At 44.8% G+C, this 123,639-nt stretch overlaps 1 long non-coding RNA gene across 1 annotated transcript; it reads left to right on the forward strand.

Annotated features, from left to right (window-relative positions):
• Window positions 1-22,290: 22,290 nt before the first annotated feature.
• LOC106568353 (uncharacterized) lies at window positions 22,291-93,073 on the forward strand. Its single transcript, XR_001320269.3, has 5 exons — window positions 22,291-22,514; window positions 86,785-86,872; window positions 87,034-87,113; window positions 87,610-87,759; window positions 89,610-93,073. It is a non-coding gene; the product is annotated as an uncharacterized LOC106568353 (long non-coding RNA).
• Window positions 93,074-123,639: the final 30,566 nt, after the last annotated feature.

The raw sequence follows: 123,639 nt of genomic DNA on the forward strand, positions 1-123,639 counted from the left end.
TGGCCTTGGCTGCAATTTATGCTGAGGTCTTTGCATGTGTGTGTGTGTGTGTGTGTGTGTGTGTGTGTGTGTGTGTGTGTGTGTGTGTGTGTGTGTGTGTGTGTGTGTGTGTGTGTGTGTGTGTGTGTGTGTGTGTGTGTGTGTGTGTGTGCAACTATGTCTGTGCAAGTCTGTGTATTTCTTTGTGTGTGTGTGTGTGTGTGTGTGTGTGTGTGTGTGTGTGTGTGTGTGTGTGTGTGTGTGTGTGTGTGTGTGTGTGTGTGTGTGTGTGTGTGTGTGTGTGTGTGTGACTGCGCTGCCACACATATTTTCACATTCCTTGCATGTGTGTGTGTTTATGTGCAAATTAAGCAGTGTGCTGTGATGTCACACCACAGTGGATAAATCTAATATGTTGTTTTATTCTGTCACGCTCAGGGTGTTGCTCTTTCTCTCTGTTTTACATGAAAGAGAGTATGCTATTTTCTGATCGCAGTCTGTGGACTAGAACCAATTGATTCAAGCAATTTTCTCCTTGTATTGTTACGACTGTATCATTATTCCTGCAGTACTTGTCATCCACCTAGTGTTGTAGAGCTTGCTGGGTGAGGGGATGCAGAGATAAGGTAAATGCCTGGGGGGTGGAGGGTAGACAGATCTCATCCTATTTGATTCTCTCTCTCTCTCTATCCAGCAAGGACTATGAATAACATGATAGGATATGATGAATAAGGAAGCTTCAAAGTGTCATTGGTGGAGGTGGCGAGAGGATGACAGCCACTTAAACTTAATTAACATGAAGCTCCTGGAACTCATCCTCGGTGGATTTGAGCCAGTTATTATGTAAAAACAAGCCGTGACTGCAGTCACATCCCTCAATTCATCAAATACATCTAAAAGTGTGAGCAGAGTGCTTATACGTGCAATAGGCCTTGGTTGTTTAGTAACACAGAACCATGGCGTAGTGTCGATCCATGATCCCTCTCTGAGCCAATAGGCGTCCGTCCTCTAGGGGCGAGACCGGGAACTGTAATTATTATTTATCACACTAATCCAAGCGGGCTCGGCGGGGCAGCCAATCAGATCCTGTTTCCCCCTGGTCCACGGGAGCCAACGAAAGAACACAACTAGTTTTATTGGCGTTCATTAATCAAGCATGCCACGTCTGGCCGGCTACAAGAGCGAATTTTAAGCAGAAGCCTTTAGTGCCGACTCAGATCAAGTCATCAATCATCTCCTAATGCAGTCTTGTAGAATTGGGGACATTGTCTAATGGGATGATCTAACCGCAACCATTACCTGAAAAGGTTTTATTTTTTCGCTATCTGCAAACGTAAAACATGATGGATGAGTACCACGGATGGTCATTTGCTGGTCTCTTAAGAGCGTGTCATCCCAGAATGCACATATTCTTCTACGAGACAGAGACGGAACATTGTCATAGAGATCTTAAGCTCCTTTGATGAATGGCTAACTTCTGGGTTTCTGTCTCAGGGCAGAATGGGAGGTCAGATGAGATGAGAAACAAAGTGTATCAATGGAAGGGAGGAGAAAATGGGTAAAGGAATAGTTTGTGAAAGCCAATATCATAGACCTAGTCTTGGCACCAGCGTTTTAGGGGCCTGAGGTTTTGGCCAGAGACTGAGAGAAAAACACCATTATGGGATATGGACTTATCCCTCAGCTTTTAGCTGTATAGGGCATTCTGTGAATATGAAAACTTCATCACTTCTCTGTTTGAATCAATTCAAATTGCATTAGGTTGCTCATCAACTTTGGAATACTAATGCAGTAGTAAAAGTGTCTGAATATTAGTGCAGTTTAACATAGGCCCGGCTGGGTGTGAAAGCTGGACAAAGCTCTAGTGTAGTGTAGGTCTTGCAGTGATATGGTACATAGTCATCATTGAGAGCTGTGACAGCCAGGTGGCAGTGTTGTCTGTGAGGAGAAGGATAACCAATTGTATGACCAACACAAAGCAACATCAACAACAACTGAAGTGGTGTATAATAGCCTACATAATCAATATTTAATAATCTTCTTACTGCAGGCCCATTGATTAGAGATGACAACAATTGATTAATAATTGTTGTAATGATAGGCTTCACTGGGCAGTTGTTTTTCAGAATGCCCTAGAGAAAAAAGCGAGCACAGATTTGTTCAATCCAAAGCCTCCATGTAAAGAATATTAAAGAATACAATCACTAGTTATGTTTCCATTAACTTGTCTTGTGATTTTTTGCAAATAAATAAAGACAATTGCCTGCTAAGGTGCCTATCCAGTTAACTATCTTGCGTCCATAAAAACAGCTGGACGTAACGATGTCAAACCCCCCAACAACAAAAAAAACTACCGTGTTGAATAAAAATGAGGTGGTTGAAGGGTTTCCATTACCCATGTAGGCAAAATACACATTCATAAATTGTCGATAGCCTGTGTGCCCTCCCACCTATCTGTTTCATGTCTCAGGTAGTCCACAAACGCCAGCATGGACATCACGCACAAATCGACAGGAAGCCTAAAGGGTAAGAGCGTTGGGTTCAGTATCTGAAAGGTTTCTAGTTAGAAATCCTGAACCGACGAGGTGAAAAATCTGTTGATGTGTCCTTGAGCAAGGCACTTAACCCTACTTGCTATTGTAAGTCACTCTGTACAAGAGAGTCTGCTAAATTACAAAATACATCGTATTACAATAATTATGTCTTCCCTGTGGCTCAGTTGGTAGAGCATGGTGTTTGCAACGCCAGCATGGTGTGTGCAATGCCAGGGTTGTGGGTTAGATTCCCACGGGAGGCCAGTACAAAAAAAATGCATGAAATTAAATTAAATGTATGAAATGTATGCATTCACTACTGTAAGTCGCTCTGGATAAGAGCATCTGCTAAATGACTAAAATGTAAAAATAAATGTTAAATTATCATATGCAACAGCTTGTGCCATTCTTGGTGAAACTTGCACTCCTGTAAATCTGAAATTTTTGGATGGTGAAACTTGCATTCAGAAAAGCAATTCAGCCCCTCTTGAAACATACATTTTATGGACACATTCTATTTTCCAATAGTTATATTTTTATCAGGAATCAAGGTAAGACCCAGATGCAGACCGTGTCGAAGTAACAATGTTTATTACAGCAACAGGGGCAAAGGTACAGGATGGCAGGTAGGGTCAGGTCAGGCAGAGATTGGTAACCCAGAGGTGGGGTAAAGGTACAGGACGGCAGGCAGGCAGGCTCAGGGTCAGGGGCAGGCAGAGTGGTCAGGCGGGCGGGCTCAGGGTCAGGACAGGCAAGGGTCAAAACCAGGAGGACAAGGGGTTGTGAGACATGGGTTTAACTCAGGACACATGAAAGGTGGGGTGTATACGAAGGGTACAGGGCAACAGAAGACGAACAGCAGAGGGACTAAACATTTTAGAGATGGGAAACAGGCCAATAAACCGTGGGGAGAGCTTGCGGGATTCCACCCGGAGGGGCAGATCCCGGATGGATAGCCATACCTTCTGGATAGCCATACAACCCAATGAGGGTGCAGAACGCCTTCCAGAACCGGGACGAGAACTGAGGGCCTAGGTCGGAGACCATGTCCACGGGCAGTCCAGAACATGTGCTGCATCATGAGCTGGGCCGTCTCCTTGGCCGAGGGTAGTTTGGGAAGAGGAATGAAGTGGGCGGCCTTGGAAAACCAGTCGACCACCGTCAGGATGGGAGTGTTGCCCTCAGATGGGGGGAGACCCGCGACAATATCCAGGGATATGTAGGACCATTGACAGTGATGGACAGGCAGAGCTTGCAGAAGGCCAGCCGGAGCATGCAGAGGAGTCTTGTTCTGAGCACACACTGTGCAAGAGGCGACAAATGCAGAGACATCAGGAACCATTGTGGGCCGGCAAAAGCGTCATCCCCACAGACGCCAGGGAGCGGACCGCGTCAGGCACGAACATCCGGCTATCAGGACCCCCCCCCCCCCCCCCCCGGGGTTCGGCTGGGAACGCTGTGCCTCCTAGACCTGTTTTCCTATACCCCAGCTGAGTGCCGTTGCCAGGCTCCTTGGTATTAGCCGTGGGACTATAATGGTGAGACAGTGCATCCGGCTTGACATTCTTGATCCCGGTCGATATGAGAGGGAGAAGTTAAACTGTATGAACAGCAAGGCTCGTCGGATGTGGCAGGGCTTGCAAACCATTATAGACTACAGAGGGAAGCACAGCCGAGAGCTTCCCAGTGACACGAGCCTACCAGACGAGCTAAACTACTTCTATGCTCGCTTCGAGGCAAGTAACAGTGTGGGTGCAATGTTATTCAATCATTGCACCCACACTGCTCGGGCAAGACAGCGAGCGTCTGCATGGCTAGGCGCTAAAATAGAACTTGGTTCTATTTGTGACGCTCAACGTGCTGCAAGTCCTGCCTCTCAAATCTCCTCATTGTTTTTAGGAGCATATACCCAAGTGGGTGATTGAAAGATGAACTGAAGTCTACACTCCAGTTGGTTGTAGTAATGCACCATAAAGTTTGTTGCCAACTGCCATATAAAGTCCAAAAAAGAAAAAGAAGCCTGAAGGAAGGTGAAGAGGTGACAAGAAACGAATTCGGTTTACTGTTTTATCTGTGCATTAATTGTCGGAGTAGAGGACCTTGTGCATTTCAGCTAAAATAACAACCCAATGTTTATATCCTAGGACAAATTAGCTAGCAACAGCTAGCTATCTACATTGCCATAAATGTGTAATGCTTTTCGACCTGTCCCCAAATTAATAGAATTGGTTCAGAGTTTGTTTTGATATTTCAACCTGCACGTCCTGATCGTGTCTTGTGTAGGGGTACAAAATCTACATGCGCGCCAGCGATTTGGTTTTGGTCAGCATGTTAAAGTACTTTACTTCCTCTTCCAAAATATTGTTTGGTGAATCGTGGGAGTCACCAAATGATTGTAGTTCCAGTAATGATTGTAGTTCCAATAAATTATTTTGGGTAGCATTTCTATGTTGAAGGAAAAAAAATATTTGGTGCATTTTTCCGCATATTCCATCCAGTTCTCTTTATTTTTACAATATATTACACTGGATCTTTCTTCAATAAGTTCCTCCATTTCTTTTTGTTTTTCCTCTAACTTACACTGAGCCTCTATGGTACAGTTTTTATTGCTCTCTATCTGTACTATTAGTCCTTCAATTTCCTTCGTTAATATGGACTCTTTTTGACCTAAATTGCTTTTGTTTTATAGATGAATGAATTGCATTGTCTCTAAAGGCACATTTAAATGTGTCTCATATCATAAGGGGATCTGCTGTACCTATGTTATATCAGAAAAAGTTAGTTATAAATGATTATGTCCTAGTTAAAAACAAGTTAAAAACAAGTAGGCTTTGATTACATTTTCAATATCCTCGCCCATGTGGAAATTCTGTAAGAGTAATATATATGCCAATTATGTGACCGCATTCTTTCCCCTTACAACACTTTTTAAAAACTTTTGGTGCCAGATAGAATGACATAAGAAAGTAATCAAGACGACTAGCTTGATTGACCCTCCGCCATGTATATCTCACTAGGTCAGGGAATTTCAGCCTCCATATATCCACTAATTCCAATATATCCATGACATTCATGATTTCCTTAAGTGCATGAGGGTGATAGTTTGTCGTGTGATTTCCTTTACGGTCCATAGAGGTATTTAAAACTGTATTATAATCTCCCACCATAATAATAGAGTATTGTATTGCTTGTAGAGTTGATAAAATATTATATATATTTTTCAAAGAAGCATGGATCATCATTATTTGGACTGTATAGGTTAATAAGCCATATATGTTTATGGTCCACTAACATATTTAAAATCATCCATCTACCTTGAGGATCTGTTAGGACAATTTACACATTTGGATCAAAATTACTTATGTCATCACCCCTTTTGAATTTCTTTGCCCATGGGATGAATATGTTTTGCTCCCCCAGTCCTTTTCCACACAACTTCATCTAAAATTGTTGAATTCATTTCTTGTAAACAATAGATATTATATTGCTTCTCTTTTAGCCAGGTAAATACTGACCGTCTTTTCATATTTTCTGCTAAGCCATAACTGGCTATACTTATTTCACCATTTACCATAAATGAATACAAGTTTCAAATAGAAAACTCACCATTAAGAAGTAATGATTGAGTGATTGAGTGTCCAAATAAGCTATACCATGATATTTGCTAAGTAAACCTCCAATTGGTCCCCACTATTCTACCTGCTAAAATCCCTCCCCAACCCGAGATGGGTTGTCATCCCAGTGACCGCAGACCACCCCTGACCCCCTGGATCCCATGGCCCCCGAGAGACCGGGACCCATCCTTCGAAAAGAGCACACAGTTCCACCCACAGAACAGAAGCAGATCAGCCATGTCACAGTATCTAACGAAGGTGGCGCCCCTCCTCGGTCGGGCGGCGCTCGGCGGTCGTCGTCGCCGGCCTATTAGCTGCCACCGATCGTTGTTTCTGTGTCTTTTGGTTTTGTCTGTCTATCCCGCACCTGTTTTGTGTTTGTCATTAGTGGGGGGTTATTTAGTGTGTATTTTCAGTTGGGGTTCTCGTGCGGGATTGTTTATTGTCCACTCAGGACAGTTGCGAGTGTAAGCTGTTCTTTCGCTGTTATTGTCCATTATATTGCCGGGCTGCGCCCCGTGCGCTTTTTTTCAGTGTGCTTATTTTGGGAATGTGTTTTCCCCTGGCGGACTTCGCCACGCGCCCCGTGCCCTACGGCTATTGCGTTTGCAATTATTATTATTAAAACACAGTTGCTCCGGTCCTCTGTCTCCTGCTCCTGATTCCACATCTCCACTGGTCCTAGACAGCCGTGACAGAATCCCGCACCTACTATGGAGTCAGCAGGAGCAGAAGCGCCGTCCATGGCTGAGCAGGTCTCTCAACACGCCAGCCTCCTCCACCGCCTAGGCTCAGCCATGGACCAGGTGTTGGCCCAGTTGGAGAACTGGGAGAGAGGTGCTTCCCCAGCTGGACCAGCTCCGGTCCCTCACCCTGCGCCCCTACACACACCCCCTGAAGCGGGCGCCGGCGGTATCCGGATTACTCCTCCCCGGGAGTTCGATGGGACGGCCGCTGGGTGCAAGGGGTTCTTGCTCCAATTGGAACTATACCTGGCGACCGTCCGCCCCCCCCCCCCCCCCCTCCGACGAAGAGAGGGTGAGCGTCCTCGTCTCGTGTCTCACGGGTCGAGCCCTGGAATGGGCCAATGCGGTCTGGGATGGCCCAGACTCGGCTCGGGGCGACTACCCTGAGTTCACCCGCCGCTTCCGGGCGGCTATTCCATTTGAGACAGGAGACGAGGAGCGCTCAGGATTTCGCCCTGGAATTCCGGACTCTCGCGGCTGGATCGGGGTGGAACGAGCGGGCCTTGATAGACCACTATAGGTGTAGCCTTCGCGAGGACGTCCGCCGGGAGCTGGCCTGTAGGGACAAAGCCTCCACCCTAGACCAACTGGTGGATTTGTCCATTAGACTGGACAACCTGCTGGCTTCCCGGGGACGTTCCAGTCGGGGCCTGTTCGTTCCGCCTCCCAGTCCTCCCGCTCCACAGCCCATGGAGATAGGGGGGGCTGCGTCGAGGAGGACCGGAGGGGGGGGGGGTCTCTCCTGCACCCGCTGTGGGCGCAGAGGACACACTGTGGACCGGTGCTGGAGAGGTCCCCCCGGGAGTTCGGAGGGCAGGCAGAGCACTACTTCGACCCCCCAAGTGAGTCCGCACCAGCCACACCCAGAGCCCCCTGTCGACCACATGTACATCTCCGTTTGTTTTCCTGATTTTTCCCCTCACTTCCAGTATAAGGCACTAGTCGATTCAGGTGCAGCTGGGAGTTTTATGGACCGTGGGTTAGCGAAGAGGTTAGGGATTCCCCTGGTTCAGCTGGACCACCCCTTCCCCGTGCACGCCCTAGATAGTCGACCGCTAGGGTCAGGCCAAGTAGGGGAGGTCACAGTGCCACTGGTTATGCAGACGTGGGGGGGGTCATGAGGAGCGTATCAGCCTGTTCCTCATTGACTCCCCAGCGTTTCCGGTGGTACTGGGAATCCCCTGGCTAGCCACGCACAACCCTCAGATTTCGTGGAGGCAGAGGGCTCTTATGGGGTGGTCGAGGGAGTGCTCAGGTAGGTGCATAGGAGTTTCCATCGGTGCGACTACGGTGGAGAGTCCAGACCAAGTCTCCACCGTGCACATTCCCTCAGAGTATGCCGATTTGGCTATCGCCTTCAGTAAGACGAAGGCGACTCTATTACCCCCCCATCGACGAGGGGATTGTGCGATAAACCTCCACGCCGACGCGGTTCTTCCTAGGAGTCACGTGTATCCTCTGTCTCAGGAGGAGACAGTGGCTATGGATACATACGTCACTGAGTCCTTGAGACAGGGATACATTCGGCCATCTAAGTCCCCCGTCTCCTCAAGCTTTTTTTTTGTGAAGAAGAAGGAGGGAGGTCTGCGCCCGTGCATTGACTATAGAGGTCTAAATGCTATCACAGTGGGTTTCAGTTACCCGCTACCTCTCATTGCTACGGCAGTGGAGTCATTTCACGGGGCGCGCTTCTTCACGAAATTAGATCTCAGGAGCGCGTATAACCTGGTGCGCATCCGAGATGGAGACGAGTGGAAAACCGCATTTAGTACCACATCGGGCCATTATGAGTACCTCGTCATGCCGTATGGGTTAAAGAACACTCCCGCTCTCTTCCAATCCTTTGTGGACGAGGTCCTTCGGGACATGCTCGGGCAGGGTGTGGTGGTGTACATCGATGACATCCTGATTTGCTCCGCCACACGCGCCGAGCATGTGTCCCTGGTGCGTAAAGTGCTTGGGCGGCTGCTGGAGCATAACCTATACGTCAAGGCTGAGAAATGTGAGTTCTCCAAACGAGCCGTCTCATTTCTAGGATATCGCATTTCCACCTCGGGGTTGGAGGTGGAGTGTGACCGCGTGACGGCTGTGCGTAATTGGCCAACCCCAACCACTGTGAAGGAGGTGCAGCGGTTCTTGGGGTTCGCTAATTATTATCGGAGGTTTATCCGGGGTTTTGGCCAGGTGGCGGCTCCCATTACCTCACTGATGAAGGGGGGGTCGGTGCGGCTACGATGGTCAGCAGAGGCGGACAGAGCCTACCATCGTCTGAAGGTTCTGTTTACCAACGCACCCGTCCTGGCGCATCCGGACCCCTCTTTGCCATTCATAGTGGCGGTGGACGCGCCCGAGGCTGGGGTAGGAGCTGTGCTATCGCAGCGCTCGGGCGTTCCTCCGAAGCTCCGCCCATGTGCCTTCTTTTCTAAGAAGCTGAGCCCGGCGGAGCACAACTATGATGTGGGGGACCGGGAGCTGTTAGCTGTGGTCAGGGCTTTGACGGTGTGGAGACATTGGCTTGGGGGGGCACGTCACCCTTTTCTCATATGGACCGACCACCGTAACCTGGAGTATATTCGGGCAGCGAGGAGGCTTAATCCCCGTCAGGCAAGGTGGGCCATGTTTTTTACGAGGTTTCACTTTACCCTCTCGTACATTCCAGGTTCCCGGAACCGGAAGGCTGACGCACTGTCGTGTCTCTACGACACCGAGGAGCGGACCATCGATCCTACTCCCATACTTCCCGCCTCCTGTCTGGTGGCATCGGTGGTATGGGAGGTGGATGCGGACATCGGCGGGCGGGTCGGTCAGAACCCACTCCACCGCAGTGTCCCGTGGGCCTGAAATACGTTCCGCTTGGTGTTCGCGATCGCCTGATCCGATGGTCCCACACTCTACCCAACTTGGGTCATCCTGGGGTGGAACAGACAGTGCGGGGCCTGAAGGGAAGGTACTGGTGGCCCACCTTGGCTGAGGATGTTCGGCGTTATGTCTCTTCCTGTTCGGTATGCGCTCAGTGCAAGGCTCCTAGGCACCTGCCTCGAGGGAAATTACAGCCCCTCCCCGTTCCACAGCGGCCTTGGTCTCACCTCTCGGTGGATTTCCTCACGGATCTCCCACCATCCCAGGGGAATACGGCGATCCTGGTCGTTGTGGAGTCCTGCTGTCTGCTCCCTTTGCCCGGTCTTCCTACGGCCCTGCAGACCGCGGAGGCCCTGTTCACCCATGTCTTCCGGCACTATGGGGTGCCCGAGGACATCGTATCTGATCGGGGTCCCCAGTTCACGTCCAGGGTGTGGAGATCGTTTATGGAGAGGCTGGGGGTCTCGGTCAGCTTGACCTCGGGGTTCCACCCCGAGAGTAATGGGCAGGTAGAGCGCATTAACCAGGATGTGGGCAGGTTCCTGCGGTCGTATTGCCGGGACCGGCCAGGGGAGTCGGCGTAGTTCGTGCCATGGGCCGAGATGGTCCAGAACTCTCAGCGCCACTCCTCTACCAACCTGTCACCCTTCCAGGTGGTATTGGGGTATCAGCCGGTCCTGGTGCAATGGCAACAGAGCCAGACGGAGGCTCCTGCGGTTGAGGCATGGGTGAAGCGCTCTCAGGAGACCTGGAATGGTGTCCAGGAGTGCCTAAGGAGGGCTGGTGAACGACACAAGGAGAGCGCTGACCGCCACCGCAGTGACGCCCCCGTGTATAATCCGGGGGGCAGAGTCTGGCTCTCGACCCGGAACCTGCCTCTCCGCCTGCCCTGCCGGAAGCTGGGTCCGCGGTTTGTGGGGCCGTTCAAAGTCCTGAGGAGGATAAACGAGGTGTGTTACAGGTTACAACTCCCTTCATATTACCGCATTAACCCCTCGTTTCATGTGTCTCTCCTCAGGCCGGTGGTAGCTGGTCCACTGCAGGACGATGAGGTGCTGGAGGTCCCCCCGCCCCCCCTGGACATCGGGGGGGGCCCCGGCGTACACAGTCCGAGCCATCCTGGACTCCCGACGTCGGGTAGGGGGCCTGCAGTACCTCGTGGACTGGGAGGGGTACGGCCCGGAGGAGAGGTGCTGGGTTCCGGCGGCGGACATTCTAGATCCACCTATGCTACAAGAATTCCACCGTCGCCGTCCGGATCGGCCGGCGCCTCGCCCTCCGGGCCGTCCCCGAGGCCGGCGTCGGCGCGCGGCTCACTGTCACAGTATCTAACGAAGGTGGCGCCCCTCATCGGTCGGGCGGCGCTCAGCGGTCGTCGTCGCCGGCCTATTAGCTGCCACCGATCGTTGTTTCTTTGTCTTTTGGTTTTGTCTGTCTATCCCGCACCTGTTTTGTGTTTGTCATTAGTGGGGGGTTATTTAGTGTGTATTTTCAGTTGGGGTTCTCGTGCGGGATTGTTTATTGTCCACTCAGGACAGTTGCGAGTGTAAGCTGTTCTTTCGCTGTTATTGTCCATTATATTGCCGGGCTGCACCCCGTGCGCTTTTTTTCAGTGCGCTTACTGGCTTATTTATGGCGGTTTTGGAGCAGTGGCTTCTTCCTTGCTGAGCGGACTTTCAGGTTATGTCGATATAGGACTCGTTTTACTGTGAATATAGATACTTTTGTACCTGTTTATACCTGCGTACTGTTGTTTGTACAGATGAACGTGGTACCTTCAGGTATTTGGAAATTGCTCCCAAGGATAAACCAGACTTGTGGAGGTCTACAATTTTTTTCTGAGGTCTTGAAATTGCTCCCAAGGATAAACCAGACTTGTGGAGGTCTAGTTTAGATTGTAGGACCGCCGGGGTGTTAAGGATGTCCGGGGTGTTAATGTATGTGATATCAACAGAGAGGTATATTTTCTGGTTGAATTAAATATTGACCTGCTTTCATCAAGCTGCCTACTCAAGAAAAAGCTTCAAACTGGTTCAGGTTATCAGTCAACCTACCAGGGTATTTACAAACAGCACAGGTATGAAATCATCCACATCTATTGATCACATCTTTACTAATGCTGCAGAAATACAAATCTACTGGATGTTGTGATCACAATATCATAGCCATATCTAGGAAAACCAAAGTTTCAAAGCTGGGCCTAATATAGTGTATAAGTAGTTTGTAGTGATTCCCATGTTGTTGATGTAAATAATATGTGTTGGTCCGTGGTGTGTAATGAGGAGCAAACAGATGCTGCACTTGACACATTTATGAAATTGCTTATTCCAGTTACTAATAAGAATGCACCCATTAAGGTGACTGTAAAAACTGTTAAATCAGTGTGGATTGATGAGGAATTTGAAAATTGTATGGTTGAGAAGAATGAGGCAAAAGGAAATGCAAATAAGTCTGGCTGCACAAGCGATTGGCCAATGTATTGCAAATTGAGAAATCATGTGACTAAACTGAATTAAAAAGAAGAAGAAACTACCCTATGAAACAAAATACAAATTACATAAAGAATGATAGTAAAAAGCTTTGGAGCACCTTGTCATGACGTGGCCCTCTTTGGATATAGCAAGCACCAACTCTCTCACCACCTCTCTCTTCCCCCTACACCCAGGCTCTGTTATCTCAGGTTGTAAATTCCTGGAAGAGACTCTCTCCCTCATGCAGTATAGAGAGAGAAAGGTTCACAGTAGAACAAAGGAACTTCTTCTACATCACAGAACCTGAGAACTGAACAATATCCATGTTTTGGAGAATGTGTAACCGGTCGGTGGAGAATCCAGCTACGACCGGTCCATTTTGTTTAAAGTTTGTGACCTCCTTGAGAGACAATACAGCCACATTACCATAACTCTGTTTATACAAGAGTCTTCGTTATGAGATTTGCATCTAATTATTGTATAAAATGAATTAGTAAAGATGAAACTATTTGTTAAAATATGTAATGTGATTTTAAACTGTTCAATGAAAGAGAATCCAATTCCCTTTAAAGTTAACTAAGTCATTGGCCCGCCCCATGAGCACAGACATTGATCTGGCATCATGGGACAGCCTTTCCTGCTGTTGCGAATAAAACCCCCACCTAGAGAAGCCCACTTGAGACCAAGCGTACCTCGATTACCGAGAGGGCTAAGGTTTGAGTAGAGACCATGCATTCCTCGGTTGCTGAATTCTTAACCATACCACGTGGTTAAAATCTGAGACTATCGACACTGATAGAATAAGAGCAAATCTTCAATACTAATTACTAGTCTGCAGCTAGGAATTATGTACCATTGAATGCGAAGACCGACAACCGCCGAAACATCTATTCTATTACAACATTTCTGAATGTTACTCTGAAGTATCCATCTAACCAAAGATTCCAGGGACACAGAAAGAATCTCGGATGAACTTTCCAACAGAAAAGGACGATTCCAACAGAGATCACGACGACACACTGAGCGTAAATATATATATTGATTGCAATTATTCCCAAATGAGTGAGCGTTCATGTGCAAAGGATTAGCATTTCAATTATTATAATTATCAAATGTGTAGTGTCTTTTGCGCCCTTCTCAGTCCCTTTGTCTACCAAGCCACCATACCGGTTTAGCCCACTAGGGCACATCCCCTATCATTTCCTTGTAACCATACCTACTGTTTGTTTGTTTGTTTGTTATGCATTTCTGTGATTATTTAATTAGTTAGTAAATAAATGATTAAGACAATTGATGTATGGATGATTCATAGCAAAGACTATGTTTGTGCAGATAACCAACAATTTACAGCATGTGGAATGAGTGAGGTAAAGAATAATTCATTAATTAGAAGACTAATTGATCAGATATTAAAATATCTCAAAAGTTATATTAGGAAAATTATAACTTTGTAATCTGAAGATTTTCCTTGGTGCCCCGACTTCCTAGTTAATTACATTTACATGATTAGATTAATCACGTAATAATAATTACAGAGAATTGATTTGATAAAATAACAGTCTTCACTTTAATGATGCCAAAGACATGCCAACCTTAAATGAAATTTTGGGATAAAAGGCAAACTCAGCTTCATCATTCATTGAATCAGATGGCTCGTTCATCACAAAACCGACTGATATTGCCAACTACTTCAATAATTTTTTCATTGGCAAGATTAGAAAATTTAGGCATAACATGCCAGCAACTAGCGCTGCCACTACACATCCAAGTAGATCTGACCAAATTATGAAAAACAAGCATTATAATTTTGAATTTCGTAAAGTGAGTGTGGAAGAGGTGAAAAAATTATTGTTGTCTATCAACAATGACAAGCCACAGGGGTTTGACAACATGGATCTAAAATTACTTAAGATAATAGCGGATAATATTGCCACTCCTATTTGTCATATTTTCAATTTAAGCCTACTAGAGAGTGTGTGCCTACAGGTCTGGAGGGAAGAAAAAGTCATTCTGCTACCCTTTACTGGCTCAAATAGCCGACCAATGAGCCTGTTACCAACCCTTCGTAAACATTTGGAAAAATGTGTGTTTGACCAGATACAATGCTATATTTTACAGTAAACAGACTTTCAGCACGCTTATAGGGAAAGACATTCAACAAGCATAGCACTTGCACAAATGACTGATGATTGGTTGAGAGACATTGATGCAAAAAAATTCTGGGGGCTGTTTTGTTAGATCTCAGTGAAGCTTTTAATATTATCGATCACACTGTAGTCTGCTGCTGGAAAAACATGTGTGTTATGGCTTACACCCTCTGCTATATTGTGGATAAAGAGTTACCTGTGTTACGAACCGACTCGAAGCCCTTAACAAAAAGGGAGACAACGTAGAGATCAAGGAATAACAAAAATATATTTATTAACTGAAGCAACCTATATACAATTAACAATGGTGTATGTAGTCAGTAAGTGAGTGGTAGCGTGCATAGATGTGATAATGAGGGGTGTTGAAAGGTGCCAAAGCAAACAAACAAAATGGCCACAAAAATGCCACAACCAAAATCCAACAGTGTGTCTGGGTCCAGGTGTGTCCCATTTCACTGACGACCCTCTCAGCTCCGCCCACTGACATCCTATTAAGGAAAACAAGAACAAAGAGAAGAATCCGGCAAACAGAGTGGGCGGGTCATCAGCGAAATGGGACACACCTGGGCCCGGTCTAACAGAACACAATGGAAGCCTCTCCTACATAATCCACGTAGAATCAGGAATTCCCCAGGACAGCTGTCTAGGCCCATTACTTTTTTCAATCTTTACTACCGACATGCCACTGGCTTTGAGTAAACCCAGTGTGTCTATGTATGTGGATGACTCAACACTTTACACGTCAGTTACTACAGCGACTGAAATGACTGCAACACTTAACAAAGAGCTGCTGTTAGTTTCAGAGTGTGTGGCAACGAATAAGTTAGTCCTAAATATACTGCTCAAAAAAATAAAGGGAACACTTAAACAACACATCCTAGATCTGAATGAAAGAAATAATCTTATTAAATACTTTTTTCTTTACATAGTTGAATGTGCTGACAACAAAATCACACAAAAATAATCAATGGAAATCCAATTTATCAACCCATGGAGGTCTGGATTTGGAGTCACACTCAAAATTAAAGTGGAAAACCACACTACAGGCTGATCCAACTTTGATGTAATGTCCTTAAAACAAGTCAAAATGAGGCTCAGTAGTGTGTGTGTGGCCTCCACGTGCCTGTATGACCTCCCTACAACACCTGGGCATGCTCCTGATGAGGTGGCGGATGGTCTCCTGAGGGATCTCCTCCCAGACCTGGACTAAAGCATCCGCCAACTCCTGGACAGTCTGTGGTGCAACGTGGCGTTGGTGGATGGAGCGAGACATGATGTCCCAGATGTGCTCAATTGGATTCAGGTCTGGGGAACGGGCGGGCCAGTCCATAGCATCAATGCCTTCCTCTTGCAGGAACTGCTGACACACTCCAGCCACATGAGGTCTAGCATTGTCTTGCATTAGGAGGAACCCAGGGCCAACCGCACCAGCATATGGTCTCACAAGGGGTCTGAGGATCTCATCTCGGTACCTAATGGCAGTCAGGCTACCTCTGGCGAGCACATGGAGGGCTGTGCGGCCCCCCAAAGAAATGCCACCCCACACTATGACTGACCCACCGCCAAACCGGTCATGCTGGAGGATGTTGCAGGCAGCAGAACGTTCTCCACGGCGTCTCCAGACTCTGTCACGTCTGTCACGTGCTCAGTGTGAACCTGCTTTCATCTGTGAAGAGCACAGGGCGCCAGTGGCGAATTTGCCAATCTTGGTGTTCTCTGGCAAATGCCAAACGTCCTGCACGGTGTTGGGCTGTAAGCACAACCCCCACCTGTGGACGTCGGGCCCTCATACCACCCTCATGGAGTCTGTTTCTGACCATTTGAGCAGACACATGCACATTTGTGGCATGCTGGAGGTCATTTTGCAGGGCTCTGGCAGTGCTTCTCCTGCTCCTCCTTGCACAAAGGCGGAGGTAGCGGTCCTGCTGCTGGGTTGTTGCCCTCCTACGGCCTCCTCCACGTCTCCTGATGTACTGGCCTGTCTCCTGGTAGCGCCTCCATGCTCTGGACACTACGCTGACAGACACAGCAAACCTTCTTGCCACAGCTCGCATTGATGTGCCATCCTGGATGAGCTGCACTACCTGAGCCACTTGTGTGGGTTGTAGACTCCGTCTCATGCTACCACTAGAGTGAAAGCACCGCCAGCATTCAAAAGTGACCAAAACATCAGCCAGGAAGCATAGGAACTGAGAAGTGGTCTGTGGTCCCCACCTGCAGAACCACTCCTTTATTGGGGGTGTCTTGCTAGTTGCCTATAATTTCCACCTGTTGTCTATTCCATTTCCACAACAGCATGTGAAATTTATTGTCAATCAGTGTTGCTTCCTAAGTGGACAGTTTGATTTCACAGAAGTGTGATTGACTTGGAGTTACATTGTGTTGTTTAAGTGTTCCCTTTATTTTTTTGAGCAGTGTATTTCAAAAACTAAAGGCATTGTATTTGGGACAAATCATTCACTAAAACCTAAACCTCAACTAAATCTTGTAATAAATCATGTGGAAATTGAGCAAGTTGAGGTGAGTAAACTGCTTGGAGTAATCGTGGATTGTAAACTGTCATGGTCAAATAATATTGATACAACAGTAGCTAAGATGGGGAGAAGTCTGTCCATAATAAAGCACTGCTCTACCTTCTTAACAGCACTATCAACAAAGCAGGTCCTACAGGCCCTAGTTTTGTCGCACCAGGACTACTGTTCAGTCGTGTGGTCAGATGCCACATAAAGGGACTTTGCAATTGGCTCAGAACAGGGCAGCACGGCTGACCCTTGGATGTACACAGAGAGCTAACATTAATAATATGCATGCCAATCTCTCCTGGCTCATTGTGGAGGAGAGATTGACTTAATCCCTACTTGTATTTACAGTGCATTCGGAGGTATTCAGACCTCTTTACTTCTTCCACAATTTGTTACGTTACAGCCTTATCCTCATCAATCTACACACAATACCCCATAATAACAAAGCAAAAACAGCTTTTTAGAAATGTTAAGATTTGGGGATTTTTTAAACACGGAAATATCACATTTACATAAGTATTCAGACCCTTTTCTCAGTACTTTGTTGAAGCACCTTTGGCAGCGATTACAGCCTCGAGTCTTCTTGGGTACAAGCATGGCACACCTGTATTTGGGGAGTTTCTCCCATTCTTCTCTACAGATCCTCTCAAGCTCTGTCAGGTTGGATGGGGAGCGTTGCTGCACAACTATTTTCAGGTCTCTCCAGAGATGTTCGATTGGGTTCATGTCTGGGCTCTTGCTGGGCCACGCAAGGACATTCAGAGACTTGTGACAAAGCCATTCCTGCATTGTCTTGGCTGTGTGCTTAGGGTTGTTGTCCTGTTGGAAGGTGAACCTTCACCCCAGTCTGAGGTCCTGAGTACTCTGGAGCAGGTTTTCATCAAGATCTCGCTGTACTTTGCTCCGCTCATCTTTCCCTCGATCCTGATTAGTCTCCCAGCCCCTGCCGCTGAAAAACATCCCCACAGCATGATGATGCCACCACCATGCTTCACCGTAGGTATGGTGCCAGGTTCACTCCAGACGTGACACTTGGCATTCAGGCCTAAGAGTTCAATCTTGGTTTCATTAGACCAGAGAATCTTGTTTTTGATGGTTTGAGAGTCTTTTAGGTGCCTTTTGGCGAACTCCAAGCAGGCTGTATTTACGTTTTTTTTTTTTTTTATAAATTAGAAAACATTTCTAAAAACCTGTTTTCACTTTGTCATTATGGGTTATTGTGTATAGATTGATGGGGGAATTAAAAAATATATATATTTTAGAATAAGGCTTATGACGTAACAAAATGTGTAAAAAGGAAAGGGGTCTTAATACTTTCCGATTGCACTGTATGAGAGTTATTGACATGTTGAACGCACCGAGCTGTATTTGAGCTACTGGCGCACAGCTCGGACACCCATGAATATCCCACAAGACATGCCACAAGAGGTCTCTTCACAGTCCCCAAGTTCAGAACAGACTATGGGAGATGCATAGTACTACATAGAGCCATGACTACATGGAAAACTATTCCACATCAAGTAATTTATGCAAGCAGTAAAATTTGATTTAATAACATACAAATACACCTTATGGAACAGCAACACCTTGGGGATCCAAAATTAATACAAATACATAACGAGGGCAAGTATTGACATTAGCTTTCTGATTACAATGAAGAGCAAAACGTACCACTCTGTTCTGTGCCAGCTGCAGCTTAACTAGGTCCTTCTTTGCAGCACTTGGCCATATAACTGGACAATAATCAAGATCAGATAAAACTAGAGCCTGCAGGACTTGCTTTGTGGAGTGTGGTGTCAAAAAAGCAGAGCATCTCATTAGCAAGGACAGACCTCTTCCCATCTTTACAACCATTGAATCTATATGATCTGACCATGACAGTTTACAATCTAAGGTAACAGCAAGTAATTTAGTCTCCTCAACTTGTTCAACAGCCACAACATTCACCGCTTTTTACCAAATATGATGCTCTTCATTTTAGAGATGTTCAGGACAATTTTAATACTGGCCACCCATTTCAAAACTTACTGCAACTCTTTGCTAAGGGTTTCAGTGACTTCACTAACTGTGGTTGCTAACGCGTATAGGGTTGAATCATCGGCATGGGCACACAGATTGTTTTAAATGCCAGTGGCAGGTCATTAGTAAAAATAGAAAAGAGTAGAGGGCCAAGAGAGCTGCCCTGCGGTACACCACACTTTACATGTTTGACATTAGAGAAGCGTTCTATTAGATAGATAGCTCTGAATCCACGAAATAGCAGAGATTGAAAAGCCATAACAGATAACTTGGTGTTATTGTGGTGTATTGCTAGATATTACTGCACTGTAGTAGCTAGGAACATAAGCATTTCACTGCACACGTCATAAAATCTGCAAAATATGTGTACGCGACCAATAAAATTGGGTTTGATATCATGATGATTTGTATCAAGAGTGTGGTCTTTTGTTTTGCAAACTCTGGTAGACTTCAGTGCAGCTTTTGATATTATCGATCATACTGTAGTCTGCTGCTGGAAAAACGTATGTGTTAAGGCTTTACACCCCCTGCTATATTGTGGATAAAGAGTTACCTGTCTAACAGAACACAGAGGGTGTTCTTTAATGGAAGCCTCTCCTACATAATCTACATAGTCAAGGAAAATGAATGGAGTAAAAAGTACATGATTTTCTTTAGGAATGGAGTGAAGTAAAATTATAAGTTGTCAAAAATATAAATAGTAAAAATAAAAACCTTAAGTAGTACTTAAAATATTTTTACTTAAGTATTTTACACCACTGGTGTCACACACACAGTGTTTACCATTGTCCTAGCTAGCTAGAGTAGCGGTGTCACCTCCTGCCTGTGTCTTTGATCTTTTTTGTGTGTTATTATGGTGAATAAATGTATTGGCTGGTAAGAATTCTGAGTGTGGTATATTTTTTCATCTAGCTGCCACAGCGGCTGGTGGGCCAAAAATGTTGTTTTTAGGCCCTGTTCGTAAACCATGTCGAAGGTCATTCCAAATCCACTCAAAGGCATTTGTTTACACCTTGTTCCTTCATGTTAACTCAATAGTTAGTTAAAAACCTGGTTAATTTACCAGATTATCTAAACATTTGGGGGCACAGAAAGAAAGGAAAATGACTAGCTTCTTTAGAAAATCAATGATCATAGCAATATAAAATGACTGATCTCTTGCATGTCGTCACTCAAAAACGTTGCGTTCTTAAAGAGACAGTGTAGAATTTTCTATTTAATGCATCTCAATAGGTAGTGCTTTTACACCATGTAGAAACCTACTGTTCCACAAACGGCTTTGAATTAGTTTCAATTACAGGTTTTTGTATCAACATTTTATCTTTTTATAATAAACAAATATCTTTACAGGGTTAAATATTGGTTTCTAGAGCACAACATGTGCTTCAAAAGTAGATATAGGCCCAATATACTATATATCGATCAATTAAAAAATATTCTGGTTCTCCTAGATTTCATGTTGTGCTCCTAACTTTTAAAAATTAGGAGCACCAGTGCTACCAATGAACAATATTAATTTAGAGCCGTGTGTGTGTTTGAAGAGGAAGATAGGAAGGAAAGGGCAAAAATATGGAATCAGAAGAGCTACTGTGCATCATGACGGCCCGCCCTTGTGCGCCATGGTATCTCTATGGACACAACAACATGCACTTACTTCACAGGCACTGAACGAGCCTGAGTCTACATGCGGAGTGCTGATGTCACTAGTTGCTGGGCTACTTTTCAAAGGAATTAAATAGATCAGTCACTGTCCACCAACCACCACAAGCTGTGACAACTCACAAGTTCTCTATTTGATTCAAATAATTAAAGACGAAAAATTGTTCAAGTGGGGTAGGCTCATAGATTGTATACTGAACAGAAATATAAATGCAACAATTTTAACGATTTTACATGTTGTGTTTGTATTTTTGTTCACTATATATACACTGTATGTGTATATAGGATACACTGTAGATATTATTATATGGGTGTCACATCTGTTCAAATGATCAGACCAACGTGCAGCATGGTTGTAGTTCCACATCTTTATATTTATTGTGAAACGTTGCAATACACCAAATACTGAAATACAAAAACAACAAACCGTGACGCAGAGAGGAAAACACACTACCGTAAATTCTGGACTATAAGCCGCCAGTTTTTCCCAGGCTTTGAACCTCGCGGCTTAAACAATGACGCGGCTAATATATGGATTTTTCCAGCTTTCAATTTTTTTTTTCTCCAAAAAAACACATTCTGTGACGTGCTCAGTTTTTTGGCGGCATGAAACTTTCATTAGACCAATGAAATTGCCGAACAGGTTAAGGTCAAACAACTTTTTTGTTTACTGTTTAGATTAAATCGAGCGCTCTCAAACTTCCCATCATTCTGATTACGGTAGTCATTTTGTCACCCTCATCATGGCAAAGACACGGAGAAATGCATATGATGCAGCTTTCAAGTTGAAGGCGATTGATCTGGCTGTTGGAAAAGGAAATAGAGCTGCTGCACGGGAGCTTGGTCTTAATAATGAGTCGATGATAAGACGTTGGAAACAGCAGCGTCTGGAATTGACTCAGTGCAAAAAGACAATTAAAGCTTACTGCTAATTTTTTATTTTTTGTTACAAGCCGTGTTTCGTTAAAGCCTATTTATTTTTGTTACAAGCCGTGTTTCGTTAAAGCCTGTGTAAAGTTCATTTGTTTCAATGTACCGGTAGGCACCTGCGGCTTATAGACATGTGCGGCTTATTTATGTTCAAAATAATATATATTTTTTAATTCAGTGGGTGCGGCTTATATTCAGGTGTGCTTAATAGTCCGGAAATTACGATACTCAAAATAAACAACCCACAAACCCAAAAGGAAAAACCCCTTCTTAAATATGATCTCCAATCAGAGGCAACAAGGACCAGCTGCCTCCAATTGGAGATCAACCCCCCCCCCCAAAAAAAACTAGAAATAGAAAACCTAGAACACAAAACATAGAAATAGAAAACTAGAAAACCAACCAAACACCCCCTGTCACACCCTGACCCATCTTTTGTAGTTAATGAACTCTTACAAGGATCAGGAAGTGACAAATGGTGAATTTGTTTGTTTTTTAAACATTGCCTGGATGTGCATTTAAAAAGATTATTTAAATTAATTTCAAATGTAGGTTGCAACTTTCAATACACATTGTCTGAATGGAGTTGAAGTGAGTTAAATCAATTATCTCTTAATCTAATCCACTGTACAAGTGTTGTCAGCTACTTAAATTGCGGTATGGCTCTTTACTGTTGAGCTTCCCCACTGGGCACAGACGTCATTTCAACATCTATTCCACGTTGGTTCTTGAAATGACGTGGAAACAACATTGATTCAACCAGTGTGTGCCCAGTGGGTCAAGTCTGTTTGTTTACCTCGATCTTCTCTGCACGTGGTTAGGGAGGGAGTGTTGGCGGATTAGCGCGCTCTGATCATCATAGTCTACGTGCTACCATAACAATAGTGAATGAAGAAAAGGCAGTTTAGGATACAGTTTTCTCCTCATTGCTCGTGTTTGTCAGTGTGAGAATCTCTCTCTCTGAATTTAAATCATCCTTCGGCCACTAACCATGTCTCTGTCAGGTTCGCAGACTCCAGAGGACGGCTTGTACGGTAAGGGTTTGGGGGACTGAGCTGGCCGGGGTGGTTACTTTGTGTCAATGTATAAAAAATTCTTTATTGTTTTTGGGTCAATGCAAAGTCGGGTCAATGATGATTGATTTGTGTGTTACTATCAAATGTTTCTAAAAGCCTTGTTACTGCCCTAGGATGACTCTTTCTCTGTGTTTACCATAGGGATTAACTATGTCCAAGTGTTTTCTAGGTTACATTCTTTATAAATAATTCCAAAAGGGGTCATCAGGAAAATAACACTATTGATGTATAAATGATTATGTTCATCCTTAGGCCTATAACGCTTATTTGTTAGTAACAATCAATTAATGATGCATGAACATTGACCTCTTTCATTAGAAGAAGGTTGTTTGCTACATTTTACTTAATTCACACACAACACTTATATAATCATTAACCATGACAGAATACATGGATAGCGTGGACTAAAAGGGCAGGTTAGGGGAGAAACGTTAGCACACCCGTTTGGAGTTGTTGCAACTGACATGTCATTGTGTAAACGGATTTCATGACTCACCTTTTTCTATCTTCCTAAACCAATTAAACCCGGGAGATTTCCCTGAGGCTTATAGCTCACCGTACAGTTTGCTTATAGCCTCAACAGTACATGGGTGTCACGATCGTCATTGTAATCATACTCAGACCAAGGCGCAGCGTACATAGAGTTCCACATCTTTATTAAATGAAACTCACAAAAACAATAAAGGGCAACGAACACGTGAAGCTATGGCGTGCTCACAGACAACTACACATAAACAAGATCCCACAAACACCAGTGGGGAAATGGCTGCCTAAATACGATCCCCAATCAGAGACAACGATAAACAGCTGCCTCTGATTGGGAACCATACCAGGCCAACATAGAACTAGACAACCTAGATAGGAACACCCCCCCCCTAGTCACACCCCGACCTAACCAAAATATAGAATAAAAAAGGCTCTCTATGGTCAGGGCGTGACAATGGGAGATGTTGTCCAGCTGTCAATGTATAGACAACTCATACACAGATGGGAATAGTACATTGGACATGGTTGAACCGTAAACAGATTTATAAAGCCATAATATCTTGGACTTTAACGCAACGCTTTGGAACGAGCACAACAACACATTTGTGCTTTGTTTTTCAAGAACTAGGCCTATATTAACAGACATTACATAAACCTGATTGGCACTAATTCTATGGATGGATACTGGACTATCGACAGGCATTGGGTATTGCTGCAGTGCAACATGGTCAAGGCCACAGAGAGAGAAAGAGAGAGAGAAACAGCAGGCTGGCAGCCAGTGATTATGTCATAACTCTCTTTCTCTGGGAGGAAAACTAGGGCAACAGCATAGTTTCCCCTCTGTGCTCTCTCCTCCCCGCTCTCCTCTATTCATATGCCCTCTCCACTGTTACTGTTTACATGATCTCTCACTTCCTTAAAGAAAAGATAAAAGGGGAAGAGACAAACAGAGGGGATGAGGGTTGATGATGTTTGCATACATGCATTCCAGAGAGAGAGATAATGAGATAGGAGAGATCATCTCATACAGAAATAAGATCTTATGTAAGCAGACGGCACTCTGTCAGGGCACTCTGTCAGGTCACTCTGCCAGGGCACTCTGCCAGGGCACTCTGCCAGTGCTTGGTCCTGTTTGTTTGTGTGTGTTGTGTTCGTCCGTGTGCATGTGTTGCATGTGCTTATCATGGAACACTCAAACAATGCAACGGACTAGTTTCAGAGGGAGCAGTGATGAGATTATCATTTTAAAGACCAGAGACCAGTAGGTTTAAAGATAAGTGCTAAATGCATTTTAAGGAATATAGTTGTAGTTGTTATCATAATAAAATATATACAATTCACAACGTGATTCACACAATAAACAATGTTCACAATAGGCCTAGTTACATTTCCATATCTCGGGTAAATAGTCTATTAGTATTTCAATACCTTGGATAAATAGTCTATGGGTATTTCAGTACCTCAGGTGCACCCATCTAATATCAATAATCACCGGTATATCACCAGATCAATTCAATATAGAACTTCGCTAGCACAGACTGGAATATGTCCGGGATTCATCCAATAACATTGAGGAGTTGACCACATCCCCGGCTTCTTCAATTAGTGCTACGACGACGTCTTCCCCACAGTGACCGTACATACATATCCCAACCAGAAGCCATCGATTACAGGAAACATCCGCACTGAGCTAAAGGCTAGAGCTGCTGCTAATCCAGACTCTTATAACAAATCCCGCCACAACCTCCGACGAGCCATCAAACTTGCAAACGTCAATGCAGGACTAATATCGAATCCTACTACGCCGGCCCTGACACTAGTCGGATGTGGTAGGGCTTGCAAACTATCACAGACTACAAAAGGAAATCCAGCCGCGAACTGCCCAGTGACGCGAGTCTACCAGATGACCTAAATGTACTGAACAAAAATAGAAATGCAACAATTGTTGGTCCCATGCTGAAATAAAAGATCTCAGAAATGTTCAATGTGCACAAAAAGCTTGTTTCTCTCAAATGCTGTGCACACATTGGTTATATCCTTGTTAGTGAGCATCTCTTCTTTGTCAAGACAATCCATCCACCTGACAGGTGTGGCATATCAAGAAGCTGATTAAATAGGATGATCATTACACAGGTGCACCTTGTGCTGAGGACAATAAAACGCCACTCTAAAATGTGCAATTTTGTCACAACACAATGCCACAGATGACTCAAGTTTTGAGGGAGTGTGCAATTGGCATGCTGACTGCAGGAATGTCCACCACAGCTGTTGCCAGAGTTAGAGAGAATTTGGCAGTACGTCCAACTGGCTTCACAACCGCAGCCCATGTGTAACCACGGCAGCCCAGGACCTCCATATCTGGCTTCTTCAACTGCGGGATCGTCTGAGACCAGCCCCCGGCAGCGGAAACGTGGGCTCACGAAGAATCGCCCGTCGTCGCCAGGGAAGTTCATCTGCGGGCTTGTCGTCCTCACTAGGGTCTTGAAGTTAGTATTGGCCCAGTAACGCGACGCAAACACAGTAGCTTAATTTGTGAAAAATTTTACTTAATAAGTAATGGTCCACAAACTCATTCAACCAGTCTCAGGACGAGCCCCAAATTAACTGTAGTATAGATCCATTACACTTTGTGATAAATAATGGGAAAGGGGAACCAGGATTGTTTTATTTTATATTAATTAATATATACAGTAATATATAGTAATATATACATTACCAGTCAAAAGTTTGGACTCACCTACTCATTCCAGGGTTTTTCTTTAGTTTGACTATTTTCTACAGTGTAGAATAATAGTGAAAACATCAAAACAATGAAATAACACATATGGAATCATGTAGTAACCCAAACAAATCAAAATATATTTTATATTTGAGATTCTTAAAGTAGCTCAAATAAGCATAGAGAAATGACAGTCCATCATTACTTTAAGACATGAAGGTCAGTTAATGCGGAAAATTTCAAGAACTTGGAAAGTTTCTTCAAGTGCAGTCATAAAAACCATCAAGCGCTTTGATGAAACTGGCTCTCATGAGGACTGCCAAAGGAAAGGAAGACCCAGAATTACCTCTGCTGCAGAAGACAAAATAAGCCCAAATAAATGCTTCACAGATTTCAAGTAACAGACACATCTCAACATGGTCGATTTGCTGCAAAGAAACCACTACTAAAGGACACTAATAAGAAAAAGAGACTTGCTTGGACTAAGAAACACTAGCAATGGACATTAGACAGGTGGAAGGTGGTCCTTTGGTCTGATGAGTCCAAATTTGAGATTTTTGGTTCCAACCGTCACGTCTTTGTGAGATGCAGAGTAGGTGAACGGATGATCTCCGTATGTGTGGTTCCCACCGTGAAGCAAGGAGGACAAGGTGTGATGACGTGGTGGTGCTTTGCTGGTGACACTGTCTGTGATTTGTTTAGAATTCAAGGCACACTTAACCAGTATGGCTACCACAGCATTCTGCAGCGATACGCCATCCCATCCGGATTGCGCTTTGTGGGACTATCATTTGTTTTTCAACAGGACAATGACCCAACACATCTCCAGGCTGTGTAAGGGCTATTTGACCAAAAAGGAGAGTGATGGAGTGCTGCATCAAATGACCTGGCCCCACAATCTCCCGACCTCAACCCAATTGAGATGGTTTAAGATGAGTTGGAATGCAGTGAAGGAAAAGCAGCCAACAAGTCCTCAGCATATGTCGGAACTCCTTCAAGACTGTTGGAAAAGCACTCCAGGTGATATGTATATATATAAATATTGTATTACCCTACCTACTAACCCTATACTGATTAAAACCTGTAACTTATTCCAATCAATCAATCAAATGTATTTATGAAGCCCTTCTTACATCAGCTGTACAGAAACCCAGCCTAAAACCCCAAACAGTAAATAATTCCACTACTTTAACCCTATCTGATCCTACCCCAGGCCAATGTCCTGAGAGGACGGGACACTACTCAACACACTCTGTAACTCTTCTGAAGTCAAATCTCATACCCCCCTCATACCCCCCAAGTACTTCTCTGCAGCTGGCACCACAACATCTATTTTCTGTGATTCACGTTCCATTTCTGTGGTACAGTTGATAACCATTGCTATGAATGCTAAGCCAACCTTACTGAAGCATATGTCACTCATTGGTCTATCCCTCCCTGCTGGAACAGATCTACTATTCACAGGGATCCTCTCAGAATCCCTGACTACTGACCCATCCTCCTCTACTTTTTTCACTGCCTCAGTATACAACAACTTCTGAACTACTCTGACTCTAGCCACAACTTCTGCACTACTCTGACTCTAGCCACCTCAACCTGGACACTTCTGATCCCCAGCAACATGTGCACCCCTACAGCTGACACACACAACATTATCCACCAAAACTACACAGTCCTCTATCCCATGCCTTCCTGCACACTTCCCACATCTTGGAATCTCCCACCTGCACATAGCTGTGACATGACCATAAACGTTGCACCTGAAACAGTGCAGTGGATTCGCCACAAACACTCTAACAGGATAATTGATATATTCTAACATGACCTTGTCAGGTAAAGACTCTGACTCAAAACTCAAAAGGACTGACAGTGACTCCTCTGTTTCACCACGCTCACCACCGGGTCTGCGTCACACCAAACGGTGGGCGTCACAAACACCAGGAATCTTCAACTTCAAATGCTCCACCTCCACACGTAATGCTACCCCAGTTTTCACTCCTTTCAATCGTGCCCTGTTCCTAAGAGCAAAGCAAAAAACAGATCTTGACCCAAGTTGCATCGCATGGAGCGCCTCCTCCCTCTGATCTGAAGAAACCCAAACAAACATCACAAGACCACTTTGTGTTACCTTCACCGACTCAATAGAAAAGAAATGCAAAGGCTAGATTTTTCAAGCAGAAATTTACTTCCTGTAACACAAACTCAAAAAAGTTCTGGGACACTGTAAAGTCCTTGGAGAATAAGATCACCTCCTCCCAGCTGCCCACTGCACTGAGGATAGGAAACTCTGTCACCACCGATAAATCCACTATAATTGAGAATTTCAATAAGCATTTTTCTACGGCTGGCCATGCTTTCCACATGGCTAACCCTACCCTGGTCAACAACACTGCACCCCCCACAGCAACTCGCCCAAGCCTTCCCGATTTCTCCTTCTCCCAAATCCAGTCAGCTGATGTTCTGAAAGAGCTGCAAAATCTGAACCCCTACAAATCAGCCGGGCTAGACAATCTGGACCCTTTCTTTCTAAAATGATCTGCCGAAATTGTTGCAACACCTATTACTAGCCTGTTCAACCTCTCTTTCATGTCGTCTGAGATTCCTAAAGATTGGAAAGCAGCTGCGGTCATCCTCCTCTTCAAAGGGGGGGACACTCTTGACCCAAACTGCTACAGACCTATATCTATCCTACCCTGCCTTTCTAAAGTCTTCGAAAGCCAAGTCAACAAACAGAGGGGGGTATGCTAGTTCTGAACGTCACATGCTAATGTAAAAAGCAGTTTTTTGATATAAATATGAACTTGATTGAACAAAACATGCATGTATTGTATAACATAAAGTCCTAGGGTTGTCATCTGATGAAGATCATCAAAGGTTAGTGCTGCATTTAGCTGTCTTCTGGGTTTTTGTGACATTATATGCCAGCTTGAAAAATGGGTGTCTGATTATTTCTGGCTTGGTACTCTGCTGACATAATCTAATGTTTTGCTTTCGCTGTAAAGCCTTTTTGAAATCGGACAGTGTGGTTAGATAAAGGAGAGTCTTGTCTTTAAAATGCTGTGAAATAGTCATATGTTTGAAAAATTGAAGTTTTTGTATTTTTGAGGAATTTGTAATTCGCGCCACGCCTTTCATTGGAAATTGGAGCAGGTGTTCCGCTAGCGGAACGTCTAGATGTAAGTTAACACACTGCTCGCTTAACCTGGAAGTCAGCCATACCAATGTGTCAGAGGAAACACTGTTCAACTGATGACTGAAGTCAGTTTGCAAGCGCCGAGCACGCCACAAGAAGTCTCTAGAGCACGATGAGTCAATGACAGCCCCCCGGCCAAACCCTCCCCTGACTCATGCGCCGCCCTATGGTGTCAACTGTGACACAGCCTGGGATCAGCTCTTCGATGTAAGCTCTTCGATTAAAAAAAAATTAATTCAGAATATTTAGGCAAGTTAGCTGGCTAACTCATTGATCCTACTTTGTAGTATACCCCTCTGCATTACGTGTCTTAACCTTAAGACAGCCGTCTACTGTAATGATAAAGCAACAACAGACAATTAAAAAGCCTGTTTAGATCAAATCAAATGCTTTTGGTCGAGTACACATATTTTGCAGCTGTTATTGCAGGTACAGCGAAATCCTTATGTTAGTATACCTAACAATAGAAAACAACACAAGCAAATCCAAAAAATTTAAATAAAGAAATGAAGAAATATAGTACCCGCAAAACACTAGTCTCAACGTCAACAGTGAAGAGGCGACTCCGGGATGCTGGTCATCTAGGCAGAGTTCCTCTGTCCAGTGTCTGTATTCTTTTACCCATCTTAATCTTTTATTTTTATTGGCCAGTCTGAGATATGAATTCTTCATTGCAACTCTGCCTAGAAGGTCAGCATCCTGGAGTCGCCTCTTCACTGTTGACGTTGAGACTGGTGTTTTGCGGGTACTATCTAATGAAGCTGCCAATTGAGGACTTGTGAGGTGTCTGTTACTCAAACTAGAAACTCTAATGTACTTCTCCTTTTGCTCAGTTGTGTACTGGGGCCTCCCACTCCTCTTTCTATTCTGGTTAGAGCCAGCTCGCGCAGTTCTGTGAAGGGAGTAGTACACAGCGTTGCACGAGATCTTCAGTTTCTTGGCAATTTCTCACATGGAATAGCCTTCATTTCTCAGAACAAGAATAGACTGACGAGTTTCAGAATAAAAATATTTGTTTCTGGCCATTTTGAGCCTACTCAACTAGTCTAAAGAGGGCCAGTTTTATTGCTTCTTTAATCAGAACAACAGTTTTCAGCTGTGCTAACATAATTGCAAAAAGGTTTTCTAATGATCTGTGACGTAGAAGTCCGTCACTGGCCACGGGCAGCATTTGGTACTTTAACGCACGCACACATTCATCACTCCTCCCTGCTTCATTATCAGATAAGTTAACAATGTGGGTCGACACACAAGTTAACTTCTCTATCTTAGTACATACATTTCACACTTACTTCAGTAACCGGTTATGGTATAAAGAAATAAACAGACAGGTGTTCATATTTAATATAAGCAATATTTAGTATACTTATCGATGTTATGGATGAGCGCGGTTGTTTGTTCTGTTCCTCTCTCTCTCCATCTCTATAGCTTACGGGTATGCTGGATAAGGACCCGAGCTAAGGGAATTGGGCTTACTTTGTAGTGCCTGTCCGGAATAGCTTATTAACGTAAATGGGCATATTGGAAGACAGTCAGTAGTGATGTAATTTTGTAAATGTTATATTGTGATGTTGTTTCATAAACGTGTTGCAATGTATATATTTTGGTATGTTTAGATAAATGGAAACTGTATGTTGAATAGGTAATTGCTTAATTAATTAGTGTTAATTGTTCTGAGGGGAGGGGCTACCCCTACAAAAGGAGCCTCTCTTTCAGTTCATTGAGAGGCATTTTGGATTGAGCTGTGGGTGGGGCAGCTTTGTTTTTAAGCTGTCCCATAAGGTATACGTTTGATGGCAGTACTGTTGTTTTGTTCCGGAATCACTATGTAAATAAACACCTTTGCACAGAAGAACTTTTGTGGCTCCGCCATCTTTTTATTTTTTAATAGAGGTTAGGTTTTCCAGTTTAGCCTTCTGGCCTACTCTACGTGACATGATCAATTAGGCTTTTAAAATGATAAACTTGGATTAGCTAACACAATGTGCCACTGGAACACAGGAATGATGATTGCTGATAATGGGCCTCTGTACGCCTTTGAAGATATTCCATAAAAAATCTGCCGTTTCCAGCTACAATAGTCATTTACAAAATTAACAATGTCTACACTATATTTCTGATCAATTTGATGTTATTTTAATGAACAAAGAAATGTATGTGACCCCAAACCTTTGAACGGTAGTGTATATACAGTTGAAGTCGGAAGTTTTCATACACCTTAGCCAAATACATTTAAACTGAGTTTTTCACAATTCCTGACATTTAATCCAAGTAAAAATTCCCTGTCTTAGGTCAGTTAGAATTCGCTTCATTTTAAGAATGTGAAATGTCAGAATAATAGTAGAGTGAATAAATTATTTCAGCTTTTATTTCTTTCATCACATTCCCAGTGGGTCAGAAGTTTACATGCACTCAATTAGTATTTGGTAGCATTGCCTTTAAATTGTTTAACTGGGTCAAACGTTTCAGGTAGCCTTCCACAAGCTTCCCACAATAAGTTGGCCCATTCCTCCTGACAGAGCTGGTGTAACTGAATCAGGTTTGTAGAACTCCTTGCTCGCACACGCTTTTTCAGTTCTGCCCACACATTTTCTATAGGATTGAGGTCAGGGCTTTGTAATGGCCACTCCAATACCTTAACTTTGTTGTCCTTAAGCCATTTTGCAACAACTTTGGAAGTATGCTTGGGGTCATTGTCCATTTGGGAGACCCATTTGCTACCAAGCTTGAACTTCCTGACTGATGTCTTGAGATGTTGCTTCAATATATCCACATAGAATTTTCACTCCCCATGATGCCATCTATTTTGTGAAGTGCACCAGTCCCTCCTGCAGAAAAGCACCCCCACAACATGATGCTGGCACCCCCGTGCTTCACAGTTGGGATGGTGTTCTTCAGCTTGCAAGCCTCCCCCTTTTTCCTCCAAACATAACGATATTCATTACGGCCAAACAGTTCTATTTTTCTCCAAAAAGTACGATCTTTGTCCCCATGTGCAGTTGCAAACCGTAGTCTAGCTTTTTTATGGCGGTTTTTGAGCAGTGGCTTCTTCCTTGCTGAGCGGCCTTTCAGGTCATGTCGATATAGGACTTGTTTTACTGTGGATATAGACACTTTTGTACCTGTTTCCTCCAGCATCTTCACAAGGTCCTTTGCTGTTGTTCTGGGATTGATTTTCACTTTTTACACCAAAGTACGTTCATCTCTAGGAGAGAGTCTCCTTCCTGAACGGTATGACGGCTGCATGGTCCCATAGTGTTTATACTTGCGTACTATTGGTTGTACAGATGAACGTGGTACCTTCAGGCATTTGGAAATTGCTCCCAAGCATGAACCAGACTTGTGGAGGTCTACAATAATTTTTCGGAGGTCTTGGCAGATTTCTTTTGATTTTCCCATGATGTCAAGCAAAGAGGCACTGAGTTTGAAGGTAGGCCTTGAAATACATCCACAGATACACCTCCAATTGACTCAAATGATGTCAATTAGCCTATCAGAAGCTTCTAAAGTCATGACATCAATTTCTGGAATTTTCCAAGCTGTTTAAAGGCACAGTCAATTTAGTGAATGTAAACTTCTGACCCACTGGAATTGTGATACAGTGAATTATAAGTGAAATAATCTGTCTGTAAACAATTGTTGTAAAAATTACTTGTGTCATGCACAAAGTAAATGTCCTAACCGACTTGCCAAAACTATTGTTTGTTAACAAGAAATTTGTGGAGTAGTTGAAAAACGAGTTTTAATGAATACAACCTAAGTGAATGTAAACTTCCGACTTCAACTGTACATAGGGCAGCAGTCTCTAAGGTGCTGGGTGAAGGACATGGATGTTAGCCGGCTAGTAACAGTGACTAAGTTCAGGGCAGGGTACTTGGAGCAGGCTGGCTAGTGGTGACTATTTAAAAATCTGATGGCCTGGAATTTTTCAGACTCTTGGTCCCAGCTTTGATGTACCTGTACTGTCTCTGCCTTCTAGATGGTAACGAGGTGAACAGGCCATGGCTCAGGTGGCTGAGGTCCTTCATGGTCTTCTGGGCCTTCCTGTGACATAGCGTGCTGTAAATGCCTTGGAGGGCAGATTTATTTGTCTATTTTTAGTGTGCTCATGCTGTGTCCCTCACTTGCATGGCTGCTGGCTGATAGGCGGTTGCCAAACCCTCCTGGTTTAGCCTACAGTCTTCCAGAATGGGGATTTAGTAAAGTTATTGCGGGAGATTGAATAAGATTAACTGAAAAGTAAACTATGGAATGTTCCAGAATTAGCTCAGCTCTCAGTTTGCAACATTGCTGACAGGTTGCATGTCTCTGTCTCTGTCTCTCTCTCTCACACACACACACACACACACACACACACACACACACACACACACACACACACACACACACACACACACACACACACACAGACTCGTGGGTGGAGCTGGAGGAGCTGCTATCAGCAGTGAGCAGCAGGGAGAGTCTGACAGGACAAGAACAGGACACAGCCTCCTGGGCCCTGCAGGGGGAGCTACAGAGGATCCTGCTAGAGGCACAGCTCGAGAGTAAAGACGGGTTAGTAGCTGAGAGGAGTAATGACAGGTTAGTAGCTGAGAGAGGAGTAATGACAGGTTAGTAGCTGAGAGGAGTAATGACAGGTTAGTAGCTGAGAGGAGTAATGCCAGGTTAGTAGCTGAGAGGACTAAAGACGGATTAGTAGTTGAGAGGAGTAATAACAGGTTAGCAGCTGAGAGGAGTAATGCCAGGTTAGTAGCTGAGAGGACTAAAGACGGATTAGTAGTTGAGAGGAGTAAAGACGGATTAGTAGTTGAGAGGAGTAATAACAGGTTAGCAGCTTAGAGAGGAGTAATGACAGGTTAGTAGCTGAGAGGATTAATGACAGGATAGTAGCTGAGAGAGGAGTAATGACAGGTTAGTAGCTGAGAGAGGAGTAATGACAGGTTAGTTGCTGACAGGAGTAATGACAGGTTAGTAGCTGAGAGGAGTAAATACGGGTCAGCAGCTGAGAGGAGTAATGACAGGTTAGTAGCTGAGAGAGGGGTAGTGACAGGTTAGTTGCTAAGAAGAGAAAAGACAGGTTAGTAGCTGAGAGAGGAGTAATGACAGGTTAGTAGCTGAGTGGAGTAATGACAGGTTAGTGGCTGAGAGAGGAGTAATGACAGATTAGAAGCTGAGGGCGGAGCAGTGACAGGTTAGTAGCTGAGAGAGGAGTAATGACAGGTTAGTAGCTGAGAGGAGTAATGACAGGTTAGTAGCTGAGAGAAGTAAAGATGGGTTAGTAGCTATGAGGAGTAATGAGAGGTTAGTAGCTGAGAGAGGAGTAATGACAGGTTAGTAGCTGAGGGAGGAGTAATGGCAGGCTAGTTGCTGAGAGGAGTAATGACAGGTTAGTAGCTGAGAAAGGACTAATGACAGGTTAGCAGCTGAGAGAGGAGTAATGACAGGTTAGAAGCTGAGAGGAGTAAAGACAGGTTAGTAGCTGAGAGAGGAGTAATGACAGGTTAGTAGCTGATAGGAGTAAAGACAGGTTAGTAGCTGAGAGAGGAGTAATGACAGGTTAGTAGCTGAGAGAAGTAAAGATGGGTTAGTAGCTATGAGGAGAAATGACAGGCTCATAGCTGAGAGGAGTAATGATAGGTTAGTAGCTGAGAGAGAGGAGTAAAGACAGGTTAGCAGATGAGGGAGGAGTAATGACAGGTTAGCAGCTGACAGGAGTAATGACAGGTTAGTAGCTGAGAGAGAGGAGTAAAGACAGGTTAGTAGCTTAGAGAGGATTAATGACAGGTCAGTAGCTGAGAGAGGAGTAATGACAGGTTAGTAGCTGAGAGAGGAGTAATCACAGGTTAGTAACTGAGGGAGGAGTAATAACAGGTTAGTAGCTGAGAGGAGTAAAGACGGGTTAGTAGCTGAGAGGAGTAAAGAAGGGTTAGTAGCTGAGAGGAGTAAAGAAGGGTTAGTAGCTGAGAGAGGAGTAATGACAGCTTAGTAGCTGAGAGAGGAGTAATGACAGATTAGAAGCTGAGGGAGGAGCAATGATAGGTTAGTAGCTGAGGGAGGAGTAATGGCAGGTTAGTTGCTGAGAGGAGTAATGACAGTCTAGTAGCTGAGAAAGGAGTAATGACAGGTTAGTAGCTGAGAGAGGAGTAATGACAGGTTAGTAGCTGAGAGGAGTACAGACAGGTTAGTAGCTGAGAGAGGAGTAATGACAGGTTAGGAACTGAGAGAGGAATAATGACAGGTTAGTAGCTAAGAGAGGAGAAATGACAGATTAGTAGCTGAGAGAGGAGTAATGACAGATTAGAAGCTGAGGGAGGAGTAATGACAGGTTCGTAGCTGAGAAAGGATTAATGACAGGTAATTAGCTGAGAGGAGTAAAGACAGGTTATTAGCTGAGAGGAGTAATGACCGGTTAGTAGCTGAGAGAGGAGTAATCACAGGTTAGTAACTGAGGGAGGAGTAAAGACAGGTTAGTAGCTGAGAGAGGAGTAATGACAGGTTATTAGCTGAGAGAAGAGTAATGACAGGTTAGTAGCTGAGAGAGGAGTAATGACAGGTTAGTAGCTAATAGAGGAGAAATGACAGGTTAGTAGCTGAGAGAGGAGTAATGACAGGTAAGGAGCTAAGAGGAGTAAAGACGGGTTAGTAGCTGAGAGGAGTAAAGATGGGTTAGTAGCTGAGAGAGGAGTAATGACAGGTTAGTAGCTGAGAGAGGAGTAATGACAGGTTAGTAGCTGAGAGACGAGTAATGACAGGTTAGTTGCTGAGAGGAGAAATGACAGGTTAGTAGCTGAGAGAGGAGTAAAGACGGGTTAGTAGCTGAGAGGAGAAATGACAGGTTAGTAGCTGAGAGAGGAGTAAAGACAGGTTAGTAGTTAAAAGGAGTAATGACATGTTATGAGCTGAGAGAGGAGTAAAGACAGGATAGTAGCTGAGAGAGGGGTAATGACAGTTTAGTATCTGAGAGGAGTAATGACAGGTTAGTAGCTGAGAGAGGAGTATTGACAGGTTAGTACCTGAGAGGAGGAAAGACAGGTTAGTAGCTGAGAGAGGAGTAATGACAGTTTAGGATCTAAGAGAGTAGTAATGACCAGTTAGTAGCTGAGAGGAGTAAAGATGATTTAATAGCTGAGAGAGGAGTAATGACAGGTTAGTAGCTGAGAGAGGGGTAATGACAGATTAGAAGCTCAGAGAGGAGTGATGACATGTTAGTGGCTGAGAGAGGAGTAATTACAGGTTTGTAGCTGAGAGAGGAGTAATGACAGGTTAATAGCTGAGAGAGGAGTAAAGACAGGTTTGTACCTGAGAGAGGAGAAATGACAGGTTAGTAGCTGAGAGGAGTAATGACAGGTTACATTTACATTACATTTAAGTCATTTAGCAGACGCTCTTATCCAGAGCGAATTACAAATTGGTGCATTCACCTTATAATATCCAGTGGAACAACCACTTTACAATAGTGCATCTAAATCTTTTAAGGGGGGGTTAGAAGGATTACTTTATCCTATCCCAGGTATTCCTTAAAGAGGTGGGGTTTCAGGTGTCTCCGGAAGGTGGTGATTGACTCCGCTGTCCTGGCGTCGTGAGTGAGCTTGTTCCACCATTGGGGTGCCAGAGCAGCGAACAGTTTTGACTGGGCTGAGCGGGAACTGTGCTTCCTCAGAGGTAGGGAGGCGAGCAGGCCAGAGGTGGATGAACGCAGTGCCCTTGTTTGGGTGTAGGGCCTGATCAGAGCCTGAAGGTACGGAGGTGCCGTTCCCCTCACAGCTCCGTAGGCAAGCACCATGGTCTTGTAGCGGATGCGAGCTTCGACTGGAAGCGTGGAGTGGAGAGAGCGGAGGAGCGGGGTGACGTGAGAGAACTTGGGAAGGTTGAGCACCAGACGGGCTGCGGCGTTCTGGATGAGTTGTAGGGGTTTAATGGCACAGGCAGGGAGCCCAGCCAACAACGAGTTGCAGTAATCCAGACGGGAGATGACAAGTGCCTGGATTAGGACCTGCGCCGCTTCCTGTGTGAGGCAGGGTCGTACTCTGCGAATGTTGTAGAGCATGAACCTACAGGATCGGGTCACCGCCTTGACGTTAGTGGAGAACGACAGGGTGTTGTCCAGGGTCACGCCGAGGCTCTTAGCACTCTGGGAGGAGGACACAAGGGAGTTGTCAACCGTGATGGCGAGATCATGGAACGGGCAGTCCTTCCCCGGGAGGAAGAGCAGCTCCGTCTTGCCGAGGTTTAGCTTGAGGTGGTGATCCGTCATCCACACTGATATGTCTGCCAGACATGCAGAGATGCGATTCACCACCTGGTTGTCAGAAGGGGGAAAGGAGAAGATTAATTGTGTGTCATCTGCATAGCAATGATATGAGAGACCATGTGAGGATATGACAGAGCCAAGTGACTTGGTGTATTGGGAGAATAGGAGTGGGCCTAGAACAGAGCCCTGGGGGACACCAGTGGTGAGAGCACGTGGTGCGGAGACAGATTCTCGCCACGCCACCTGGTAGGAGCGACCTGTCAGGTAGGACGCAATCCAAGCGTGGGCCGCGCCGGAGATGCCCAGCTCGGAGAGGGTGGAGAGGAGGATCTGATGGTTCACGTTATCAAAGGCAGCAGATAGGTCTAGAAGGATGAGAGCAGAGGAGAGAGAGTTAGCTTTAGCAGTGCGGAGAGCCTCCGTGACACAGAGAAGAGCAGTTTCAGTTGAATGCCCAGTCTTGAAACCTGACTGATTAGGATCAAGAAGGTCATTCTGAGAGAGATAGCAAGAGAGCTGGCCAAGGACGGCACGTTCAAGAGTTTTGGAGAGAAAGGAGAGAAGGGATACTGGTCTGTAGTTGTTGACATCGGAGGGATCGAGTGTAGGTTTTTTCAGAAGGGCTGCAACTCTCGCTCTCTTGAAGACGGAAGGGACGTAGCCAGCGGTCAAGGATGAGTTGATGAGCGAGGTGAGAAGGTCTCCGGAAATGGTCTGGAGAAGAGAGGAGGGGATAGGGTCAAGTGGGCAGGTTGTTGGGCGGCCGGCCGTCACAAGACGCGAGATTTCATCTGGAGAGAGAGGGGAGAAAGATGTCAAAGCACAGGGTAGGGCAGTGTGAGCAGGACCAGCGGTGTCGTTTGACTTAGCAAACGAGGATCGGATGTCGCCAACCTTCTTTTCAAAATGGTTGACGAAGTCATCCGCAGAGAGGGAGAAGGGGGGGGGAGGGGGAGGAGGATTCAGGAGGGAGGAGAAGGTAGCAAAGAGCTTCCTAGGGTTAGAGGCAGATGCTTGGAGTTTAGAGTGGTAGAAAGTGGCTTTAGCAGCAGAGACAGAAGAGGAAAATGTAGAGAGGAGGGAGTGAAAGGATGCCAGGTCCGCAGGGAGGCGAGTTTTCCTCCATTTCCGCTCGGCTGCCCGGAGCCCTGTTAGTAGCTGAGAGAGAAGTAAAGACAGGTTTGTAGCTGAGAGTGGAGTAATGACAGGTTAGTTGCTGAGAGGAGTAATGACAGGTTAGTTGCTGAGAGAGGAGTAAAGATCGGTTAATAGCTGAGAGTAGTAATGACAGGTTAGTAGCTGTGAGAGGAGTAATGACAGGTTAGTAGCTGAGAAGAGTAATGGTAGGTTAGTAGCTGAGAGAGGAGTAATGACAGGTTAATGGCTGAGAGAGGAGTAATGACAGGTTAGTAGCTGAGAGAGGAGTATTAACAGTTTAGCAGCTGAGAAAGGAGTAATGACAAGTTAGAAACTGAGAGGAGTAAATACGGGTTAGTAGCTGAGAGGATTATAGATGGGTTAGTAGCTGAGAGGAGTAATGACAGGTTAGTAGCTGAGAGGAGTAATGACAGGTTAGTAGCTGAGGGAGGAGTAATGACAGGTTAGTAGCTGAGGGAGGAGTAATGACAGGTTAGTAGCTAAGAGGAGTAAAGACAGGTTAGTAGCTGAGAGACGAGTAATGACAGGTTAGTTGCTGAGAGGAGTAATGACAGGTTAGTAGCTGAGAGAGAAGTAAAGATGGGTTAGTAGCTGAGAGGAGAAATGACAGGTTAGTAGCTGAGAGAGGAGTAATGACAGGTTAGTAGCTGAGAGAGAAGTATGAAAAGTTTGTAGCTGGGAGAAGAGTAATGACAGGTTAGTAGCTGAGAGGAGTAATGACAGGTTAGTAGCTGAGAGGAGTAATGACAGGTTAGTAGCTGAGAGGAGTAATGACAGGTTTCAAGCTGAGAGGATTATAGATGGGTTAGTAGCTGAGAGGAGTAATGACAGGTTAGTAGCTGAGAGGAGTAATGACAGGTTAGTAGCTGAGAGGATTATAGATGGGTTAGTAGCTGAGAGGAGTAATGACAGGTTAGTAGCTGAGAGGAGTAATGACAGGTTAGTAGCTGAGGGAGGAGTAATGACAGGTTAGTAGCTGAGGGAGGAGTAATGACAGGTTAGTAGCTAAGAGGAGTAAAGACAGGTTAGTAGCTGAGAGACGAGTAATGACAGGTTAGTTGCTGAGAGGAGTAATGACAGGTTAGTAGCTGAGAGAGAAGTAAAGATGGGTTAGTAGCTGAGAGGAGAAATGACAGGTTAGTAGCTGAGAGAGGAGTAATGACAGGTTAGTAGCTGAGAGAGAAGTATGAAAAGTTTGTAGCTGGGAGAAGAGTAATGACAGGTTAGTAGCTGAGAGGAGTAATGACAGGTTAGTAGCTGAGAGGAGTAATGACAGGTTAGTAGCTGAGAGGAGTAATGACAGGTTTCAAGCTGAGAGGATTATAGATGGGTTAGTAGCTGAGAGGAGTAATGACAGGTTAGTAGCTGAGAGGAGTAATGACAGGTTAGTAGCTGAGAGGGGTAATGACAGGTTAGTAGCTGAGAGAGGGGTAAAGACAGGTTAGTAGCTGAGGAAGGAGTAATGACAGGTTAGTAGCTAAGAGGAGTAAAGTCAGGTTAGTAGCTGAGAGACGAGTAATGACAGATTAGTTGCTGAGAGGAGTAATGATAGGTTAGTAGCTGAGAGAGGAGTAAAGACGGGTGAGTAGCTGAGAGTAGAAATGACAGGTTAGTTGCTGAGAGAGGAGTAATGACAGGTTAGTAGCTGAGAGAGAAGTAATTAAAAGTTTGTAGCTGGGAGAGGAGTAATGACAGGTTAGGAAATGAGAGAGGAGTAAAGACAGGATATTAGCTGAGAGAGGGGTAGTGACAGTTTAGTAGCTGAGAGGAGTAATGACAGGTTAGTAGCTGAGAGAGGAGTAAAGACAGGTTTGTAGCTGAGAGTGGAGTAATGACAGGTTAGTATCTGAGAGGAGTAATGACAGGTTAGTAGCTGAGAGAGAAGTAAAGACAGGTTTGTAGCTGAGAGTGGAGTAATGACAGGTTAGTTGCTGAGAGGAGTAATGACAGGTTAGTTGCTGAGAGAGGAGTAAAGATCGGTTAATAGCTGAGAGTAGTAATGACAGGTTAGTAGATGTGAGAGGAGTAATGACAGGTTAGTAGCTGAGAAGAGTAATGGTAGGTTAGTAGCTGAGAGAGGAGAAATGACAGGTTAATGGCTGAGAGAGGAGTAATGACAGGTTAGTAGCTGAGAGAGGAGTAATGACAGGTTAGTAGCTGTGAGAGGAATAATGACAGGTTAGTAGCTGAGAGAGGAGTATTGACAGGTTAGTAGCTGAGAGGAGTAAAGACGGGTTAATAGCTGAGAGTAGTAACGACAGGTTAGTAGCTGAGAGAAGTAATGACAGGTTAGTAGCTGAGAGAGGAGTAATGACAGGTTAGTAGCTGAGAGGAGTAATGACAGGTTAGTAGCTGAGAGGAGTAATGACAGGTTAGTAGCTGAGAGAAGTAAAGATGGGTTAGTAGCTATGAGGAGTAATGAGAGGTTAGTAGCTGAGAGAGGAGTAATGACAGGTTAGTAGCTGAGAGAGGGGTAATGACAGGTTAGTAGCTGAGGATAGGGGTAATGACAGGTTAGTAGCTGAGGAAGGAGTAATGACAGGTTAGTAGCTAAGAGGAGTAAAGTCAGGTTAGTAGCTGAGAGACGAGTAATGACAGATTAGTTGCTGAGAGGAGTAATGACAGGTTAGTAGCTGAGAGAGGAGTAAAGACGGGTTAGTAGCTGAGAGTAGAAATCACAGGTTAGTAGCTGAGAGAGGAGTAATGACAGGTTAGTAGCTGAGAGGAGTAATGACAGGTTAGTAGCTGAGAGGAGTAATGACAGGTTAGTAGTTGAGTGGAGTAATGACAGGTTAGTAGCTGAGAGGAGTAAAGACAGGTTAGTAGCTGAGAGCAGTAATGACAGGTTTGTAGCTGAGGGAGGAGTAATGACAGGTTAGTAGCTCAGGGAGGAGTAATGGCAGGTTATTAGCTGAGAGAGGGGTAATGACAGGTTAGTAGCTGAGAGGAGTAAAGACAGGTTTGTAGCTGAGAGGAGTAATGACAGGATAGGAGCTGAGAGAGGAGTAATTACAGGTTAGTAGCTGAGAGAGGAGTAATGACAGGTTAGTAGCTGAGAGAGGAGTAATGACAGGTTAGTAGCTGAGAGAAGTAATGAAAGGATAGTAGCTGACAGGAGTAATGACAGGTTAGTAGCTGAGAGAGGAGTATTGACAGGTTAGTAGCTGAGAGGAGTAAAGACGGGTTAATAGCTGAGAGTAGTAACGACAGGTTAGTAGCTGAGAGAGGAGTAATGACAGTTTAGGAGCTAAGAGAGTAGTAATGACAAGTTAGTAGCTGAGAGGAGTAAAGATGATTTAATAGCTGAGAGAGGAGTAATGACAGGTTAGTAGCTGAGAGAGGGGTAATGACAGATTAGAAGCTCAGAGAGGAGTAATGACATGTTAGTAGCTGAGAGAGGAGTAATGACAGGTTTGTAGCTGAGAGAGGAGTAATGACAGGTTAGTAGCTGAGAGAGGAGTAATGACAGGTTAGTAGCTGAGAGGAGTAATGACAGGTTAGTAGCTGACAGGAGTAATGACAGGTTAGTAGCTGAGAGAGGAGTAAAGACAGGTTAGTAGTTGAAAGGAGTAATGACATGTTACGAAATGAGAGAGGAGTAAAGACAGGATATTAGCTGAGAGAGGAGTAGTGACAGTTTAGTAGCTGAGAGGAGTAATGACAGGTTAGTAGCTGAGAGAGGAGTAAAGACAGGTTTGTAGCTGAGAGTGGAGTAATGACAGGTTAGTATCTGAGAGGAGTAATGACAGGTTAGTAGCTGAGAGAGAAGTAAAGACAGGTTTGTAGCTGAGAGTGGAGTAATGACAGGTTAGTTGCTGAGAGGAGTAATGACAGGTTAGTTGCTGAGAGAGGAGTAAAGATCGGTTAATAGCTGAGAGTAGTAATGACAGGTTAGTAGATGTGAGAGGAGTAATGACAGGTTAGTAGCTGCGAAGAGTAATGGTAGGTTAGTAGCTGAGAGAGGAGTAATGACAGGTTAATGGCTGAGAGAGGAGTAATGACAGGTTAGTAGCTGAGAGAGGAGTAATGACAGGTTAGTAGCTGTGAGAGGAATAATGACAGGTTAGTAGCTGACAGGAGTAATGACAGGTTAGTAGCTGAGAGAGGAGTATTGACAGGTTAGTAGCTTAGAGGAGTAAAGACGGGTTAATAGCTGAGAGTAGTAACGACAGGTTAGTAGCTGAGAGAAGTAATGACAGGTTAGTAGCTGAGAGAGGAGTAATGACAGGTTAGTTGCTGAGAGAGGAGTAATGACAGTTTAGTAGCTGAGAGAGGAGTAATGACAGGTTAGTAGCTGAGAGAGGAGTAATGACAGTTTAGGAGCTAAGAGAGTGGTAGTGACAAGTTAGTAGCTGAGAGTAGTAAAGATGATTTAATAGCTGAAAGAGGAGTAATGACAGGTTAGTAGCTGAGAGAGGAGTAATGACAGGTTAGTAGCTGAGAGAGGGGTAATGACAGGTTAGTAGCTGAGAGAGGGGTAATGACAGGTTAGTAGCTGAGGAAGGAGTAATGACAGGTTAGTAGCTGAGAGAGGAGTAATGACAGGTTAGTAGCTGTGAGAGGAATAATGACAGGTTAGTAGCTGACAGGAGTAATGACAGGTTAGTAGCTGAGAGAGGAGTAATGACAGGTTAGTAGCTGAGAGAGGAGTATCGACAGTTTAGCAGCTGAGAAAGGAGTAATGACAAGTTAGAAACTGGGAGGAGTAAAGACAGGTTAGTAGCTGAGAGGATTATAGATGGGTTAGTAGCTGAGAGGAGTAATGACAGGTTAGTAGCTAAGAGGAGTAATGACAGGTTAGTAGCTGAGAGACGGGTAATGACAGGTTAGTAGCTGAGGGAGGAGTAATGACAGGTTAGTAGCTGAGGGAGGAGTAATGACAGGTTAGTAGCTAAGAGGAGTAAAGACAGGTTAGTAGCTGAGAGAGGAGTAATGACAGTTTAGGAGCTAAGAGAGTAGTAATGACAAGTTAGTAGCTGAGAGTAGCAAAGATGATTTAATAGCTGAAAGAGGAGTAATGACAGGTTAGTAGCTGAGAGAGGAGTAATGACAGGTTAGTAGCTGTGAGAGGAATAATGACAGGTTAGTAGCTGACAGGAGTAATGACAGGTTAGTAGCTGAGAGAGGAGTATTGACAGGTTAGTAGCTGAGAGGAGTAAAGACGGGTTAATAGCTAAGAGTAGTAACGACAGGTTAGTAGCTGAGAGAAGTAATGACAGGTTAGTAGCTGAGAGAGGAGTAATGACAGGTTAGTAGCTGAGAGAGGAGTAATGACAGGTTAGTAGCTGAGAGAGGAGTAATGACAGGTTAGTAGCTGAGAGGAGTAAAGACAGGTTAGTAGCTGAGAGAGGAGTAATGACAGTTTAGGAGCTAAGAGAGTGATAATGACAAGTTAGTAGCTGAGAGTAGTAAAGATGATTTAATTGCTGAAAGAGGAGTAATGACAGGTTAGTAGCTGAGAGAGGAGTAATGACAGGTTAGTAGCTGAGAGAGGAGTAATGACAGGTTAATAGCTGACAGGAGTAATGACAGGTTAGTAGCTGAGAGAGAAGTAAAGACAGGTTTGTAGTTGAAAGGAGTAATGACATGTTATGAACTGAGAGAGGAGTAAAGACAGGATAGTAGCTGAGAGAGGGGTAATGACAGGTTAGTAGCTGAGAGAGGAGTAACGACAGGTTTGTAGCTGAGAGTGGAGTAATGACAGGTTAGTAGCTGAGAGGAGTAATGACAGGTTAGTAGCTGAGAGAGAAGTAAAGACAGGTTTGTAGCTGAGAGTGGAGTAATGACAGGTTAGTTGCTGAGAGGAGTAATAACAGGTTAGTTGCTGAGAGAGGAGTAAAGATCGGTTAATAGCTGAGAGTAGTAATGACAAGTTAATAGCTGTGAGAGGAGTAATAACAGGTTAGTAGCTGAGAAGAGTAATGGTATGTTAGTAGCTGAGAGAGGAGTAATGACAGGTTAATGGCTGAGAGAGGAGTAATGACAGGTTAGTAGCTGAGAGAGGAGTAATGACAGGTTAGTAGCTGAGAGAGGAGTATCGACAGTTTAGCAGCTGAGAAAGGAGTAATGACAAGTTAGAAACAGAGGAGTAAATACGGGTTAGTAGCTGAGAGGATTATAGATGGGTTAGTAGCTGAGAGGAGTAATGACAGGTTAATAGCTGAGAGGAGTAATGACAGGTTAGTAGCTGAGAGACGGGTAATGACAGGTTAGTAGCTGAGGGAGGAGTAATGACAGGTTAGTAGCTGAGGGAGGAGTAATGACAGGTTAGTAGCTAAGAGGAGTAAAGACAGGTTAGTAGCTGAGAGATGAGTAATGGCAGGTTAGTTGCTGAGAGTAGTAATGACAGGTTAGTAGCTGAGAGAGGAGTAAAGACGGGTTAGTAGCTGAGAGGAGAAATGACAGGTTAGTAGCTGAGATAGGAGTAATGACAGGTTAGTAGCTGAGAGAGAAGTATGAAAAGTTTGTAGCTGGGAGAAGAGTAATGACAGGTTTGTAGCTGAGAGGAGTAATGACAGGTTAGTAGATGAGAGGAGTAATGACAGGTTAGTAGCTGAGAGGAGTAATGACAGGTTAGTAGCTGAGAGGAGTAATGACAGCTTTGAAGCTGAGAGGATTATAGATGGGTTAGTAGCTGAGAGGAGTAATGACAGGTTAGTAGCTGAGAGAGGGGTAATGACAGGTTAGTAGCTGAGGAAGAAGTAATGACAGGTTAGTAGCTAAGAGGAGTAAAGACAGGTTAGTAGCTGAGAGACGAGTAATGACAGGTTAGTAGCTGAGAGAGAAGTAATGAAAAGTTTGTAGCTGGGAGAGGAGTAATGACAGGTTAGTAGCTGAGAGGAGTAATGACAGGTTAGTAGTTGAGAGGAGTAATGACAGGTTAGTTGCTGAGAGGAGTAATGACAGGTTAGTCGCTGAGAGAGGAGTAATGACAGGTTAGTAGCTGAGAGAGGAGTAATGACAGGTTAGTAGCTGAGAGGAGTAAAGACAGGTTAGTAGCTGAGAGAGGAGTAATGACAGTTTAGGAGCTAAGAGAGTAGTAATGACAAGTTAGTAGCTGAGAGGAGTAAAGATGATTTAATAGCTGAGAGAGGAGTAATGACAGGTTAGTAGCTGAGAGGAGTAATGACAGGTTAGTAGCTGACAGGAGTAATGACATGTTAGTAGCTGAGAGAGGAGTAAAGACAGGTTTGTAGCTGAGAGTGGAGTAATGACAGGTTAGTTGCTGAGAGGAGTAATGACAGGTTAGTTGCTGAGAGAGGAGTAAAGATCGGTTAATAGCTGAGAGTAGTAATGACAGCTTAGTAGCTGAGAGAGGAGTAATGACAGGTTAATGGCTGAGAGAGGAGTAATGACAGGTTAGTAGCTGAGAGAGGAGTAATGACAGGTTAGTAGCTGAGAGAGGAGTAATGACGGTTTAGCTGAGAGAGGAGTAATGACAGGTTAGTTGCTGAGAGAGGAGTAAATATCAGTTAATAGCTGAGAGTAGTAATGACAGGTTAGTAGCTGTGAGAGGAGTAATGACAGGTTAATGGCTGAGAAAGGAGTAATGACAAGTTAGAAACTGAGAGGAGTAAAGACAGGTTAGTAGCTGAGAGGATTATAGCTGGGTTAGTAGCTGAGAGGAGTAATGACAGGTTAGTAGCTGAGAGGAGTAATGACAGCTTTGAAGCTGAGAGGATTATAGATGGGTTAGTAGCTGAGAGGAGTAATGACAGGTTAGTAGCTGAGAGAGGAGTAATGACAGGTTAGTAGCTGAGAGGAGTAAAGACAGGTTAGTAGCTGAGAGAGGAGTAATGACAGTTTAGGAGCTAAGAGAGTAGTAATGACAAGTTAGTAGCTGAGAGGAGTAAAGATGATTTAATAGCTGAGAGAGGAGTAATGACAGGTTAGTAGCTGAGAGGAGTAATGACAGGTTAGTAGCTGACAGGAGTAATGACATGTTAGTAGCTGAGAGAGGAGTAAAGACAGGTTTGTAGCTGAGAGTGGAGTAATGACAGGTTAGTTGCTGAGAGGAGTAATGACAGGTTAGTTGCTGAGAGAGGAGTAAAGATCGGTTAATAGCTGAGAGTAGTAATGACAGGTTAGTAGCTGAGAGAGGAGTAATGACAGGTTAATGGCTGAGAGAGGAGTAATGACAGGTTAGTAGCTGAGAGAGGAGTAATGACAGGTTAGTAGCTGAGAGAGGAGTAATGACAGTTTAGCTGAGAGAGGAGTAATGACAGGTTAGTTGCTGAGAGAGGAGTAAATATCAGTTAATAGCTGAGAGTAGTAATGACAGGTTAGTAGCTGTGAGAGGAGTAATGACAGGTTAATGGCTGAGAAAGGAGTAATGACAAGTTAGAAACTGAGAGGAGTAAAGACAGGTTAGTAGCTGAGAGGATTATAGCTGGGTTAGTAGCTGAGAGGAGTAATGACAGGTTAGTAGCTGAGAGACGGGTAATGACAGGTTAGTAGCTGAGGGAGGAGTACTGACAGGTTAGTAGCTGAGGGAGGAGTAATGACAGGTTAGTAGCTAAGAGGAGTAAAGACAGGTTAGTAGCTGAGAGACGAGTAATGACAGGTTAGTTGCTGAGAGGAGTAATGACAGGTTAGTAGCTGAGAGAGGAGTAAAGACGGGTTAGTAGCTGAGAGGAGAAATGACAGGTTAGTAGCTGAGAGAGGAGTAATGACAGGTTAGTAGCTGAGAGAGAAGTATGAAAAGTTTTTAGCTGGGAGAAGAGTAATGACAGGTTAGTAGCTGAGAGGAGTAATGACAGCTTTGAAGCTGAGAGGATTATAGATGGGTTAGTAGCTGAGAGGAGTAATGACAGGTTAGTAGCTGAGAGAGGAGTAATGACAGGTTAGTAGCTGAGAGAGGAGTAATGACAGGTTAGTAGCTGAGAGGAGTAATGACAGGTTAATAGCTGAGAGAGGGGTAATGACAGGTTAGTAGCTGAGGAAGGAGTAATGACAGGTTAGTAGCTAAGAGGAGTAAAGACAGGTTAGTTGCTGAGAGACGAGTAAAGACAGGTTAGTAGCTGAGAGACGAGTAATGACAGGTTAGTCGCTGAGAGGAGTAAAGACAGGTTTGTAGCTGAGAGGAGTAATGACAGGTTAGTAGCTTAGAGAGGAGTAATGACAGGTTAGGAGCTGAGAGAGGAGTAATTACAGGTTAGTAGCTGAGAGGAGTAATGACAGGTTAGTAGCTGAGAGGAGTAATGACAGTTTAATAGCAGAGAGAGGAGTAATGGCAGGTTAGTAGCTGAGAGAGGAGTATTTACAGGTTCATAGCTGAGAGGAGTAATTACAGGTTAGTAGCTGAGAGGAGTAAAGACGGGTTAATAGCTTGAAGAAGTAATGACAGGTTAGTAGCTGACAGGAGTAATGACAGGTTAGTAGCTGAGAGAGGAGTAATGACAGGTTTGTAGCTGAGAGAGGAGTAATGACAGGTTAGTAGCTGTGAGAGGAATAATGACAGGTTAGTAGCGGACATGAGTAAAGACGGGTTAATAGCTGAGAGTAGTAATGACAGGTTAGTAGCTGACAGGAGTAATGACAGGTTAGTAGCTGAGAGAGGAGTAATGACAGGTTAGTAGCTGAGAGGAGTAAAGACGTGTTAATAGCTGAGAGTAGTTACGACAGGTTAGTAGCTGAGAGGAGTAATGACAGGTTAGTAGCTGAGAGAGGAGTAATGACAGGTTAGTAGCTGAGAGAGGAGTAATGACAGGTTAGTAGCTGAGAGAGGAGTAATGACAGGTTAGTAGCTGAGAGAGGAGTAATGACAGGTTAGTAGCTGAGAGGAGTAAAGACAGGTTAGTAGCTGAGAGGATTATATATGGGTTAGTAGCTGAGAGGAGTAATGACAGGTTAGTAGCTGAGAGGAGTAATGACAGGTTAGTAGCTGAGAGAGGGGTAATGACAGGTTAGTAGCTGAGAGGAGTAAAGACAGGTTAGTAGCTGAGAGACGAGTAATGACAGGTTAGTTGCTGAGAGGAGTAATGACAGGTTAGTAGCTGAGAGAGGAGTAAAGACGGGTTAGTAGCTGAGAGGAGAAATGACAGGTTAGTAGCTGAGAGAGGAGTAATGACAGGTTAGTAGCTGAGAGAGAAGTAATGAAAAGTTTGTAGCTGGGAGAGGAGTAATGACAGGTTAGTAGCTGAGAGGAGTAATGACAGGTTAGTTGCTGAGAGGAGTAATGACAGGTTAGTAGCTGAGAGGAGTAATGACAGATTTGTAGCTGAGAGGAATAATGACAGGTTAGTAGCTGAGAGAGGAGTAATGACATGTTAGTAGCTGAGAGGAGTAATGACAGGTTATTAGCTGAGAGGAGTAAAGACAGGTTAGTAGCTGAGAGGATTATAGCTGGGTTAGTAGCTGAGAGGAGTAATGACAGGTTAGTAGCTGAGAGGAGTAATGACAGCTTTGAAGCTGGGAGGATTATAGATGGGTTAGTAGCTGAGAGGAGTAATGACAGGTTAGTAGCTGAGAGAGGAGTAATGACAGGTTAGTAGCTGAGAGGAGTAAAGACAGGTTAGTAGCTGAGAGAGGAGTAATGACAGTTTAGGAGCTAAGAGAGTAGTAATGACAAGTTAGTAGCTGAGAGGAGTAAAGATGATTTAATAGCTGAGAGAGGAGTAATGACAGGTTAGTAGCTGAGAGGAGTAATGACAGGTTAGTAGCTGACAGGAGTAATGACATGTTAGTAGCTGAGAGAGGAGTAAAGAGAGGAGTAAAGACAGGTTTGTAGCTGAGAGTGGAGTAATGACAGGTTAGTTGCTGAGAGGAGTAATGACAGGTTAGTTGCTGAGAGAGGAGTAAAGATCGGTTAATAGCTGAGAGTAGTAATGACAGGTTAGTAGCTGAGAGAGGAGTAATGACAGGTTAATGGCTGAGAGAGTAATGACAGGTTAGTAGCTGACAGGAGTAATGACATGTTAGTAGCTGAGAGAGGAGTAAAGACAGGTTTGTAGCTGAGAGTGGAGTAATGACAGGTTAGTTGCTGAGAGGAGTAATGACAGGTTAGTTGCTGAGAGAGGAGTAAAGATCGGTTAATAGCTGAGAGTAGTAATGACAGGTTAGTAGCTGAGAGAGGAGTAATGACAGGTTAATTGCTGATGACAGGAGTAATGACAGAGTTAGAAAGCTGAGAGGAGTAAAGACAGGTTAGTAGCTGACAGGAGTAATGAGCAGGGTTAGTAGCTGAGAGAGGAGTAATGACAGGTTAGTAGCTGAGAGGAGTAAAGACGTGTTGACAGGTTAGTAGCTGAGAGAGGAGTAATGACAGGTTTGTAGCTGAGAGAGGAGTAATGACAGGTTAGTAGCTGTGAGAGGAATAATGACAGGTTAGTAGCTGACATGAGTAAAGACGGGTTAATAGCTGAGAGTAGTAATGACAGGTTAGTAGCTGACAGGAGTAATGACAGGTTAGTAGCTGAGAGAGGAGTAATGACAGGTTAGTAGCTGAGAGAGGAGTAATGACAGTTTAGCTGAGAGAGGAGTAATGACAGGTTAGTTGCTGAGAGAGGAGTAAATATCAGTTAATAGCTGAGAGTAGTAATGACAGGTTAGTAGCTGTGAGAGGAGTAATGACAGGTTAATGGCTGAGAAAGGAGTAATGACAAGTTAGAAACTGAGAGGAGTAAAGACAGGTTAGTAGCTGAGAGGATTATAGCTGGGTTAGTAGCTGAGAGGAGTAATGACAGGTTAGTAGCTGAGAGACGGGTAATGACAGGTTAGTAGCTGAGGGAGGAGTACTGACAGGTTAGTAGCTGAGGGAGGAGTAATGACAGGTTAGTAGCTAAGAGGAGTAAAGACAGGTTAGTAGCTGAGAGACGAGTAATGACAGGTTAGTTGCTGAGAGGAGTAATGACAGGTTAGTAGCTGAGAGAGGAGTAAAGACGGGTTAGTAGCTGAGAGGAGAAATGACAGGTTAGTAGCTGAGAGAGGAGTAATGACAGGTTAGTAGCTGAGAGAGAAGTATGAAAAGTTTTTAGCTGGGAGAAGAGTAATGACAGGTTAGTAGCTGAGAGGAGTAATGACAGCTTTGAAGCTGAGAGGATTATAGATGGGTTAGTAGCTGAGAGGAGTAATGACAGGTTAGTAGCTGAGAGAGGAGTAATGACAGGTTAGTAGCTGAGAGAGGAGTAATGACAGGTTAGTAGCTGAGAGGAGTAATGACAGGTTAATAGCTGAGAGAGGGGTAATGACAGGTTAGTAGCTGAGGAAGGAGTAATGACAGGTTAGTAGCTAAGAGGAGTAAAGACAGGTTAGTTGCTGAGAGACGAGTAAAGACAGGTTAGTAGCTGAGAGACGAGTAATGACAGGTTAGTCGCTGAGAGGAGTAAAGACAGGTTTGTAGCTGAGAGGAGTAATGACAGGTTAGTAGCTTAGAGAGGAGTAATGACAGGTTAGGAGCTGAGAGAGGAGTAATTACAGGTTAGTAGCTGAGAGGAGTAATGACAGGTTAGTAGCTGAGAGGAGTAATGACAGTTTAATAGCAGAGAGAGGAGTAATGGCAGGTTAGTAGCTGAGAGAGGAGTATTTACAGGTTCATAGCTGAGAGGAGTAATTACAGGTTAGTAGCTGAGAGGAGTAAAGACGGGTTAATAGCTTGAAGAAGTAATGACAGGTTAGTAGCTGACAGGAGTAATGACAGGTTAGTAGCTGAGAGAGGAGTAATGACAGGTTTGTAGCTGAGAGAGGAGTAATGACAGGTTAGTAGCTGTGAGAGGAATAATGACAGGTTAGTAGCTGACATGAGTAAAGACGGGTTAATAGCTGAGAGGAGTAAAGACAGGTTAGTAGCTGAGAGGATTATATATGGGTTAGTAGCTGAGAGGAGTAATGACAGGTTAGTAGCTGAGAGGAGTAATGACAGGTTAGTAGCTGAGAGAGGGGTAATGACAGGTTAGTAGCTGAGAGGAGTAAAGACAGGTTAGTAGCTGAGAGACGAGTAATGACAGGTTAGTTGCTGAGAGGAGTAATGACAGGTTAGTAGCTGAGAGAGGAGTAAAGACGGGTTAGTAGCTGAGAGAGGAGTAATGACAGGTTAGTAGCTGAGAGAGGAGTAATGACAGGTTAGTAGCTGAGACAGGTTAGTAGCTGAGAGGAGTAATGACAGGTTAGTTGCTGAGAGGAGTAATGACAGGTTAGTAGCTGAGAGGAGTAATGACAGATTTGTAGCTGAGAGGAATAATGACAGGTTAGTAGCTGAGAGAGGAGTAATGACATGTTAGTAGCTGAGAGGAGTAATGACAGGTTATTAGCTGAGAGGAGTAAAGACAGGTTAGGTTAGTAGCTGAGAGGAGTAATGACAGGTTAGTAGCTGAGAGGAGTAATGACAGCTTTGAAGCTGAGAGGATTATAGATGGGTTAGTAGCTGAGAGGAGTAATGACAGGTTAGTAGCTGAGAGAGGAGTAATGACAGGTTAGTAGCTGAGAGGAGTAAAGACAGGTTAGTAGCTGAGAGAGGAGTAATGACAGGTTAGTAGCTGAGAGGAGTAAAGACAGGTTAGTAGCTGAGAGGAGTAATGACAGGTTAGTAGCTGACAGGAGTAATGACAGGTTAGTAGCTGAGAGAGGAGTAATGACAGGTTTGTAGCTGAGAGAGGAGTAATGACAGGTTAGTAGCTGTGAGAGGAATAATGACAGGTTAGTAGCTGACATGAGTAAAGACGGGTTAATAGCTGAGAGTAGTAATGACAGGTTAGTAGCTGACAGGAGTAATGACAGGTTAGTAGCTGAGAGAGGAGTAATGACAGGTTAGTAGCTGAGAGAGGAGTAATGACAGTTTAGCTGAGAGAGGAGTAATGACAGGTTAGTTGCTGAGAGAGGAGTAAATATCAGTTAATAGCTGAGAGTAGTAATGACAGGTTAGTAGCTGTGAGAGGAGTAATGACAGGTTAATGGCTGAGAAAGGAGTAATGACAAGTTAGAAACTGAGAGGAGTAAAGACAGGTTAGTAGCTGAGAGGATTATAGCTGGGTTAGTAGCTGAGAGGAGTAATGACAGGTTAGTAGCTGAGAGACGGGTAATGACAGGTTAGTAGCTGAGGGAGGAGTACTGACAGGTTAGTAGCTGAGGGAGGAGTAATGACAGGTTAGTAGCTAAGAGGAGTAAAGACAGGTTAGTAGCTGAGAGACGAGTAATGACAGGTTAGTTGCTGAGAGGAGTAATGACAGGTTAGTAGCTGAGAGAGGAGTAAAGACGGGTTAGTAGCTGAGAGGAGAAATGACAGGTTAGTAGCTGAGAGAGGAGTAATGACAGGTTAGTAGCTGAGAGAGAAGTATGAAAAGTTTTTAGCTGGGAGAAGAGTAATGACAGGTTAGTAGCTGAGAGGAGTAATGACAGCTTTGAAGCTGAGAGGATTATAGATGGGTTAGTAGCTGAGAGGAGTAATGACAGGTTAGTAGCTGAGAGAGGAGTAATGACAGGTTAGTAGCTGAGAGAGGAGTAATGACAGGTTAGTAGCTGAGAGGAGTAATGACAGGTTAATAGCTGAGAGAGGGGTAATGACAGGTTAGTAGCTGAGGAAGGAGTAATGACAGGTTAGTAGCTAAGAGGAGTAAAGACAGGTTAGTTGCTGAGAGACGAGTAAAGACAGGTTAGTAGCTGAGAGACGAGTAATGACAGGTTAGTCGCTGAGAGGAGTAAAGACAGGTTTGTAGCTGAGAGGAGTAATGACAGGTTAGTAGCTTAGAGAGGAGTAATGACAGGTTAGGAGCTGAGAGAGGAGTAATTACAGGTTAGTAGCTGAGAGGAGTAATGACAGGTTAGTAGCTGAGAGGAGTAATGACAGTTTAATAGCAGAGAGAGGAGTAATGGCAGGTTAGTAGCTGAGAGAGGAGTATTTACAGGTTCATAGCTGAGAGGAGTAATTACAGGTTAGTAGCTGAGAGGAGTAAAGACGGGTTAATAGCTTGAAGAAGTAATGACAGGTTAGTAGCTGACAGGAGTAATGACAGGTTAGTAGCTGAGAGAGGAGTAATGACAGGTTTGTAGCTGAGAGAGGAGTAATGACAGGTTAGTAGCTGTGAGAGGAATAATGACAGGTTAGTAGCTGACATGAGTAAAGACGGGTTAATAGCTGAGAGTAGTAATGACAGGTTAGTAGCTGACAGGAGTAATGACAGGTTAGTAGCTGAGAGAGGAGTAATGACAGGTTAGTAGCTGAGAGGAGTAAAGACGTGTTAATAGCTGAGAGTAGTTACGACAGGTTAGTAGCTGAGAGGAGTAATGACAGGTTAGTAGCTGAGAGAGGAGTAATGACAGGTTAGTAGCTGAGAGAGGAGTAATGACAGGTTAGTAGCTGAGAGAGGAGTAATGACAGGTTAGTAGCTGAGAGAGGAGTAATGACAGGTTAGTAGCTGAGAGGAGTAAAGACAGGTTAGTAGCTGAGAGGATTATATATGGGTTAGTAGCTGAGAGGAGTAATGACAGGTTAGTAGCTGAGAGGAGTAATGACAGGTTAGTAGCTGAGAGAGGGGTAATGACAGGTTAGTAGCTGAGAGGAGTAAAGACAGGTTAGTAGCTGAGAGACGAGTAATGACAGGTTAGTTGCTGAGAGGAGTAATGACAGGTTAGTAGCTGAGAGAGGAGTAAAGACGGGTTAGTAGCTGAGAGGAGAAATGACAGGTTAGTAGCTGAGAGAGGAGTAATGACAGGTTAGTAGCTGAGAGAGAAGTAATGAAAAGTTTGTAGCTGGGAGAGGAGTAATGACAGGTTAGTAGCTGAGAGGAGTAATGACAGGTTAGTTGCTGAGAGGAGTAATGACAGGTTAGTAGCTGAGAGGAGTAATGACAGATTTGTAGCTGAGAGGAATAATGACAGGTTAGTAGCTGAGAGAGGAGTAATGACATGTTAGTAGCTGAGAGGAGTAATGACAGGTTATTAGCTGAGAGGAGTAAAGACAGGTTAGTAGCTGAGAGGAGTAATGACAGGTTAGTAGCTGTGAGGAGTAATGACAGGTTTGAGGCTGAGAGGATTATAGATGGGTTATTAGCTGAGAGTAGTAATGACAGGTTAGTAGCTGAAAGGAGTAATGACAGGTTAGTTGCTGAGAGAGGGGTAATGACAGGTTAGTAGCTGAGAGAGGGGTAATGACAGGTTAGTAGCTGAGAGAGGAGTAATGACATGTTAGTAGCTGAGAGGAGTAATGACAGGTTAGTAGCTGAGAGGAGTAAAGACAGGTTAGTAGCTGAGAGGAGTAATGACAGGTTAGTAGCTGTGAGGAGTAATGACAGGTTTGAGGCTGAGAGGATTATAGATGGGTTAGTAGCTGAGAGTAGTAATGACAGGTTAGTAGCTGAAAGGAGTAATGACAGGTTAGTTGCTGAGAGAGGGGTAATGACAGGTTAGTAGCTGAGAGAGGGGTAATGACAGATTAGTAGCTGAGGGAGGAGTAATGAAAGGTTAGTAGCTAAGAGGAGTAATCAAATTTCAAATCAAATTTGACAGGTAATGACAGGTTAGTTGCTGAGAGGAGTAATGACAGGTTAGTAGCTGAGAGGAGTAAAGACAGGTTAGTAGCTGAGAGGAGTAATTACAGGTTAGTAGCTGAGAGGAACAATGACAGGTTTGTAGCTGAGAGGATTATAGATGGTTAGTAGCTGAGAGTAGTAATGACAGGTTAGTAGCTGAGAGGAGTAATGACAGGTTAGGAGCTGAGAGAGGGGTAATGACAGGTTAGCAGCTGAGAGAGGGGTAATGACAGGTTAGTAGCTGAGGGAGGAGTAATGACAGGTTAGTAGCTAAGAGGTGTAAAGACAGGTTAGTAGCTGAGAGACGAGTAATGACAGGTTAGTTGCTGAGAGGAGTAATGACAGGTTAGTAGCTGAGAGAGAAGTAACGAAAAGTTTGTAGCTGGGAGAGGAGTAATGACAGGTTAGTAGCTGAGAGGAGTAATGACAGGTTTGTAGCTGAGAGCGGGGTAATGACATGTTAGTAGCTGAGAGGAGTAATGACATGTAAGTAGCTGAGAGGAGTAATGACAGAGAGAGAAGTAACGAAAGGTTTGTAGCTGAGAGAGGAGTAATGACAGGTTAGTAGCTGTGAGAGGAATAATGACAGGTTAGTAGCTGAGAGACGAGTAATGACAGGTTAGTAGCTGAGAGAGAAGTAATGAAAAGTTTGTAGCTGGGAGAGGAGTAATGACAGGTTAGTAGCTGAGAGGAGTAATGACAGGTTAGTAGTTGAGAGGAGTAATGACAGGTTAGTTGCTGAGAGGAGTAATGACAGGTTAGTCGCTGAGAGGAGTAATGACAGATTTGTAGCTAAGAGGAATAATGACAGGTTAGTAGCTGAGAGAGGAGTAATGACAGGTTAGTTGCTGAGAGAGGAGTAATGACAGGTTAGTAGCTGAGAGAGGAGTAATGACAGGTTAGTAGCTGAGAGAGGAGTAATGACAGGTTAGTAGCTGAGAGAGGAGTAATGACAGGTTAGTAGCTGAGAGGAGTAAAGACAGGTTAGTAGCTGAGAGAGGAGTAATGACAGTTTAGGAGCTAAGAGAGTAGTAATGACAAGTTAGTAGCTGAGAGGAGTAAAGATGATTTAATAGCAGAGAGAGGAGTAATGACAGGTTAGTAGCTGAGAGGAGTAATGACAGGTTAGTAGCTGACAGGAGTAATGACATGTTAGTAGCTGAGAGAGGAGTAAAGACAGGTTTGTAGCTGAGAGTGGAGTAATGACAGGTTAGTTGCTGAGAGGAGTAATGACAGGTTAGTTGCTGAGCGAGGAGTAAAGATCGGTTAATAGCTGTGAGTAGTAATGACTGGTTAGTAGCTGAGAGAGGAGTAATGACAGGTTAATGGCTGAGAGAGGAGTAATGACGGTTTAGCTGAGAGAGGAGTAATGACAGGTTAGTTGCTGAGAGAGGAGTAAATATCAGTTAATAGCTGAGAGTAGTAATGACAGGTTAGTAGCTGTGAGAGGAGTAATGACAGGTTAATGGCTGAGAAAGGAGTAATGACAAGTTAGAAACTGAGAGGAGTAAAGACAGGTTAGTAGCTGAGAGGAGTAAAGACAGGTTAGTAGCTGAGAGAGGAGTAATGACAGTTTAGGAGCTAAGAGAGTAGTAATGACAAGTTAGTAGCTGAGAGGAGTAAAGATGATTTAATAGCTGAGAGAGGAGTAATGACAGGTTAGTAGCTGAGAGGAGTAATGACAGGTTAGTAGCTGACAGGAGTAATGACATGTTAGTAGCTGAGAGAGGAGTAAAGACAGGTTTGTAGCTGAGAGTGGAGTAATGACAGGTTAGTTGCTGAGAGGAGTAATGACAGGTTAGTTGCTGAGAGAGGAGTAAAGATCGGTTAATAGCTGAGAGTAGTAATGACAGGTTAGTAGCTGAGAGAGGAGTAATGACAGGTTAATGGCTGAGAGAGGAGTAATGACAGGTTAGTAGCTGAGAGAGGAGTAATGACAGGTTAGTAGCTGAGAGAGGAGTAATGACAGTTTAGCTGAGAGAGGAGTAATGACAGGTTAATGGCTGAGAGAGGAGTAATGACAGGTTAGTAGCTGAGAGAGGAGTAATGACAGGTTAGTAGCTGAGAGAGGAGTATCGACAGTTTAGCAGCTGAGAAAGGAGTAATGACAAGTTAGAAACTGAGAGGAGTAAAGACATGTTAGTAGCTGAGAGGATTATAGTTGGGTTAGTAGCTGAGAGGAGTAATGACAGGTTAGTAGCTGAGAGGAGTAATGACAGGTTAGTAGCTGAGAGACGGGTAATGACAGGTTAGTAGCTGAGGGAGGAGTAATGACAGGTTAGTAGCTGAGGGAGGAGTAATGACAGGTTAGTAGCTAAGAGGAGTAAAGACAGGTTAGTAGCTGAGAGAGGAGTAATGACAGTTTAGTAGCTGAGGGAGGAGTAATGACAGTTTAGTAGCTGAGGGAGGAGTAATGACAGGTTAGTAGCTGAGAGGAGTAATGACAGGTTAGTAGCTGACAGGAGTAACGACATGTTAGTAGCTGAGAGTAGTAATGACAGGTTAGTAGCTGTGAGAGGAGTAATGACAGGTTAATGGCTGAGAAAGGAGTAATGACAAGTTAGAAACTGAGAGGAGTAAAGACAGGTTAGTAGCTGAGAGGATTATAGCTGGGTTAGTAGCTGAGAGGAGTAATGACAGGTTAGTAGCTGAGAGGAGTAATGACAGCTTTGAAGCTGAGAGGATTATAGATGGGTTAGTAGCTGAGAGGAGTAATGACAGGTTAGTAGCTGAGAGAGGAGTAATGACAGGTTAGTAGCTGAGAGGAGTAAAGACAGGTTAGTAGCTGAGAGAGGAGTAATGACAGTTTAGGAGCTAAGAGAGTAGTAATGACAAGTTAGTAGCTGAGAGGAGTAAAGATGATTTAATAGCAGAGAGAGGAGTAATGACAGGTTAGTAGCTGAGAGGAGTAATGACAGGTTAGTAGCTGACAGGAGTAATGACATGTTAGTAGCTGAGAGAGGAGTAAAGACAGGTTTGTAGCTGAGAGTGGAGTAATGACAGGTTAGTTGCTGAGAGGAGTAATGACAGGTTAGTTGCTGAGAGAGGAGTAAAGATCGGTTAATAGCTGAGAGTAGTAATGACAGGTTAGTAGCTGAGAGAGGAGTAATGACAGGTTAATGGCTGAGAGAGGAGTAATGACAGGTTAGTAGCTGAGAGAGGAGTAATGACAGGTTAGTAGCTGAGAGAGGAGTAATGACGGTTTAGCTGAGAGAGGAGTAATGACAGGTTAGTTGCTGAGAGAGGAGTAAATATCAGTTAATAGCTGAGAGTAGTAATGACAGGTTAGTAGCTGTGAGAGGAGTAATGACAGGTTAATGGCTGAGAAAGGAGTAATGACAAGTTAGAAACTGAGAGGAGTAAAGACAGGTTAGTAGCTGAGAGGATTATAGCTGGGTTAGTAGCTGAGAGGAGTAATGACAGGTTAGTAGCTGAGAGGAGTAATGACAGCTTTGAAGCTGAGAGGATTATAGATGGGTTAGTAGCTGAGAGGAGTAATGACAGGTTAGTAGCTGAGAGAGGAGTAATGACAGGTTAGTAGCTGAGAGGAGTAAAGACAGGTTAGTAGCTGAGAGAGGAGTAATGACAGTTTAGGAGCTAAGAGAGTAGTAATGACAAGTTAGTAGCTGAGAGGAGTAAAGATGATTTAATAGCTGAGAGAGGAGTAATGACAGGTTAGTAGCTGAGAGGAGTAATTACAGGTTAGTAGCTGACAGGAGTAATGACATGTTAGTAGCTGAGAGAGGAGTAAAGACAGGTTTGTAGCTGAGAGTGGAGTAATGACAGGTTAGTTGCTGAGAGGAGTAATGACAGGTTAGTTGCTGAGAGAGGAGTAAAGATCGGTTAATAGCTGAGAGTAGTAATGACAGGTTAGTAGCTGAGAGAGGAGTAATGACAGGTTAATGGCTGAGAGAGGAGTAATGACAGGTTAGTAGCTGAGAGAGGAGTAATGACAGGTTAGTAGCTGAGAGAGGAGTAATGACAGTTTAGCTGAGAGAGGAGTAATGACAGGTTAGTAGCTGAGAGAGGAGTAATGACAGGTTAGTAGCTGAGAGAGGAGTAATGACAGGTTAGTAGCTGAGAGAGGAGTAATGACAGGTTAGTAGCTGAGAAAGGAGTAATGACAAGTTAGAAACTGAGAGGAGTAAAGACAGGTTAGTAGCTGAGAGGATTATAGTTGGGTTAGTAGCTGAGAGGAGTAATGACAGGTTAGTAGCTGAGAGGAGTAATGACAGGTTAGTAGCTGAGAGAGGGGTAATGACGACGGGTAAGACAGGTTAGTAGCTGAGGGAGGAGTAATGACAGGTTAGTAGCTGAGGGAGTAGTAGATGACAGGTTAGTAGCTAAGAGGAGTAAAGACAGGTTAGTAGCTGAGAGAGGGAGCTAATGACAGTTTAGTAGCTGAGGGAGGAGTAATGACAGTTTAGTAGCTGAGGGAGGAGTAATGACAGGTTAGTAGCTGAGAGGAGTAATGACAGGTTAGTAGCTGACAGGAGTAACGACATGTTAGTAGCTGAGAGTAGTAATGACAGGTTAGTAGCTGAGAGAGGAGTAATGACAGGTTAGTAGCTGAGAGAGGAGTAATGACAGGTTAGTAGCTGAGAGAGGAGTAATGACAGGTTAGTAGCTGAGAGGAGTAATGACAGGTTAGTAGCTGAGAGGAGTAATGACAGGTTAGTAGCTGAGAGGAGTAATGACAGGTTAGTAGCTGGAGGAGTAATGACAGGTTAGTAGCTGAGAAGGAGTAATGACAGGTTAGTAGCTGAGAGGAGTAATGACAGGTTAGTTGCTGAGAGGAGTAATGACAGGTTGAGTAGCTGAGAGTAGTAATGACAGGTTAGTAGCTGAGAGGAGTAATGACAGGTTAGTAGCTGAGAGAGGAGTAATGACAGGTTAGTAGCTGAGAGAGGAGTAATGACAGGATTAGTTAGCTGAGGAGAGGAGTAATGAAAGGTTAGTAGCTGAGAGGAGTAAAAATTTCAGAATAGGTTAGTAGCTGAGAGGAGTAATGACAGGTTAGTAGCTGAGAGACGGGTAATGACAGGTTAGTAGCTGAGAGGAGTAATGACAGGTTAGTAGCTGAGGGAGGAGTAATGACAGGTTAGTAGCTAAGAGGAGTAAAGACAGGTTAGTAGCTGAGAGACGAGTAATGACAGGTTAGTTGCTGAGAGGAGTAATGACAGGTTAGTAGCTGAGAGAGGAGTAAAGACGGGTTAGTAGCTGAGAGGAGAAATGACAGGTTAGTAGCTGAGAGAGGAGTAATGACAGGTTAGTAGCTGAGAGAGAAGTATGAAAAGTTTTTAGCTGGGAGAAGAGTAATGACAGGTTAGTAGCTGAGAGGAGTAATGACAGCTTTGAAGCTGAGAGGATTATAGATGGGTTAGTAGCTGAGAGGAGTAATGACAGGTTAGTAGCTGAGAGAGGAGTAATGACAGGTTAGTAGCTGAGAGAGGAGTAATGACAGGTTAGTAGCTTAGTAGCTGAGAGGAGTAATGACAGGTTAATAGCTGAGAGAGGGGTAATGACAGGTTAGTAGCTGAGGAAGGAGTAATGACAGGTTAGTAGCTAAGAGGAGTAAAGACAGGTTAGTTGCTGAGAGACGAGTAAAGACAGGTTAGTAGCTGAGAGACGAGTAATGACAGGTTAGTCGCTGAGAGGAGTAAAGACAGGTTTGTAGCTGAGAGGAGTAATGACAGGTTAGTAGCTTAGAGAGGAGTAATGACAGGTTAGGAGCTGAGAGAGGAGTAATTACAGGTTAGTAGCTGAGAGGAGTAATGACAGGTTAGTAGCTGAGAGGAGTAATGACAGTTTAATAGCAGAGAGAGGAGTAATGGCAGGTTAGTAGCTGAGAGAGGAGTATTTACAGGTTCATAGCTGAGAGGAGTAATTACAGGTTAGTAGCTGAGAGGAGTAAAGACGGGTTAATAGCTTGAAGAAGTAATGACAGGTTAGTAGCTGACAGGAGTAATGACAGGTTAGTAGCTGAGAGAGGAGTAATGACAGGTTTGTAGCTGAGAGAGGAGTAATGACAGGTTAGTAGCTGTGAGAGGAATAATGACAGGTTAGTAGCTGACATGAGTAAAGACGGGTTAATAGCTGAGAGTAGTAATGACAGGTTAGTAGCTGACAGGAGTAATGACAGGTTAGTAGCTGAGAGAGGAGTAATGACAGGTTAGTAGCTGAGAGAGGAGTAATGACAGGTTAGTAGCTGAGAGAGGAGTAATGACAGGTTAGTAGCTGAGAGAGGAGTAATGACAGGTTAGTAGCTGAGAGGAGTAAAGACAGGTTAGTAGCTGAGAGGATTATATATGGGTTAGTAGCTGAGAGGAGTAATGACAGGTTAGTAGCTGAGAGGAGTAATGACAGGTTAGTAGCTGAGAGAGGGGTAATGACAGGTTAGTAGCTGAGAGGAGTAAAGACAGGTTAGTAGCTGAGAGACGAGTAATGACAGGTTAGTTGCTGAGAGGAGTAATCACAGGTTAGTAGCTGAGAGAGGAGTAAAGACCGGTTAGTAGCTGAGAGGAGAAATGACAGGTTAGTAGCTGAGAGAGGAGTAATGACAGGTTAGTAGCTGAGAGAGAATTAATGAAAAGTTTGTAGCTGGGAGAGGAGTAATGACAGGTTAGTAGCTGAGAGGAGTAATGACAGGTTAGTTGCTGAGAGGAGTAATGACAGGTTAGTAGCTGAGAGGAGTAATGACAGATTTGTAGCTGAGAGGAATAATGACAGGTTAGTAGCTGAGAGAGGAGTAATGACATGTTAGTAGCTGAGAGGAGTAATGACAGGTTAGTAGCTGAGAGGAGTAAAGACAGGTTAGTAGCTGAGAGGAGTAATGACAGGTTAGTAGCTGTGAGGAGTAATGACAGGTTTGAGGCTGAGAGGATTATAGATGGGTTAGTAGCTGAGAGTAGTAATGACAGGTTAGTAGCTGAAAGGAGTAATGACAGGTTAGTTGCTGAGAGAGGCGTAATGACAGGTTAGTAGCTGAGAGAGGGGTAATGACAGGTTAGTAGCTGAGAGAGGAGTAATGACATGTTAGTAGCTGAGAGGAGTAATGACAGGTTAGTAGCTGAGAGGAGTAAAGACAGGTTAGTAGCTGAGAGGAGTAATGACAGGTTAGTAGCTGTGAGGAGTAATGACAGGTTTAGCTGAGAGGATTAAGATGGGTTAGTAGCTGAAGTAATGACAGGTTAGTAGCTGAAAGGAGTAATGACAGGTTAGTAGCTGAGAGGAGTAAAGACAGGTTAGTAGCTGAGAGGAGTAATGACAGGTTAGGAGTAAAGACGGGTTAATAGCTGAGAGTAGTAATGACAGGTTAGTAGCTGACAGGAGTAATGACAGGTTAGTAGCTGAGAGAGGAGTAATGACAGGTTAGTAGCTGAGAGAGGAGTAATGACAGGTTAGTAGCTGAGAGAGGAGTAATGACAGGTTAGTAGCTGAGAGAGGAGTAATGACAGGTTAGTAGCTGAGAGGAGTAAAGACAGGTTAGTAGCTGAGAGGATTATATATGGGTTAGTAGCTGAGAGGAGTAATGACAGGTTAGTAGCTGAGAGGAGTAATGACAGGTTAGTAGCTGAGAGAGGGGTAATGACAGGTTAGTAGCTGAGAGGAGTAAAGACAGGTTAGTAGCTGAGAGACGAGTAATGACAGGTTAGTTGCTGAGAGGAGTAATCACAGGTTAGTAGCTGAGAGAGGAGTAAAGACCGGTTAGTAGCTGAGAGGAGAAATGACAGGTTAGTAGCTGAGAGAGGAGTAATGACAGGTTAGTAGCTGAGAGAGAATTAATGAAAAGTTTGTAGCTGGGAGAGGAGTAATGACAGGTTAGTAGCTGAGAGGAGTAATGACAGGTTAGTTGCTGAGAGGAGTAATGACAGGTTAGTAGCTGAGAGGAGTAATGACAGATTTGTAGCTGAGAGGAATAATGACAGGTTAGTAGCTGAGAGAGGAGTAATGACATGTTAGTAGCTGAGAGGAGTAATGACAGGTTATTAGCTGAGAGGAGTAAAGACAGGTTAGTAGCTGAGAGGAGTAATGACAGGTTAGTAGCTGTGAGGAGTAATGACAGGTTTGAGGCTGAGAGGATTATAGATGGGTTATTAGCTGAGAGTAGTAATGACAGGTTAGTAGCTGAAAGGAGTAATGACAGGTTAGTTGCTGAGAGAGGCGTAATGACAGGTTAGTAGCTGAGAGAGGGGTAATGACAGGTTAGTAGCTGAGAGAGGAGTAATGACATGTTAGTAGCTGAGAGGAGTAATGACAGGTTAGTAGCTGAGAGGAGTAAAGACAGGTTAGTAGCTGAGAGGAGTAATGACAGGTTAGTAGCTGAGAGGAGTAATGACAGGTTTGAGGCTGAGAGGATTATAGATGGGTTAGTAGCTGAGAGTAGTAATGACAGGTTAGTAGCTGAAAGGAGTAATGACAGGTTAGTTGCTGAGAGAGGGGTAATGACAGGTTAGTAGCTGAGAGAGGGGTAATGACAGATTAGTAGCTGAGGGAGGAGTAATGACAGGTTAGTAGCTAAGAGGTGTAAAGACAGGTTAGTAGCTGAGAGACGAGTAATGACAGGTTAGTTGCTGAGAGGAGTAATGACAGGTTAGTAGCTGAGAGAGAAGTAACGAAAAGTTTGTAGCTGGGAGAGGAGTAATGACAGGTTAGTAGCTGAGAGGAGTAATGACAGGTTTGTAGCTGAGAGCGGGGTAATGACATGTTAGTAGCTGAGAGGAGTAATGACATGTAAGTAGCTGAGAGGAGTAATGACAGAGAGAGAAGTAACGAAAGGTTTGTAGCTGAGAGAGGAGTAATGACAGGTTAGTAGCTGTGAGAGGAATAATGACAGGTTAGTAGCTGAGAGACGAGTAATGACAGGTTGAGAGGAGTAATGATAGGTTAGTAGCTGAGAGAGGAGTAATGACAGGTTAGTAGCTGAGAGAGGAGTAATGACAGGTTAGTAGCTGAGAGGAGTAAAGACAGGTTAGTAGCTGAGAGAGGAGTAATGACAGTTTAGGAGCTAAGAGAGTAGTAATGACAAGTTAGTAGCTGAGAGGAGTAAAGATGATTTAATAGCTGAGAGAGGAGTAATGACAGGTTAATAGCTGAGAGTAGTAATGACAGGTTAGTAGCTGACAGGAGTAATGACAGGTTAGTAGCTGAGAGAGGAGTAATGACAGGTTAGGACAGGTTAGTAGCTGAGAGAGGAGTAATGACAGGTTAATGGCTGAGAGAGGAGTAATGACAGGTTAGTAGCTGAGAGAGGATAGTAGCTGAGAGGATTATAGCTGGGTTAGTAGCTGAGAGGAGTAATGACAGGTTAGTAGCTGAGAGGAGTAATGACAGCTTTGAAGCTGAGAGGATTATAGATGGGTTAGTAGCTGAGAGGAGTAATGACAGGTTAGTAGCTGAGAGAGGAGTAATGACAGGTTAGTAGCTGAGAGGAGTAAAGACAGGTTAGTAGCTGAGAGAGGAGTAATGACAGGTTTGTAGCTGAGAGCGGGGTAATGACATGTTAGTAGCTGAGAGGAGTAATGACATGTAAGTAGCTGAGAGGAGTAATGACAGAGAGAGAAGTAACGAAAGGTTTGTAGCTGAGAGAGGAGTAATGACAGGTTAGTAGCTGTGAGAGGAATAATGACAGGTTAGTAGCTGAGAGACGAGTAATGACAGGTTAGTAGCTGAGAGAGAAGTAATGAAAAGTTTGTAGCTGGGAGAGGAGTAATGACAGGTTAGTAGCTGAGAGGAGTAATGACAGGTTAGTAGTTGAGAGGAGTAATGACAGGTTAGTTGCTGAGAGGAGTAATGACAGGTTAGTCGCTGAGAGGAGTAATGACAGATTTGTAGCTAAGAGGAATAATGACAGGTTAGTAGCTGAGAGAGGAGTAATGACAGGTTAGTAGCTGAGAGGAGTAATGACAGGATAGTAGCTGAGAGAGGAGTAATGACAGGTTAGTAGCTGAGAGAGGAGTAATGACAGGTTAGTAGCTGAGAGAGGAGTAATGACAGTTTAGGAGCTAAGAGAGTAGTAATGACAAGTTAGTAGCTGAGAGGAGTAAAGATGATTTAATAGCAGAGAGAGGAGTAATAATGACAGGTTAGTAGCTGAGAGGAGTAATGACAGGTTAGTAGCTGAGAGAGGAGTAATGACAGGTTAGTAGCTGAGAGGAGTAATGACAGGTTAGTAGCTGAGAGAGGAGTAATGACAGGTTAGTAGCTGAGAGGAGTAATGACAGGTTAGTAGCTGAGAGAGGAGTAATGACAGGTTAGTTGCTGAGAGAGGAGTAATGACAGGTTAGTAGCTGAGAGAGGAGTAATGACAGGTTAGTAGCTGAGGAGGAGTAAATGACAGGTTAGTAGCTGAGAGGAGTAATGACAGGTTAGTAGCTGAGAGAGGAGTAATGACAGGTTAGTAGCTGAGAAGGAGTAATGACAGGTTAGTAGCTGAGAGGAGTAAAGACAGGTTAGTAGCTGAGAGGAGTAATGACAGGTTAGTAGCTGAGAGGAGTAATGACAGGTTAGTAGCTGAGAGGAGTAATGACAGCTTTGAAGCTGAGAGGATTATAGATGGGTTAGTAGCTGAGAGGAGTAATGACAGGTTAGTAGCTGAGAGAGGGGTAATGACAGGTTAGTAGCTGAGGAGGAGTAATGACAGGTTAGTAGCTGAGAGAGGAGTAATGACAGGTTTGTAGCTGAGAGCGGGGTAATGACATGTTAGTAGCTGAGAGGAGTAATGACATGTAAGTAGCTGAGAGGAGTAATGACAGAGAGAGAAGTAACGAAAGGTTTGTAGCTGAGAGAGGAGTAATGACAGGTTAGTAGCTGTGAGAGGAATAATGACAGGTTAGTAGCTGAGAGACGAGTAATGACAGGTTAGTAGCTGAGAGAGAAGTAATGAAAAGTTTGTAGCTGGGAGAGGAGTAATGACAGGTTAGTAGCTGAGAGGAGTAATGACAGGTTAGTAGCTGAGAGGAGTAATGACAGGTTAGTTGCTGAGAGGAGTAATGACAGGTTAGTAGCTGAGAGGAGTAATGACAGATTTGTAGCTAAGAGGAATAATGACAGGTTAGTAGCTGAGAGAGGAGTAATGACAGGTTAGTAGCTGAGAGGAGTAATGACAGGTTAGTAGCTGAGAGAGGAGTAATGACAGGTTAGTAGCTGAGAGAGGAGTAATGACAGGTTAGTAGCTGAGAGAGGAGTAATGACAGGTTAGTAGCTGAGAGGAGTAAAGACAGGTTAGTAGCTGAGAGAGGAGTAATGACAGGTTAGGAGCTGAGAGTAGTAATGACAGGTTAGTAGCTGAGAGGAGTAATGAGATGTTAGTAGCTGAGAGAGGAGTAATGACAGGTTAGTAGCTGAGAGGAGTAATGACAGGTTAGTAGCTGACAGGAGTAATGACAGGTTAGTAGCTGAGAGAGGAGTAATGACAGGTTAGTTGCTGAGAGGAGTAATGACAGGTTAGTAGCTGAGAGAGGAGTAAAGACGGTTAGTAGCTGAGAGGAGAAATGACAGGTTAGTAGCTGAGAGAGGAGTAATGACAGGTTAGTAGCTGAGAGAGAAGTAATGAAAGGTTTGTAGCTGGGAGAGGAGTAATGACAGGTTAGTAGCTGAGAGGAGTAATGACAGGTTAGTTGCTGAGAGGAGTAATGACAGGTTAGTAGCTGAGAGGAGTAATGACAGATTTGTAGCTGAGAGGAATAATGACAGGTTAGTAGCTGAGAGAGGAGTAATGACATGTTAGTAGCTGAGAGGAGTAATGACAGGTTATTAGCTGAGAGGAGTAAAGACAGGTTAGTAGCTGAGAGGATTATAGCTGGGTTAGTAGCTGAGAGGAGTAATGACAGGTTAGTAGCTGAGAGGAGTAATGACAGCTTTGAAGCTGAGAGGATTATAGATGGGTTAGTAGCTGAGAGGAGTAATGACAGGTTAGTAGCTGAGAGAGGAGTAATGACAGGTTAGTAGCTGAGAGGAGTAAAGACAGGTTAGTAGCTGAGAGAGGAGTAATGACAGTTTAGGAGCTAAGAGAGTAGTAATGACAAGTTAGTAGCTGAGAGGAGTAAAGATGATTTAATAGCTGAGAGAGGAGTAATGACAGGTTAGTAGCTGAGAGGAGTAATGACAGGTTAGTAGCTGACAGGAGTAATGACATGTTAGTAGCTGAGAGAGGAGTAAAGACAGGTTTGTAGCTGAGAGTGGAGTAATGACAGGTTAGTTGCTGAGAGGAGTAATGACAGGTTAGTTGCTGAGAGAGGAGTAAAGATCGGTTAATAGCTGAGAGTAGTAATGACAGGTTAGTAGCTGAGAGAGGAGTAATGACAGGTTAATGGCTGAGAGAGGAGTAATGACAGGTTAGTAGCTGAGAGAGGAGTAATGACAGGTTAGTAGCTGAGAGAGGAGTAATGACAGGTTGTAGCTGAGAGAGGAGTAATGACAGGTTAGTAGCTGAGGGAGGAGTAATGACAGGTTAGTAGCTGAGAGGAGTAATGACAGGTTAGTAGCTGAGAGGAGTAACGACATGTTAGTAGCTGAGAGTAGTAATGACAGGTTAGTAGCTGTGAGAGGAGTAATGACAGGTTAATGGCTGAGAAAGGAGTAATGACAAGTTAGAAACTGAGAGGAGTAAAGACAGGTTAGTAGCTGAGAGGATTATAGCTGGGTTAGTAGCTGAGAGGAGTAATGACAGGTTAGTAGCTGAGAGGAGTAATGACAGCTTTGAAGCTGAGAGGATTATAGATGGGTTAGTAGCTGAGAGGAGTAATGACAGGTTAGTAGCTGAGAGAGGAGTAATGACAGGTTAGTAGCTGAGAGGAGTAAAGACAGGTTAGTAGCTGAGAGAGGAGTAATGACAGTTTAGGAGCTAAGAGAGTAGTAATGACAAGTTAGTAGCTGAGAGGAGTAAAGATGATTTAATAGCTGAGAGAGGAGTAATGACAGGTTAGTAGCTGAGAGGAGTAATGACAGGTTAGTAGCTGACAGGAGTAATGACATGTTAGTAGCTGAGAGAGGAGTAAAGACAGGTTTGTAGCTGAGAGTGGAGTAATGACAGGTTAGTTGCTGAGAGGAGTAATGACAGGTTAGTTGCTGAGAGAGGAGTAAAGATCGGTTAATAGCTGAGAGTAGTAATGACAGGTTAGTAGCTGAGAGAGGAGTAATGACAGGTTAATGGCTGAGAGAGGAGTAATGACAGGTTAGTAGCTGAGAGAGGAGTAATGACAGGTTAGTAGCTGAGAGAGGAGTAATGACAGTTTAGCTGAGAGAGGAGTAATGACAGGTTAGTTGCTGAGAGAGGAGTAAATATCAGTTAATAGCTGAGAGTAGTAATGACAGGTTAGTAGCTGTGAGAGGAGTAATGACAGGTTAATGGCTGAGAAAGGAGTAATGACAAGTTAGAAACTGAGAGGAGTAAAGACAGGTTAGTAGCTGAGAGGATTATAGCTGGGTTAGTAGCTGAGAGGAGTAATGACAGGTTAGTAGCTGAGAGACGGGTAATGACAGGTTAGTAGCTGAGGGAGGAGTACTGACAGGTTAGTAGCTGAGGGAGGAGTAATGACAGGTTAGTAGCTAAGAGGAGTAAAGACAGGTTAGTAGCTGAGAGACGAGTAATGACAGGTTAGTTGCTGAGAGGAGTAATGACAGGTTAGTAGCTGAGAGAGGAGTAAAGACGGGTTAGTAGCTGAGAGGAGAAATGACAGGTTAGTAGCTGAGAGAGGAGTAATGACAGGTTAGTAGCTGAGAGAGAAGTATGAAAAGTTTTTAGCTGGGAGAAGAGTAATGACAGGTTAGTAGCTGAGAGGAGTAATGACAGCTTTGAAGCTGAGAGGATTATAGATGGGTTAGTAGCTGAGAGGAGTAATGACAGGTTAGTAGCTGAGAGAGGAGTAATGACAGGTTAGTAGCTGAGAGAGGAGTAATGACAGGTTAGTAGCTGAGAGGAGTAATGACAGGTTAATAGCTGAGAGAGGGGTAATGACAGGTTAGTAGCTGAGGAAGGAGTAATGACAGGTTAGTAGCTAAGAGGAGTAAAGACAGGTTAGTTGCTGAGAGACGAGTAAAGACAGGTTAGTAGCTGAGAGACGAGTAATGACAGGTTAGTCGCTGAGAGGAGTAAAGACAGGTTTGTAGCTGAGAGGAGTAATGACAGGTTAGTAGCTTAGAGAGGAGTAATGACAGGTTAGGAGCTGAGAGAGGAGTAATTACAGGTTAGTAGCTGAGAGGAGTAATGACAGGTTAGTAGCTGAGAGGAGTAATGACAGTTTAATAGCAGAGAGAGGAGTAATGGCAGGTTAGTAGCTGAGAGAGGAGTATTTACAGGTTCATAGCTGAGAGGAGTAATTACAGGTTAGTAGCTGAGAGGAGTAAAGACGGGTTAATAGCTTGAAGAAGTAATGACAGGTTAGTAGCTGACAGGAGTAATGACAGGTTAGTAGCTGAGAGAGGAGTAATGACAGGTTTGTAGCTGAGAGAGGAGTAATGACAGGTTAGTAGCTGTGAGAGGAATAATGACAGGTTAGTAGCTGACATGAGTAAAGACGGGTTAATAGCTGAGAGTAGTAATGACAGGTTAGTAGCTGACAGGAGTAATGACAGGTTAGTAGCTGAGAGAGGAGTAATGACAGGTTAGTAGCTGAGAGGAGTAAAGACGTGTTAATAGCTGAGAGTAGTTACGACAGGTTAGTAGCTGAGAGGAGTAATGACAGGTTAGTAGCTGAGAGAGGAGTAATGACAGGTTAGTAGCTGAGAGAGGAGTAATGACAGGTTAGTAGCTGAGAGAGGAGTAATGACAGGTTAGTAGCTGAGAGGAGTAAAGACAGGTTAGTAGCTGAGAGGATTATATATGGGTTAGTAGCTGAGAGGAGTAATGACAGGTTAGTAGCTGAGAGGAGTAATGACAGGTTAGTAGCTGAGAGAGGGGTAATGACAGGTTAGTAGCTGAGAGGAGTAAAGACAGGTTAGTAGCTGAGAGACGAGTAATGACAGGTTAGTTGCTGAGAGGAGAGAGGAGTAAAGACAGGTTTGTAGCTGAGAGTGGAGTAATGACAGGTTAGTTGCTGAGAGGAGTAATGACAGGTTAGTTGCTGAGAGAGGAGTAAAGATCGGTTAATAGCTGAGAGTGACAGGTTAGTAGCTGAGAGAGGAGTAATGACAGGTTAGTAGCTGAGAGAGGAGTAATGACAGGTTAGTAGCTGAGAGAGGAGTAATGACAGGTTAGTAGCTGAGAGGAGTAAAGACAGGTTAGTAGCTGAGAGGATTATATATGGGTTAGTAGCTGAGAGGAGTAATGACAGGTTAGTAGCTGAGAGGAGTAATGACAGGTTAGTAGCTGAGAGAGGGGTAATGACAGGTTAGTAGCTGAGAGGAGTAAAGACAGGTTAGTAGCTGAGAGACGAGTAATGACAGGTTAGTTGCTGAGAGGAGTAATCACAGGTTAGTAGCTGAGAGAGGAGTAAAGACGGGTTAGTAGCTGAGAGGAGAAATGACAGGTTAGTAGCTGAGAGAGGAGTAATGACAGGTTAGTAGCTGAGAGAGAATTAATGAAAAGTTTGTAGCTGGGAGAGGAGTAATGACAGGTTAGTAGCTGAGAGGAGTAATGACAGGTTAGTTGCTGAGAGGAGTAATGACAGGTTAGTAGCTGAGAGGAGTAATGACAGATTTGTAGCTGAGAGGAATAATGACAGGTTAGTAGCTGAGAGAGGAGTAATGACATGTTAGTAGCTGAGAGGAGTAATGACAGGTTATTAGCTGAGAGGAGTAAAGACAGGTTAGTAGCTGAGAGGAGTAATGACAGGTTAGTAGCTGTGAGGAGTAATGACAGGTTTGAGGCTGAGAGGATTATAGATGGGTTATTAGCTGAGAGTAGTAATGACAGGTTAGTAGCTGAAAGGAGTAATGACAGGTTAGTTGCTGAGAGAGGGGTAATGACAGGTTAGTAGCTGAGAGAGGGGTAATGACAGGTTAGTAGCTGAGAGAGGAGTAATGACATGTTAGTAGCTGAGAGGAGTAATGACAGGTTAGTAGCTGAGAGGAGTAAAGACAGGTTAGTAGCTGAGAGAGGAGTAATGACAGGTTTGTAGCTGAGAGAGGAGTAATGACAGGTTAGTAGCTGTGAGAGGAATAATGACAGGTTAGTAGCTGACATGAGTAAAGACGGGTTAATAGCTGAGAGTAGTAATGACAGGTTAGTAGCTGACAGGAGTAATGACAGGTTAGTAGCTGAGAGAGGAGTAATGACAGGTTAGTAGCTGAGAGAGGAGTAATGACAGTTTAGCTGAGAGAGGAGTAATGACAGGTTAGTTGCTGAGAGAGGAGTAAATATCAGTTAATAGCTGAGAGTAGTAATGACAGGTTAGTAGCTGTGAGAGGAGTAATGACAGGTTAATGGCTGAGAAAGGAGTAATGACAAGTTAGAAACTGAGAGGAGTAAAGACAGGTTAGTAGCTGAGAGGATTATAGCTGGGTTAGTAGCTGAGAGGAGTAATGACAGGTTAGTAGCTGAGAGACGGGTAATGACAGGTTAGTAGCTGAGGGAGGAGTACTGACAGGTTAGTAGCTGAGGGAGGAGTAATGACAGGTTAGTAGCTAAGAGGAGTAAAGACAGGTTAGTAGCTGAGAGACGAGTAATGACAGGTTAGTTGCTGAGAGGAGTAATGACAGGTTAGTAGCTGAGAGAGGAGTAAAGACGGGTTAGTAGCTGAGAGGAGAAATGACAGGTTAGTAGCTGAGAGAGGAGTAATGACAGGTTAGTAGCTGAGAGAGAAGTATGAAAAGTTTTTAGCTGGGAGAAGAGTAATGACAGGTTAGTAGCTGAGAGGAGTAATGACAGCTTTGAAGCTGAGAGGATTATAGATGGGTTAGTAGCTGAGAGGAGTAATGACAGGTTAGTAGCTGAGAGAGGAGTAATGACAGGTTAGTAGCTGAGAGAGGAGTAATGACAGGTTAGTAGCTGAGAGGAGTAATGACAGGTTAATAGCTGAGAGAGGGGTAATGACAGGTTAGTAGCTGAGGAAGGAGTAATGACAGGTTAGTAGCTAAGAGGAGTAAAGACAGGTTAGTTGCTGAGAGACGAGTAAAGACAGGTTAGTAGCTGAGAGACGAGTAATGACAGGTTAGTCGCTGAGAGGAGTAAAGACAGGTTTGTAGCTGAGAGGAGTAATGACAGGTTAGTAGCTTAGAGAGGAGTAATGACAGGTTAGGAGCTGAGAGAGGAGTAATTACAGGTTAGTAGCTGAGAGGAGTAATGACAGGTTAGTAGCTGAGAGGAGTAATGACAGTTTAATAGCAGAGAGAGGAGTAATGGCAGGTTAGTAGCTGAGAGAGGAGTATTTACAGGTTCATAGCTGAGAGGAGTAATTACAGGTTAGTAGCTGAGAGGAGTAAAGACGGGTTAATAGCTTGAAGAAGTAATGACAGGTTAGTAGCTGACAGGAGTAATGACAGGTTAGTAGCTGAGAGAGGAGTAATGACAGGTTTGTAGCTGAGAGAGGAGTAATGACAGGTTAGTAGCTGTGAGAGGAATAATGACAGGTTAGTAGCTGACATGAGTAAAGACGGGTTAATAGCTGAGAGTAGTAATGACAGGTTAGTAGCTGACAGGAGTAATGACAGGTTAGTAGCTGAGAGAGGAGTAATGACAGGTTAGTAGCTGAGAGGAGTAAAGACGTGTTAATAGCTGAGAGTAGTTACGACAGGTTAGTAGCTGAGAGGAGTAATGACAGGTTAGTAGCTGAGAGAGGAGTAATGACAGGTTAGTAGCTGAGAGAGGAGTAATGACAGGTTAGTAGCTGAGAGAGGAGTAATGACAGGTTAGTAGCTGAGAGAGGAGTAATGACAGGTTAGTAGCTGAGAGGAGTAAAGACAGGTTAGTAGCTGAGAGGATTATATATGGGTTAGTAGCTGAGAGGAGTAATGACAGGTTAGTAGCTGAGAGGAGTAATGACAGGTTAGTAGCTGAGAGAGGGGTAATGACAGGTTAGTAGCTGAGAGGAGTAAAGACAGGTTAGTAGCTGAGAGACGAGTAATGACAGGTTAGTTGCTGAGAGGAGTAATGACAGGTTAGTAGCTGAGAGAGGAGTAAAGACGGGTTAGTAGCTGAGAGGAGAAATGACAGGTTAGTAGCTGAGAGAGGAGTAATGACAGGTTAGTAGCTGAGAGAGAAGTAATGAAAAGTTTGTAGCTGGGAGAGGAGTAATGACAGGTTAGTAGCTGAGAGGAGTAATGACAGGTTAGTTGCTGAGAGGAGTAATGACAGGTTAGTAGCTGAGAGGAGTAATGACAGATTTGTAGCTGAGAGGAATAATGACAGGTTAGTAGCTGAGAGAGGAGTAATGACATGTTAGTAGCTGAGAGGAGTAATGACAGGTTATTAGCTGAGAGGAGTAAAGACAGGTTAGTAGCTGAGAGGATTATAGCTGGGTTAGTAGCTGAGAGGAGTAATGACAGGTTAGTAGCTGAGAGGAGTAATGACAGCTTTGAAGCTGAGAGGATTATAGATGGGTTAGTAGCTGAGAGGAGTAATGACAGGTTAGTAGCTGAGAGAGGAGTAATGACAGGTTAGTAGCTGAGAGGAGTAAAGACAGGTTAGTAGCTGAGAGAGGAGTAATGACAGTTTAGGAGCTAAGAGAGTAGTAATGACAAGTTAGTAGCTGAGAGGAGTAAAGATGATTTAATAGCTGAGAGAGGAGTAATGACAGGTTAGTAGCTGAGAGGAGTAATGACAGGTTAGTAGCTGACAGGAGTAATGACATGTTAGTAGCTGAGAGAGGAGTAAAGACAGGTTTGTAGCTGAGAGTGGAGTAATGACAGGTTAGTTGCTGAGAGGAGTAATGACAGGTTAGTTGCTGAGAGAGGAGTAAAGATCGGTTAATAGCTGAGAGTAGTAATGACAGGTTAGTAGCTGAGAGAGGAGTAAAGACGGGTTAGTAGCTGAGAGGAGAAATGACAGGTTAGTAGCTGAGAGAGGAGTAATGACAGGTTAGTAGCTGAGAGAGAAGTAATGAAAAGTTTGTAGCTGAGAGGAGTAATGACAGGTTAGTAGCTGAGAGAGGGGTAATGACAGGTTAGTAGCTGAGAGAGGAGTAATGACAGGTTAGTAGCTGAGGGAGGAGTAATGACAGGTTAGTAGCTAAGAGGAGTAAAGACAGGTTAGTAGCTGAGAGACGAGTAATGACAGGTTAGTTGCTGAGAGGAGTAATGACAGGTTAGTAGCTGAGAGAGGAGTAAAGACGGGTTAGTAGCTGAGAGGAGAAATGACAGGTTAGTAGCTGAGAGAGGAGTAATGACAGGTTAGTAGCTGAGAGAGAAGTATGAAAAGTTTTTAGCTGGGAGAAGAGTAATGACAGGTTAGTAGCTGAGAGGAGTAATGACAGCTTTGAAGCTGAGAGGATTATAGATGGGTTAGTAGCTGAGAGGAGTAATGACAGGTTAGTAGCTGAGAGAGGAGTAATGACAGGTTAGTAGCTGAGAGAGGAGTAATGACAGGTTAGTAGCTGAGAGGAGTAATGACAGGTTAGTAGCTGAGAGAGGGGTAATGACAGGTTAGTAGCTGAGGAAGGAGTAATGACAGGTTAGTAGCTAAGAGGAGTAATGACAGGTTAGTTGCTGAGAGACGAGTAATGACAGGTTAGTAGCTGAGAGACGAGTAATGACAGGTTAGTCGCTGAGAGGAGTAAAGACAGGTTAGTAGCTGAGAGGAGTAATGACAGGTTAGTAGCTTAGAGAGGAGTAATGACAGGTTAGTAGCTGAGAGAGGAGTAATGACAGGTTAGTAGCTGAGAGGAGTAATGACAGGTTAGTAGCTGAGAGGAGTAATGACAGTTTAATAGCTGAGAGAGGAGTAATGACAGGTTAGTAGCTGAGAGGAGTAATGACAGGTTAGTAGCTGACAGGAGTAATGACAGGTTAGTAGCTGAGAGAGGAGTAATGACAGGTTAGTAGCTGAGAGAGGAGTAATGACAGGTTAGTAGCTGGAGAGGAGTAATGACAGGTTAGTAGCTGAGAGAGGAGTAATGACAGGTTAGTAGCTGAGAGTAGTAATGACAAGTTAGTAGCTGAGAGGAGTAATGACAGGTTAGTAGCTGAGAGAGGAGTAATGACAGGTTAGTAGCTGAGAGAGGAGTAATGACAGGTTAGTAGCTGAGAGGAGTAATGACAGGTTAGTAGCTGAGAGAGGAGTAATGACAGGTTAGTTGCTGAGAGGAGTAATGACAGGTTAGTTGCTGAGAGAGGAGTAAATATCAGTTAATAGCTGAGAGTAGTAATGACAGGTTAGTAGCTGAGAGAGGAGTAATGACAGGTTAATGGCTGAGAGAGGAGTAATGACAGGTTAGAAGCTGAGAGGAGTAAAGACAGGTTAGTAGCTGAGAGGATTATAGCTGGGTTAGTAGCTGAGAGGAGTAATGACAGGTTAGTAGCTGAGAGAGGAGTAATGACAGGTTAGTAGCTGAGAGAGGAGTAATGACAGGTTAGTAGCTGAGGGAGGAGTAATGACAGGTTAGTAGCTGAGAGGAGTAAAGACAGGTTAGTAGCTGAGAGACGAGTAATGACAGGTTAGTTGCTGAGAGGAGTAATGACAGGTTAGTAGCTGAGAGAGGAGTAAAGACAGGTTAGTAGCTGAGAGGAGTAATGACAGGTTAGTAGCTTAGAGAGGAGTAATGACAGGTTAGGAGCTGACAGGTTAGTAGCTGAGAGGAGTAATGACAGCTTTGAAGCTGAGAGGATTATAGATGGGTTAGTAGCTGAGAGGAGTAATGACAGGTTAGTAGCTGAGAGAGGAGTAATGACAGGTTAGTAGCTGAGAGAGGAGTAATGACAGGTTAGTAGCTGAGAGGAGTAATGACAGGTTAGTAGCTGAGAGCGGGGTAATGACAGGTTAGTAGCTGAGGAAGGAGTAATGACAGGTTAGTAGCTGAGAGGAGTAAAGACAGGTTAGTTGCTGAGAGACGAGTAAAGACAGGTTAGTAGCTGAGAGACGAGTAATGACAGGTTAGTCGCTGAGAGGAGTAAAGACAGGTTTGTAGCTGAGAGGAGTAATGACAGGTTAGTAGCTTAGAGAGGAGTAATGACAGGTTAGGAGCTGAGAGAGGAGTAATTACAGGTTAGTAGCTGAGAGGAGTAATGACAGGTTAGTAGCTGAGAGGAGTAATGACAGTTTAATAGCAGAGAGAGGAGTAATGTCAGGTTAGTAGCTGAGAGAGGAGTATTTACAGGTTCATAGCTGAGAGGAGTAATTACAGGTTAGTAGCTGAGAGGAGTAAAGACGGGTTAATAGCTTGAAGAAGTAATGACAGGTTAGTAGCTGACAGGAGTAATGACAGGTTAGTAGCTGAGAGAGGAGTAATGACAGGTTTGTAGCTGAGAGAGGAGTAATGACAGGTTAGTAGCTGTGAGAGGAATAATGACAGGTTAGTAGCTGACATGAGTAAAGACGGGTTAATAGCTGAGAGTAGTAATGACAGGTTAGTAGCTGACAGGAGTAATGACAGGTTAGTAGCTGAGAGAGGAGTAATGACAGGTTAGTAGCTGAGAGGAGTAAAGACGTGTTAATAGCTGAGAGTAGTTACGACAGGTTAGTAGCTGAGAGGAGTAATGACAGGTTAGTAGCTGAGAGACGAGTAATGACAGGTTAGTAGCTGAGAGAGGAGTAATGACAGGTTAGTAGCTGAGAGAGGAGTAATGACAGGTTAGTAGCTGGAGAGGAGTAATGACAGGTTAGTAGCTGAGAGGAGTAATGACAGGTTAGTAGCTGAGAGGAGTAATGACAGGTTAGTAGCTGAGAGGAGTAATGACAGGTTAGTAGCTGAGAGGAGTAATGACAGGTTAGTAGCTGAGAGAGGAGTAATGACAGGTTAGTAGCTGAGAGGAGTAATGACAGGTTAGTAGCTGAGAGAGGAGTAATGACAGGTTAGTAGCTGAGAGAGGAGTAATGACAGGTTAGTAGCTGAGAGAGGAGTAATGACAGGTTAGTAGCTGAGAGGAGTAATGACAGGTTAGTAGCTGAGAGGAGTAATGACAGGTTAGTAGCTGAGAGAGGAGTAATGACAGGTTAGTAGCTGAGAGGAGTAATGACAGGTTAGTAGCTGAGAGGAGTAATGACAGGTTAGTAGCTGAGAGAGGAGTAATGACAGGTTAGTTGCTGAGAGGAGTAATGACAGGTTAGTAGCTGAGAGAGGAGTAAAGACAGGTTAGTAGCTGAGAGGAGTAATGACAGGTTAGTAGCTGAGAGAGGAGTAATGACAGGTTAGTGGCTGAGAGGAGTAATGACAGGTTAGTAGCTGAGAGAGGAGTAATGACAGGTTAGTAGCTGAGAGAGGAGTAATGACGGTTTAGCTGAGAGAGGAGTAATGACAGGTTAGTTGCTGAGCAGAGGAGTAATGATCAGTTAATAGCTGAGAGTAGTAATGACAGGTTAGTAGCTGAGAGAGGAGTAATGACAGGTTAATGGCTGAGAGAGGAGTAATGACAGGTTAGTAGCTGAGAGGAGTAATGACAGGTTAGTTGCTGAGAGGAGTAAAGATCGGTTAGTAGCTGAGAGTAGTAATGACAGGTTAGTAGCTGGAGAGGAGTAATGACAGGTTAAGCTGAGAGGAGTAAGACGGTTTAGCTGAGAGGAGTAATGACAGGTTAGTAGCTGAGAGAGGAGTAAATGACAGGTTAGTAGCTGAGAGGAGTAAAGACAGGTTAGTAGCTGAGAGAGGAGTAATGACAGGTTTGAGCTGAGAGCGGAGTAATGACATGTTAGTAGCTGAGAGGAGTAATGACAGGTTAGTAGCTGAGAGGAGTAATGACAGAGAGAGAAGTAACGAAAGTTTAGTAGCTGAGAGAGGAGTAATGACAGGTTAGTAGCTGAGAGGAGTAATGACAGGTTAGTAGCTGAGAGAGGAGTAATGACAGGTTAGTAGCTGAGAGGAGTAATGACAGGTTTGTAGCTGGAGAGGAGTAATGACAGGTTAGTAGCTGAGAGGGAGTAATGACAGGTTAGTAGCTGAGAGGAGTAATGACAGGTTAGTTGCTGAGAGGAGTAATGACAGGTTAGTCGCTGAGAGGAGTAATGACAGGTTAGTAGCTGAGAGGAGTAATGACAGGTTAGTAGCTGAGAGAGGAGTAATGACAGGTTAGTAGCTGAGAGGAGTAATGACAGGTTAGTAGCTGAGAGAGGAGTAATGACAGGTTAGTAGCTGAGAGAGGAGTAATGACAGGTTAGTAGCTGAGAGAGGAGTAATGACAGGTTAGTAGCTGAGAGAGGAGTAATGACAGGTTAGTAGCTGAGAGAGGAGTAATGACAGGTTAGTAGCTGAGAGAGGAGTAATGACAGGTTAGTAGCTGAGAGAGGAGTAATGACAGAGTTAGATAGACTGAGAGGAGTAATGACAGGTTAGTAGCTGAGAGGAGTAATAGACGGGTTAGTAGCTGAGAGGAGTAATGACAGGTTAGTAGCTGAGAGGAGTAATGACAGGTTAGTAGCTGAGAGACGGGTAATGACAGGTTAGTAGCTGAGGGAGGAGTAATGACAGGTTAGTAGCTGAGGGAGGAGTAATGACAGGTTAGTAGCTAAGAGGAGTAAAGACAGGTTAGTAGCTGAGAGAGGAGTAATGACAGTTTAGTAGCTGAGGGAGGAGTAATGACAGTTTAGTAGCTGAGGGAGGAGTAATAACAGGTTAGTAGCTGAGAGGAGTAATGACAGGTTAGTAGCTGACAGGAGTAACGACATGTTAGTAGCTGAGAGTAGTAATGACAGGTTAGTAGCTGTGAGAGGAGTAATGACAGGTTAATGGCTGAGAAAGGAGTAATGACAAGTTAGAAACTGAGAGGAGTAAAGACAGGTTAGTAGCTGAGAGGATTATAGCTGGGTTAGTAGCTGAGAGGAGTAATGACAGGTTAGTAGCTGAGAGGAGTAATGACAGCTTTGAAGCTGAGAGGATTATAGATGGGTTAGTAGCTGAGAGGAGTAATGACAGGTTAGTAGCTGAGAGAGGAGTAATGACAGGTTAGTAGCTGAGAGGAGTAAAGACAGGTTAGTAGCTGAGAGAGGAGTAATGACAGTTTAGGAGCTAAGAGAGTAGTAATGACAAGTTAGTAGCTGAGAGGAGTAAAGATGATTTAATAGCAGAGAGAGGAGTAATGACAGGTTAGTAGCTGAGAGGAGTAATGACAGGTTAGTAGCTGACAGGAGTAATGACATGTTAGTAGCTGAGAGAGGAGTAAAGACAGGTTTGTAGCTGAGAGTGGAGTAATGACAGGTTAGTTGCTGAGAGGAGTAATGACAGGTTAGTTGCTGAGAGAGGAGTAAAGATCGGTTAATAGCTGAGAGTAGTAATGACAGGTTAGTAGCTGAGAGAGGAGTAATGACAGGTTAATGGCTGAGAGAGGAGTAATGACAGGTTAGTAGCTGAGAGAGGAGTAATGACAGGTTAGTAGCTGAGAGAGGAGTAATGACGGTTTAGCTGAGAGAGGAGTAATGACAGGTTAGTTGCTGAGAGAGGAGTAAATATCAGTTAATAGCTGAGAGTAGTAATGACAGGTTAGTAGCTGTGAGAGGAGTAATGACAGGTTAATGGCTGAGAAAGGAGTAATGACAAGTTAGAAACTGAGAGGAGTAAAGACAGGTTAGTAGCTGAGAGGATTATAGCTGGGTTAGTAGCTGAGAGGAGTAATGACAGGTTAGTAGCTGAGAGGAGTAATGACAGCTTTGAAGCTGAGAGGATTATAGATGGGTTAGTAGCTGAGAGGAGTAATGACAGGTTAGTAGCTGAGAGAGGAGTAATGACAGGTTAGTAGCTGAGAGGAGTAAAGACAGGTTAGTAGCTGAGAGAGGAGTAATGACAGGTTAGTAGATGAGAGGAGTAAAGACAGGTTAGTAGCTGAGAGAGGAGTAATGACAGTTTAGGAGCTAAGAGAGTAGTAATGACAAGTTAGTAGCTGAGAGGAGTAAAGATGATTTAATAGCTGAGAGAGGAGTAATGACAGGTTAGTAGCTGAGAGGAGTAATGACAGGTTAGTAGCTGACAGGAGTAATGACATGTTAGTAGCTGAGAGAGGAGTAAAGACAGGTTTGTAGCTGAGAGTGGAGTAATGACAGGTTAGTAGCTGAGAGGAGTAAAGACGTGTTAATAGCTGAGAGTAGTTACGACAGGTTAGTAGCTGAGAGGAGTAATGACAGGTTAGTAGCTGAGAGAGGAGTAATGACAGGTTAGTAGCTGAGAGAGGAGTAATGACAGGTTAGTAGCTGAGAGAGGAGTAATGACAGGTTAGTAGCTGAGAGAGGAGTAATGACAGGTTAGTAGATGAGAGGAGTAAAGACAGGTTAGTAGCTGAGAGGATTATATATGGGTTAGTAGCTGAGAGGAGTAATGACAGGTTAGTAGCTGAGAGGAGTAATGACAGGTTAGTAGCTGAGAGAGGGGTAATGACAGGTTAGTAGCTGAGAGGAGTAAAGACAGGTTAGTAGCTGAGAGACGAGTAATGACAGGTTAGTTGCTGAGAGGACTAATGACAGGTTAGTAGCTGAGAGAGGAGTAAAGACGGGTTAGTAGCTGAGAGGAGAAATGACAGGTTAGTAGCTGAGAGAGGAGTAATGACAGGTTAGTAGCTGAGAGAGAAGTAATGAAAAGTTTGTAGCTGGGAGAGGAGTAATGACAGGTTAGTAGCTGAGAGGAGTAATGACAGGTTAGTTGCTGAGAGGAGTAATGACAGGTTAGTAGCTGAGAGGAGTAATGACAGATTTGTAGCTGAGAGGAATAATGACAGGTTAGTAGCTGAGAGAGGAGTAATGACATGTTAGTAGCTGAGAGGAGTAATGACAGGTTAGTAGCTGAGAGGAGTAAAGACAGGTTAGTAGCTGAGAGGAGTAATGACAGGTTAGTAGCTGTGAGGAGTAATGACAGGTTTGAGGCTGAGAGGATTATAGATGGGTTAGTAGCTGAGAGTAGTAATGACAGGTTAGTAGCTGAAAGGAGTAATGACAGGTTAGTTGCTGAGAGAGGGGTAATGACAGGTTAGTAGCTGAGAGAGGGGTAATGACAGGTTAGTAGCTGAGAGAGGAGTAATGACATGTTAGTAGCTGAGAGGAGTAATGACAGGTTAGTAGCTGAGAGGAGTAAAGACAGGTTAGTAGCTGAGAGGAGTAATGACAGGTTAGTAGCTGTGAGGAGTAATGACAGGTTAGTAGCTGAAAGGAGTAATGACAGGTTAGTAGCTGAGAGGAGTAAAGACAGGTTAGTAGCTGAGAGGAGTAATGACAGGTTAGTAGCTGAGAGTAGTAATGACAGGTTAGTAGCTGAAAGGAGTAATGACAGGTTAGTTGCTGAGAGAGGGGTAATGACAGGTTAGTAGCTGAGAGAGGGGTAATGACAGATTAGTTGCTGAGGGAGGAGTAATGAAAGGTTAGTAGCTAAGAGGAGTAATCAAATTTCAAATCAAATTTGACAGGTAATGACAGGTTAGTTGCTGAGAGGAGTAATGACAGGTTAGTAGCTGAGAGGAGTAAAGACAGGTTAGTAGCTGAGAGGAGTAATGACAGGTTAGTAGCTGAGAGGAACAATGACAGGTTTGTAGCTGAGAGGATTATAGATGGTTAGTAGCTGAGAGTAGTAATGACAGGTTAGTAGCTGAGAGGAGTAATGACAGGTTAGGAGCTGAGAGAGGGGTAATGACAGGTTAGCAGCTGAGAGAGGGGTAATGACAGGTTAGTAGCTGAGGGAGGAGTAATGACAGGTTAGTAGCTAAGAGGTGTAAAGACAGGTTAGTAGCTGAGAGACGAGTAATGACAGGTTAGTTGCTGAGAGGAGTAATGACAGGTTAGTAGCTGAGAGAGAAGTAACGAAAAGTTTGTAGCTGGGAGAGGAGTAATGACAGGTTAGTAGCTGAGAGGAGTAATGACAGGTTAGTGCTGAGAGGAGTAATGACAGGTTGAGTAGCGAGAGGAGAATGACAGTTGTAGCTGAGAGGATAATGACAGTTAGTAGCTGAGAGGAGTAATGACATGTAAGTAGCTGAGAGGAGTAATGACAGGTTAGTAGCTGAGAGGAGTAACGAGACAGTGTTTAGTAGCTGAGAGAGGAGTAATGACAGGTTAGTAGCGTGAGGAGGCAGGTTAGGCTGGGAGATGACAGGTTAGTAGCTGGGGGAGCGGGAGCTGAGGGGTAGCAGGTGAGCGAGGAGTTGCAGGTAGTGCGGGGTGCGGAGGCGAGGAGGGTGACAGGTGAGCGGAGAGGGGTTGCAGTAGGCTGAGGGAGGAGTAGAGGAGTGCAGAGGAGTCTTCAAATCAAATTTGACAGGTAATGACAGGTTAGTTGCTGAGAGGAGTAATGACAGGTTAGTAGCTGAGAGGAGTAAAGACAGGTTAGTAGCTGAGAGGAGTAATGACAGGTTAGTAGCTGAGAGGAACAATGACAGGTTTGTAGCTGAGAGGATTATAGATGGTTAGTAGCTGAGAGTAGTAATGACAGGTTAGTAGCTGAGAGGAGTAATGACAGGTTAGGAGCTGAGAGAGGGGTAATGACAGGTTAGCAGCTGAGAGAGGGGTAATGACAGGTTAGTAGCTGAGGGAGGAGTAATGACAGGTTAGTAGCTAAGAGGTGTAAAGACAGGTTAGTAGCTGAGAGACGAGTAATGACAGGTTAGTTGCTGAGAGGAGTAATGACAGGTTAGTAGCTGAGAGAGAAGTAACGAAAAGTTTGTAGCTGGGAGAGGAGTAATGACAGGTTAGTAGCTGAGAGGAGTAATGACAGGTTTGTAGCTGAGAGCGGGGTAATGACATGTTAGTAGCTGAGAGGAGTAATGACATGTAAGTAGCTGAGAGGAGTAATGACAGAGAGAGAAGTAACGAAATGTTTGTAGCTGAGAGAGGAGTAATGACAGGTTAGTAGCTGTGAGAGGAATAATGACAGGTTAGTAGCTGAGAGGAGTAATGATAGGTTAGTAGCTGAGAGAGGAGTAATGACAGGTTAGTAGCTGAGAGAGGAGTAATGACATGTTAGTAGCTGAGAGGAGTAAAGACAGGTTAGTAGCTGAGAGAGGAGTAATGACAGTTTATGAGCTAAGAGAGTTGTAATGACAAGTTAGTAGCTGAGAGGAGTAAAGAAGATTTAATAGCTGAGAGAGTAGTAATGACAGGTTAGTAGCTGAGAGAGGGGTAATGACAGATTAGAAGCTGAGAGAGGAGTAATGACAGGTTAGTAGCTGAGAGAGGAGTAATGACAGGTTTGTAGCTGAGAGAGGAGTAATGACAGGTTAGTAGCTGAGAGGAGTAATGACAGGTTAGTAGCTCAGAGGAGTAATGACAGGTTAGTAGCTGAGAGAGGAGTAATGACAGGTTAGTAGCTGAGAGGGATAATGACAGGTTAGTAGCTTAGAGGAGTAATGACAGGTTTGTAGCTGAGAGAGGGGTAATGACATGTTAGTAGCTGAGAGGAGTAATGACATGTAAGTAGCTGAGAGGAGTAATGACAGAGAGAGAAGTAACGAAAAGTTTGTAGCTGAGAGAGGAGTAATGACAGGTTAGTAGCTGTGAGAGGAATAATGACAGGTTAGTAACTGAGAGGAGTAATGATAGGTTAGTAGCTGAGAGAGGAGTAATGACAGGTTAGTAGCTGAGAGAGGAGTAATGACAGGTTAGTAGCTGAGAGGAGTAAAGACAGGTTAGTAGCTGAGAGAGGAGTAATGACAGTTTATGAGCTAAGAGAGTTGTAATGACAAGTTAGTAGCTGAGAGGAGTAAAGATGATTTAATAGCTGAGAGAGTAGTAATGACAGGTTAGTAGCTGAGAGAGGGGTAATGACAGATTAGAAGCTGAGAGAGGAGTAATGACAGGTTAGTAGCTGAGAGAGGAGTAATGACAGGTTTGTAGCTGAGAGGAGTAATGACAGGTTAGTAGCTGAGAGGAGTAAAGACAGGTTAGTAGCTGAGAGGAGTAATGACAGGTTAGTAGCTGTGAGGAGTAATGACAGGTTTGAGGCTGAGAGGATTATAGATGGGTTAGTAGCTGAGAGTAGTAATGACAGGTTAGTAGCTGAAAGGAGTAATGACAGGTTAGTTGCTGAGAGAGGGGTAATGACAGGTTAGTAGCTGAGAGAGGGGTAATGACAGGTTAGTAGCTGAGGGAGGAGTAATGAAAGGTTAGTAGCTAAGAGGAGTAAAGACAGGTTAGTAGCTGAGAGACGAGTAATGACAGGTTAGTTGCTGAGAGGAGTAATGACAGGTTAGTAGCTGAGAGAGAAGTAACGAAAAGTTGGTAGCTGAGAGGAGTAATGACAGGTTGGTAGCTGTGAGGAGTAATGACAGGTTTGAGGCTGAGAGGATTATAGATGGGTTAGTAGCTGAGAGTAGTAATGACAGGTTAGTAGCTGAAAGGAGTAATGACAGGTTAGTTGCTGAGAGAGGGGTAATGACAGGTTAGTAGCTGAGAGAGGGGTAATGACAGGTTAGTAGCTGAGGGAGGAGTAATGAAAGGTTAGTAGCTGAGAGGAGTAATGACAGGTTAGTAGCTGAGAAGAGAAATGACACTTTAGTAGCTGAGAGAGGAGTAATGATAGGTTAGTAGCTGAGAGAGAAGTAATGAAAAGTTTGTAACTGGGAGAGGAGTAATGACAGGTTAGTAGCTGAGAGGAGTAATGACAGGTTAGTAGCTGAGAGGAATAATGACAGGTTAGTTGCTGAGAGGAGTAATGACAGGTTAGTAGCTGAGAGGAGTAATGACCGGTTAGTAGCTAAGAGGAGTAATGACAGGTTAGTAGCTGAGAGGAGTAATGACAGGTTTGTAGCTGAGAGGATTATAGATGGTTAGTAGATGAGATTAGTAATGACAGGTTAGTAGCTGAGAGGAGTAATGACAGGTTAGTAGCTGAGAGAGGGGTAATGACAGGTTAGTAGCTGAGAGAGGGGTAATGACAAGTTAGTAGCTGAGGGAGGAGTAATGACAGGTTAGTAGCTAAGAGGTGTAAAGACAGGTTAGTAGCTGAGAGATGAGTAATGACAGGTTAGTTGCTGAGAGGAGTAATGACAGGTTAGTAGCTGAGAGAGAAGTAACGAAAAGTTTGTAGCTGGGAGAGGAGTAATGACAGGTTAGTAGCTGAGAGGGGTAATGACAGGTTAGTAGCTGAGAGGAGTAATGACAGGTTAGTAGCTGAGAGAGAAGTAACGAAAAGTTTGTAGCTGAGAGAGGAGTAATGACAGGTTAGTAGCTGTGAGAGGAATAATGACAGGTTAGTAGCTGAGAGGAGTAATGATAGGTTAGTAGCTGATAGAGGAGTAATGACAGGTTAGTAGCTGAGAGAGGAGTAATGACAGGTTAGTAGCTGAGAGGAGTAAAGACAGGTTAGTAGCTGAGAGAGGAGTAATGACAGTTTATGAGCTAAGAGAGTAGTAATGACAAGTTAGTAGCTGAGAGGAGTAAAGATGATTTAATAGCTGAGAGAGTAGTAATGACAGGTTAGTAGCTGAGAGAGGGGTCATGACAGATTAGAAGCTGAGAGAGGAGTAATGACAGGTTAGTAGCTGAGAGAGGAGTAATGACATGTTAGTAGCTGAGAGGAGTAATGACAGGTTAGTAGCTGAGAGAGGAGTAAAGACAGGTTAGTAGTTGAAAGGAGTAATGACATGTTATGAAATGAGAGAGGAGTAAAGACAGGACACTAGCTGAGAGAGGGGTAATGACAGTTTAGTAGCTGAGAGGAGTAATGACAGGTTTGTAGCTGAGAGAGGAGTAATGACGGGTAGTAGCTGAGAGAGGGGTTATGACAGATTAGAAGCTGAGAGAGGAGTAATGACATGTTAGTAGCTGAGAGAGGAGTAATGACAGGTTTGTAGCTGAGAGAGGAGTATTGACAGGTTAGTAGCTGAGAGAGGGGTAATGACAGATTAGAAGCTGAGAGAGGAGTAATGACAGGTTAGTAGCTGATAGAGGAGTAATGACAGGTTTTTGCTGAGAGAGAAGTAATGACAGGTTAGTAGCTGAGAGGAGTAATGACAGGTTAGTAGCTGAGAGGAGTAATGACAGGTTAGTAGCTGAGAGGAGTAATGACAGGTTAGTAGCTGTGAGAGGAGTAATGACAGGTTAGTAGCTGAGAGGAGTAATGGTAGGTTAGTAGCTGAGATAGGAGTAATGACACGTTAATGGCTGAGAGAGGAGTAATGACAGGTTAGTAGCTGAGAGGAGTAATGGTAGGTTAGTAGCTGAGATAGGAGTAATGACACGTTAATGGCTGAGAGAGGAGTAATGACAGGTTAGTAGCTGAGAAAGGAGTAATGACAGGTTAGTAGCTGAGAGAGGGGTAATGACAGGTTAGTAGCTGAGAGAGAAGTAATGAAAAGTTTGTAGCTGAGAGAGGAGTAATGACATGTTAGTAGCTGAGAGGAGTAATGACAGGTTAGTAGCTGAGAGGAGTAATGACAGGTTAGTAGCTGAGAGGAGTAATGACAGGTTAGTAGCTGAGAGAGGGGTAATGACAGGTTAGTAGCTGAGAGAGAAGTAATGAAAAGTTTGTAGCTGAGAGAGGAGTAATGACATGTTAGTAGCTGAGAGGAGTAATGACAGGTTAGTACCTGAGAGGAGTAATGACAGGTTAGTAGCTGAGAGGAGTAATGACAGGTTAGTAGCTGAGAGGAGTAATGACAGGTTAGTAGCTGAGAGAGGAGTAATGACAGGTTAGTCGCTGAGACCGGAGCAATGACAAGTTAGTAGCTGAGAGAGGAGTAATGACAGGTTAGTCGCTGAGACCGGAGCAATGACAAGTTAGTAGATGGGAGGAGTAATGACAGGTTAGTAGCCTACACCAACAGAAATAAGACAAGCTTTATGCTCCTCTTGCACTCTCTCCCTCTTTCTTTTATGTCTCCCTCTTTTTCTCTCACACTCTGTGCGCTGTGTGTGTGTGTGTGTGTGTGTGTGTGTGTGTGTGTGTGTGTGTGTGTGTGTGTGTGTGTGTGTGTGTGTGTGTGTGTGTGTTGTTACTGAGAAGTCCTGTTGACTTGCTCTCTGTGTTCAGTCCTCCACAGGTGGTGACTCCTCCACAGACCGTTGCTACCCCTCCCCACAGTGAAGGCAGTAGCAGTACAGACTGTGTTACCATACAGGTACTAAACAAACACACATAACATTCACATCACATGTTTTACTGTAGCAGTAGCAAGCCTTTGCTATTAGATAGCTTTAACACCACACAAGTCAGTGTTTTCATGATGGCAAATGTACTTATTAAATTACATTTAACTTTACCTCTCTTCTCCCGTCTCAGTCCGAAGAAGAAGGGGAGAGGGGGCTGACTTCTGAGTGGGTATGGGACTGGTCCAGTCGGCCTGAGAACCTTCCACCAAAGTAAGAACCTACGCATATAATTGGAATGACTCCAAATTGATTTTCACTGTAATTCATTCTAATTCCATTGACCTTCCTTGACCAGTTGCTATGTGAACACATTAACTAACATACACACAGTACTTGGCTGCTTAGAACAAGCACTGACTCATGAGGGGCCTATGGATGTGCTAGAGGGAATGTAGTTATTATTTTAATACATAATGAATAAAACTGTGTACAATAGCATTGAAACCTGACAGATAATATCTCTCCATTACGTCTGAACATGACATGATTGTCTTTTCATGGTATGAGACTACAGAATTTCTCCTGAGAAATCTCCTTTTATCTTGAGGAAAAAGACAAACCAAAATGTTTCATTTATGTCTTCCCCCTCTCTCCTTCTCTTCCTCCTTTCCTTCTATCTATGTTCCCATTTCTCTTGATCTCTCTAAATCTCTTTCTTTCTTCATCTCCCTTGTTTCCCTTCCCCCCATCTCTCTCACTCCCCCAGGGAGTTTGTGTTCCAGCACCCGAAGCAGCAGTCAGGCTCCCTGAGTGTAAGGAAGAGTGAGGTGATGAAGAGAGGCCTGTTCTCCTCCGACGTCCTCATGATCCTCATCCCCTCACTGCTGGTCTCACACCTTCTCACACTGGGAGTGGGGTAAGACACACACACACATACTACCGTTCAAAAGTTTGGGGTCACTTAGAAATGTCTTTGTTTTTGAAAGAAAAGCACATATTTTGTCCATTAAAATAACGTCAAATTAATCAGAAATACAGTGTAGACAATGTTCATGTTGTAAATGACTATTGTAGCTGGAAACGGCAGATTTGTTAATGGAATATCTACATAGGCGTACAGAAGCCCATTATCAGCAACCATCACTCCTGTGTTCCAATGGCACGTTGTGTTAGCTAATCCAAGTTTGTAACTTTAAAAGGCTAATTGATCATTAGAAAACCCTTTTGCAATTATGTTAGCACAGCTGAAAACCGTTGTTCTAATTAAAGAAGCAATAAAACTGGCCTTCTTTATTAGACTAGTTGAGAATCTGGAGCATCAGCATTTGTGGGTTCGATTGCAGGCTCAAAATTGCCAAAAACAAATAACTTTCTTCAGAAACTCCGTCTATTCATGTTCTGAGAAATGAAGGCTGTTCCATGCGAGAAATCACCAAGAAACTGAAGATCTCGTACAATGCTCTGTACTACTCCCTCGACAGAACAGCGCAAACTGGCTCTAACCAGAATAGAAAGAGGAGTGGGAGGCGGCGGGGCACAACTGAGCAAGAGGACAAGTACATTAGAGTGTCTAGTTTGAGAAACAGACGCCTCACAAGTCCTCAACTAGCAGCTTCATTAAATAGTACCCGCAAAACACCAGTCTCAACGTCAACAGTGAAGAGGCGACTCCGGGATGCTGGCCTTCAGGCAGAGTTCCTCTATCCAGTGTCTGTGTTCTTTAGCCCATCTTAGTCTTTTGTTTTTATTGGCCAGTCTGAGATATGGCTTTTTCTTTGCAACTCAGCCTAGAAGGCCAGCATCCCAGAGTCGCTTCTTCCCTGTTGACATTGAGACTGGTGTTTTGCGGGTACTATTTTATGAAGCTGCCAGTTTCTCAAACTAGACACTCTAATGTACTTGTCCTCTTGCTCAGTTGTGCACCGGGGCCTCCCACTCCTCTTTCTATTCTGGTTAGTGCCAGTTTGTGCTGTTCTGTGAAGGGATTAGTATACAGCGTTGTACGAGATCTTCTGTTTCTTGGCAATTTCTTGCATGGAATAGCCTTCATTTCTCAGAACAAGAGTAGACTGACGAGTTTCAGAAGAAAGTTTTGTTTCTGGTTATTTTGAGCCTGTAATCGAACCCACAAATGCTGATTCTCCAGATATTCAACTAGTCTAAAGAAGGCCAGTTTTATTGCTTCTTTAATCAGGACAACAGTTTTCAGCTGTGCCAACATAATTGCAAAAGGGTTTTCTAATGATCAATAAGCCTTTTAAAATTATAAACTTGTATTAGCTAGCACAACGTGTCATTGGAACACAGGAGTGATGATGGTTGCTGATAATGGACCTCTGTACGCCTATGTAGATATTCCATAAAAAATCTGCTGTTTCCATCTACAATAGTCATTTACAACATTAACAATGTCTACACATTATTTCTGATCAATTTGATGTTATTTTAATGGCCAAAAAAAAAAAATCTTTAAAAAACAAAGACATTTCTAAGTAACCCCAAACTTTTCAATGGTAGTGTATATATATAACAGAGAAGTACAGGACATATTAGCTACCAGCAGAGATAATGAGATGCAGTTTGTCTTAGTAATGATAATGAAGTAGCCTACTATTTGGCCACCACCACCTGACTGTTTCCTAATGGCAGCAATCTGTTTTCATACAACAACCAGGTAAATGTGGTTAAAAAAATTGCAGATTAAAGTTATAAGTATAAGTATTGTGTTGTCAATATTAGCAGTATATTTCTCTCTCCCTTTCTCAGGATATACATAGGGAAGCGATTGGCTGCCTCCACAACTAGCACTCTGTGACATGTGCTCCAGGACAGCGCTCCCATTTGTTGACGGCAGACCAATAGGAATGCAGCCCTTGCCACAACACACCTGTTGCCCCCCTCTCTCCCTGTCATGGGGCAACATAGGACCAGGCTTTTCTTTACCACTGTCTCTCTGTCTGTCTCTCTATGTCTGTCTGTCTGTCTGTCCACCACCCACCAGCACTTTGTGTGTCTGTCCATCAGTCAGTCACCCAGCATCTCTGAATCTGTGATTGTCCCAGGGCCAGAGAGAGAGAGAGAGTGTGTGTGTGTGTGTGTGTGTGTGTGTGTGTGTGTGTGTGTGTGTGTGTGTGTGTGTGTGTGTGTGTGTGTCAGGGCCGGAGAGAGACTGCTATACAGACATTGTGTTAATAACTCAGACTGAGATCGCTATTACTTTACCAGCAGAGTAACACTGATCTCAGTAAACTAACAGAGAGAAACGAGTGATGCGATGGAGAGAGAAAAAGGAGAGAGAAAGGAGAGAGAAAAAAAGAGAGTAACGCCTCACTAAATCCCCATGGAAGGTGAGAGCAGGGCGTTGAAGAAATGGGGTATATAGTCCAATGCTTGCCCAAATTTAAACCAAAATCGAATTCTGGTGAAAGAAAGTCCCCAACAGTATATCTTTATATGACTTTGGCCACCAATAATATGTGTCAGAAATAACAGATCTGTGATAAGCCCGTGTGGTTTGTATAACGTTGAGGAATGGTTTGTATAACGCTCTAAGTGGTTTATGACAACACAGGTGGCGCTGGTTGTTTTCGTTGTCCTCTATAACCATCTGACTGTTTAAACCCTGAACTGTTTGAAGGACCATAAGCCCATTAAACTTCATTCCTCATACAGCTCCTCATGCCTGTGGTCCATTTGTCTCTCTTACTAGATCGTTCCTTTTTTATACACTTTTATTGTGTTTGGTTACGCAATCATTTTATCCTAATAATGATACAAGTGCTAGAGAGCAGTGACATAATAACATATACAGTACCAGTCAAAAGTTTGGACACACCTACCGTAATTTCCGGACTATTAAGCGCACCTGAATATAAGCCGCACCCACTGAATTATTTTTTGTATTTTATTTTGAACATAAATAAGCCGCACATGTCTATAAGCCGCAGGTGCCTACCGGTACATTGAAACAAATGAACTTTACACAGGCTTTAACGAAACACGGCTTGTAACAAAAATAAATAGGCTTTAACGAAACACGGCTTGTAACAAAAAATACAAAATTAGCAGTAAGCTTTAGTTGTCTTTTTGCACCGAGTCAATTCCTCACGCTGCTGTTTCCAACGTCTTATCATCGACTCATTAAGACCAAGCTCCCGTGCAGCAGCTCTATTTCCCTTTCCAACAGCCAGATCAATCGCCTTCAACTTGAAAGCTGCATCATATGCATTTCTCCGTGTCTTTGCCATGATGAGGGTGACAAAATGACTACCGTAATCAGAATGATGGGAAGTTTGAGAGCGCTCGATTTAATCTAAACAGTAAACAAAAAAGTTGTTTGACCTTAACCCGTTCGGCAATTTCATTGGTCTAATGAAAGCTTCATGCCGCCAAAAAACTGAGCACGTCACAGAATGTGTTTTTTTGGGAGAAAAAAAATTTAAAGCGGGAAAAATCCATATATTAGCCGCGTCAGTGTTTAAGCCGCGGGGTTCAAAGCGTGGGAAAAAAGTTGCGGCTTATAGTCCGGAATTTACGGTACACATTTAAGGGTTTTTCTTTATTTTTTACTATTTTCTACATTGTAGAATAAAAGTGAAGACGTCCAAACTATGATATTACACATATGGAATCATGTAGTAACCAAAAAAGTTTTAAACAAATCTAAATGTATTTTATATTTGAGATTCTTCAAAGTAGCCACCCTTGGCCTTGATGACAGCTTTGCACACTCTTGGCATTCTCTCAACCAGTTTAATGAGGTAGTCACCTGGAATGCATTTCAATTAACAGGTGGACCTTGTTAAAAGTTAATATGTGGAATTTCTTTCCTTCTTAATAAGTTTGAGTCAATCAGTTGTGTTGTTTTTTTTATTTATTTTTTGTTTCACCTTTATTTAACCAGGTAGGCAAGTTGAGAACAAGTTCTCATTTACAAGTGCAACCTGGCCAAGATAAAGCAAAGCAGTTGTCACGTCCTGACCAGTAAAGGGGCTGTTTGTTATTGAAGTTTGGTCAGGGCGTGGCAGGGGGTGTTTGTTTAGGGTGTTTCGGGGTTGTTTGGGTTATGTTCTATGTTAGTGTATTTCTATGTTATTTCTAGTTGGTCTATTTCTATGTGGTGTTTATTGGGTTGACCTTCAATTGGAGGCAGCTGCTTCTTGTTGCCTCTGATTGAAGATCCTATTTATAGGGGTGTTTGTTCTATGGGGGTTTGTGGGTAGTTATTTCCTGGTTTAGTGTTTGTTGCACCTGACGGGACTGTTTGGAGTCGTTTGTTTTGTATACGTGTTTATTTTGTTTTTCCTTCTTCAAATAAAAAAAGAAGATGAGTATTCATATTTCCGCTGCGTTTTGGTCCACTCCTTACGACAATCGTGACAGCAGTTTGACACATACAACAACACAGAGTTACAGATGGAGTAAAACAAACATACAGTCAATAATACAGTAGAAAAATAAGTCTATATATGTGAGCAAATGAGGTGAGATAAGGGAGGTAAAGGCAAAAAAAGGCCATGGTGGCAAAGTAAATCCAATATAGCAAGTAAAACACTGGAATGGTAGATTTGCAGTGGAAGAAAGTGCAAAGTAAAAATATAAATAATGGGGTGCAAAGGAGCAAAATAAATAAGTAAATACAGTAGGGGAAGAGGTAGTTGTTTGGGATAAATTATAGATGGGCTATGTACAGGTGCAGTAATCTGTGAGCTGCTCTGACAGCTGGTGCTTAAAGCTAGTGCTTAAAGCTAGTGAGGGAGATAAGTGTTTCCAGTTTCAGAGCTTTTTGCAGTTTGTTCCAGTCATTGGCAGCAGAGAACTGGAAGGAGAGGCGGCCGAAGGAGGAATTGGCTTTGGGGGTGAACAGTGAGATATACCTGCTGGAGCACGTGCTACAGGTGGGTGCTGCTATGGTGACTGAGATAAGGGGGGACTTTACCTAGCAGGGTCTTGTAGATGACCTGGAGCCAGTGGGTTTGGCGACAAGTATGAAGCGAGGGCCAGCCAACAAGAGCGTACAGATCGCAGTGGTGGGTAGTATATGGGGCTGTGGTGACAAAACGGATGGCACTGTGATAGACTGCATCCAATTTATTGAGTAGGGTATTGGAGGCTATTTTGTAAATGACATCGCCGAAGTCGGTAGGATGGTCAGTTTTACGAGGGTATGTTTGGCAGCATGAGTGAAGGATGCTTTGTTGCGAAATAGGAAGCCAATTCTAGATTTAACTTTGGATTGGAGATGTTTGATGTGAGTCTGGAAGGAGAGTTTACAGTCTAACCAGACACCTAGGTATTTGTAGTTGTCCACATATTCTAAGTCAGAACCGTCCAGAGTAGTGATGCTGGACGGGCGGGCAGGTGCAGGCAGCGATCGGTTGAAGAGCATGCATTTAGTTTTACTTGTATTTAAGAGAAGTTGGAGGCCACGGAAGGAGAGTTGTATGGCATTGAAGCTCATCTGGAGGGTTGTTAACACAGTGTCCAAAGAAGGGCCAGAAGTAAACAGAATGGTGTCGTCTGTGTAGAGGTGGATCAGAGACTCACCAGCAGCAAGAGCGACATCATTTATGTATACAGAGAAGAGAGTTGGCCCAAGAATTGAACCCTGTGGCACCCCCATAGAGACTGTCAGAGGTTGTGACAAGGTAGAGGTGGTATACAGAAGATAGCCTTGCTTGATGAAAGACCAAGTCCATATTATGGTAAGAACTGCTCAAATAAGCAAAGAGAAATGACAGTCCATCATTACTTTAAGACATGAAGGTCAGTCAACACGGAAAATGTAAAGAACTTTGAAAGTTTCTTCAAGTGCAGTCGCAAAAACCATCAAGCCCTATGATGAAACTGGCTCTCAGGAAGTCTCAGAGTTACCTCTGCTGTAGAGGATAAGTTCATTAGAGTTACCCTACTCAGAAATTGCAGTCCAAATAAATGCTTCACAGAGTTCAAGTAACAGACATATCGCAACTGTTCAGAGGAGACTGCATGAATCAGGCCTTCATGGTTGATTTGCTGCAAAGAAACCACTACTAAAGGACACCAATAAGAATAAGAGACTTGCTTGGGTCAAGAAACATGAGCAATGGACCAGTGGAAAACTGTCCTTTGGTCTGATGAGTCCAAATTTGAGATTTTTGGTTCCAACCGCCGTGTCTTTGTGAGACGATGAGTAGGTGAACGGATGATCATTGCATGTGTGGTTCCCACCGTCAAGCATGGAGGAGGAGGTGTGATGGTGTGAGGGTGCTTTGCTGGTGACACTGTCTGTGATTTATTTAGAATTCAAGGCACACTTAACCAGCATGCCTACCACAGCATTCTGCAGCAATACGCCATCCCATCTGGTTTGCGCTTAGTGGGACTATCATTTGTTTTTCCACATTACAATGACCCAAAATACACCTCCAGGCTGTGTAAGGGCTATTTGACCAAGAAGGAGAGTGATTGAGTACTGCATCAGATTACCTGGCCTCCACAATCACCGACCTCAACCCAATTGAGATGGTTTGGGATGAGTTGGACCGCAGAGTGAAGGAAAAACAGCCAACAAGTGCTCAGCATATGTGGGAACTCCTTTTGAAAAAGCACACCAGGTGAAGCTGGTTGAGAGAATGCCAAGGGTGTGCAAAGCTGTCAAGGCAAAGGGTGGCTACTTTGAAGAATCTAAACTATAATATATATTATGATTTGTTTAACACTTTTTTAGTTACTACATGATTGCATATGTGTTATTGCATAGTTTTGATGTCTTCACTGTTATTCTACAATGTAGAAAATAGTACAAATAAAGAAAAACCTTTGAATTAGTAGTTTCTTTTGACTGATACTGTATATCAAAACTCAGACATTTGTATAAGTTAGCCCTGATTCTCATTCAATTATCTGTCAGACTTGTTTGTGTTAAGCCATTGTGTCACCGCAATATATTCTCATTTAGTCATACATCAGTGGAGGAACAGGCTACTTCAGTAACGCGAATGTTGGTAAGTCATTTTCTGTACCGTAAACTGCAACATCTGTTGGCCATTTTACAGCTTTTCCATGGGAGGTGAATCATTGTGCATCAAAGTGTTTATATGGTAAATAAGTTCACCTGGCTACTTCTGGATTTCTTGTGTGTGTTGAGACTATATCCAGAACACACTCAGCTACACACTCAGACACACACACACACACACACACACACACACCACACACACACACAGTCTGAAGGTTTTACAGGAATGCAGTGACATCATCAACACCATAATTTATCCGTGTGTATTTTCCCCCATATGTCTTCATCCCCCCCACCCCCCCAATTCAGACCTTAACACTTTTATTTTCTCAGTCCTCCTGACATCCCTTCAGACCTTAACCCTTTTATTTTCTCAGTCCTCCTGACATCCCTTCAGACCTTAACCCTTTTATTTTCTCAGTCCCCCTGACATCCCTTCAGACCTTAACCCTTTTATTTTCTCAGTCCTCCTGACATTCCTTCAGACCTTAACCCTTTTATTTTCTCAGTCCCCCTGACATCCCTTCAGACCTTAACCCTTTTATTTTCTCAGTCCCCCTGACATCCCTTCAGACCTTAACTCTTTTATTTTCTCAGTCCCCCTGACATCCCTTCAGACCTTAACCCTTTTATTTTCTCAGTCCTCCTGACATCCCTTCAGACCTTAACCCTTTTATTTTCTCAGTCCCCCTGACATCCCTTCAGACCTTAACCCTTTTATTTTCTCAGTCCCCCTGACATTCCTTCAGACCTTAACCCTTTTATTTTCTCAGTCCCCCTGACATTCCTTCAGACCTTAACCCTTTTATTTTCTCAGTCCCCCTGACATCCCTTCAGACCTTAACCCTTTTATTTTCTCAGTCCCCCTGACATTCCTTCAGACCTTAACCCTTTTATTTTCTCAGTCCCCCTGACATCCCTTCAGACCTTAACTCTTTTTTAAAAATGTAAGTGTGCTGACATGAAATCAGTCAAGACTTTTACACTTGCAGCTTTCCCATGAACCGAACACCGACCATGTGTAATGCATGCCCTCTTACCCCATTTAACATCTCATATAAAATAACGGGGCTTGGCTGGGCCTGGCCGGGGGAGTGGAGTGCTATTTTACTGCCTGGGGTAAATTGCTCCCATTTGTTCTGAGCCCTGGCCCAACTAAATGGGTTTTTCATCCATCAGCAGGGTGTTTGATGTGAAGGCTCCTGCTGGGGTCACACTGCTAGCTGACAGTGCAATCGCTGTTGTACATACTGTTGTTGGAAGAGCACAAAAACACCTGGTTTCCATTCTCAAACAGACAAATGCAGACACACACGGCCACATGGTTATACACATATGTTTACACACACAAACACACGGCATGCGTTGTGTTCTGTACTGCACCGTTTTTACACAATATTTTACACATGCATTAATTAAGAACAAGCGCTAGGTTGATTGTAATTGGTCAATTTAGATTAAGTAATGTTATAGAAGCAGTTTAGGAGGACGAGTGGATTTGAATGTTTACATGTTTACATTTGAGTAATTTCGCAGATGCTCTTATCCAGAGTGACTTACAGGAGCAATTGGGGTGCCTTGCTCAAGTGCACATCAACATATTTTTCACCTAATCGGCTTGGTGATTCAAACCAGGGATCTGTCGTTAAGTAGCCCAACGCTCTTAACCTCTAGGCTACCTGCCGTCTTCTACAGTGATCCACCCTGTACCCCTCTGTCCCCCTCTCACCCAGAACCAGTTCACACAGTAAGAATCTGGCTCCCACAGGTGGTACAGAGAACCCCCTAACCCCCCCCTAAGAAATCCATTCATTTCCTGAACCTCCGCTTCAGAGAGTGGGACGTCTGTCTCTCTGTAAAAAGCATTATCTTTTGGCCTCTCTTTCCCACCAAACAGGAAATAGAGACTCCAGTTTCATACGGCCTGGGCCGAACGAAGGAATGCATTTAAATTGGCATGTCAGATCCATGACTTAACATTCAACAAGGTGACCAGATTACACCAAGCTCCGCTCAAGAAATTGCATTTCCCACATGTGTTCATTCAAAGGGTTAGAACCTAAATTATTTTCCAATCGTTTCGTTCTGAACAGAACCACCATTTTTTGGTTTTCGTTCCACTGCTCTGGCCAGAAAAATAAAGTTCTGAACTGGTTAGAACCCCAAAAAGTACAGGTTTACATTGTTCCTTTTTAACCTGTGAAATTAACAGTTGTTTACATTTAGCTCATTAAATGACTTCACCAATCAGTGCGGATAGAGCAGGAAAGCTAGTTGTTTACATGCGTGATGGACAGAGAAGTGTAGCCACGGGTGGGGAGAGATCAAGAGAGGGTTCAGGAGGAGGCTTGAAGCGCAGGGCATCTTGTTATGACATGCATTATGTGAATTAGGTCCATATAATTATACCTAGGAAGAGCGGCATCTATGGAGAAACTTTGAATGTCCTTTGAGCTAGCTAGCTAACGTGCTTGTGTGTGCAAAGCAGCACCAGAATTAAAAACACGTCGTTCCTTTTTTTAGTTAATAAATCCAATGTGAAACGTGATAACTAGGCCTATAGTATCCTTAACTAGCATTGAAAAATGTAATCCATTCTTCTCTATCTATTTCAAAATTTCTCTCCCTATCTTCTGAATCAAGCTTGTAACGTCAGTACATGTCACGTTCGTTGTATGGAGTAGACCAAAATGCAGCGGGAATGTGTATGCTCATCTTCTTATTTATTAAAGAAACGAAACAAAACACTTGAACAAAACAACAACAAAACAACAGTCCCGTAAGGACAAATGACTATACGGAGAAACAACTACCCACTAATCCCATAGAAAAAACACCCCTATTAAATAGGGCCTTCAATTAGAGGCAACGAGGAACAGCTGCCTCCAATTGAAGGTCAACCCAATAAACTAAGCATAGAAATAGAATAACTAGACACAGACATAGAAATAGACTAACATAGAACATTGCCCAACAAACCCAGAAACACTCTAAACAAACACCCCCTGCCACGCCCTGACCAAAATACAATAACAAACAACCCCTTTTACTGATCAGGACGTGACAGTACCCCCCCCCCCCCCCCCCCCCCCAAAGGTGCATACCCCGGATGCACCTCAAACAAAAAAAACATAAAAATAAACCCCAAAACAAAAATAATCCCAATCTAAAGGGAGGGAAGGGAGGGTGGCCACCGTCACCAACGGTTCTTGTGCTATACCCCCCCCTCCCCAATCCTCCAACTACGGAGGTGGCTCAGGCTCAGGCCTTAGTCTCCAACCTAACCTGTCCACCCCACTGAAGGCTCAGTGCTAAGGCGCTGAGGCGCTTCGCTGGGGACCTCAGGCTGGAAGGCGCGTCGCTGGAGACCTCGGGCTGGAGGGCGACTCTGGGAGCTCCGGACTGGAGGGCGACTCTGGGAGCTTCGGACTGGAGGGCGACTCTGGCTGCGCCGGTTCCGGACTGGAGGGCGACTCTGTCTGCGCCGGTTCCAGACTGTAGGGCGACTCTGGCTGCGCCGGTTCCGGACTGTAGGGCGTCTCTGTCGGTTCCGGACTGTGGGCCGTCTCTGTCGGTTCCGGACTGTGGGCCGTCTCTGTCGCTTCCGGACTGTGGGCCGTCTCTGTCGCTTCCGGACTGTGGGCCGTCTCTGTCGCTTCCGGACTGTGGGCCGTCTCTGTCGCTTCCGGACTGTGGGCCGTCTCTGTCGCTTCCGGACTGTGGGCCGTCGCCGGAAGCACTGGACGGGGCACTGTCGCCGGAAGCTCTAGACGGGGCACTGTCGCCGGAAGCTCTAGACGGGGACTGCGCACTAAAGGCCTGGTGCATGGGGATGGCTTTGGAGACACCAACCTAGGGACACGCACCACAGGGCTAGTGCGAGGAGCAGGAACAGGACGTACTGGACTGGGCTGACGCACTGGAGGCCTGGTGCGTGGTGCTGGCTTTGGAGGCGCCAGACTAGGGACACGCACCTTAAGGCTAGTACGAGGAGCAGGAACTGGATACACCGGGCCATGAACAAGCACTGGAGGTCTGGAGCGCACAGCCTGCACCACCCGTCCTGGCTGGGTAGTCACAGTAGTCCTGCACGGACGGAGTGCTGGCACAGGGCGAACTGGGCTGTGCAGAGGCCTGATGGCTGCCGTGTGTAGAGCAGGCGCAGGGTAGCCTGGGCCTAGGAGAAGCACTGGTGGCCAGATGTGCTGCGCAGGCATACTCCTACCTGGCTGGATGCCCACTCTAGCACGGCACTTGCGAGGGGCAGGGATCGCTCGCGCCGGACTGGGCGTGCGCATGGGCGAGATCGTGCGCACTTCCGCATAGACCGGCGCTCTCATGATCCGCTGCTCCCCATAATAAGCACAGGGCGTTGGCTTAGGGCTCATCCTTGGCCCAGCCAAACTACCCGTGTGCCCCCCCCAAACATTTTTTTGGGGGTGCCTCTCGTGCTTCCGTCGTTGGGCTCGCTCTTCGTACTGTCGCCGGTCCTCCCTCGCTGTCTCCACCTGTTTCCATGGCAGGGTCTTGTCCCCTGCCATTACCTCCTCCCATGTCCATGACATCCTCCACTCCCTTCTTTCCCTGGCCCAGGATCCTTGCTCCTCCTGGGCCCGCTGCTTGGTCCGTTGGTGGTGGGTAGTTCTGTCACGTTCGTCGTATGGAGTAGACCAAAATGCAGCGGGAATGTGTATGCTCATCTTCTTATTTATTAAAGAAACGAAACAAAACACTTGAACAAAACAACGACGAAAAACAGTCCCGTATGGACAAATGACTATATAGAGAAACAACTACCCACAAATCCCATAGACAAAACACCCCTATTAAATAGGACCTTCAATTAGAGGCAACGAGAAACAGCTGCCTCCAATTGAAGGTCAACCCAATAAACTAAGCATAGAAATAGAATAACTAGACACAGACATAGAACTAGACTATCATAGAACATTGCCCAACAAACCCTGAAACACACTAAACAAACACCCCCTGCCACGCCCTGACCAAACTACAATAACAAACAACCCCTTTTACTGGTCAGGGCGTGACAGTACAGTAGCCTATGCTTCAGAGGGGGAGGGGCAGGTAGCCTAAACACACACAGGTAAAGATTTTCAGCTTGCAGGCAGACACTGGAAAAAGTTTGTGAGTGACAGAGGGAGGGCTTTGCATAGGCACTTTGTTGTGGAACTAGAAAAAAATGCCTGGAACTTAAAATAAACTTATTAAGCAGTTCCCATCCTTTTAAAATAACAGGTTTTTCCTGGAACAGTTTGGATCACTTTTGTTCCAGGTTCCGTTTTTCTTCCTTGAAAAAAGTATTCATCTTCCGGTTTTCGGTTCTGTTCCCTGAACCGGTTCCAACCCCTGGTTCCTTCACTTTTCCTCTCCGTGATCCATTTATTGTAATGAACAATTTACCTCATAATTTATCATAAGGAACAATATGCCTCATTATTTATTATAAGGAACAATATACCTCATCATTTATCATAAGGAACAAAGTACCTCATCATTTATCATAAGGAACAATATACCTCATCATTTATTATAAGGAACATTATAAACCGGGTAGTTTGATCCTTGAATTCTGATTAGCTAAAAGCCGTGATATATCAAACCGTATACAATGGGTATGACAAAACATTACTTTTACTGTTCTAATTACATTGGTAACCAGTTTATAATAGCAATAGGGCACCTCAGGGATTTGTGGTATATTGTGGTATATGGCCAAAAAGGTTGTATCCAGGCACTCCACGTTGCGTCCTGCATAAGAACAGTCCTTAGCGTTGGGATTTTGGCCATATACCACACCTCCTCGGACTTTATAGCTTAAATATACCTCATAATTTATCATAAGGAACAATATACTTCATTGCACCATCACACACTCATACTATGCAAGCGGCCAAAGCACAATAACACACTGTCTGATATGCAACCGACCTCACTCCCACGCATAGCTTCACACACTATCTATCAACTTCACATTGGGGGAGAAAGTACTGGGAATCCTAGATTCTAGTAAAATCCTTGAATTCAAATAATTTAACTTTGTGAACTCTATGGGAACAACATCATGTCCCACACGTCCACCCTAATTCCACCCCAACACACAATATAATCCCTACTACACACACTATAAAACATTGTTCTGAATCCTGAATCCTGAATGATATGTCAAACTGAATATGGTCTACACAGAGAGACAACCAACACCTCAGTGATACCAGCCTTCAGCACACTGGTGGATGCCATGACAACTCACCACTATGTTTCTCTAACTCACATCAACACCAACCTTCCCCCACACATTTGACTAAGTTTCTTTTGATCACAGCAGAGACTGTTCCCAGTCAGCACACCAAGGTGAACATAAGGATGAAAGAGATTCCTTTGTGTTGCTACTGGGTTGTTCTGGTGTGTGGTTTTCCCCCCGACGTGCAACCAAACACGTGAAGACAGCTTTGCCAGATTGTGGACCGATTAACCAGTGTCAAAATGGTGTGTGTGTGTGTGTGTGTGTGCGCGCGTGTGTGTCTGTGTGTATCAGAGCCAGATTGTGAAATCAACGTCATAATAGTTTCCATGTGGAGTCTACTCTCTCCTCCTATTTCCACTCTCTTCCCAGCAGTAGTCAGTCATATGCCCTGTGGACTGACAAGGACTACAGTGTACTACTGTGCCATTTCCCATTTGATTTCATTGGTGGACTAAACCCATCCAGCCCAGACATGCTTGGCTCAATGAGGCATTATTCATCAAAGGCTTAGAATGAAAGATGGGATGGAGACACACGCACACACACATACACTGTACGACAATGTACATTACTGTAAGCAAGTAATGCCAGGTAAGCAAAGAGGTGTTTTGTCCTCACATCTTGGGCTAAATACAATTCTTTGACGTATGCCTTAAAGCTAGAATCCTTCATGGCTACATAACTTTTTGGACTTATAAATTAATAATATTTACCCATTTATTCTTGAGTAATATAACTTATAAATGCATTGAGAGCTTAGTTCAACTGTCGTACCCCACCAGAACCCGAAATATAAGCTGTTTTTACACAAATATTTGTAAACAACGTAAATGTAAACAAAGACTGTATAAAACATGGTTAAAACTATCATTTTGATATGATGGATGATCAGTCCTTGCATCCATAGCTCTCGCTATGAATTTGAGAGTGGCTACATTTCTCCAGGCCCATCCCTCAGCCTTTTACCGAAACAGAGGTTTGGTGTGCACTTTGTTATTGTTTCAATTAAGGATTCTAGCTTTAATCTATGCAAAGAACAGACTGAAATATTCTTTTTTTGGCACAAGAGAGAGAGAGAGACATGTATCAGATGCTTAGCAGGCTCTGCTCACACTTACTGTGGAGGCCAAACCACACGACTAACAACATTGGACACTTTATGGAACACAAAGCCTTCACTATCTCATCCTGGAATATCCCAGGCTTGAGGTCATTGGCCTTTGGCCTAAAGAGCAGGAACCTGGACTTTACCAAAGAAATTAGAAATACAGACATTGTCATCCTACAATGACCATGGTATAGAGGAGATGGACACACTGGTTGCCCTCTAGGTTACAGAGAGCTGGTAGTCCCATCCACCAAACTACCAGGTGTGAAACAGGGAAGGAACTCAGGGTGTATGCTAATTTGGTATAAAGCGGACCTAACACATTCTATTAAATTAATCAGAACAGGAACATTTTACGTGTCTAGAAATTCAAAAGGAAATTATCTCAACAGAGAAAAATATCCTCCTGTGTGCTACCTATATCCCGCCACTAGAATCCCCATACTTTAATGAAGACAGTTCTCCATCCTGGATGGGGAAATTAATCATTTCCAGGCCCAGGGACATGTACTAGTCTGTGGCAACCTAAATGCCAGCACTGGACAAGAAACTGACAAGAACCTGACACCCTCAGCACACAGGGGGACAAACACCTACCTGGAGGTGACAGCATTCCCTCCCCCATATGCCCCCTTGGCACAACTACAACAACATAACCAACAAAAACGGTAACAACACCTGCAGCTCTGTTGCACGCTGGGCATGTACAGTACATAGTCAATGGTAGGCTTTGAGGGGACTCCTACGGTAGGTACACCTATAGCTCATCTCTTGGCAGTAGTACTGTAGACTACTTTATCACTGACCTCAACCCAGAGTCTCCCAGAGCATTCACAGTCAGCCCACTGACACCCCTATCAGATCACAGCAAAATCACAGTCTACTTGAACAGAGCAATACTGAATCATGAGGCATCAAAGCCAAAGGAACTGAATAATATAAATAAACTCAGCAAAAAAGAAACGTCCTCTCACTGTCAACCTCGTTTATTTTATTTTCAGCAAACTTAACATGTTATGTTCATACAAATATTTACACAAGATTCAACAACTGAGTCATAAACTGAACAAGTTCCACAGACATGTGACTAACAGAAATAGAATAATGTGTTCCTGAACAAAGGGGAGGGCCACCAGCTGCATTAAGTACTGCAGTGCATCTCCTCCTCATGGACTGCACCAGATTCCTGTCTGGTCCAGAGACGGTGGGTTTGTGCCCATAGGCGACGTTGTTGCCGATGATGTCTGGTGAGGACCTGCCTTACAACAGGCCTACAAACCCTCAGTTCAGCCTCTCTCAGCCTATTGCGGACAGTCTAAGCACTGATGGAGGGATTGTGCGTTCCTGGTGTAACTCGGGCAGTTGTTGTTGCCGTCCTGTACCTGTCCCGCAGGTGTGATGTTCAGATGTACCAACCCTGTGCAGGTCTTGTTACATGTGGTCTGCCACTGCATGGATGATCAGCTGTCCGTCCTGTCTCCCTGTAGCCCTATCTTAGGCGTCTCACAGTACAGACATTGCAATTTATTGCCCTGGCCACATCTGCAGTCCTCATGCCTCCTTGCAGCATGCCTAAGGCACGTTCACTCAGATGGGCAGGGACCCTGGGCATCTTTCTTTAGTTGTTTTTCAGAGTCAGTTTTCATAACTGTGACCTTAATTGCCTACTGTCTATAAGCTGTTAAGGACCGTTCCACAGGTGCATGTTCATTAATTGTTTATGGTTCATTGAACAAGCATGGGAAACAGTGCTTAAACCCTTTACAATGAAGACCTGTGAAGTTATTTGGATTTTTACGAATTATCTTTGAAAGACAGGGTTCTGAAAAACTGATGTTTCTATAGAGTTTTACTATAGATGGAAGGAAAGTAGTGTGGAAACCTACCAAAAAACAATTAGGCAACAACAAATTCAAGCCTTTTTAGACAACTTCCTCAACAAAATGTTTCACTGCAATAGTGAAGGCGTAAACTTGGTAGGAGAAAACCTAAACAGTATATTTGACCTCTCAGCTTTCCTATCAAATCTAAACATTTCAAGCAGACAACCTAAGAAAATTAACAACAATGACAAAGGGTGTCACGTTCTTCCCCGTCATTCGCAGGAGAAAGAGACTGAAAAGGTATTGCGGAAGGAGATCGAGGTGCCTTGTGAGGATCCGCCGACGAGTGCCTAATCTGCCTTCGCCATCGGTACTATTGGCCAACTGTTAGGGCTTGGTAATTGTGGAGGAGGAATGAGGCGCAGGAACCAGCGAACACAGGGTAGTGGTGTTTTTAATATACACTCACCAAAAAAAACTAATGTTCCCACACACAGGGGAGAAAATACATGCGGCGTACAACAACGTCGACATGAACACAAGCCGTCACACAAGAAACAATCATTAATCCCGCACGAACAGGAGCGGGCCAGCTAAACTAAATAGCCCCTCTAATGGCTAATTGACCACAGGTGTCACAAAATAAAAAAAGGGAAAAGCAAAAGGGAATCGGTGGCAGCTAATAGGCCGGTGACGACGACCGCCGAGCGCCACCCGAGCAGGAGGGGGCGCCACCGTCGGTGGGAATCGTGACAGTACCCCCCTCCTGACGCGCGGCTCCCGCAGCGCGCCGACACCGGCCTCGAGGTCGACCCGGAGGGCGAGGGGCAGGGCGATCCGGACGGAGGTGGTGGAACTCCCTCAACATAGATGGGTCCAGGACGTCCGCCGCCGGCACCCAGCACCTCTCCTCCGGGCCGTACCCCTCCCAGTCCACGAGGTACTGTAGGCCCCTCGCCCGGCGTCGCGAGTCCAGAATGGCCCTTACGCTGTACGCCGGGGACCCCCCGATGTCCAGAGGGGGCGGAGGGACCTCCGGCACCTCATCTTCGTGAAGGGGACCAGCTACCACCGGCCTGAGGAGAGACACATGAAACGAGGGGTTAATACGGTAATAGGAAGGGAGTTGCAACCGATAACACACCTCGTTTATCCTCCTCAGGACTTTGAAGGGCCCCACACACTGCGGCCCCAGCTTCCGGCAGGGCACGCGGAGGGGCAGGTTCCGGGTCGAGAGCCAGACCCTGTCTCCCGGTGCGAACACGGGCGCCTCACTGCGGTGGCGGTCAGCACTCCTCTTCTGCCGCGCACTGGCCTCCTTTAGTGAGTCCTGGACGGCTCTCCAGGTCTCCTTGGAGTGCTGGACCCAGTCCTCCACCGCAGGAGCCTCGGTCTGACTCCGGTGCCATGGTGCCAGGACCGGCTGGTAACCTAACACACACTGAAAGGGTGATATGTTAGTAGAGGAGTGGCGAAGTGAGTTCTGGGCTAACTCAGCCCAGGGAATATACCTCGCCCACTCCCCTGGCCGGTCCTGGCAATACGACCTCAGGAACCTGCCCACCTCCTGGTTCACCCTCTCCGCCTGCCCATTGCTCTCGGGGTGATAACCGGAGGTCAAACTGACCGAGACCCCCAGCCGCTCCATAAACGCTCTCCAGACCCTGGATGTGAACTGGGAACCTCGATCAGAGACAATGTCCTCCGGCACCCCGTAGTGCCGGAAGACGTGGGTAAATAGGGCCTCCGCAGTCTGCAGGGCCGTAGGGAGACCGGGCAATGGGAGGAGACGGCAGGACTTAGAGAACCGATCCACAACCACCAGAATCGCCGTGTTCCCCTGAGAGGGGGGAAGATCTGTCAGGAAGTCAATGGACAGGTGCGACCATGGTCGTTGTGGAACGGGGAGGGGCTGTAACTTCCCTCTTGGTAGATGCCTAGGAGCCTTACTCTGGGCACACACCGAACAGGAAGAGACATAGGCCCTCACGTCCTTAGCTAAGGTGGGCCACCAGTACTTCCCCCTTAGACTCCCCACTGTCCTCGCCTCACCAGGATGACCCGCAGTAGGTAGCGTGTGCGCCCACCGAATCAAACGATCACGAACACCGAGCGGCACATACATGCGCCCCACGGGCACCTGCGCAGGCGCAGGTTCCAACACCAGTGCCCGCTCGATGTCCGCGTCCACCTCCCATACCACAGGTGCCACCAGCCTAGACGCTGGAATGATGGGAGTTGGATCGATGGGCCGGTCCTCCGTGTCATAGAGACGGGACAGCGCGTCGGCCTTAGTATTTAGGGAACCCGGTCTATAGGAGATGGTAAACCTAAACCGGGCGAAGAACATGGCCCACCTCGCCTGACGTGGATTCAGTCTCCTCGCTGCCCGGATGTACTCCAGGTTTCGGTGGTCGGTCCAGATGAGAAAGGGGTGTTTAGCCCCCTCAAGCCAGTGCCGCCACACCCTCAAAGCTTTAACCACTGCTAGCAACTCCCTGTCCCCCACATCGTAGTTACGCTCCGCCGAACTGAGCTTCTTCGAAAAGAAAGCGCAGGGGCGGAGTTTCAATGGCGCACCCGAGCGCTGTGATAGCACGGCACCCACCCCAGCCTCGGATGCGTCCACCTCCACTACGAACGCTAAAGACGGGTCCGGGTGCGCCAACACGGGTGCGTCGGTGAACAGCGTCTTCAATTTCTTGAAGGCTCCGTCCGCCTCCGTCGACCATCGCAAACGCACCGGCCCCCCCTTCAGCAGTGAGGTAATGGGAGCCGCTACCTGGCCAAAACCCCGGATAAACCTCCGGTAGTAATTGGCAAAGCCTAAAAACCGCTGCACCTCCTTCACCGTGGTTGGAGTCGGCCAATTACGCACGGCCTTAACGCGGTCACACTCCATCACCACCCCCGTGGTGGAAATGCGATAACCCAGAAAGGAGACGGCTCGTTTGGAAAACTCACACTTCTCAGCCTTAACGTATAGGTCATGCTTCAGCAGTCTACCAAGCACCTTGCGCACCAGGGACACATGCGCGGAGCGGGTGGCGGAATATATCAGAATGTCATCGATATATACAATCACGCCCTGCCCGTGCAGGTCCCTGAGAATCTCGTCAACAAAGGATTGAAAGACGGCTGGAGCATTTTTCAACCCATACGGCATGACGAGGTACTCATAATGGCCCGATGTGGTACTAAAGGCGGTTTTCCACTCGTCTCCCTTCTTGATACGCACCAGGTTATACGCGCTCCTGAGATCCAGTTTTGTGAAGAACTGCGCTCCGTGAAATGATTCCACCGCCGTAGCGATGAGAGGTAGTGGGTAACTAAACCCCACCGTAATAGCGTTTAGACCTCGGTAATCAATGCACGGACGCAGACCTCCCTCCTTTTTCTTCACAAAAAAGAAACTCGAGGAAGCGGGTGAGATGGAGGGCCGAATGTACCCCTGTCCCAGGGATTCCGTGACATATGTCTCCATAGCCGCCGTCTCCTCCTGTGACAAGGGGTACACGTGACTCCTGGGAAGCGCAGCGTTAACCTGGAGATCTATCGCACAATCCCCCTGTCGATGAGGTGGTAATTTAGTCGCCCTCTTTTTACAAAAAGCGATCGCCAAATCGGCGTATTCGGGGGGAATGCGCACGGTGGACACCTGGTCTGGACTCTCCACCGACGTGGCACCTATGGAAACTCCTAGGCACCTACCTGAACACTCCTCTGACCACCCCTGGAGAACCCCCTGTTTCCACGAAATACGGGGATTGTGACCAGCCAGCCAGGGGACCCCCAGCACCACCGGAAACGCAGGCGAGTCAATAAGGAAAAAACGAATGCGTTCCTTATGATTCCCCAGCGTTACCATGTCCAGTGGCACCGTAGACTCCCTGACTAGCCCTGACCCTAATGGTCGGCTATCTAGGGAGTGCACGGGGAAAGGAGAATCTATCGGCACCCGCGGAATGCCCAGCTTAATGGCAAGTCCACGGTCCATAAAATTCCCAGCTGCGCCTGAATCGACTAGCGCCCTATGCTGGGAAGAGGGAAAAAATTTAGTAAACAAAACAGGTAAAAACACATGACCAACAGGGGGTTCTGGGTGAATCTGGTGCTGACTCACCTGAGGTAACCGAGAAGTGTTCTGCCTACCATCTCGACTCCCAGACTGGCTCCTCCGGCACCGGTCGGCCGTGTGTCCTCTCCGACCACAGCTGGTGCAGGAGGAGCCACCTCCTCCGGTGCCCCTTGGCACGGCCCCCCCTACCTCCATAGGGGTAGGGGCGGGGGTGCACGGGGGTGGAACGGGCAGGACCCTCTCCGAACGCCCGCGGGCAGCCAGCAAGTTGTCCAGTCGTATGGACATATCTATCAGTTCGTCCAGGGACAGAGCTGTGTCCCGACAGGCCAGCTCCCTGCGGACGTCCGCCCGGAGACTGCAGCGGTAGTGGTCTATGAGGGCCCTGTCGTTCCACCCCGCCCCAGCAGCCAAGGTCCTGAAGTCCAGCGCGAAGTCCTGGGCACTCCTCGTCTCCTGCCTGAGGTGGAACAGCCGTTCACCCGCCGCTCTTCCTTCCGGAGGGTGGTCGAACACGGCCCGAAAGCGGCGGGTGAACTCCGGGTAGTGGTCCCTCGCCGAGTCTGGACCGTTCCAGACCGCATTCGCCCACTCCAGAGCTCTGCCCGTCAGGCAGGAAACGAGGGCACTCACGCTCTCCTCCCCCGTGGGAGCAGGTCTAACGGTGGCCAGGTACAGCTCAAGCTGGAGCAAAAACCCCTGGCACCCAGCCGCCGCCCCATCGTACTCCCTCGGGAGCGCCAGACGAAGCGCGCCAGAGCCAGACGTCATGGGAGGCGAAGATGGCTGTATCGGGGCAGGTGGAGGTGGAGAGAGGATACCACTTCTCTCCCATCTGTCCATCCTCTCCATCATCTGGTCCATTGCCGATCCGATGCAATGGAGGACTGTCGTGTGGTGGAGTACGCGTTCCTCCATCGAGGGCAGAGGAGTGGCCGCTGCTCCCGCTGATTCCATGCCTTCTATCGTGGTGCGGGATTCTGTTAGGGCTTGGTAATTGTGGAGGAGGAATGAGGCGCAGGAACCAGCGAACACAGGGTAGTGGTGTTTTTAATATACACTCACCAAAAAAAACAAATGTTCCCACACACAGGGGAGAAAATACATGCGGCGTACAACAACGTCGACATGAACACAAGCCGTCACACAAGAAACAATCATTAATCCCGCACGAACAGGAGCGGGCCAGCTAAACTAAATAGCCCCTCTAATGGCTAATTGACCACAGGTGTCACAAAATAAAAAAAGGGAAAAGCAAAAGGGAATCGGTGGCAGCTAATAGGCCGGTGACGACGACCGCCGAGCGCCACCCGAGCAGGAGGGGGCGCCACCGTCGGTGGGAATCGTGACACCAACGTACAATCACTGGATAATAAATTGGACAAACTACAATAGAGATTACAATAGAGTGCAATAGAGATTGCATCATCTGTAGATCTGTTGGGCCGGTATGCAAATTGGAGTGGGTTTAGGGTTTCTGGGATAATGGTATTGATGTGATCCATGACCAGCCTTTCAAAGCACTTCATGGCTACAGACGTGAGTGCTATGGGTCGGTAGTCATTTAGACAGGTTACCTTAGTGTTCTTGGGCACAGGGACTATGGTAGTCTGCTTGAAACATGTTGGTATTACAGACTCAGACAGAGGTTGAAAATGTCAGTGAAGACACTTGCCAGTTGGTCAGCCCATGCTCGGAGTACACGTCCTGGTAATCCGTCTGGCTCTGCGCTTTGTGAATGTTGACCTGTTTAAAGGTCTTACTCACATCAGCTAAGGAGAGCGTGATCAGTTGTCTGAAACAGCTGATGCTCTCATGCATGTTTCAGTGTTACTTGCCATGAAGCGAGCATAGAAGTAATTTAGCTCATCTGGTAGGCTCGTGTCACTGGGTAGCTCGCAGCTGTGCTTCCCTTTGTAATCTGTAATAGTTTGCCAGCCCTGCCACGTCAGACGAGCATCGGAGGTGGTGTAGTACGATTCGATCTTAGTCCTGTATTGACGCTTTACCTGCTTGATCGTTTGTCGTAGGGCATAGCAGGATTTCTTATAAACTTCCAGGTTAGAGTCCCGCTCCTTGAAAGCAGCAGCTCTACCCTGTAGCTCAGTACAGATGTTTCTTTCTTGTAAGGAGGAAATCAGGAAGATATAATTGTGGTCAGATTTGCCAAATAGAGGGTGAAGGAGAGCTTGGTACGCGAGGGAGAGCTTTGTTTATGAGCACAAAGCCTTCACTATCTCATCCTGGAGTGAAGGTGGTCTAGAGTTTTTTTCCCTCTGGTTGCACATTTAACATGCTGGTAGAAATAAGGTCAAATTGATTTAAGTGTCCCTGCATTAAAGTCCCCGGCCCCTTGGAACGCTGCTTCTGGTTGAGCCCTTTTTTGTTTGTTTATGTGTCATGTTTGTTGTAAGAGATGGACCAAGGCGCAGCGTGTGTTGAGGTCCACATATTTATTTAATGTGTAACTTCTTCAACAAAACAACTAACAAGCAACAAAACGTGACTACGTGGTGCAACAAGCACAAAACCAAACAATATCCCACAAAACAAGTGGGAAAAAGGCTACCTAAATATGATCCCCAATTAGAGGCAACGATTACCAGCTGCCTCTAATTGGGAACCATACAAAACACCAACATAGAAATAATGAACTAGAACACCCCCTAGTCACGCCCCAACCTACTACACCATAGAGAACCAAGGGCTCTCTATGGTCAGGGCGTGACATTATGGCGGTATTCAGCTCATTGAGTGCGGTCTTAGTGCCAGCTTCGGTTGGTGGTGGTAAAAAGACAGCCACGAAGAATATAGATGAAAACTCTCATGATAAGCTGTAGACCACACTATCTCATGTGAGCAAAACCTTGAGACTTCCTTTGATATCGTGCACTAGATGTTGTTTACTAATATACATAGACCGCATCCCCGTGTCTTACCAGAGGCTGATGTTCTATCCTGCCGATATAGTGTATAACCCATGTTATTCATGTTGTCGTTCAGCCACAACTCGGTGAAACATAAGATATTACAGTTTTGAATGTCCTGTTGCTAGTATATACGTGCTTGTAGTTTGTCCACTTTATTATCCAATGATTGTACGTTGGCCAATATTTCCGATGGTAAAGGCAGATTAGCCACTTGTCGCCGGATCCTTACAAGACACCCCAACCTCCTTCCGCAATATCTCTGTCTCTTTCTGCTGCGAATGATGGGGAAGAGGGCCTTGTTGGGTGTCTGGAGTAAATTCCTCTCGTCCGACTCATTACAGAACAATTCTTTGTCCAGTTCATTTACATTTACATTTAAGTCATTTAGCAGACGCTCTTATCCAGAGCGACTTACAAAATGGTGCATTCACCTTATGATATCCAGTGGAACAACCACTTTACAATAGTGCATCTAAATCTTTTAAGGGGGGGGTTAGAAGGATTACTTAATCCTATCCCAGGTATTCCTTAAAGAGGTGGGGTTTCAGGTGTCTCCGGAAGGTGGTGATTGACTCCGCTGTCCTGGCGTCGTGAGGGAGCTTGTTCCACCATTGGGGTGCCAGAGCAGCGAACAGTTTTGACTGGGCTGAGCGGGAACTGTGCTTCCTCAGAGGTAGGGGGGCCAGCAGGCCAGTGGTGGATGAACGCAGTGCCCTTGTTTGGGTGTAGGGCCTGATCAGAGCCTGAAGGTATGGAGGTGCCGTTCCCTTCACAGCTCCGTAGGCAATCACCATGGTCTTGTAGCGGATGCGAGCTTCAACTGGAAGCCAGTGGAGAGAGCGGAGGAGCGGGGTGACGTGAGAGAACTTGGGAAGGTTGAACACCAGACGGGCTGCGGCGTTCTGGATGAGTTGTAGGGGTTTAATGGCACAGGCAGGGAGCCCAGCCAACAGCGAGTTGCAGTAATCCAGACGGGAGATGACAAGTGCCTGGATTAGGACCTGCGCCGCTTCCTGTGTGAGGCAGGGTCGTACTCTGCGAATGTTGTAGAGCATGAACCTACAGGATCGGGTCACCGCCTTGATGTTAGTGGAGAACGACAGGGTGTTGTCCAGGATCACGCCAAGGTTCTTAGCACTCTGGGAGGAGGACACAAGGGAGTTGTCAACCGTGATGGCGAGATCATGGAACGGGCAGTCCTTCCCCGGGAGGAAGAGCAGCTCCATCTTGCCGAGGTTCAGCTTGAGCTGGTGATCCGTCATCCACACTGATATGTCTGACAGACATGCAGAGATGCGATTCGCCGCCTGGTTATCAGAAGGGGGAAAGGAGAAGATTAATTGTGTGTCGTCTGCATAGCAATGATAGGAGAGACCATGTGAGGATATGACAGAGCCAAGTGACTTGGTGTATAGCGAGAATAGGAGAGGGCCTAGAACAGAGCCCTGGGGGACACCAGTGGTGAGAGAGCATGGTGCGGAGACAGATTCTCGCCACGCCACCTGGTAGGAGCGACCTGTCAGGTAGGACGCAATCCAAGCGTGGGCCGCGCCGGAGATGCCCAACTCGGAGAGGGTGGAGAGGAGGATCTGATGGTTCACAGTATCAAAGGCAGCAGATAGGTCTAGAAGGATGAGAGCAGAGGAGAGAGAGTTAGCTTTAGCAGTGCGGAGAGCCTCCGTGACACAGAGAAGAGCAGTCTCAGTTGAATGCCCAGTCTTGAAACCTGACTGATTAGGATCAAGAAGGTCATTCTGAGAGAGATAGCAGGAGAGCTGGCCAAGGACGGCACGTTCAAGAGTTTTGGAGAGAAAAGAAAGAAGGGATACTGGTCTGTAGTTGTTGACATCGGAGGGATCGAGTGTAGGTTTTTTCAGAAGGGGTGCAACTCTCGCTCTCTTGAAGACGGAAGGGACGTAGCCAGCGGTCAAGGATGAGTTGATGAGCGAGGTGAGGAAGGGGAGAAGGTCTCCGGAAATGGTCTGGAGAAGAGAGGAGGGGATAGGGTCAAGTGGGCAGGTTGTTGGGCGGCCGGCCGTCACAAGACGCGAGATTTCATCCGCAGAGAGGGAGGAGGGGGGGGGGGAGGGGGAGGAGGATTCAGGAGGGAGGAGAAGGTAGCAAAGAGCTTCCTAGGGTTAGAGGCAGATGCTTGGAATTTAGAGTGGTAGAAAGTGGCTTTAGCAGCAGAGACAGAAGAGGAGAATGTAGAGAGGTGTGAGTGAAAGGATGCCAGGTCCGCAGGGAGGCGAGTTTTCCTCCATTTCCGCTCGGCTGCCCGGAGCCTTGTTCTGTGAGCTCGTAGTGAGTCGTCGAGCCACGGAGCAGGAGGGGAGGACCGAGCCGGCCTGGAGGATAGGAGACAGAGAAAATCAAAGGATGCAGAAAGGGAGGAGAGGAGGGTTGAGGAGGCAGAATCAGGAGATAGGTTGGAGAAGGTTTGAGCAGAGGGAAGAGATGATAGGATGGAAGAGGAGAGAGTAGCGGGAGAGAGAGAGCGAAGGTTGGGACGGCGCAATACCATCCGAGTAGGGGCAGAGTGAGAAGTGTTGGATGAGAGCAAGAGGGAAAAGGATACAAGGTAGTGGTCGGAGATTTGGAGGGGAGTTGCAATGAGATTAGTGGAAGAACAGCATCTAGTAAAGATGAGGTCAAGCGTATTGCCTGCCTTGTGAGTAGGGGGGGAAGGTGAGAGGGTGAGGTCAAAAGAGGAGAGGAGTGGAAAGAAGGAGGCAGAGAGGAATGAGTCAAAGGTAGACGTGGGGAGGTTAAAGTCACCCAGAACTGTGAGAGGTGAGCCATCCTCAGGAAAGGAACTTATCAAGGCGTCAAGCTCATTGATGAACTCTCCAAGGGAACCTGGAGGGTGATAAATGATAAGGATGTTAAGCTTGAAAGGGCTGGTAACTGTGACAGCATGGAATTCAAATGAGGAGATAGACAGATGGGTCAGGGGAGAAAGAGAGAATGTCCACTTGGGAGAGATGAGGATTCCAGTGCCACCACCCCGCTGGCTCGATGCTCTAGGGGTATGCGAGAACACGTGGGCAGACGAAGAGAGAGCAGTAGGAGTAGCAGTGTTATCTGTGGTAATCCATGTTTCCGTCAGCGCCAGGAAGTCTAGGGACTGGAGGGTAGCATAGGCTGAGATGAACTCAGCCTTGTTGGCCGCAGACCGGCAGTTCCAGAGGCTGCCGGAGACCTGGAACTCCACGTGGGTCGTGCGCGCTGGGACCACCAGGTTAGAGTGGCAGCGGCCACGCGGTGTGAAGCGTTTGTATGGCCTGTGCAGAGAGGAGAGAACAGGGATAGACAGACACATAGTTGACAAGCTACAGAAGTATTGTTTCTTGTATTATTGTCTCCTGTGTCTTTAGAGAACTGTTTCACTTTGATATCCTTTTTCTTCTGTCCTGATTTTCTCTTTCTTTTCTTCTGTTAACTAGATATTCTTTGTTGTTCTTCGTTAGCTAGCTAGCTTCTTCCAAAAGAGTCCCTAGCAACTGCTTAGCAACTGGTAAACAATTCAGCTTGCTAAGATAACTACAATTTTATGAAAAATAGTTATTTTTCAAAAGCCTATCTTCTTTGTTTGTTGCTTGTTTTTTCTCCTATTCAGTCTTGCAGTTTTCTTTTGCTTTTTTCCGATGTACTTCACTCTAAAAACCATGTAAATTTCAATATTTGTAGGAGCTCATTTTTCAGCTGCTGCTGCTCAAATTGGAGTTCCGGAACACGGAACCGATTAAAACAGTTCAAGGAGAGTAATCACTGTTCTGATGTACAGAAGCTATTTTCGGTCATGAGAGACGGTAGAAGCAACATTATGTACACAATAAGTTAAACAATGCGAAAAAACAACAACTAAATAGCACGGTTGGTTAGGAGCCCATAAAACGTCAGCCATCCACTCCGGCGCCATCTCAGTTTTGTCCCTATAACAAATAACAAACAGCAAAAACATATACATGATCAAATACAAATCTTAGAATCAACTATTAAAGACTAGCAGAACCCACAGGATTCTGCAATTACACTGAATAATACATGACAAAATACAAACCCTCCAACCCAAAAAGGCCTGTGGTGTTGATGGTATCCTGAATGAAATTATAAAATATACAGACCACAAATTCCAATTGGCTATACATAAACTCTTTAACTTAATTCTTAGCTCTGGCATCTTCCCCAATATTTGAAACCAAGGACTGATCACCCCAATGCACAAAAGTGGAGACAGATTTGACCCCAATAAATACCATTGTCACGCCCTGATCTGTTTCACCTGTCTTTGTGCTGAGACAGGGATGCAGCTTAAGCCCCACCCTCTTCAACATATATATCAACGAATTGGTGAGGGCACTAGTACAGTCTGCAGCCCCCGGCCTCACCCAACTAGAATCTGAAGTCAAATGTCTACTATTTGCTGATGATCTGGTGCTTCTGTCCTCAACCAAGGAGGGTCTACAGCAGCACCTAGATCTTCTGCACAGATTCTGTCTGACCTGGGCCCTGACAGTAAATCTCAGTAAGACAAAAATAAAATGGTGTTCCAAAAAAGGTCCAGTTGCCAGGACCACAAATACAATTGCACACAAACTATACACACCACGGCCTAAACATCAGTGCCACAGGTAATTTCCACAAAGCTGTGAACGATCTGAGAGACAAGGCAAGAAGGGGCTTCTATGCCATCAAAGGGAACATAACATTTGACATACCAATTAGGATCTGGCTAAAAACACTTGAATCAGTTATAGAACCCATTGCCCTCTATGGTTATGAGGTCTGGGTGCCGATCACCAACAAAGATTTCACAAAAAGCGACAAACCCCAAATTGAGACTCTGCATGCAGATTTCTGCAAAAAATATCCTCCGTGTACAACATAAAACACCAAATAATGCATGCAGAGCAGAATTAGGCTAATACCCGCTAATGATCAAAATCCAGAAAAGAGACGTTAAATTCTACAACCACCTAAAAGGAAGCGATTCCCAAACCTTCCATAACAAAGCCATCACCTACAGAGAGATGAACCTGGAGAAGAGTCCCCTAAGCAAGCTGGTCCTGGGGTTCTGTTCATAAACACAAACAGACCCCCCCAAAAGATAATTACTTGACACATTGGAAAGAACTAACAAAAAACAGAATAAACTAGAATGCTATTTGGCGCTAAACCGAGAGTACACAGTGACACAAAACCTGACCACTGTGATTGACCCAAACTTAAGGAAAGCTTTGACTATGTATAGACTCAGTGAGCATAGCCTTGCTATTGAAAAGGCAGACCTGGCTCTCAAGAGAAGACAGGCTATGTGCACACCGCCCACAAAATGAGGTGGAAACTGAGCTGCCCTTCCTAACCTCCTGCCCAATGTATGACCACATTAGACACACATATTTCCCTCAGATTACACAGACCCACAAAGAATTTGAAAACAAATCCAATTTTGATAAACTCCCGTATCTACTGGGTGAAATACCACAGTGTGCCATCACAGCAGCAAGATTTGTGACCTGTTGCCACAAGAAAAGGGAAACCAGTGAACACCATTGTAAATACAACCATATTTACGTTTATTTTTTTCCCTTTTATACTTTAACTATTTGCACATCGTTACCACACTGTATATTGACATAATACTATATTTGAAATGTCTTTATTCTTTTGGAACTTTTGTGAGTGTAATGTTTACTCGTAATTTTTTATTGTTTGTTTCACTTTTGTTCATTATCTATTTCACTTCCTTTGGCAATGCAAACATTTGTTTCCCATGCCAATAAAGTCCCTTAAATTGAAATTGAGAGAGAGAGATGGCCAAGAGAGAGAAATACACAGAAAGACAACAAGATGGTAGGAAGACAGAAAGAGAGCGAGAGAGAGAGAGAGAGTGGGTGAGTGGGTTGAGGGTGGTGAAAGGTGATGTACGTGCTGAATGGTGCCTGTGTGCAGTTAGTGGAACAGCTCCTGGCTAGTCTGTGGGCTGACTGACTGGATGGGTCCATCTGGTAAGAGCATTACCTGGGTCCTCTTACCACTGAGGGGGCCTCCATTAGCTAGTCTTGGACAATCCTTACTGAGAATTTCAGTGGGCACTAAAAGGCTGTGATGTTTTAGAAATTATACATTTCCCCTCACATGTACTGTAGTTGTTTTGAGAATACCTTAGTAGGTACACCTTGTGTAATAATTACGCTTACAGGAAAAGTATAATTCCTCCACTTTTCCACAGTGGAGAACATTTTGAGTGATTTCACAGACAACTTCATTGATTGGTAGATAGACTTTATGGCCAAGCAAATGGAAATGGTGTGGGTATGACAGCATACTAATTATCTAAACTGAGTCCTATTTGTCTCTTACAGGACATAAAGCAATCATGTAGGACCAGACATGTTTCCTGACCATGAAATCAGTGCAGGAAAAACTCTAGGCTATAACTAAGACCCAGAGTTTTTCCAGAGTTTTTCCTGGTCAGGCCACCTACATATAAAGGATAAATGATCTGTCTGGAATGTGTCCTATCCTTGGCTAAGAGCAGACCTGCCTCAGGTTAGGTAGGTTTATTCTCAGGTTACACTTGCCTTTTTCTCAGACAGCCTCCTAAAATTACAGCTAAAGATGGAATAAATCTGCATCAGTAATACCGAATGCATTACATTTTAAAATCCTAATTTACATACATTGGCTGAGAATATATTTTCCAGTCTTCTTTTGACCCTCAAAAAAATTAAGCTTTGTATAATTCATACTTTCGACTGGTACGACCTGAAAAAACTTGGAACCTAAACAGACAGAGTAAGATGGATGAGATCCTCCTCACCATAGCACCTAGGGGCTTAACTCAAGTAAGTCAACTTCTATTCTTACCTGGACTGCCTTAGAAGATCATTGTAGAAACAAATTGGCTCATATGTTTAAAGACAAATACACACAATCCCATAGGATATGGGAGGATTATTAAGCCTTTGGCTTTAGAGCTGAGTCTAATGATGGAGAAAAGCCCAATGTGGAGGCTGTAATTTGGGGTTTGGAGTTGCCTTCCCTCCACTGGACCAGCCTAAGCTCTAATACTTGTCTTGACCTAGAAGATGAATAAACTGTCCTCACTGCTACTGAATACAATTGTGCAACTTCATTCATTTGAGAACATCCCCATCACAACACAACAACACAACACATCACAACGCAGCACAACACAACAACACATCACAACACAACACATCACATCACAACGCAGCACAACACAACACAACACATCACAACACAGCACAACCCAGCATATCACAACCCATCACAACACAGCACAACACAGAGTAATGACACTATACAGTACAATAGCAGCAAGATGTACTGTACTATGTGTGTGTATATGTGTGTAGGCTAACGCTTGATAAAAAGGGACATACTGTAGGGATAAGAAAAGGGGTTTAGGGATGAGAAAACCTGAGCTGCACAATTTCACATCTGTCTCCAGTCTAAGAATAGCAGCAGCCTGTCTGTCTCTGGGGTTTGGGTTGATACAAACCCAGTTACAGGGTTCAGTCTGAGCTCACCAACCACACTATGATGTGACTCAGTCTAGGGTCTCCAGCAAACGGATGTGGGCTGTCCAATAATTAATTCTATGCTTAGCCTATCATACTGGTGCCTTTCGTTGATCCAGAACCTCACTTCAGTGGTAGGCCTTTGTAATAACTCAACCAATCAGAGGAGAGTTTAGTCTGTGAGTGTCCTACAGAATCTCTGTCGACTACTTAGATGGAGTCCACACCAGAAAACTGAAGAGACAGGCAAGTGACCACACAAAACCCATGTGGTATCTTGGTACAGAAACTATGTCTCACTTTCTCAATGCTGTCTGCTGATGAAGCTTCTATCTAGCTCCTTCTGTTTGTCCATTTAAGGAGCAGCTTTGCACTGCTGCAGACTTCAGTTTAAGACTGAATCAATGAAGAATGCACTCCTGACCACACATCTAGCTTCTTGTTATGCAACAGAGCAGCAGTGCAACCTACAACTTCTTATAGATACATTTCCTGGTTTCCTATCTCCATCTGTGCTACAACTCTTAGTCATGAGTTTCTTCAGCAGCTAGCTAGGTGTTCACTGCGGGAGTCTGGACTAGCGGAGTACTTGGAAACCACAAATGCCTTGAAATCTCAAAATGTAACAAGCCTCCAAGCTCTTAAAAGGCACAAGAAACATAAAAAATGAGAAAAACAAACATTATTAAGCCTCCGGTTTGTTCATCTCTGCCAAATGTGACAAGTAGTTTGGTGCCAGATAGTGTGACGACCTCCGGCCGTGTGTTCTGGACTGTCTTGTGGTGGGTGTGTTGGCACCAGTGACTGTGTTGGGCCCGGTGATTGTGTTGGCCCCAGTGACAGTGTTGGCCCCAGTGACAGTGTTGGCCCCAGTGACAGTGTTGGCCCCAGTGACAGTGTTGGCCCCAGTGACAGTGTTGGCCCCAGTGACAGTGTTGGCCCCAGTGACAGTGTTGGCCCTAGTGACAGTGTTGGCCCTAGTGACAGTGTTGGCCCCGGTGACCGTGCTGGGCTTGTTAAAGCCACAGTCTGAGATCTGGGAATCTATTCAATGGTCATTTCAATGAATGATATATAAACATTGATAATTGAAGAAGAACTTATAAACGCTTCATGAGCTCAGTAAAACTGTCTTATCCTGCCAGAGAGGGCTGCCTTGCTTCTAGCTCTTGGTAAACTATGCAGTGCTTAGTTTTTTATGTATTATTTCTTACATTGTCAGCCCAGAATTTATTTTGTGTTATTACATACAGCCGGAAAGAACTATTGGATATCAGAGCGGCGATAACTCACCAGCACTACCAGCATTACAACCAGAAATACAACTTTCCCGAAGCGGATCCTTTGTTCGCACCCCCCAGGGCAATTGAACTGATTCCAGAAGCCAACCAAAAACCACGCCGGCGGCGGAGAGGTACTCGGAGTGGTCTTTTAGTCCGACTTGTGGCGTGCACACCACCAAACACATCCGAGTATATTACTTGCTAATGTTTACTCTCTGGATAATAAAGTTGATGAGCTCAGGGCAAGGGTTTCTTTACAGAAAGACATCAGAGATTGTAACATACTCCGTTTCACGGAAACATGGCTCTCTCGGGATATACTGTCTGAGTTGGTACAGCCGGTTGGGTTCTCAGTTCATCATGCAGACAGGAATAAATATCTCTCCGGGAAAAGTAGGGCGGGGGTGTCTGTTTCATGATTAACAACTCATGGTGTAATTGTGACAACGTACAGGAACTCATGTCCTTTTGTTTACCTGACCTAGAATACCTCACAATCAAATGCCGATCGTATTAGATAATTTTCTTCGGTTATAGTCACGGCCGGGTATATCCCCCCTCAAGCCGATACCACGACGACCTTCAAAGAACTTCACTGGACTTTATGCAAACTGGAAACCATATATCCTGAGGCTGCATTTTTTGTAGCTGGGAATTTTAAATCAAATCAAATTTATTTATATAGCCCTTCTTACATCAGCTGATATCTCAAAGTGCTCTACAGAAACCCAACCTAAAACCCCAAACAGCAAGCAATGCAGGTGTAGAAGCACGGTGGCTAGGAAAAACTCCCTAGAAAAAGCCAAAACCTAGGAAGAAACCTAGAGAGGAACCAGGCTATGAGGGGTAGCCAGTCCTCTTCTGGCTGTGCCGGGTGGAGATTATAACAGAACATGGCCAAGATGTTCAAATGTTCATAAATGACCAGCATGGTCAAATAATAATAATCACAGTGGTTGTCGAGGGTGCAACAGGTCAGCACCTCAGGAGTAAATGTCAGTTGGCTTTCCATAGCCGATCATTGGGGGTATCTCTACCGCTTCTGCTGTCTCGAGAGAGTTGAAAACAGCAGGTCTGGGACAGGTAGCACGTCCGGTGAACAGGTCAGGGTTCCATAGCCGCAGGCAGAACAGTTGAAACTGGATCAGCAGCACGGCCAGGTGGATTGGGGACAGCAAGGAGTCATCATGTCAGGCAGTCCTGAGGCATGGTCCTAGGGCTCAGAGAGAGAGAGAGAGAGAGAGAGAGAGAGAGAGAGAGAGAGAGAACGAGAACTTAAATTCACACAGGACACCGGATAAGGCAGGACAAATACTCCAGATATAACATACTGACCCTAGCCCCCTGACACATAAACTACTGCAGCATAAATACTGGAGGCTGAGACAGGAGGGGTCAGGAGACACTGTGGTCCCATCCGATGATACCCCCGGACAGGGCCAAAAAGGCAGGATATAACCCCACTCACTTTGCCAAAGCACAGCCCCCACACCACAAGAGGGATATCTTCAACCACCAACTTATCATCCTGAGACAAGGCCAAGTATAGCCCAAGAAGATCTCCGCCACAGCACAACCCAAGGAGGGGCGCCAACCCAGACAGGAAGACCACGTCAGTGACTCAACCCACTCAAGTGATGCACCCCTCCTAGGGACGGCATGGAAGAGCACCAGTAAGCCAGTGACTCAGCCCCTGTAATAGGGTTAGAGGCAGAGAATCCCAGTGGCGAGAGGGGAACCGGCCAGGCAGAGACAGCAAGGGTGGTTCGTTGCTCCAGCCTTTCCTTTCACCTTCACACCCCTGGGCCAGACTACACTTAATCATAGGACCTACTGAAGAGATGAGTCTTCAGTAAAGACTTAAAGGTTGAGACCGAGTCTGCGTCTCTCACATGGGTAGGCAGACCATTCCATAAAAATTGAGCTCTATAGGAGAAAGCCCTGCCTCCAGCTGTTTGCTTACAAATTCTAGGGACAATTAGGAGGCCTGCGTCTTGTGACTGTAGCATACTTGTAGGCCTGTACGGCAGGACCAAATTGGAAAGATAGCAGTAAAACCTTGGAATCAGCGCTTGCCTTAACAGGAAGCCAGTGTAGGGAGGCTAGCACTGGAGTAATATGATATTTCTTAGGGGTTCTAGTCAGGATTCTAGCAGCCGTATTTAGCACTAACTGAAGTTTATTTAGTGCTTTTTCCGGGTAGCCGGAAAGTAGAGCATTGCAGTAGTCTAACCTAGAAGTGACAAAAGCATGGATACATTTTTCTGCATCATTTTTGGATAGAAAACGTCTGATTTTTGCAATGTTACGTAGATGGAAAAAAGCTGTCCTTGAAACAGTCTTGATATGTTCGTCAAAAGAGAGATCAGGGTCCAGAGTAATGCCGAGGTCCTTCACAGTTTTATTTGAGACAACTGTACAACCATCAAGATTAATTGTCAGATTCAACAGAAGATCTCTTTGTTTCTTGGGACCTAGAACAAGCATCTCTGTTTTGCCCGAGTTTAAAAGTAAAAAGTTTGCAGTCATCCATTTCCTTATGTCTGAAACACAGGCTTCCAGCGAGGGCAATTTTGGGGCTTCACCATGTTTCATCGAAATGTACAGCTGTGTGTCATCCGCATAGCAGTGAAAGTTAACATTGTTTTTGAATGACATCCCCAAGAGGTAAAATATATGGTGAAAACAATAGTGGTCCTAAAACGGAACCTTGAGGAACACCGAAATGTCCAGTTCATTTGTCAGAGGACAAACCATCCACAGAGACAAACTGATATCTTTCCGACAGATAAGATCTAAACCTGGCCAGAACTTGTCCGTGTAGACCAATTTGGGTTTCCAATCTCTCCAAATGAATGTGGTGATCGATGGTATCAAAAGCAGCACTAAGGTCTAGGAGCACGAGGACAGATGCAGAGCCTCGGTCTGACGCCATTAACCTCTCTAGGGTAGGTGGCACCAAATCGTCCCACCTACGCAACAGCCAGTCTAATCCCGTGGCGCGATATTCAAATACCTTAAAAATGCTATTACTTCAATTTCTCAAACATATAACTATTTTACACCATTTTAAAGACAAGACTCTCCTTTATCTAACCACACTGTCCGATTTCAAAAAGGCTTTACAACGAAAGCAAAACATTAGATTATGTCAGCAGAGTACCCAGCCAGAAATAATCAGACACCCATTTTTCAAGCTAGCATATAATGTCACATAAACCCAAACCACAGCTAAATGCAGCACTAACCTTTGATGATCTTCATCAGATGACAACCCTAGGACATTATGTTATACAATACATGCATGTTTTGTTCAATCAAGTTCATATTTATATCAAAAAACAGCTTTTTACATTAGCATGTGACGTTCAGAACTAGCATACCCCCCGCAAACTTCCGGGGAATTTACTAACAATTTACTAAATTACTCACGATAAACGTTCACAAAAAGCATAACAATTATTTTAAGAATTATAGATACAGAACTCCTCTATGCACTCGATATGTCCGATTTTAAAATAGCTTTTTGGTGAAAGCACATTTTGCAATATTCTAAGTACATAGCCCAGCCATAACGGGCTAGCTATTTAGACACCCAGCAAGTTTAGCCTTCACCAAAATCAGATTTACTATAACAAAAATGTTATTACCTTTGCTGTTCTTCGTCAGAATGCACTCCCAGGACTTCTACTTCAATAACAAATGTTGGTTTGGTCCCAAATAATCCATCGTTATATCCAAACAGCGGTGTTTTGTTCGT

Source organism: Salmo salar, chromosome 13 (assembly GCF_965601325.2).
Source record: "Salmo salar chromosome 13, fSalSal1, whole genome shotgun sequence".
NCBI classification, from domain to species: Eukaryota; Metazoa; Chordata; class Actinopteri; order Salmoniformes; family Salmonidae; genus Salmo; species Salmo salar.